The 136259-nt window shown below is 45.7% G+C and overlaps 2 protein-coding genes across 20 annotated transcripts in view; both read left to right on the forward strand.

Moving 5' to 3' along the window:
• LOC139413462 (forkhead box P4) overlaps nt 1–31297 on the forward strand; it is a 190873-nt gene extending 159576 nt beyond the window's left edge. For 8 of the 18 annotated variants that reach the window (XM_071160883.1, XM_071160889.1, XM_071160884.1 and 5 more), the window contains 9 exons: nt 5685–5772; nt 7845–7928; nt 13581–13812; nt 13997–14073; nt 14214–14315; nt 21803–21924; nt 26265–26331; nt 27227–27402; nt 27477–29963. In XM_071160883.1, coding sequence (XP_071016984.1) covers nt 5685–5772; nt 7845–7928; nt 13581–13812; nt 13997–14073; nt 14214–14315; nt 21803–21924; nt 26265–26331; nt 27227–27402; nt 27477–27630 — 1102 coding nt within the window. In that variant the 3' untranslated portion in view covers nt 27631–29963. Of the gene's footprint in view, nt 1–5684; nt 5773–7844; nt 7929–13580; nt 13813–13996; nt 14074–14213; nt 14316–21802; nt 21925–26264; nt 26332–27226; nt 27403–27476 lie in introns of all 18 variants that reach the window. The other 10 variants (XM_071160888.1, XM_071160892.1, XM_071160893.1 and 7 more) reach the window with 3 other exon arrangements.
• A 27421-nt stretch (nt 31298–58718) lies between these two features.
• LOC139414320 (myoD family inhibitor-like) lies at nt 58719–111115 on the forward strand. Of its 2 annotated transcripts, XM_071162239.1 has the most exons (5): nt 58719–59269; nt 59968–60015; nt 60680–60810; nt 110286–110651; nt 110845–111115. In XM_071162239.1, the coding sequence occupies exons 3-5, from the start codon at nt 60693–60695 to the stop codon at nt 111099–111101; spliced, it is 741 nt and encodes a 246-aa protein (XP_071018340.1). In that variant the 5' UTR covers nt 58719–59269; nt 59968–60015; nt 60680–60692; the 3' UTR covers nt 111102–111115. The 2 variants fall into 2 exon arrangements, with proteins under 2 accessions (XP_071018340.1, XP_071018339.1); XM_071162238.1 differs by lacking the exon at nt 59968–60015.
• The last annotated feature ends 25144 nt before the right edge of the window (nt 111116–136259 follow it).

A 136259-nucleotide genomic window follows, 5' to 3' on the forward strand; every position in this document is an offset into this window, starting at 1 on the left:
AGAGAGAGAAGAGAGTGAGTTACAAAGAGAGAGGAGGGAGAGAGAGAAGGGAGAGGGTAGAGAGAGAAGAGAATGAGTTACAGAGAGAGAGGAGGGAGAGAGAAGAGAGTGAGTTACAGAGAGAGAGGAGGAAGAGAGAAAAGGGAGAAGGTAGAGAGAGACGAGAGTGAGTTACAGAGAGAGAGGAGGGAGAGAGAAAAGGGAGAAGGTAGAGAGAGACGAGAGTGAGTTACAGAGAGAGAGGAGGGAGAGAGAGAAGGGAGAGGGTAGAGAGAGAAGAGAGTGAGTTACAGAGAGAGAGGAAGGAGAGAAAAGAGAGTGAGTTACAGAGAGAGAGGAGGGAGAGAGAAGGGAGAGGGTCGAGAGAGAAGAGAGTGAGTTACAGAGAGAGAGGAGGGAGAGAGAGAAGGGAGAGGGTAGAGAGAGAAGAGAGTGAGTTACAGAGAGAGAGGAGGGAGAGAGAAGAGAGTGAGTTACAGAAAGAGTGGAGGGAGAGAGAGAAGGGAGGGGGTAGAGAGAGAAGAGAATGAGTTACAGAGAGAGAGATTAGGGAGAGAGAAGGGAGAGGGTCGAGAGAGAAGAGAGTGAGTTACAGAGCGAGAGAGGGGGAAAAATAGTTTTAGGTTAGAGAGAGTGTGCGAGTGAAGAGAGAAAGAGTTAGGGAGTGGAGGAGTAGAGTTAGGAAGTGGAGGAATAGAGAGACAGGGAGTGGAGGGCTAGGGAGTTAGGGAGTAGAGGAGAAGAGAATTAGGGAGTGGAGGGCTAGAGAGTTAGGGAGTAGAGGACTAGAGAGTTAGGGAGTGGAGGAGTAGAGAGTTAGGGAGTGGAGGACTAGAGAGTTAGGGAGTGGAGGAGATGAGAGTTAGGGAGTGGAGGAGTAGAGTGAGAGGGAGTGGAGGAGTAGAGAGAGGGGGAGTGGAGGAGATGAGAGTTAGGGAGTGGAGGAGTAGAGAGATAGGGAGTGGAGGAGTAGAGAGAGGGGGAGTGGAGGAGTAGAGAGAAGGAGAGTGGAGGAGTAGAGAGAGGGGGAGTGGAGGAATAGAGAGAGAGGGAGTGGAGGACTAGAGAGTTAGGGAGTGGAGGAGAAGAGAGAGGGGGAGTGGAGGAATAGAGAGTTAGGGAGTGGAGGAGAAGAGAGTTAGGGAGTGGAGGAGAAGAGAGGGGGAGTGGAGGAATAGAGAGTTAGGGAGTGGAGGAGAAGAGAGAGGGGGAGTGGAGGAATAGAGAGTTAGGGAGTGGAGGAGAAGAGAGTTAGGGAGTGGAGGAGAAGAGAGAGGGGGAGTGGAGGACTAGAGAGCTATGGAATGGAGGAGAAGAGAGTTAGGGAGTGGAGGAGTAGAGAGAGGGGGAGTGGAGGAGTAGAGAGAGGGGGAGTGGAGGAGTAGAGAGAAGGAGAGTGGAGGAGTAGAGAGAGGGGGAGTGGAGGAGTAAAGAGAGGGGGAGTGGAGGAGAAGAGAGTTAGGGAGTAGAGGAGTAGAGAGAGGGGGAGTGGAGGAGTAGAGTTAGGGAGTGGAGGAGAAGAGAGTTAGGGAGTGGAGGAGAAGAGAGTTAGGGAGTGGAGGACTAGAGAGTTAGGGAGTGGAGGAGAAGAGTTAGGGAGTGGAGGAGAAGAGAGTTAGGGAGTGGAGGACTAGAGAGTTAGGGAGTGGAGGAGAAGAGTTAGGGAGTGGAGGAGAAGAGAGTTAGGGAGTGGAGGAGAAGAGAGTTAGGGAGTGGAGGACTAGAGAGTTAGGGAGTGGAGGAGAAGAGAGTTAGGGAGTGGAGGAGAAGAGAGTTAGGGAGTGGAGGACTAGAGAGTTAGGGAGTGGAGGAGAAGAGAGTTAGGGAGTTGAGTGGAGGGACTAGGGAGTTAGGGAGTGGAGGAGAAGAGAGTTAGGGAGTGGAGGAGAAGAGAGTTAGGGAGTGGAGGACTAGAGAGTTAGGGAGTGGAGGAGAAGAGAGTTAGGGAGTGGAGGAGTAGAAAGAGGGGGAGTGGAGGGACTAGGGAGTTAGGGAGTGGAGGAGAATATAGTTAGGGAGTGGAGGAGTAGAAAGAGGGGGAGTGGAGGGACTAGAGAGTTAGGGAGTGGAGGAGAAGATAGTTAGGGAGTGGAGGAATAAAAAGTTAAGGAGTGGAGGAGAAGATAGTTAGGGAGTGGAGGAATAAAGAGTTAAGGAGTGGAGGAGAAGATAGTTAGGGAGTGGAGGAATAAAGAGTTAAGGAGTGGAGGAATAAAGAGTTAAGGAGTGGAGGAGAAGATAGTTAAGGAGTGGAGGAATAAAGAGTTAAGGAGTGGAGGAGAAGATAGTTAGGGAGTGGAGGAATAAAGAGTTAAGGAGTGGAGGGACTAGAGAGTTATGGAGTGGAGGAGAAGATAGTTAAGGAGTGGAGGAATAAAGAGTTAAGGAGTGGAGGAGAAGATAGTTAGGGAGTGGAGGAATAAAGAGTTAAGGAGTGGAGGAGAAGAGAGAGGGGGAGTGGAGGAATAGAGAGAGGGGGAGTGGAGGAATAGAGAGAGGGGGAGTGGATGAATAGAGAGAGGGGGAGTAGAGGAATAGAGAGGGGGAGTGGAGGAATAGAGAGGGGGAGTGGAGGAATAGAGAGAGGGGGAGTGGAGGAATAGAGAGAGGGGGAGTGGAGGGACTAGAGAGTTAGGGAGTGGAGGAGAAGATAGTTAGGGAGTGGAGGAATAAAGAGTTAAGGAGTGGAGGAGAAGATAGTTAGGGAGTGGAGGAATAAAGAGTTAAGGAGTGGAGGAATAAAGAGTTAAGGAGTGGAGGAGAAGATAGTTAAGGAGTGGAAGAATAAAGAGTTAATGAGTGGAGGAGAAGATAGTTAGGGAGTGGAGGAATAAAGAGTTAAGGAGTGGAGGGACTAGAGAGTTAGGGAGTGGAGGAGAAGATAGTTAAGGAGTGGAGGAATAAAGAGTTAAGGAGTGGAGGAGAAGATAGTTAGGGAGTGGAGGAATAAAGAGTTAAGGAGTGGAGGAATAAAGAGTTAAGGAGTGGAGGAGAAGATAGTTAAGGAGTGGAAGAATAAAGAGTTAATGAGTGGAGGAGAAGATAGTTAGGGAGTGGAGGAATAAAGAGTTAAGGAGTGGAGGAGAAGATAGTTAGGGAGTGGAGGAATAAAGAGGGGGAGTGGAGGAATAGAGAGAGGGGGAGTGGAGGAATAGAGAGAGGGGGAGTGGAGGAATAGAGAGAGGGGTAGTGGAGGAATAGAGAGAGGGGGAGTGGAGGAATAGAGAGGGGGAGTGGAGGAATAGAGAGAGGGGGAGTGGAGGAATAGAGAGAGGGGGAGTGGAGGAATAGAGAGAGGGGGAGTGGAGGAATAGAGAGAGGGGGAGTGGAGGAATAGAGAGGGGGAGTGGAGGAATAGAGAGAGGGGGAGTGGAGGAATAAAGAGAGGGGGAGTGGATGAATAGAGAGAGGGGGAGTGGAGGAATAGAGAGAGGGGGAGTGGAGGAATAGAGAGGGGGAGTGGAGGAATAGAGAGAGGGGGAGTGGAGGAAGAGAGAGGGGGAGTGGAGGAATAGAGAGAGGGGGAGTGGAGGAATAGAGAGGGGGAGTGGAGGAATAGAGAGAGGGGGAGTGGAGGAATAGAGAGAGGGGGAGTGGAGGAATAGAGAGAGGGGGAGTAGAGGGAAAAGGGTGAGATCATGTTTTTGTTATTATTATCATGCACTTGAGCCGTCTATCTATGCTGGGATTAGCTATGCCATGACATCATTGTTATTGTTTCATTTCTTCTTTCCTTCTAATATTGCCCAACTCCCCTTTCTTTTAAACATGCACACACTGGGTCATGATTCTCTAAACGGCACACACACACACACACATCTCAGAGTTGTCATGAGCAGATTAAGTGAGGGAGGGAGGGAGGGAGGGAGGGAGGGAGGGAGGGAGGGAGGGAGGGAGGGAGGGAGGGAGGGAGGGAGGGAGGGAGGGAGGGAAAAGATCAGAAGGTCCTGGATCCTCCCACACCAGAGGAAACAAACAGTGCCACCATTCAGACACACACATTTCAGGGGGGCAGAAGTGTATTAGGAGTTAATCAGAGAGTAGACCCTCTCTCTGTTCTTCTGATAACACGTGAGCTATTCTCCAGGTGTTCTTCTGATACACTCTGAGGGCATGGCCCAAAGAGCAGGACTCACACAGTTAGCTTTTACACTAAAAGGAAAAAGCTTCTAAGGAAATGATATATTATAATATTATTCTTTACATAACCTCCTCTTACTCCCTCTCTCCTCCGCTGTGTAAACTGGTTGTTTTGTTTAACACTGAGTTCAACAGTTGACTCTCATGTGTTGTTTTTCTGTGACGAGGAAATCTAGTTTATACTGTGAAGTGTTTGGTCCAAGCCCACTGTTGTGTGTTTCCATGTGTTTCCATGTGTTTCCGTGTGTGTCTGTCTGGATAAGAGTGTAAAGCCCTCTGGTCTCTTGAAAAGCTCTAAACAGGAAAATAAACAAATATCTGCAGTCACATAAATGTGACTATTTATTTAAATGAAGTCACCGTTGGCCGGAATCACACAAACTGGAGCTGTCTGCTGCAAGCACTCACACTCACTCACAACAAGATGAATATGTGTGACTTACAGATTAATATGCGTTCTTTTGCTTGTCATGTAGGTTATAACCCAGTTGTATTCCTCTCCCTCTATCTCTTCTCCTTCCTCTATCTCTTCTCCTTCCTCTATCTCTTCTCCTTCCTCTATCTCTACCCCTTCCTCTATCTCTACCCCTTCCTCTATCTCTACCCCTTCCTATATCTCTACCCCTTCCTCTATCTCTACCCCTTACTCTATCTCTACCCCTTCCTCTATCTCTACCCCTTCCTCCATCTCTACCCCTTCTTCTATCTCTACCCCTTCCTCTATCTCTCCCTCTATCTCTACCCCTTCCTCTATCTCTACCTCTCCTTCTATCTCAACCCCTTCCTCTATATCTCTACCTCTCCCTCTATCTCTACCCCTTCCTCTATCTCTACCGCTCCCTCTATCTCTACCCATTCCTCTATCTCAATCCCTTCCTCTATATCTCTCCCTCTATCTCTACCCCTTCCTCTATCTCTCTCTCTATCTCAACCTCTATCTCTTATCTCTACCCCTTCCTCTATCTCTCCCTCTATCTCTACCCATTCCTCTATCTCTGCCTTTCCTTCTATCTCTATCCCTTCCTCTATCTCTCCCTCTATCTCAACCCCTTCCTCTATCTCTACCCCTTCCTCTATCTCTACCCCTTCCTCTATCTCTACCCCTTCCTCTATCTCTACCCCTTCCTCTATCTCTACCCCTTCCTCTATCTCTACCCCGTCCTCTATCTCTACCCCTTCCTCTATCTCAACCCCTTCCTCTATCTCTACCCCTTCCTCTATCTCTACCCCTTCCTCTATCTCTACCCCTTCCTCTATCTCTACCCCTTCCTCTATCTCTACCCCTTCCTCTATCTCTACCCCTTCCTCTATCTCTACGCATTCTTCTATCTCTACCTCTTCCTCTATCTCTACCCCTTCCTCTACCTCTACCCCTTCCTCTATCTCTACGCATTCTTCTATCTCTACCTCTTCCTCTATCTCTACCCCTTCCTCTACCTCTACCCCTTCCTCTATCTCTACCCCTTCCTCTATCTCTACCCCTTCCTCTATCTCTACCCCTTCCTCTATCTCTACCCCTTCCTCTATCTTTCCTCCTTTCTCAGGCATCTGAACAATGAACATGCTCTGGATGACCGCAGTACAGCCCAGTGCAGGGTACAGATGCAGGTGGTCCAACAGCTGGAGATACAGGTGGGACACACACACACACACACACACACACACACACACACACACACACACACACAGTCATTCTCTGTGTCTGTACTTGTGTGAGCCAGGCTGGGGGTTTAGTGAAAGCACTGGAGCTTGTAATTTAAAGAGGAAAGCAGGCATCATAGGCCCCAATTATAACCATCCAGTCCATTCCAGTCCCTTTCTACTGGGTGGAAGGAGGGAAGGAGGAGGAAGAGGGGTGGACATCAAGATGATGCAGCCAAACACAAACACCCCACAAGAACCCCTAAACAGCATAGTGGCGAACCCAGGGTGTTGGAGCTGGAGTTTGGGTTAGCTGTGGCCCTGGTCCCCCTGGTAAACGGCATTGAGCCCCAAGCCTGAAGCCACCGATGGGCAACACAAAGTGACAGAGAGACAGGCAGTGTCACATCTCATCCCGCCTCCTGTCCTCTCCCCTTTCCCTGCCGTGTCACCTACCCCACTACTGCCCTGTTATAGTACCTACATACACACATAAACTCACACACGCACATCTTACACACATTCACTCAATGCTGCCATACTACTAGACACACAGCCAGTTCTTGTGCTAGCTTCTCCAGGCCTATGTCTCTCACACACCCTCCTGTTCACTAGTTAGCCCCTGGCTGTGGTGTGTTGGCTCGCTGACTGAGATGTCTCTCACACACCCTCCTGTTCACTAGCTAGCCCCTGGCTGTGGTGTGTTGGCTCGCTGACTGAGATGTCTCTCACACACCCTCCTGTTCACTAGCTAGCCCCTGGCTGTGGTGTGTTGGCACTCTGACTGAGATGTCTCTCACACACCCTCCTGTTCACTAGCTAGCCCCTGGCTGTGGTGTGTTGGCTCGCTGACTGAGATGTCTCTCACACACCCTCCTGTTCACTAGCTAGCCCCTGGCTGTGGTGTGTTGGCTCGCTGACTGAGATGTCTCTCACACACCATCCTGTTCACTAGCTAGCCCCTGGCTGTGGTGTGTTGGCACTCTGACTGAGATGTCTCTCACACACCCTCCTGTTCAATAGCTAGCCCCTGGCTGTGGTGTGTTGGCTCGCTGACTGAGATGTCTCTCACACACCCTCCTGTTCACTAGCTAGCCCCTGGCTGTGGTGTGTTGATACGCTGACTGAGATGTCTCTCACACACCCTCCTGTTCACTAGCTAGCCCCTGGCTGTGGTGTGTTGGCACGCTGACTGAGATGTCTCTCACACACCCTCCTGTTCACTAGCTAGCCCCTGGCTGTGGTGTGTTGGCACGCTGACTGAGATGTCTCTCATACACCCTCCTGTTCACTAGCTAGCCCCTGGCTGTGGTGTGTTGGCACGCTGACTGAGATGTCTCTCAGTAGAGATTTAGGAGGCGTTTCCACAGGCTATAGCACAGTAGCACCCACTAAACTGCAGTTAGCAATGGCAAACAGGGACGAGTGTCTGCAGGCTAGTGTGTCTGTGTCTGTGAGGGTGTGTGTAATGTGTGAGAAAAGGTTAGGTGTGTGTGTGTAGAGAGGGTTCCCATCTCTCTCTGTGCCTGGGGAGACTGGTGCTGTGAGACAGTGACAACAGCCCTGAGACACACACACACAAACACACACCACCACATGCTAAATCATAGACTAAGGGGATGCCTCTTTCTCTAACACAAACACCCATTACTTCACACCCTCCCCTAAATATCCGTGTTTTACTGCTTTAATGGGAGGCTGATGTTGCATTGACGCTGATGTGGCTTGACTGGATATTGTCAAGTCCACAGTGTGAGAATAAACCTGCAGTCTATAAACAACAAGACAAACCCAGGTTGGTGTGACTGGAGCTTGAGTCTTTTCCTTACTACCCTGCTTCTCGTCTATGACAATAGTAATTATTGACTCAAAAAGGACAGTTTTGCTGACGTGTGTGTGTGTGTGTGTGTGTGTGTGTGTGTGTGTGTGTGTGTGTGTGTGTGTGTGTGTGTGTGTGTGTGCGTGTGTGTGTGTGTGTGTGTGTGTGTGTGTGTGTGTGTGTGTGTGTGTGTGTGTGTGTGTGTGTGTGTGTGTGTGTGTGTGTGTGTGTGTGTGTTTCTCAGCTGGCCAAGGAGAGTGAGCGGCTGCAGGCCATGATGACCCACCTGCACATGCGCCCATCGGAGCCAAAGCCTTTCAACCAACCTGTGAGTACCTGACCTCTCACCCCTGACCCCTTACCTCTCACCATGCTGTAGCAGGTATTTGGTGTTTGCATCCTCTGTTGATCAGTGGGGCTTACACTTGGCCTTTATTCACTTTAGTGTTATCTATAGCGTTCATTATTAGTATGTAAATATGCACAAGGGGTGTTCTACATGAGCACAGGTCCCTGTAATAAACTATTTGATAATGGAGTAATAATCTGATTATAAGAATTCCGTAACCTTTGATCACAATACCAACATAGATCACAAAACCACACAAGCTTTTGAAATGTGGGTGAATCTTTTAATGTGTGTGAGCCATCCATCATTCTGCCCTGTTGAGACAATGTTAATTTCATCAACTATCATAATGACTCAAATATTTGTCAAAGACTATAACTGACTAAATAGACCCAGAAAAAACTATTAACTAAACAAAACATATTTTCATTTCAGTTGACTAAATCGACGAGAGGAGACTAAATTATCCCTGTGTCTAAAATCTGTGTCATAAGTGGACTGGAAGAGAGTTTTTGGAGAAATTGAGAGCTTTTCAGTGATAAGCACAATTAATATTAGCAGCACAGATGTGCAGTGCAGTTCTGTTCAGCAGTGGGAAGGACCTATATTCTCTCTGGTGAGCTGTGGGGGAGCAAGTGATGAGTGTGGGCAGTTCGGCTCCACTCCGCCTCTGATGATACACATCCTCTGATGGTACACATCCTCTGATGATACACATCCTCTGATGATACACATCCTCTGATTATACACATCCTCTGATTATACACATCCTCTGATGATACACATCCTCTCATGATACACATCCTCTGATTATACACATCCTCTGATGATATACATCCTCTGATGATATACATTCTCTGATGATATACATTCTCTGATGATATACATCCTCTGATGATACACATCCTCTGATTATACAATCCTCTGATTATACACATCCTCTGATTATACACAACCTCTGATGATACACATCTCTGATGATACACATCCTCTGATGATATACATTCTCTGATGATACACATCCTCTGATGATACACATCCTCTGATGATACACATCCTCTGATGATACACATCCTCTCATGATACACATCCTCTGATTATACACATCCTCTGATGATATACATCCTCTGATGATATACATTCTCTGATGATATACATCCTCTGATGATACACATCCTCTGATTATACAATCCTCTGATTATACACATCCTCTGATTATACACAACCTCTGATGATACACATCTCTGATGATACACATCCTCTGATGATATACATTCTCTGATGATACACATCCTCTGATGATACACATCCTCTGATGATATACATCCTCTGATGATACACATCCTCTGATGATACACAACCTCTGATGATACACATCTCTGATGATACACATCCTCTGATGATATACATTCTCTGATGATACACATCCTCTGATGATACACATCCTCTGATGATATACATCCTCTGATGATACACATCCTCTGATGATACACATCCTCTGATGATACACATCCTCTGATTATACACATCCTCTGATTATACACAACCTCTGATGATACACATCTCTGATGATACACATCCTCTGATGATATACATCCTCTGATGATACACATCTCTGATGATACACATCCTCTGATGATATACATTCTCTGATGATACACATCCTCTGATGATACACATCCTCTGATGATATACATCCTCTGTGAATACACATCCTCTGATGATACACATCCTCTGATTGTACACATCCTCTGATGATATACATCCTCTGATGATACACATCCTCTGATGATATACATCCTCTGATGATATACATTCTCTGATGATATACATTCTCTGATGATACACATCCTCTGATGATACACATCCTCTGATGATACACATCCTCTGATGATACACATCCTCTGATTATACACATCCTCTGATTATACACATCCTCTGATTATACACAACCTCTGATGATACACATCTCTGATGATACACATCCTCTGATGATACACATCTCTGATGATACACATCCTCTGATGATATACATTCTCTGATGATACACATCCTCTGATGATACACATCCTCTGATGATATACATCCTCTGTGAATACACATCCTCTGATGATACACATCCTCTGATGGTACACATCCTCTGATGATATACATCCTCTGATGATACACATCCTCTGATGATACACATCCTCGGATGATACACATCCTCTGATGATATACATCCTCTGATGATACACATCCTCTGATGATACACATCTCTGATGATACACATCCTCTGATGATATACATTCTCTGATGATACACATCCTCTGATGATACACATCCTCTGATGATACACATCCTCTGATGATATACATCCTCTGATGATATACATCCTCTGATGATACACATCCTCTGATGATACACATCGCGTAGGCAACTCTCTAGCTTCCATGTAGCTAACCTGTCACCACCAGCCTCCTAGTTAGCTACCATTTGCCTGGTTAAGAAACAGGCTACTTTATGAAATGTAAAACAATAGCACCATTGAGTTTAATAGTAAAACAACAGTCTAGCTATGTTTTTCTCTCCCTTGAGTAGGCTATAGAAAAGTAGGCTTGTAGTCTCACTTAACCCTCCCACTTTTCCAACTGCATTTCATATCCAGGTTCTGTGTAGCCAATGTAGCCAAGTCTCTTTTCCTCAGAGAAAACATGTTGATTCTAGCCCTTAGGCCACCGTTCAAAAGACATGACCCATAATGCCGGCGCTATGTTTTTTTCTTTCTATCATGCATTAGCTGGACACATTTTACATGTATAAAACACATTCATAAAACACATTCATAAAACACATTTAGAAAACACATTTAGAAAACACATTTATAAAACACATTTAGAAAACACATTCATAAAACACATTTATAAAACACATTTATAAAACACATTTATAAAACACATTCATAAAACACATTTATAAAACACATTTATAAAACACATTTATAAAACACATTCATAAAACACATTTATAAAACACATTTATAAAACACATTCATAAAACACATTTATAAAACACATTCATAAAACACATTTATAAAACACATTTATAAAACACATTTATAAAACACATTTATAAAACACATTCATAAAACACATTTATAAAATACATTTATAAAACACATTCATAAAACACATTTATAAAACACATTCATAAAACACATTTATAAAACACATTTATAAAACACATTTATAAAACACATTTATAAAACACATTCATAAAACACGTTTATAAAACACATTTATAAAACACATTTATAAAACACATTTATAAAACACATTTATAAAACACATTCATAAAACACATTTATAAAACACATTCATAAAACACATTTAGAAAACACATTTAGAAAACACATTTATAAAACACATTTATAAAACACGTTTATAAAACACGTTTATAAAACACATTTATAAAACACATTTATAAAACACGTTTATAAAACACGTTTGTAAAACACATTTATAAAACACATTTAGAAAACACGTTTATAAAACACATGTATAAAACACATTTATAAAACACATTCATAAAACACATTCATAAAACACATTTATAAAACACATTTAGAAAACACATTTATAAAACACATTTATAGAACACGTTTATAAAACACGTTTATAAAACACATTTAGAAAACACGTTTATAAAACACATTTAGAAAACATATCGCAGGCCATTCTAAAACTAGGCTACATAATAACCAGACTGTTAACCATTTGTTTAGGCTACACCTTGTTCAGTCATGTTAAGTCATTAGCTAGCTGTAGCTAACAACCTGGGGCATGTTCAGCAGAATGCAACGTTTTGGAACGGTCAGATAGAAATATGCTATGTAGAACAAACATGCCTCTCTGACATGTTGAATAAGGATTCCCAAACTTTTCACTCAGGCCTTAGCTCCCGTACTTTGCGAAAACCGGTGATACTGGTGATATTGTCGCTCTCTCATGTGCAATATCTATGTAGGCTGAATGGTCAGATAAATATTCTATAATATAATATTCATCTTATATATGTTTGTCATATTTCTGTGATGTGACTAAAATGTGACTAAAATGAAAGGAAATTTAGTTGTCTAAAATGGCCCAGTGTTTTCATCATTTTGACAATAACTAGACTAAATCATTAGTCAAATGACAGAAGACTAGACTAAATGTAAAAAAGAGTGCCAAAATGGAAACTGTGTTGAGGGATGGAGCTCTGTGTCTCCGGGCAGGCTGGCTGGCACAGGCAGGGTTGTTATTAGGTATCTAATGAATATTTCATTATTCAGATTGACGAGGAGTCTTATTAAAATATGAAGATGTTGAAATTAATTGTCAATTACAAGTGGAGTGTCTTAATTTGAGGGGATATAAATGGTTGCAGTGGAGCAGCGGGGTGTGTGTGTGTGTGTGTGTGTGTGTGTGTGTGTGTGTGTGTGTGTGTGTGTGTGTGTGTGTGTGTGTGTGTGTGTGTGTGTGTGTGTGTGTGTGTGTGTGTGTGTGTGTGTGTGTGTGTGTGTGTGTGTGCGTGTGTGTGTGTGTGTGTGTGGAGCCAACGCAGGGCATCAGCTGTCGTTAGCACCTAATGGGAAATCAGGAAGAGGCGTGTTTTGTGTCGTCGTGGGAGACAAGCCTCGGGGTCAGCGATTTGAGGAAGGGGGTGGAGGGGAGGAGTCTTCAGAATTGCAACAAAGCTTGCCCTCAATTGAGAGGGTTGTGGTGTTGCCTTGGTGATGTGGCCGGGTTCCAAAGCTAATGAAGTACCTGTTTTACAGAGGGATGGAAGGAGAGGAGGGAAGGAGAGAGAGAGAAGTGCTAGAGAGAGAGAAAGAAATAGAGGCAGATTTCCAGAGCTAATGAAGTAGCAGTTAAACAGGCCTGACCCCTAACCAGTCCAAATGGTACAGACCACTCGTCTGGAGCAGACAGGGAGAGGACAAGTTGGGGGGGAGGAGGATTGGTTAGGACTGGAAAGACAGTGAAGGACAAATAGAAGGGAAGGTGAACGAGAGAAAAGGGGGAAAGAGAAAGAGGAAGGAAGACAGAGCTCTTTATAAGAAAATGCAGATAATGCTGGCACTCTCTTAATCTCTCTCTCTCTATCTCTCTCACTCACACACATGTCCATGATGGTTTTAATTAGTTCTAATCTAGCAGCCCTTGGAAAAGCGTCCCTGAGTGACTCAGAGGACTGGTTTCCAGTTCCCATTGCTCCTGTGGGCTCTGCCTAATTGGGCCGAGCTGGGCCGTGAAGAGAGCGTGCCACCGCTGTGTGTGTGACCACAGAGGCCTTCACACACACAAACTCCCATTTCTTGCTTTGTTTTTCTTTTGTTCACTGAGGGCTAATTGCAGTGTGTGTAGGTGTGTGTGTGTCTGTGTAACTGAGTCTGAGGTCTTTGTTTTGCTGTTAATGATCATATGATAGATATAGTCTTTGTGCCAGCTGGGCATCACTCTTCATGTCTTTGTGTATAATGTGTCTAAGAGGGTTAGATAAGTCAAAGCAACATAGCTAACTGTCCATCCATCCTACCAGAGAGCAAGCTACAACCAGGAATGATGATGGTCCCTTTCGGATGATGTCACATCCTGTTTCCTTCCCCAGCTGAACCTGGCGTCCAGTGGCTCCCTGTTGAAGAGGGAGAGCGAGGTGTACCCCGAGGGTCTACCTCACCCCCCCACCTCCGCCACCACCCCCATCACCCCGCTCCGCCAGGGCCCCTCTGTCATCAGCTCCTCCAGTCTGCACTCACACTCACACCCGCACGGCGTGGGACCCATACGCAGGCGCATCGCAGACAAGTTCTGCACCCCCATCGCCTCAGGTATACGAGAGGGTATGCATACAACCCTCAAAAACACACTTGTGTACACACAAACATTTTAATAGATACAAGCATACTGGTAAACACATGCTCACAGTCTTTCTCCCTGACTGACTTACACACACACACACACACACACACACACACACACATATATATATATCCATGACTAATATGGTGTGTGTTTTCTCTGTAGAGCTGGCACAGAACTGTGAGTTCTATAAGAACGCTGATGTCAGACCTCCCTTCACCTACGCCTCTCTCATACGCCACGTAAGTCTCCTCTCCTCCATTTATCTCCCTCTCTTCCTTTTCTCTTCCTGTCATCTCCTCTCATCTCTTCTCTCATTTTAGTATTGTGATAGCTCCGTTGAGACGTTGGCTAATGTTGTCCCCTCTCTGTCTCTCTCTAGGCCATTCTGGAGGCTCCAGACAGGCAGCTGACTCTTAATGAGATCTATAACTGGTTTACACGAATGTTTGCCTACTTCAGGAGAAACACAGCCACATGGAAGGTGAGTCCACACACATTCCTACACACACACTCCTCCGCATACACACATGGTCACTCACCTACTATACATACACTGCATATCCACACACACACAGATTAGACAATATTCCTTCCCACACACACCCACACACTCACACACACACTCGGCAGCCTCAAAAACTGACATGGCCATTGAAACACCAAGCTGTTTTGATGATTATAAGCCATTTTACCCACAATGCCCTGAGTGGAGTGTGTGTGTGCGTAAGTGTGTGGACTCACTCCATGTGGCTGTGTTTCTTTACAGAGGTGTTAAATTGACTCACCCCACCCCCTCCCTCCGTTCCTTCCTCCCTCTTTTACCCTACCTCCCTCCCTCCCTCCCTCGATCCCTCCCCCTTCCTCCCTTCCTTTCTTCCCTCCCCCTTCCTTCCTCCCTCTTTTACCCTACCTCCCTCCCTCCCTCCATCCCTCCCCCTTCCTCCCTCCCTTTCTTCCCTACCTCTTCCTTCCTCCCTCTTTTACCCTACCTCCCTCCCTCCATCCCTCCCCCTTCCTCCCTCCCTTTCTTCCCTCCCCCTTCCTTCCTCCTTCTTTTACCCTACCTCCCTCCCTCCATCCCTCCCCCTTCCTTCCTCCCTCTTTTACCCTCCCTCCATTCCTCCCCCTTCCTTCCTCCCTCTTTTACCCTCCCTCCATCCCTCCCCCTTCCTCCCTCCCTCCCTCTTCTTCCCTCCCTCCTGGTCTTCTGAAGAGTTCTGTGAACTCTGACATGGCCTACGAAGACGGTTCCACTTAGCTCAGTGGAAACACATCTCACTATCACAGAGCCTCATTACAGTCACACACACACGCAATGGCTTCTCTCACACACACATTCTCACAAACACACTCTCGCAGTCCATGACTCACACACAGACTCACACACACACACCTGGCTGGACCTTGACAGTGTAGGTGCTGACCCATTTCTACTGAAGCCTCATTCTAATTTGAGTGTCAGTTCCTCCGGAGAGAGGGAGATTGAGCGAGAGAATGAGAGAGACAGATGAGAGGAGGGGTAAAGAGGGGGTGTCATGGCCCGAGCCTCGCGCTAATAGCCTTGAATTGGGAAGGGAGGGAGAGAGGGACTAAGGGAGGAAGGGAGGGAGATGCCAGCCTGGAATATCTAGCCGCCTCATTTCACCTTTATGAAATTTTACAATTAATGTATTCTCCCGCTTCCTCTCCACCTAGGTCCGGACCCTTTAAATATCTACCGTTATATATTAATATATGTATGGAGTGTCCAGAGGTTTGGCCTGTATTAAATATAGAGGAAGATGTATGTTCTTTAATGGGCCTGGTTATTTCATGAGGAAAGCTAGTGTCAGCCATGGGAAGTCATTGATCAGAGAGAGAGAGGGATGAGGGAGAGGGATGAGGGAGAGGGATGGGAGAGAGGGATGAAGGAAAGGGGTGGGAGAGAGGGATGGGAGAGAGGGATGGGAGAGAGGGATGAGGGAGAGGGATGGGAGAGAGGGATGGGAGAGAGGGATGAGGGAGAGGGATGGGAGAGAGATGGATGGGAGAGAGAGGATGGGAGAGAGGGATGGGATGGGATGGGAGAGAGGGATGAGAGAGAGAGGATGGGAGAGAGAGGATGGGAGAGAGGGATGGGAGAGATGGATGGGAGAGAGGGATGGGAGAGAGGGATGGGAGAGAGGGATGGGAGAGAGATGGATGGGAGAGAGAGGATGGGAGAGAGAGGATGGGAGAGAGGGATGGGATGGGAGAGAGAGGATGGGAGAGAGGGATGGGATGGGAGAGAGAGGATGGGAGAGAGGGATGAGGGAGAGGGATGGGAGAGAGGGATGAGAGAGAGGGATGGGAGAGAGAGGATGGGAGAGAGAGATGGGACAGAGGGATGGGATGGGAGAGATGGATGGGAGAGAGAGGGATGGGAGAGAGAGGATGGGAGAGAGGGATGGGACAGAGGGATGGGATGGGAGAGAGGGATGGGAGAGAGAGGATGGGAGAGAGGATGGGAGAGAGGGATGGGAGAGAGAGGATGGGACAGAGGGATGGGAGAGAGAGGATGGGAGAGATGGATGGGACAGAGGGATGGAGGGAGAGAGAGGATGGGAGAGAGAGGATGGGAGAGATGGATGGGAGAGAGTGGATGGGAGAGATGGATGGGACAGAGGGATGGGAGAGAGGATGGGAGAGAGGGATGGGAGAGAGGGATGGGAGAGAGGGATGGGAGAGAGGGATGGGAGAGAGAGGATGGGAGAGAGGGATGGGAGAGAGGATGGGAGAGAGGGATGGGAGAGAGGGATGGGAGAGAGGATGGGAGAGAGAGATGGGAGAGAGGGATGGGAGAGAGGGAGAGTTGAACTGCAGACTGTTCAGTCAGAGAGCGTTAAACAGTGATTTAATTTCTCCAAGGTTCTGAATATGGTTGAGAACTGCTTTTTATGGGTAGAGAGCAGGGTCACATTCAGTAGAATATATTACAGCAAAATATCATTTAAGAGTCTGTCTTGAACGTTTGGTACCAACGTGGTACCTTTAAGAATTCTAATATCACATTGAGGACAATATTTGAAGGGCTGTTCGCTGAAAGGTAAGAACTACACATCTGTTGTGTGGGCACTGTGACACACACACGCGACCTCTGTAACACCCCTACCCTCCTCTCCTTACCCCCAGCCTCATCCCTACCCACTATACCTCCCCTAGCTGTACCCCTACACCTCTCCAACACCACCACAGGCCTTACCCATACCTCTCTTTTCCACCTGTCAACCTTCTCCCCTTTCCCACATTTACCCTTACCCTGCTCTACACCTCTCCTCGCCCCAACCTCTGCAGGATGTGTTGTGTTTATGTGCGTGTCTGCTGGGTGTGTGTGTGCCGTGTGCTGTGACCTGCGGTAAATGACTGCTAATGTTTTAACTGGGAGAATTAGGCTTTCATCACGGAGACAAATGCAAATAGCAGAGAATAGCAGAGAAGCAGCAATGGCGGGGTGGCGGGCTGAGATTGGGGTCATACTCATTTACAAAACGGAGCATCACGGCTTGAAAGAGAGGGGGTGTGAGGAGGAGAGGGGCGGGGGTGGTCTGGGGCTGATTATGGTTTGTGTAATTATGTGTGTGTGTGTGCGTGTGTGTGTGTGTGTGTGTGTGTGCGTGTGTGTGTGTAATTACGGTGAGGAGTGATGCGCGCTCTGCCTGTCCCTCCCTCACGGATTTAAAAAGCGTGTCAGAGAAAATATGCAGGATTTAATTATAGACAAATTAAAATTGGTAATGAAATTGGGCATGAACAAACTACAAACAGCAGATGAAAAGGGAGGACGGTCCCTAGGGGAGTGAGCTGCAGATAGCGGTGTGTGTGTATGTATGTGTGTATGTAGATTGTGGCTGATTAAAGACGTTTTAAAATAAAACTAGGGAAGGAGATGCACATCCTTGTCTTATTTCCAGCTACAGACAGAATAGTGTGTTTAGTGTGTGTGTCTCTGCCGGGCTCCTGTGTTTAGTGTTTGTGTCTCTGCCGGGCTCCTGTGTTTAGTGTTTGTGTCTCTGCCGGGCTCCTGTGTTTAGTGTTTGTGTCTCTGCCGGGCTCCTGTGTTTAGTGTGTGTGTGTCTCTGCCATGCTCCTGTGTTTAGTGTGTGTGTCTCTGCCATGCTCCTGTGTTTAGTGTGTGTGTCTCTGCCGTGCTCCTGTGTTTAGTGTGTGTGTCTCTGCCGGGCTCCTGTGTTTAGTGTTTGTGTCTCTGCCGGGCTCCTGTGTTTAGTGTTTGTGTCTCTGCCATGCTCCTGTGTTTAGTGTGTGTGTCTCTGCCATGCTCCTGTGTTTAGTGTGTGTGTCTCTGCCATGCTCCTGTGTTTAGTGTGTGTGTCTCTGCCGTGCTCCTGTGTTTAGTGTGTGTGTCTCTGCCATGCTCCTGTGTTTAGTGTGTGTGTCTCTGCCGGGCTCCTGTGTTTAGTGTGTGTGTCTCTGTCATGCTCCTGTGTTTAGTGTGTGTGTCTCTGCCGTGCTACTGTGTTTAGTGTGTGTGTCTCTGTCATGCTCCTGTGTTTAGTGTGTGTGTCTCTGCCGGGCTCCTGTGTTTAGTGTGTGTGTCTCTGCCGTGCTCCTGTGTTTAGTGTGTGTGTCTCTGCCGGGCTCCTGTGTTTAGTGTGTGTGTCTCTGCCATGCTCCTGTGTTTAGTGTGTGTGTCTCTGCCGGGCTCCTGTGTTTAGTGTGTGTGTCTCTGCCGGGCTCCTGTGTTTAGTGAGTGTGTCTCTGCTGGGCTCCTGTGTTTAGTGTGTGTGTCTCTGTCATGCTCCTGTGTTTAGTGTGTGTGTCTCTGCCGGGCTCCTGTGTTTAGTGTGTGTGTCTCTGCCGTGCTCCTGTGTTTAGTGTTTGTGTCTCTGCCGGGCTCCTGTGTTTAGTGTGTGTGTCTCTGCCGGGCTCCTGTGTTTAGTGTGTGTGTCTCTGCCATGCTCCTGTGTTTAGTGTGTGTGTCTCTGCCGGGCTCCTGTGTTTAGTGTGTGTGTCTCTGCCGGGCTCCTGTGTTTAGTGTGTGTGTCTCTGCCATGCTCCTGTGTTTAGTGTGTGTGTCTCTGCCAGGCTCCTGTGTTTAGTGTGTGTGTCTCTGCCGTGCTCCTGTGTTTAGTGTGTGTGTCTCTGCCGTGCTCCTGTGTTTAGTGTGTGTGTCTCTGCCATGCTCCTGTGTTTAGTGTGTGTGTCTCTGCCGGGCTCCTGTGTTTAGTGTGTGTGTCTCTGCCGGGCTCCTGTGTTTAGTGTGTGTGTCTCTGTCATGCTCCTGTGTTTAGTGTGTGTGTCTCTGCCGGGCTCCTGTGTTTAGTGTGTGTGTCTCTGCCGGGCTCCTGTGTTTAGTGAGTGTGTCTCTGCTGGGCTCCTGTGTTTAGTGTGTGTGTCTCTGTGCTCCTGTGTTTAGTGTGTGTGTCTCTGCCGTGCTCCTGTGTTTAGTGTGTGTGTCTCTGCCGTGCTCCTGTGTTTAGTGTGTGTGTCTCTGCCGGGCTCCTGTGTTTAGTGTGTGTGTCTCTGCCGTGCTCCTGTGTTTAGTGTTTGTGTCTCTGCCGGGCTCCTGTGTTTAGTGTGTGTGTCTCTGCCATGCTCCTGTGTTTAGTGTGTGTGTCTCTGCCATGCTCCTGTGTTTAGTGTGTGTGTCTCTGCCGTGCTCCTGTGTTTAGTGTGTGTGTCTCTGTGTTTAGTGTTTGTGTCTCTGCCGGGCTCCTGTGTTTAGTGTGTGTGTCTCTGCCATGCTCCTGTGTTTAGTGTGTGTGTCTCTGCCATGCTCCTGTGTTTAGTGTGTGTGTCTCTGCCGGGCTCCTGTGTTTAGTGTTTGTGTCTCTGCCGGGCTCCTGTGTTTAGTGTGTGTGTCTCTGCCGGGCTCCTGTGTTTAGTGTGTGTGTCTCTGCCGGGCTCCTGTGTTTAGTGTGTGTGTCTCTGCCGGGCTCCTGTGTTTAGTGTGTGTGTCTCTGCCATGCTGTGTTTAGTGTGTGTGTCTCTGCCATGCTCCTGTGTTTAGTGTGTGTGTCTCTGCCGAGCTCCTGTGTTTAGTGTGTGTGTCTCTGCCGGGCTCCTGTGTTTAGTGTGTGTGTCTCTGCCGGGCTCCTGTGTTTAGTGTGTGTGTCTCTGCCGGGCTCCTGTGTTTAGTGTGTGTGTCTCTGCCATGCTCCTGTGTTTAGTGTGTGTGTCTCTGCCATGCTCCTGTGTTTAGTGTGTGTGTCTCTGTCATGCTCCTGTGTTTAGTGTGTGTGTCTCTGCCGGGCTCCTGTGTTTAGTGTGTGTGTCTCTGCCGTGCTCCTGTGTTTAGTGTGTGTGTCTCTGCCAGGCTCCTGTGTTTAGTTTGTGTGTCTCTGCCATGCTCCTGTGTTTAGTGTGTGTGTCTCTGCCGGGAACCTGTGTTTAGTGTGTGTGTCTCTGCCGGGCTCCTGTGTTTAGTGTGTGTGTCTCTGCCGGGCTCCTGTGTTTAGTGTGTGTGTCTCTGCCGTGCTCCTGTGTTTAGTGTGTGTGTCTCTGCCATGCTCCTGTGTTTAGTGTGTGTGTCTCTGCCATGCTCCTGTGTTTAGTGTGTGTGTCTCTGCCGTGCTCCTGTGTTTAGTGTGTGTGTCTCTGCCGTGCTCCTGTGTTTAGTGTGTGTGTCTCTGCCGTGCTCCTGTGTTTAGTGTGTGTGTCTCTGCCGTGCTCCTGTGTTTAGTGTGTGTGTCTCTGCCGTGCTCCTGTGTTTAGTGTGTGTGTCTCTGCCATGCTCCTGTGTTTAGTGTGTATGTCTCTGCCGTGCTCCTGTGTTTAGTGTGTGTGTCTCTGCCATGCTCCTGTGTTTAGTGTGTGTGTCTCTGCCGTGCTCCTGTGTTTAGTGTGTGTGTCTCTGCCGTGCTCCTGTGTTTAGTGTGTGTGTCTCTGCCATGCTCCTGTGTTTAGTGTGTGTGTCTCTGCCATGCTCCTGTGTTTAGTTACAGGAGCCATTAGTTGACTTCTTTGTCTGAACAAGTTTTTGTCATATTTGATTCTGTTCAGAACAACTACAAATAACCATTACAAGGTTCTCTTTTCAGGCAGGCTCTCTACATGCTTATGAAAGCAAATGATCTCCTTCTTTCTCCCTCTCTTGTCTCTCTCTACCTCTGTGTCTCTATCTGCCTCTCTCGTCTCTCTCTCCCTCTGTGTTTCTATCTCCCTCTCTCGTCTCTCTCTCCCTCTGTGTCTCTATCTCCCTCTCTCGTCTCTCTCCCCTCTGTGTCTCTATCTCCCTCTCTCGTCTCTCTCTCCCCCTGTGTCTCTATCTCTCTCTCTCTCTCTCTCTCCCTCCTGTATCTCTATCTCTCTCTCTCGTCTCTCTCTCCCTCCTGTATCTCTATCTCCCTCTCTCATCTCTCTCTCCCTCTGTGTCGCTATCTCCCTCTCTCATCTCTCTCTCCCTCTGTGTCTCTATCTCCCTCTCTCATCTCTCTCTCCCTCTGTGTCTCTATCTCCCTCTCTCGTCTCTCTCTCTCTCTGTGTCTATCTCCCTCTCTCATCTCTCTCTCCCTCTGTATCTCTATCTCCCTCTCTCGTCTCTCTCTCCCTCTCTATCTATCTCCCTCTCTCGTCTCTCTCTCCCTCTGTATCTATCTCCCTCTCTCATCTCTCTCTCCCTCCTGTATCTCTATCTCCCTCTCTCGTCTCTCTCCCCGTGTCGCTATCTCCCTCTCTCATCTCTCTCTCCCTCTGTATCTATCTCCCTCTCTCGTCTCTCTCTCCCTCTGTATCTATCTCCCTCTCTCATCTCTCTCTCCCTCTGTATCTATCTATCTCCCTCTCTCATCTCTCTCTCCCTCTGTATCTATCTCCCTCTCTCATCTCTCTCTCCCTTTGTGTCTCTATCTCCCTCTCTCATCTCTCTCTCCCTCTGTATCTATCTCCCTCTCTCATCTCTCTATCCCTCTGTATCTATCTATCTCCCTCTCTCATCTCTCTCTCCCTCTGTATCTATCTCCCTCTCTCGTCTCTCTCTTTCCCTCCATTTAGAATGCTGTGCGCCACAACCTGAGTCTGCATAAGTGTTTTGTGAGGGTGGAGAACGTGAAGGGGGCCGTGTGGACGGTGGACGAAGTGGAATACCAAAAGAGAAGACCACCAAAGATGACCGGGTACAAACTCATCACACACATTTATCTGCCTGCCTGCCCACCCTAGCTCTCATCACACACATGTATCCGTCTGCCTGCCCACCCTGGCTCTCATCACACACATTTATCTGCCTGCCTGCCCACCCTGGCTCTCATCACACACGTTTATCTGTCTGCCTGCCCACCCTGGCTCTCATCACACACATTTATCTGCCTGCCTGCCCACCCTGGCTCTCATCACACATTTATCTGCCTGCCTGCCCACCCTGGCTCTCATCACACATGTATCTGTCTGCCTGCCCACCCTGGCTCTCATCACACATGTATCTGTCTGCCTGCCCACCCTGGCTCTCATCACACATTTATCTGCCTGCCTGCCCACCCTGGCTCTCATCACACACATTTATCTGTCTGCCTGCCCACCCTGGCTCTCATCACACATTTATCTGCCTGCCTGCCCACCCTGGCTCTCATCACACATTTATCTGCCTGCCTGCCCACCCTAGCTCTCATCACACACATGTATCCGTCTGCCTGCCCACCCTGGCTCTCATCACACACATTTATCTGCCTGCCTGCCCACCCTGGCTCTCATCACACACGTTTATCTGTCTGCCTGCCCACCCTGGCTCTCATCACACACATTTATCTGCCTGCCTGCCCACCCTGGCTCTCATCACACATTTATCTGCCTGCCTGCCCACCCTGGCTCTCATCACACATTTATCTGTCTGCCTGCCCACCCTGGCTCTCATCACACATTTATCTGTCTGCCTGCCCACCCTGGCTCTCATCACACATTTATCTGTCTGCCTGCCCACCCTGGCTCTCATCACACATTTATCTGTCTGCCTGCCCACCCTGGCTCTCATCACACACATTTATCTGTCTGCCTGCCCACCCTGGCTCTCATCACACATTTATCTGCCTGCCTGCCCACCCTGGCTCTCATCACACACATTTATCTGTCTGCCTGCCCACCCTGGCTCTCATCACACATGTATCTGTATGCCTGCCCACCCTGGCTCTCATCACACACATGTATCTGCCTGCCTGCCCACCCTGGCTCTCATCACACATGTATCTGCCTGCCTGCCCACCCTGGCTCTCATCACACATGTATCTGTCTGCCTGCCCATCCTGGCTCTCATCACACACATTTATCTGCCTGCCTGCCCACCCTGGCTCTCATCACACACATTTATCTGCCTGCCTGCCCACCCTGGCTCTCATCACACATTTATCTGTCTGCCTGCCCACCCTGGCTCTCATCACACATTTATCTGCCTGCCTGCCCACCCTGGCTCTCATCACACATTTATCTGTATGCCTGTCCACCCTGGCTCTCATCACACATATGTATCTGTCTGCCTGCCCACCCTAGCTCTCATCACACATTTATCTGCCTGCCTGCCCACCCTGGCTCTCATCACACATTTATCTGCCTGCCTGCCCTCCCTGGCTCTCATCACACATTTATCTGCCTGCCTGCCCACCCTGGCTCTCATCACACATTTATCTGCCTGCCTGCCCACCCTGGCTCTCATCACACATTTATCTGCCTGCCTGCCCACCCTGGCTCTCATCACACATTTATCTGCCTGCCTGCCCACCCTGGCTCTCATCACACACATGTATCTGTCTGCCTGCCCACCCTGGCTCTCATCACACACATGTATCTGTCTGCCTGCCCACCCTGGCTCTCATCACACACATTTATCTGCCTGCCTGCCCACCCTGGCTCATCACACACATGTATCTGCCTGCCTGCCCACCCTGGCTCTCATCACACATTTATCTGCCTGCCTGCCCACCCTGGCTCTCATCACACATTTATCTGCCTGCCTGCCCACCCTGGCTCTCATCACACATTTATCTGCCTGCCTGCCCACCCTGGCTCTCATCACACACATTTATCTGTCTGCCTGCCCACCCTGGCTCTCATCACACATTTATCTGCCTGCCTGCCCACCCTGGCTCTCATCACACATTTATCTGCCTGCCTGCCCACCCTGGCTCTCATCACACATTTATCTGCCTGCCTGCCCACCCTGGCTCTCATCACACATTTATCTGCCTGCCTGCCCACCCTGGCTCTCATCACACACATTTATCTGTCTGCCTGCCCACCTTGGCTCTCATCACACACATTTATCTGTCTGCCTGCCCACCCTGGCTCTCATCACACATTTATCTGCCTGCCTGCCCACCCTGGCTCTCAACACACACATTTATCTGTCTGCCTGCCCACCCTGGCTCTCATCACACACATTTATCTGTCTGCCTGCCCACCCTGGCTCTCATCACACACATTTATCTGCCTGCCTGCCCACCCTGGCTCTCATCACACACATTTATCTGTCTGCCTGCCCACCCTGGCTCTTATCACACACATTTATCTGTCTGCCTGCCCACCCTGGCTCTCATCACACACATTTATCTGTCTGCCTGCCCACCCTGGCTCTCATCACACACATGTATCTGCCTGCCTGCCCACCCTGGCTCTCATCACACATTTATCTGTCTGCCTGCCCAACCTGGCTCTCATCACACACATTTATCTCCCACATGAATCTGCCTGCCTGTCCACCCAGGCTCTGATGATAAGTGTGTGTGGGTGATGTGTGTGTGAGGTTATAGGTGTAGGCATGTATAATTGTGTCATTATTACTAGTGATGCACTGATATTACATTTTTGGCCCTTACCGATATCCAATATTTTCCTTGCCAAAAAAAAACTGATACCGATAACCGATATTTAAAATATAATTTTAGCAGACTTTTAAGGATTCTAGTACAGTTAAATAGTGGACACACACACATGGACACAGCAGTCTAAGGCACTGCATCTCAGTGCAAGAGGTGTAATAGGTCGGCACACAATTGGCCCAGCCTCGTCCGGGTTTGGCCGGGGTAGGCCATCATTGTAAATAAGAATTTGTTCTTAACTGACTTGCCTAGTTAAATAAAGGCCTACAAACCCTCAGTCCAGCCACTCTCAGCCTATTGCGGACAGTCTGAGCACTGATGGAGCGATTGTGTGTTCCTGGTGTAACTCGGGCAGTTGTTGTTGCCATCCTGCACCTGTCTCGCAGGTGTGATGTTCAGATGTACCGATCCTGTGCAGGTATTGTTACACGTGGTCTGTCACTGCGAGGACGATCAGCTGTCTGTCCTGTCTCCCTGTAGCGCTGTCTTAGGCGTCTCACAGTATGGACATTTCAATTTATTGCCCTGGCCACATCTGCAGTCCTCATGCCTCCTTGCAGCATGCCTAAGACACATTCACAGAGATGAGAAGGGACCCCGGGCATCTTTCTTTTGGTGTTTTTCAGAGTCAGTAGAAAGGCCTCTTTAGTGTCCTAAGTTTTCATAACAGTGACCTTAATTGCCTACCATCTGTAAGCTGTTAGTGTCTTAACGACCGTTCCATAGGGGCATGTTCATGAATTGTTTATGGTTCATTGAACAAGCATGGGAAACAGTGTTTAAACCCTTTACAATGAAGATCTGTGAAGTTATTTGGATTTTTACAAATGATCTTTGAAAGACAGGGTCCTGAAAAAGGGACGTTTTTTGTTGTTGCTGAGTCTAGGTATGCACGTCAGCTTTGACAGCGGTTTTGCACATCGGGGCGTTAAACTAGACATTCCGATATGTTCACCCCTAATTATTACCAAGGGGTTAACACAGGAGTCAAATTTAAAGGCCTGCTCTGTCAGTGTGTGTGTTTCATATCTAAATGTGTGAATGTGTGTGTTTCCCATTCTACGTATTTGTGGACACCATTACTGTGCTGCTGTGGAGAGAGGTTTGTTAGCGTGAAGCGTGTGTCAACAAATCTTCACACACGGAAGACAGAGGCTTGTTAACATGTGTAACAAGATTTTCAATTCCAACTGCCAGAGAAATCAGGCCATATTATACACTTAAATACACACATGCCTGCACAACAGATATCAGAGACTGGGAACCGCTGTTGTGGGTGTGTTAACAGCATCTGTTTACAGTATGTGTGTATGCTTGTGTGTGTATCTGGTGCATTTGTTACATTTGTAAGTTGTTTTTGGCTGCAGCTGCTCCTTTACACACATGCACTCAACATGTGGGCAGCAGGTAGACTAGCGGTTCGAGTGTTGGGCCAGTAACTGAAAGGTCGCTGGTTCGAATACCTGAGCCAACAAGGTGAAAAACCTTTCGGTTACTGGCCCGACCCTCTTAACCGCTAGGCTACGTGCTGCTCCGTGGCTGACCCTGTAAAAACAACACATTTCACTGCATCTACCCAGTATACGTGATATGTGTTTAATTCTAATCTCCACCTATTTCTTTCTCCCCCCTCTCTTTCGCTCTCTCTCTAGGAGTCCTACTCTGGTGAAGAATATGATTTCAGGCCTGGGCTTCGGTTCCCTAAACGCCAGCTACCAGGTTAGTGTACACACCTACACACACACTAGTTAGCAAGTTAGGCTAGTTAGTGACACGTGCACACATCCAGAACACTCCTCCCCACATGCACACACACACACACCTCCCAACACACAGACAGTGGTTCTTCCTTTAACATACTAACATACTAATTCTGTGACACATAAGTGTCAGCCATTGTTGCCAGAATGACGCAATTTGCCACAAATTTACCAGAAACGGTCGCGGCTCCAAACTTTTAAAGGAAGAACAATTGTACACATACACCTTACTCCATCCGACTATGACTCAGATGACTTATAGCATCAACTATTTGTCAATTAAGGTCACTGCATGAAATTTGTGCCTGTCCTAGAAAATCAATTTCAGTCACTCCTATATCACCTGCACACACTCCCTGGGCAAACCAACCAGCAATGAATGCTCTCTCACTTTCACTCTCTTTCTCTCTCTCTACCCTCTAACCCACCCGCTCCCCACCACACACACACACACACACACACACACACACACACACACACACGCCACTAAACCCTTGAGCAGTGAAGTGTAGTGTGCAGGAGCCCCCTAGTGATTGTATGTGGTAATCCTGAAGAGTTAGTCATCCAGGCAACACTGCTTTAGTCTTCAGCATGACTGATTATCAAATCAACGTTTATTCGTCACATTTACAGCAGGTTAAAACGGTGCAGCGAAATGCTCAGCAAGTACTCAACAGGACTAAACAGTCAAAGCATCTGTGTTACTGAATAAATACATGGGTTCTTCTTGCTCACAAAGTTTATTTGTGGATCCATAAGTACTTGAAGTCAATTGTGATGTATGTGAGTGTCTTTTAATGTAAATCTGTGTGTTCCTGTGTGTGTGTGTGTGTGTGTGTGTGTGTGTGTGTCAGGCGGCCCTTGCAGAGAGCAGTTTAACTCTACTGAACAGCCAGGGCCTGGTTAACCCCTCATCTGCCGCCAGCCTCAACATGCTGCATGGGATGGGTCATGATGACGTCAGCTCCACTGTGGAACAGGTCAACAGCAACGGCAGCTGCAGCCCTACACTCAGCCCACAGCAGTATGGGTAAGACACACACACACAAACACACTCCCTCTCTCTTTCTCTGTCTTTCTCTAACGCGTCCCTCTGCCTTTCAGACACCAGGTCCATGTGAAGGAGGAGCCCACTGAGATCGAGGAGGACAGCCGCTCCATGTCGCTCATGGCAACTGTCACTCAGAACATGGCATTGCCTAGCGATCGCGATGACCGCGATTTGGATGATGAGCTTCCCACCGAGGAGCTGGAGTAGGATTGGATGAGCTGAACCAGTGGACGGGACTTTGAGGTTTAATCCCGCCCGCTCCATTGGAGTGAAGCGAAATGATGACCACGTAAAAAAACAAGATAGAGATAAAAAAAAAAAAAGATAAAGATCATGATTTTTATAAAGCAAGAAACCAACAACATTGACAAACAGGGTTAGACCTCCATTACATACCGACGCAAAAATAACACTCTGGAGCATTGCTTTATTCCCACACATTTTCACCCACCTCACCCCCTCCTCCTCACCCCCTCCACCCTCACCCGATGAGCAGCGTATTGTCAGAGAGACAGCTCTCAGTGGTGATATGGAGGGAGGGTCCCCTCTCCTCTCTCCTCTCCCTGTTGATTCACACAGATGGTCTGCCCGCCCTACAGTCCTTTAGTGCTGGTAGTTTGATGTTCACACCACTACAATATACATACAGGTGTGTGAGAGAGAGTGTGGAGAGACACACACATCAGATCATGTGTATATATTGTTTGGAACAGTCACCAGGAGGTGTATAACTCTCCTCCTCTTCTCCGGTCATGTTAGTTTCTTTTTCTTTTCTTCTTTTGCCTGAAAGAACTGCTGGGCTTTGAGATGGAAGGAAGAACAGCGGTTTTCTCAAGGATTACCCCACCTGCTCACACATCAGAAACCAAGCTTACAAACCAGTCAGTGATCCATAGGTGGGACTGAGACTGGATTGCAGGATTCTGCCCTATGCCCACTCTCTAGCCATTATCTGCCCTATGCCCACTCTCTAGCCATTCTCTGCCCTATGCCCACTCTCTAGCCATTCTCTGCCCTATGCCCACTCTCTAGCCATTCTCTGGCCTATGCCCACTCTCTAGCCATTCTCTGCCCGATGTTCACTCTCTAGCCATTCTCTGCCCTATGCCCACTCTCTAGCCATTCTCTGCCCTATGCCCACTCTCTAGCCATTCTCTGACCTATGCCCACTCTCTAGCCATTCTCTGCGCGATGTTCACTCTCTAGCCATTCTCTGCCCTATGCCCACTCTCTAGCCATTCTCTGACCTATGCCCACTCTCTAGCCATTCTCTGCCCGATGCCCACTCTCTAGCCATTCTCTGCCCGATGCCCACTCTCTAGCCATTCTCTGCCCGATGCCCACTCTGTAGCCATTCTCTGCCCGATGCCCACTCTCTAGCCATTCTCTGCCCGATGTCCACTCTCTAGCCATTCTCTGCCCAAGCCAGACAAGACTCTCTTTACTCATTATGACAAACAAAAAAAGAAGACATTGTTTCCCCCCAAAAAGACCCTTTGGTGCTTTACTCCTCCTTCATGTGTGATAGAGTGATGGGCACAGGGCAACCTGAGAGAGAGAGAAAGGAGAGATCATCCACACAGAGATATCTGACTAAAATAGTTTATGATTATGGAATACAAAACATTTTATATCCAAAAAGTGGTGGCTTTTTCACTTCCTTCTTTCTTTGATGTTATCTTCATTTATTTTTTAGGATTCATATTTCCATGGTGATATAATTCTGTTTTAAAGTGTATTTTGTAAAAATGCATTGTTTGTTTTGTTTTTAGTTTTTATTAACTCTGCTTGTTCACACCATTCCAAACTAGTATTGGTGGCAAAGAAAGTGCAGTATTGTCCCAAAATTCCCCATACCCCAGCCCACCATGAATACCTTTCTGTGTGTCTGGGTTTGCCAGTTTAGATGGCAGGAGATTGAGAATAGCACTTAGAATCGAGGGCCTCAGCTCCTGAGAACACTCACCAATAATCCCAACATTATCATCCATTTGTATTATTCCTTTTTAACTAACTTTCATTCCTTTTTATTTTATCTTCTCGTAGTTAGTTGAGAAACATCAGCTGTGATACAAAGCAATGCTTGAAAAAATATATTATGGCAGTCAGAGAATACCTCATCCCACAAATTTCTGCCCGGAAGTGTGTGCAAAATGTTAAAGTAAGGGGGAATTCTTTGTGTGGGACACCAAAACGTGGCAACTCTGCTCAGTTTCATTTCAAAGTTCTATTGTTACTATAGTTACTGTATAGAAGCTGTCTGCAATTCACTGTGTGAGTTGAACTCAAAGGAATAGCACGTGAGATTTAAAATCTTTTGTTTTCAGTGAGCATAAAAGCATTACCTTCTCTGCAGTGCCATACCAAATTTAAACACATTATTTTTTATGTATTTTCTGCTTTTTCTCCCATTTTATTTTTGTTACAGGTAACCAAAGAAATGTGTAGAAAACCAAAAACCCTGTAGTTTATTTTTCCCCTTTTGAGTTTTTCCTCTAAAGAACTGGCCAAAAGACAATAAACATCTGACATTTAAATTATTATTGTATTATCGTAACTCTTACGTTGAATTTGTTCATGACAGTACTGACCATTCCAAAAACCAAAGTATAAAATGCTAAATAGAATTTGGTGATGTTAAAATATTTTTTACATATGTTTAACTGGTGCAAATGACGACTAACATTAGGCATGCTATGGTTGAAGGCCGAAAACAGTATTAACAAACACTTTTGCAGTTCCTTAGATAAAGAAAGAAAGCACTTAGGATTTAAATCTCTATCTCTCCATGCTCAGGCTACCTGTGTTTCAAACACAACCCTATGACAGGCTCTGCTGTAGGCAAGCCTAAGATGGGATTCAGGGTTAAAGATGACTAATAATTATCTTACCCTCATTAGGCACTTGAACACAACATTTATATACCTGTATGTGACACTAGAAGCCAGCAAAAAAAAGAAGTGGGCTGTTGTCAGTTGTCCATTAACTGGGATACCGTGTAAAACAAAAATACATTTTTATTGCACTGTAATAATGCATGTTTTGATTAATTTCCTCAACCAAAACAATATTTTCATTGTGAAACTCTATACATTCAAACATCCCTTTGTGCTATGCAGGAGAATGTCATTTTTCTGACCCGGCTCCCGGTTTGATTGAATAGGACCAAAAGTCCCATTGTCTAGCAGTGAACAGTTTACTTAACGTACTTTCTTTACTCCTCACCTACAGTATACTCTAGCAGACACAACAGTTTAAAAAATACCAAAAAGGACAGCTGTTATAATAAATAGGAACAAAATGATAATGTTTCGCTCTTATAATGTCTTCATGCTCTCACATTGCTATAGAAACACGTTCATAATCCCCTAGTCTGTGAGTAGTTGTGATAGAGACTGTTTGAAGCTGGCTGTCATTCCAAACATCACATCAGTAGACAAACGGAGGGTTTTTCAGAACAGACATACCATTATGACCATTTGTGATATTTACAGTAAAGAGAGAACAACTGACAAATGACACAATCATACCAATGTGAAAGGAGCACACCAAGGGACATGTCAACTTATGTCTTTTTTCTAAAACAAAATTTGGGAACAGTTTTGTCAAATCAACTCTTGCACCATTTTCGTTGTTTTTTAATAAAGGAGTCTTTGTATTGACTTCCTGTGTAAAACAGCACTGTTTCCTGTATAAGTAGCGTTATGATGCTTCACGTCATCAGACTGATTTATAACAAACAAAGTGGGAGAGGGACACCGAGAGTAAAAACCAAAAATAACACTACCTCCTTTTCAAAATGGTTCACAATAAAAGCAAATGGGAGACTGGAGACCAGAAATATGTCTGGTTTAAAAAAAAAAATCTTCCTCAATAATAATAGTGAAATATACCAAAACACAGCTTACTGTTAATACACATTAAGTGGGGCTGAAAAAGCTTGTCTGGCTATCTGAACTCCAAATTCATGAGCGTGAGCGCAAAAACAAAGAGACGTTACAACAACATTACACCCCGTTAAAGATAGACTACCTCTCCTAAAACACCAGATAACTGGTGCGTTCTCCTAAGAGTGAAGAGTGAAGTGGTCACCATGTTTAAAAGGTCTACTCTCAGCTGTGTATTATTGGCTCTCTCCGTACTGTCCATTATCATAAAACTCTGTGAAAAGCCTCTTAACTGGGTGCTCTAATTGTATGCACGCATATTTATGAGCCGGCTTTGCCGGCAGCCAATGATAGTCCAGTCGTTAGCTGCGACTCAATGGGGCAGGAAGCTGGTTGTCAGGAGTGATGATGGGCAGAATGTATGAGTGCCCTGCACCCGCCATTGGGCCACACACACACTAGTGCCCGCCACACGCCAGCGGCCCACACTACACATGAATGGAGAGAACAGCTTTAAGATGGCAGCGATAAAGGAAACACACTCACCGGCTGTAGTCAGTGTTCAGTCGAAAGGGCCCTTAGTATCAGTCAATAAGCCTCAGAGCTGGGAATTAAAGCCCTGTGACATGGAGCTGGCCCTTCACGGTGAATAGTGGCCCCTGTCACTAGGAGCCGGGCCCCTGTTGGCCCCTTGGTTCAGACAGCTGAGGAGAGGCTCTGAGTAACTAAAGATACTATCCAAAGACAAACACAGAGCTTGCTGGGAGACGGACAATAATACCAGCTTACAAAGGAATGAATGATTACTACTACTATTATTGTTATGATCCAAACTCTCACGAAAGAGGCGCTGCTGCATTCAGTAAATATATGATGTTTGAATTCTCATCCTTTAAGGTAAGCCAAGCTGTTTTATCAAGATGTAGATTGACATTTGTTGATGGTGTTGACAGATTGCCATAGACACTTCTGTTCCTTCTCCGGCTTGGCTGTTATGATGTACCATTGTATATTAACACTTGGCTCTCGAGGGCATTCTTTACCATTATGTCTTTTTGATTTTCTCTTTTCTTCATTTACTTTTTGTAAAGCTTCCAGCTTGGATTCCTATACTGTATTGCTATTGCTGAAGTGTATGCATTTATCATATTAAGTGCTGCAGGTATCTTTGTTGAATAGTTATTCCTTCCTTTTTTTTCTCGTTTTCTTCATAAAACGTCTGGGACGATGATTTTTTAAGTGTATTATCTCAAAAAAAATTAAAAGAATTAAAGTTAGATAAGTGGTTTAGGTAACAGCTGTTTGTATATTTATCTTAGCTAGGTCTATTTTGATACCTTTTGTCTCTGTACTGCATTTTTAAGGAAAGAAAAAGAAAAACAACAGTAAAACAACAAGTTGACTTCATTATGTATTGTTGATACCTCAGAAGGACTTTTCTCTAAGACAGGACCAAAACCTCAGACAAAATGAGAGAAAGAGGAAAATAATTGAAGAAAATATGTAGCCCCTCTCTTGCTTTTAAAGATGGACCAATGTAAAGGTGATGTTGTGGGTCCTTTATGTGCCAATATGTGTCCTCTGACCCCTGACCACAGTCATTCCTTTGATGACCTTTAACTTACAGCGGTCAATCACTCAATAGGACAACTGGGCGTGGCCCTCAATCAAACACCTGATGGCATTTGTCCAATTAGAATCCTAACCAAAGGTGTTGTGAGTGGTCATGGCTTACAAGCTAACAGACCACCACAACCATAACCACAACCGTAACCAAACCAACCCTAGGCACTGATCTACCACAAGCTACTTCCCATACCTCAAACCATTCTTCGCTATCACCATCGCTATCATCTCTTGGACAAGCACTCTTCCTATTGGATCATTAGTGTCTCCAGGGACCTAATTGGCCCCGCCCCTGCTCTATGATTGGACAGCTCTTAGGTGTCATGTTGAGGAAAAGGGAACTTAAAGGACAGTTGCCCATGTTATTATGAACTTCACAGCCCACCCCAAAAAAATGGAACTACCACTTCAGCTGTCCTCTGGCTGTCCTCTGGTTGTATCTTAGGAATGTGTGTACATTCAGCTGTCCTCTGGTTGTATCTTAGGAATGTGTGTACATTCAGTGACTTTCTGTAACATTACTTAGTTTCTGTTTACCTCTCTTTTATCTTTTTATTTTGTTCTGTTTCTTCATTTTTGAAAGTGTGACCCAGGGGAATGGGTAAAGTAGGAGCAGGTGGTGGTTTTTAAGATGGTCTAAAAGAGGTTTTAAAAAAGGCGACTTTGCCACCGAGACCTTTACCCTTTCCCCCTTCCCTGGGTGGCCATGTAATGCCAGTCACTGCCCTTTCCCCCTTCCCTGGGTGGCCATGTAATGCCAGTCACTGCCCTTTCCCCCTTCCCTGGGTGGCCATGTAATGCCAGTCACTGCCCTTTCTCCCTTCCCTGGGTGGCCATGTAATGCCAGTCACTGTCCTTTCCTCATGCTGTATAAAACACACACATATATCTGTGTATTTGTAACCTGAATCTTCTTGTGTCTGTCCATGCAGACAATAAAACAACTGTACAGTAGGTCTAGTTGCATGTAATCTGTACTAATTATTGACAATGGCATTATAAAATGCAATAAAATACTTATTACACTGTCTGACTGTGTCAGCGTGATGTTCTTTATCTGTCCAGATGTGCCACTGGTTTTACGCACGCTATTCCTAGAGGTAAAGGGATGGTTCCTTAGTGCAGTCAAATGCCTCATACACCTGCCCCAAACCATAGCTGTATCCACCATCCCCTTGGCCCTACTCTCCCCCTTCCCCACCTTTCTCCCCAGCTCACCAATGTTTCACCAATTCCTCCTGAGATTTAGAAAGAGCTATATTGTGTGTGTCAGAGAGAGAGAGAGAGAGAGAGAGAGAGAGAGAGAGAGAGGAGGGAAATGTGCTTTGAATAAGAGTGGCAGACAGGGCGAGGCCTCAGAACAAACAGACTCCTGGCAAGGAGCACACTCACACAATACACACTCACACAATACACACACACACAATACACACTCACACAATACACTCACACAATACACACACACACAATACACACTCACACAATACACACTCACACAATACACACTCACACAATACACACTCACACAATACACACACTCACACAATACACACTCACACAATACACACACACACAATACACACTCACACAATACACACACACACACAATACACACTCACACAATACACACACAATACACACTCACACAATACACACACACACACACACAATACACACTCACACATTACACACACACACACAATACACACTCACACAATACACACTCACACAATACACTCACACAATACACACACACAATACACACACACACACAATACACACTCACACAATACACACTCACCCAATACATACTCACACACCACACGCTCACACAATACACACTCCCACAATACACACTCACCCAATACATACTCACACAATACACACACACACAATACACACTCACCCAATACACACTCCCACAATATACCTTCCCACAATACACACTCCCACAATGCACACTCACGCAATACACACTACCACAATACACCTTCCCACAATACACACTCCCACAATACACACTCACCCAATACACACATACTGTAGGTGGACTCACTCATCACTCCAGCCTGATTGAGGAAAGGGAGAGAGTGTGGGAGCAGCGGTCCCAATGTGTGTGTGGTGTGTGAGTCAAGGGAAACATCTGGAAAAGTAGAGGTATGGAGTGTGTCTGGTGAGAGACTTCGATCCTCTACCAGTCTCGCCATCTCATTTAGCTGATGACATTTGTCAAATCATATTCACCACTTTGACTGTGTGACGTAGTGCTCACCCTGTTTTTTCCTCGGTTGTAGTGCTCACCCTGTTGCTTCCTCTGTTGTAGTGCTCACCCTGTTTTTCCTCTGTTGTAGTGCTCACCCTGTTGTTTCCTCTGTTGTAGTGCTCACCCTGTTTTTTCCTCTGTTGTAGTGCTCACCCTGTTGCTTCCTCTGTTGTAGTGCTCACCCTGTTGTTTCCTCTGTTGTAGTGCTCACCCTGTTTTTTCCTCTGTTGTAGTGCTCACCCTGTTTTTTCCTCGGTTGTAGTGCTCACCCTGTTGTTTCCTCTGTTGTAGTGCTCACCCTGTTTTTTCCTCTGTTGTAGTGCTCACCCTGTTGCTTCCTCTGTTGTAGTGCTCCCCCTGTTTTTTCCTCTGTTGTAGTGCTCACCCTGTTTTTTCCTCTGTTGTAGTGCTCACCCTGTTGCTTCCTCTGTTGTAGTGCTCACCCTGTTTTTTCCTCTGTTGTAGTGCTCACCCTGTTTTTTCCTCGGTTGTAGTGCTAACCCTGTTGTTTCCTCAGTTGTAGTGCTCACCCTGTTGTTTCCTCTGTTGTAATAATCACTCTGTTGTTTCCTCTGTTGTAGTGCTCACCCTGTTGTTTCCTCTGTTGTAGTGCTCACCCTGTTTTTCCTCTGTTGTAGTGCTCACCCTGTTGTTTCCTCTGTTGTAGTGCTCACCCTGTTTTTTCCTCTGTTGTAGTGCTCACCCTGTTGCTTCCTCTGTTGTAGTGCTCCCCCTGTTTTTTCCTCTGTTGTAGAGCTCACCCTGTTTTTTCCTCTGTTGTAGTGCTCACCCTGTTTTTCCTCTGTTGTAGTGCTCACCCTGTTGCTTCCTCTGTTGTAGTGCTCACCCTGTTTTTTCCTCGGTTGTAGTGCTCACCCTGTTGTTTCCTCTGTTGTAATAATCACTCTGTTTTTTCCTCTGTTGTAGTGCTCACCCTGTTGTTTCCTCTGTTGTAGTGCTCACCCTGTTTTTTCCTCTGTTGTAGTGCTCACCCTGTTGTTTCCTCTGTTGTAGTGCTCGCCCTGTTGTTTCCTCTGTTGTAGTGCTCACCCTGTTGTTTCCTCTGTCGTAGTGCTCACCCTGTTGTTTCCTCTGTTGTAGTGCTCACCCTGTTTTTTCCTCAGTTGTAGTGCTCACCCTGTTGCTTCCTCTGTTGTAGTGCTCACCCTGTTTTTTCCTCGGTTGTAGTGCTCACCCTGTTGTTTCCTCTGTTGTAATAATCACTCTGTTGTTTCCTCTGTTGTAATAATCACCCTGTTATTCCCTCTGTTGTAGTGCTCACCCTGTTTTTTCCTCTGTTGTAGTGCTCACCCCGTTGTTTCCTCTGTTGTAGTGCTCACCCTGTTTTTTCCTCTGTTGTAGTGCTCACCCTGTTGTTTCCTCTGTTGTAGTGCTCACCCTGTTGTTTCCTCTGTTGTAGTGCTCACCCTGTTGTTTCCTCTGTTGTAGTGCTCACCCTGTTGTTTCCTCTGTTGTAGTGCTCACCCTGTTTTTTCCTCAGTTGTAGTGCTCACACTGTTGTTTCCTCTGTTGTAGTGCTCACCCTGTTGTTTCTTCTGTTGTAGTGCTCACCCTATTGTTTCCTCTGTTGTAGTGCTCACCCTGTTGTTTCCTCTGTTGTAGTGCTCACCCTGTTTTTCCTCTGTTGTAGTGCTCACCCTGTTGTTTCCTCTGTTGTAGTGCTCACCCTTTTTTTCTCTGTTGTAGTGCTCACCCTGTTGTTTCCTCTGTTGTAATGCTCACCCTGTTGTTTCCTCTGTTGTAGTGCTCACCCTGTTTTTTCCTCTGTTGTAGTGCTCATTAATTCATGTTATGTCTGCATTCTCTAACATCACAGTGATAACAGTGAGTAAATCCTCAGCCTTCTCTCTGCCTTTACCCTGTTTTGTGTTTCACCTCCGTTAAAGGTCAGGGATTCGGGAGGGACAGCTGATCCTAGATCTGTGCCTATGGGTGATTTCTACCTGGAGTGAGCGGGTCAGCTGCGGTTGCTGTGATACAGTGTGTGGCCACCAGGAGGGGTAAACAAACCAGACAACAGACGAAACAGCTTCAATACATCGCCTGGAGGACACAGAGCCTGTTTACATACTGTAGACATGATTCCTTCCTTTCAACTAGACACAGCCTGAAGGGCGGCAGGTAGCCTAGTGGTTAGAGCGTCAGACTAGTAACTGAAAGGTTGCAAGATCATATCCCTGAGCTGACAAGATAAAAATCTGTCGTTCTGCTCCTGAACAAGGCAGTTTAACCCACTGTTCCTAGGCTGTCATTGAAAATAAGAATTTGTTCTTAACTGACTTGCCTAGGTAAATAAAAGTATTTATCATATTAAGTGCTGCAGGTATCTTTGTTGAATAGTTATTTTTATTTATTTTTTCCTTTCTTTATACATGTCTTGCACTGTGATTTTTTAAGTGCATTATCCAAAAAATGTATATAATTAAAGTTAGATAAGTGGTTTAGGTAACACCTGTTTGTATATGAGCCAGCTCTTGTAGGTGAACGTTGGGAGCCGGCTCTTGTAGGTGAACGTTGGGAGCCGGCTCGCTAATCAGAAGAGCCAAATCTATTTATAAAAATATTTAAAAATTAAGATATGAATAATCAAAAGATTTAAATGAATAGTATGAACTAATTCAAATAACGAAAACATAAATAAAATAATATAGGCCTAAATGCTCAAGCGCACACACATTCGCTCTGACTGTATGCTCAGACTAACAGCCTCATCTGTTGTTCCTGTCAATCAGACACGCAGTGTCAACCAATGAACCAAAGATGCATGAGGGAGGGCCGAGCCAACTCACTCACAGTCACACACTTAGCAGCCAAGGAGAGAGAGGAAGGACAGCTGTGAAAACAACAGCTGGAAAATGAGTCGGAAGCACAGCAGCATTTGGATGCATTTTAATAATGTAGACAATGTTAGAGCAGCGTAGAATTTGCCAAATCAAAATCTCATATAAAGCCAGTTCTACTCACAACCTACAGGCATATGCGAACTGTGACCCCTACTGTGAAGCTAGCTGTAGAGGAGCTTCGAGAAGCTAGCGGGCCTGCTAGTGATGGTGGTGGAGCCAGCACCTGCACACGTGGAGATGCATCCACTCAGTCAAGTAGGCCTGCTAGTGATAGTGGTGGAGCCAGCACCTGCACACGTGGAGATGTATCCACTCAGTCAAGTAGGCCTGCTAGTGATAGTGGTGGAGCCAGCACCTGCACATGTGGAGATGTATCCACTCAGTCAAGTAGGCCTACTCCGCGACCCACATCAACGCAGTCTTCTATGGACCAGTTTATGTCAAAGTCTATGTCTGTAGCAAAAGAAGGCCAAATTGATATTGCATTGACTAAAATGATTGCCAACGATTTCCAGCCATTTTCGATCGTGGAGGACCGAGGTTTAAGAAATTATAGCAATAGTCTAAATCCAATGTACACAATTCCAAGCCGGAAAAGCCTTTCAAAATCACTTATTCCACAACTGTACAAGAGCACACAGGCTTCAGTGTGGGAAAGAGTCCAGAAAGCTACAGTTTGCCTTACCACTGACTGCTGGACATCAAGGGTAACCACGTCTTACATGTTGGTTACATGTCACTTCATTGAAGACTTTCGATGTCTAGCTGTCTTCTGGACTGCTTTGAGTTCAGCGACAGACACACCTCAGAGAACTTGGCAGAGGAACTGTTGAGAGTGGACAGAGAATGGTAAAAGTGTGTTAGCGACAATGCAGCCAACATAAACAAAGCCATGAACATTTTTAAATGGTCCCATCATCCATGTCTTGCCCACACAATCAACCTGATTGTAGGAGATGCTCTGAAGGTGATGAAGCCCACTGTAGACAAAGTGAAATCAGCTGTGGAATACTTCCACAGGAGCACAGTAGGTGCTGAACAACTAGTCTACACAACGCCAGATGGGGATGCCTGAGCTGAGGCCTAAACAAGACTGCACTATATGTTGAAGTGGTTTCTTGAGTCAAAGGATCATCTCTACCCTGGCCATTGTCAATGCACCTGTTGATGCTCTGTCTCATGAGGAATGGGAGGTGGTGGAAGAGGTGTTCAGAGTCCTGGAACCCTTTGAGCAGGTCACTGTGGAGATCAGTGGCGAGAGGTACAGTAAGCAGTTATTACTACATCATTATTTAATCCAGTGTTATATATGTGTATGTGCAGTAGATTAGAATGTAGTATCAGTAGACAAAACATGAACCTGAACTAATAAGTTACTGTTCTCTCTTTTCAGCTACGTGACAGCTGGGACAGCGAATCACAGCCAGCCGCCAGAGAGAAGCAAATGTAACCACAGGGCATGTGACAGAGTTGATGGACACCTGTAACGATCGTCGTAAGAAACGGACCAAAGCGCAGCGTGGTGTGAATGCATCATTTTAATGGATGACGAAAAACACGAAGTAAACTGAACAAACTAACAAAACAACAAAAGACCGTGACTGCTAATGAAACATAGTGCTAACATGCAACTAGACATAGACAATAACCCACAAACCACAATACAAAACAGGCTACCTAAATATGGTTCCCAATCAGAGACAACGACAAACACCTGCCTCTGATTGAGAAACATAGCAGGGCAGAACACATAGAAACAGACTAACTAGACATGCAACATAGAATGCCCACTCATATCACACCCTGACCAAACAAAATGTAGAAACAAACAACTCAAATAATGGTCAGAGTGTGACAACACCCTATGTTCATCAATGGACAGAAAGTTTCACAGAATGGAATTAATCACGTGCTATCAGAAACCCCAGGTTTAAAAAGTTAGCCTTCAATGATGCCAGAGCGATTGATGAGGCTCTTAAAGAATAACCTCAGCAGCAGGGAGGGACAGCCCCAGCAGTCAGCTGGCTCAGGCACCAGGGCAACAGGAAGAAGAGGGATCAGATGGAGCAGAAGCACCAGCAGTATTGCCACAAACGTCTGCTGTTTGACGAGAGAGCAACCCGGGATGCAGCACGAAGGAATCCCTTAGCAGATGCCATAATGGAGGTCCGATCCTATTTGGAGGAGCCCCTCTGAGCTGGTGGATAAACAAGGCCTCTGTCTACCCACGGCTTACTAAAGGCATGACAGGGAGACTCTGCATAGTGGCCACATCCGTTCCCTCTGAGAGGGTCTTCTAGAAAATGGGACAAATAATTACTGAGAGAAGAAACCGCATCAGCCCCTCAAAAGTAAGGAAGCTTGCATTTCTGAATGCAAATCTCTCGTATAATCAAAATATGGTCAGCATTGCTGTGTGCTGCTGGTTATAACATGGCAATAAAGAAGAGAGAAAAGAGGGACCAGTTTAATGTTTTAAGTGGGATGCTGCAGTTTTGCACATTGTTATTTATTTCTCTTTGATATGGTGCAATATTCTATTATGCTGTCCAGATTGTATTAGTTTTGAATGGTTAGATTCATATGCACTTTGTTTATATACAGTTGAAGTCAGACGTTTACATACACCTTAGCCAAATACATTTAAACTCCGTTTTTCACAATTCCTTACATTTAATCCTTGTAAAAATTCCCTGTCTTAGGTCAGTTAGGATCAGCACTCTATTTTAAGAATGTGAAATGTAAGAATAATAGTTGAGAGAATGATTTTTTTCATCTTTTATTTCTTTCATCACATTCCCAGTGGGTCAGAAGTTTACATACACTCAATTAGTATTTGGTAGCATTGCCTTTAAATTGTTTTGGGTAGCCTTCCAGAAGCTTCCCACAACAAGTTGGGTGAATTTTGTCCCATTCCTCCGAACAGAGCTAGTGTATCTGAGTCAGGTTTGTAGGCCTCCTTGCTCGCACACGCTTTTTCAGTTCTGCCCACAAATATTCTATAGGATTGAGGTCAGTGCTTTGTGATGGCCACTCCAATACCTTGACTTTGTTGTCCTTAAGCCATTATGCCACAACGTTGGAAGTATGCTTGGGGTTATTGTCTATTTGGATGACCCATTTGCGACCAAGTTTAACTTTCTGACTGATGTCTTGAGATGTCGCTTCAATATATCCACATAATTTTCCATCCTCATGATGCCATCTATTTTGAGAAGTGCACCAGTCCCTCCTGCAGCAAAGCACCGCCACAACATGATGCTGCCACCCCCGTGCTTCAAGGTTGGGATGGTGTTCTTCGGCTTCTAAGCCTCCCCCTTTTTCCTCCAAATATAACGATGGTCATTATGGCCAAACAGTTATATTTTTGTTTCATCAGACCAGAAGACATTTCTCCAAAAAGTACGATCTTTGTCCCCATGTGCAGTTGCAAACCGTAGTCTGGTTTTTTTTATGGCGGTTTTGGAGCAGTGGCTTCTTCCTTGCTGAGCGGCCTTTCAGGTTATGTCGGTATAGGACTAGTTTTACTGTGGATATAGATACTTTTGTACCTGTTTCCTCCAGCATCTTCACAAGGTCCTTTGCTGTTGTTCTGGGATTGATTTGCACTTTTCACACCAACGTATGTTCATCTCTAGGAGACCGAACGCGTCTGCTTCATGAGCGGTATGACAGCTGCGTGGTCCCATGGTGTTTATACTTGCGTACTATTGTTTGTACAGATGAATGTGGTACCTTCAGGCGTTTGGAAATTGCTCCCAATGATGAACCAGACTTGTGGAGGTCAACAATTTTTTTTTTTTAGGTATTGGCTGATTTCTTTTGATTTTCCCATGATGACAAGCAAAGAGGCACTGAGTTTGATGGTAGGCCTTGAAATACATCCACAGGTACACCTCCAATTGACTCAAATGATGTCAATTAGCCTATCAGAAGCTTCTAAAGCCATCTTTTTCTGAAATTTTCCAAGCTGTTTAAAGGCACAGTCAACTTAGTGTATGTAAACTTCTGACCCACTAGAATTGTGATACAGTGAATTATAAGTGAAATAATCTGTGCGTAAATAAATTGTTGGAAAAATAATTTGTGTCACGCACAAAGTAGATGTCCTAACCGACTTGCCAAAACTATGGTTTGTTAACAAGAAATGTGTGGAGTGGTTGAAAAACGAGTTTTAATGACTCCAACCTAAGTGTATGTAAACTTCCCACTTCAACTGTAATTTAAAAAGTTTTATTTTTAATGCAAATGTTTAATAGCATTCTTTTTCATTAAAAAACTATGCATTTTTACATACATTGTGGTTAATGTAGAGTATGATTTTATTTAATAATTTAATTAGATTTGTTTTAACACCAATCATAGTCAAACTATCGCAAACTGTTTGACTTAAAAAAATGCAAAACATATTTTTTTAAATAGCCGTTTGGGAGCCAAAAGAGACGTCTCTTTTTGTTGAGCTGAGCCGAACAAGCCTGCTCACTGAAAAGAGCCGGAATGACCATCACTAATTTTGATACCGTGATGATGCACTTTTTTGCATCATCACCCAGCCTGCGTCAACAAAGCTAGCTTTTCTCCTAGCTAGATACTTCTGTTTACAGCCAATGCTTAGAACACAGTCTATTGTACAAAATAAGTCAAGTTTTATTAGTCGTATGTACAGGATACACATGGTCCTTCTTGACAATGCAGCAATAATAAGAAATAATAAAAGATAAGACTACGAACAAGTAAATGGCACAGTAGAATATAATAAACATTTTAGCATCCCCAAGTGAGGGCCATCAAGGAAACGAACATTCAAAAGCTTGTTCAGTACATGAGGGAAATTGTCATGACAGCCACAGGCTTTTTATACACAGGACAGGAGTTTACAGGTTTTTATACACAGGACAGGAGTTTACAGGTTTTTATACACAGGACAGGAGTTTACAGGTTTTTATACACAGGACAGGAGTTTACAGGTTTTTATACACAGGACAGGAGTTTACAGGTTTTTATACACAGGACAGGAATTTAAAGGTTTTTATACACAGGACAGGAGTTTACAGGTTTTTTTTTTTATACACAGGACAGGGAGTTTACAGGTTTTTATACACAGGACAGGAGTTTACAGGTTTTTATACACAGGACAGGAGTTTACAGGTTTTTATACACAGGACAGGAGTTTACAGGTTTTTATACACAGGACAGGAGTTTACAGGTTTTTATACACAGGACAGGAGTTTACAGGTTTTTATACACAGGACAGGAGTTTACAGGTTTTTATACACAGGACAGGAGTTTACAGGTTTTTATACACAGGACAGGAGTTTACAGGTTTTTATACACAGGACAGGAGTTTACAGGTTTTTATACACAGGACAGGAGTTTACAGGTTTTTATACACAGGACAGGAGTTTAGGTTTTTTTTATACACAGGACAGGAGTTTACAGGTTTTTATACACAGGACAGGAGTTTAAGGTTTTTATACACAGGACAGGAGTTTAAAGGTTTTTATACACAGGACAGGAGTTTACAGGTTTTTATACACAGGACAGGAGTTTACAGGTTTTTATACACAGGACAGGAATTTAAAGGTTTTTATACACAGGACAGGAGTTTAAAGGTTTTTATACACAGGACAGGAGTTTACAGGTTTTTATACACAGGACAGGAGTTTACAGGTTTTTGTTCCAGCCCTTCACTAACACCTCATTCAACTAACTGTGGTCTAAATTGTAGACCATGAGTAGTTGAACACAGTGTCTGTGCTGGGCAGGTATAAAAATGTGCACACAGTGCAGTACCCTAGGGCAGAAATCCCTCATGTCTGTATTTTAGAATGAGTTTCATATGTTACAATGAGCAGTCAATTCTGCATGATAGAGAATAACATACAGTGCATTTGGAAAGTATTCTGACCCATTGACTTTTTCCACATTTTGTTACGTTGCAACCTTATTCTAAAATGGAGTATTCATAAATCTACACACAATACCCCATAATGACAAAGCGAAACAGGTTTTGAGAAATGTTTGCAAATGTATTAAAAATAAAAAACAGAAATACCTTATTTACATAAGTATTCAGAACCTTTGCTATGGGACTCAACTGAGCACAGGTGCATCGTTTTTCAAATGATTTTCCTTGAGATGTTTCTACATCTTGATTGGAGTACACCTGTGATAAATTAAATTGATTGGACATGATTTGGAAAGGCACACAGCTCTCTATATAAGGTCCCACAGGCCCGAAGGAATTGTTTGTAGAGCTTTGAGACAGGATTGTGTCGAGGCACAGATCTGCGGAAGGGTACCAAAATATTTCTGCAGAGTTGAAGGTCCCCAAGAACAAAGTGGCCTCCATTCTCAAATTGAAGAAGTTTGGAACAATCAAGACTCTTCCTAGAGCTGGCCACCTGGCCACACTGAGCAATCGGGGGAGAAGGGCCTTGGTCAGGGATGTGACCAAGAACCTGATGGTCACTCTGACAGAGCTCCAGAGTTCCTCTGTGGAGATGGGAGAAACTTCCAGAAGGACAACCATCTCTGCAGCACTCCACCAATCAGCCCTTTATGGTAGAGTGGCCAGATGGAAGCCACTCCTCAGTGGAAGCCACTCCTCAGTAAAAGCCACATGACAGCCCACTTGGAATTTGTCAGAAGGCACCTAAAGGACTCAAAATTCTCTGCTCTGATGAAACCAAGATTGAAGTCTTTGGCCTGAATGCCAAGCATCATATTTGGCGGACACCTGACACCATCCCTAAGGTGAAGCATGGTGGCAGCATTATGCTGTGGGGATGTTTTTCAGCGGCAGGGACTAGGAGACTAGTCAGGATCGAGGAAATGATGAAAGGAGCAAAGTACAGAGAGATTCTTGATGAAAATCTGCTCCTGAGAGCTCAGGACCTCAGACTGGGACAAAAGTTCTCCTTCCAACAGGACAATGACCCTAAGCACACAGCCAAGACAACGCAGGAGTGGCTACGGGACAAGTCTCTGAATGTCCTTGAGGCAGAGCCTGGACTTGAACCCAATCAAACATCTCTGGAGAGACCTGTAAATAGCTGTACAGCGACGCCTCCGTCAGAGCAGAATAGAGGTGTGTCATACCCAACAAGACGCCAGGCTGTAATCGCTGCCAAAGGTGCTTCACAATGTACTGAGTAAAGGGTCTGAATACTTATGTAAATGTTGTATTTCTGGGGGGTTTTCCAAAAGTTGTTTTGCTTTGTCATTATGGGGTATTGTGTGTAGATTGATGAGGGGGAAAACAATGTAATCCATTTTAGCATAAGGCTGTAACGTAACAAAATGTCAAAAGTCAATGGACTGAATACTTTCTGAATGCACTGCATGTTTTTTACATCTGTTTGGGTGATGGGATGTACTTCCACCTGAGGAGAATAGAGCAGAAACATAAAGGGGGGAGAAATGAACCACCGTTTAAATTTCAGTGCTGGTTCAAGTTACTGAGAACCACAACTACCTTTGTTAATGTGCAAATTTGCTACATTTGTCATTAGCTGGCTAACAAGTTCACCAATTCAGGATTAAGGAACTGTCTGGGTATTCACAATTCACACTGTCACGCCCTGACCATAGAGAGCCATGGTTTCTCTATGGTGTAGTAGGTCAGGGCGTGACTAAGGGGTGATCTAGTATAGATATTTCTATGTGGGTTCTGATATGGTACCCAATTAGAGGCAGCTGTTTATCGTTGCCTCTGATTGGGGATCACATTTAGGTAAGTTGTTTCCCCACCTGCATTTGTGGGATTTTATTTTGTGTTTTGTGCAAGTGCACCACGTAGTCACATTTCGTTGTTAGTTTATTTGATTTATTGTTTTGTTTTGCTAAGTTTCACTTTCTAATAAATATGTGGAACTCATCATTTGCTGCGCCTTGGTCCGTCTCTCCTCACGAACGTGACAGACCCTGCTGATTTTATGATTAGTTTGTTTGGTTGTTCATCCCTGAACAGCTGAAAACGAAGACGAGATTGCCTACTAGCTAGCCATCACATCCGATAAGCTAACATACACTGTAGCTTGGCCAGCAGCAACTCAACATTTTAATTAAATATTTATATGAAAGTAATATGTTGACATTTTTTACATAATTTGGTGAATAAATAATCTTTATATTTACATTTTACAAAGTTATTCCTGTGGAACACTTCCCCCCCAAACGAGGATTAGAGTCTGCCATTCGTTTTTGTAATTTTCACTGCGAATATAATGTTGAGAGATAAGCTCAAATGAACTTTATTGTCAGTGATGGAAAATTGTCATGGACACATAATACTACTGGATTTGAAATATCACATATCAAATAAACATTTCCATTTGACTATCCACTGGACATTTTAACAATGAATGGGGTCTCATAAGTCCAAGGATGACCTTTAAAACATAGCAGCTGGTTCCTTTTAGTCACAATGTTTCATTGTGGATCCAAAGATGCTGTGTTAGTCAAAAGCTGCTCGCACCCCAGATACACTGACAAAATACTGTGTGCATCTGTGTGTGTCTGCGTGGGTGTGCGTGAGTGTCAGGACTCCCTCACCCCTGACAGACTCAGATTGGCACTGGGTGGAGGTGTGTTATTCCAGCCCAGCTGAGAGAGATCAGGTTCCATTCCCTTTTCTCTCTCTCTCTGTCTCTCTCTCTCTCTCTCTCTGCGTCTCTCTCTCTCTCTCTCTCTCTCTGCGTCTCTATCTCTCTCTCTTTCTTTCTTTCTTTCTCTCTATCTCTCTCTCTCTGCGTCTCTCTCTCTGCGTCTCTCTCTCTCTCTCTCTCTCTCTCTCTGCGTCTCTCTCTCTCTTATTCTCTCTCGCTCTCTCTCTTTTTCTCTTTCTCTCTCTCTACTCTTTTCTTCCTTTCTTCTTCCCTACCTCTCTACATCCTTCTTCCACTACCTTCCCCCTCTTTCTGTTTCTCCATCTCTCACCCCCTCTCCCTCTCCACAGGGTTTGAAACATGCCCTAAAGCGTATCTTTAAACCTCAGCATTCCACTGTGGATCTGTTGCCACAGGGAAAAGATTTAAAACTGTTGAGTGTTTTTGGAAAGTTTAAACTATTTAATCTGGTGCTTTTTGTCAGTCACGAGGGAGGAAATTTGTTCTTGACGCTTAAATCCCTGTGACAATTGGTTAGGAAGAGACCCCGGCATACGCATACTAAAAACACGCACACACACACATATACAAACACACACAACTTTACCACCATATGCATACTAAACAGAACCTCTTTACAGTACACAACGTGAGCCAAGGTGACGGTGGGTCGTTCCACCTTAAAAAGCACAACAATCTCTGATTGTTCTGAAATGTCTACTCAGTTCTTCAACAAAGTACTAAGTAAAGGGTCTGAATACTTAAGTAAATGTCATATTTCTGTTTGTTTTTTAATAAATTAGCAAACATTCATGAAAACCTGTTTTTGCTTTGTTATTATGGGCTATTCTGTGTGGATTGATGAGGAACAAAACTATTTAATCAATTTAAGAATAAGGCTGTAATGTAACAAAATGAGTAAGACACCAAATAGCAGGAACAGCACCATCTAGTGGTCAGAACTTGGTAATATCAGGATGTATAATGGGACATAAACCTAACAACTTAAATTACTAATTTCTCTGAAGAGGGGAAAATAACCTTCACCAAATTCACTGGAAATACATTACATACTGTACATACATCACATGCTTCCGAGGTATGCAGCGGTCAAAGGCACTGCATCTCCGTGCAAGAGGCGTCACTACAGTCCCTGGTTCGAATCCAGGCTGAATCAAGGAGCACAATTGTCCGGGTTTGGCAGTAGGCCGTCAATGTAAACAATCATTTTTTCTTAACTGACTTGCCTAGTTAAATAAAGGTTAAATAAAATATATTTATTAAAAAAAATGTCTTGTCTTTCCCATTGGTACAAACAAGTTTAGTCCAAATCAGATGTTGGGTACTATATTTATTGAATATTATATGAATCTTTTAAAGTAAAATGCCCAATTTGGGTGCAATCAATTAGCTTAATATCTCAGAGATCAAATCATATTTCAACAAAATAATGTTGCAGGAATTCTAATCTTATATGTTTCTAACTGCAGAAACCATTTCAGAACAACCTGAGATGGTGGGTGTCATGGCTTGCTGAAAGGACATGGAACGACCCAGGTGCAACACACGGAGACGTTATTCTTGGCTTGCTACACTAGAGTTTAGCGTATACGTGTTACTCATTTATATTAAACTACTGTCTGTCTTACTCATCTGGAGAGAAATACTGTACAAGCTCAACCCGGGTTATTTCGTGTGAGAGAGTTTGTGTGTCTGTGTGCATACTCTACGTTTGTGAATTTGTGCGTATGTGTGTCACTGGTGTGCATGTGTATATGATCATCGACATACACATTTGTGCATGTACTTATGCAATCGTATTGGCTTGTGTGTGGTGTGTGGTAGGCGTATATGTGAGTGTGCTTGAGGAAGAGACTAAAGCCTCCCAGGCAGCTCTGAGCCGTGGCTAGCTGTTAGCTGTAGCTCTGATGGGAACGCTGAAACACTGAGGTCCAGACAGACCCTCTGTGTCATGCTCATCCTGTACAGAGACCTCTCTCTGCCTCTCTGTGTATGTGTGGTATGTGTGTATGTGTATACGTGTATATGTGTGTGTGTGCATGCTTGTGTGTTTGCATGTGTGTGTGTGAGTGTGTGTGCGTACTAGAGAATGTTTTTGCTGTCCTGTATGTTGACTCACTCGACAACAACACAGGCTCACAATACATTTATGTGCATACTGATACACACACAGGTCTGTGTTCCATCCACGTACAATTGGTATTAAGATCATTTAAGGAGCATTTTTGTGCAATCAAAATGTCACTCTGTCACCCAAATGTCACACAGTTTGCCAATAGTTGTAACTGTCCCCGTCCAGAGCCATTCTGTAGCACCCACCTATAATGTAACTGTCCCCGTCCAGAGCCATTCTGTAACTGTCCCCGTCCAGAGCCATACTGTAACTGTCCCCGTCCAGAGCCATACTGTAACTGTCCCCGTCCAGAGCCATACTGTAACTGTCCCCGTCCAGAGCCATACTGTAACTGTCCCCGTCCAGAGCCATACTGTAACTGTCCCCGTCCAGAGCCATACTGTAACTGTCCCCGTCCAGAACCATACTGTAACTGTCCCCGTCCAGAGCCATACTGTAACAGTCCCCGTCCAGAGCCATACTGTAACTGTCCCCGTCCAGAGCCATACTGTAACAGTCCCCGTCCAGAGCCATACTGTAACTGTCCCCGTCCAGAGCCATACTGTAACTGTCCCCGTCCAGAGCCATACTGTAACTGTCCCCGTCCAGAGCCATACTGTAACTGTCCCCGTCCAGAGCCATACTGTAACTGTCCCCGTCCAGAGTCATACTGTAACTGTCCCCGTCCAGAGCCATACTGTAACAGTCCCCGTCCCCGTCCAGAGCCATACTGTAACTGTCCCCGTCCAGAGCCATACTGTAACTGTCCCCGTCCAGAGCCATACTGTAACTGTCCCCGTCCAGAGCCATACTGTAACTGTCCCCGTCCAGAGCCATACTGTAACAGTCCCCGTCCCCGTCCAGAGCCATAACGTAACTGTCCCCGTCCAGAACCATACTGTAACAGTCCCTGTCCCCGTCCAGAGCCATAACGTAACTGTCCCCGTCCAGAGCCATACTGTAACAGTCCCTGTCCCCGTTCAGAGCCATAACGTAATTGTCCCCGTCCAGAGCCATAACGTAACTGTCCCAGTCCAGAGCCATACTGTAACAGTCCCCGTCCCCGTCCAGAGCCATACTGTAACTGTCCCCGTCCAGAGCCATACTGTAACAGTCCCCGTCCCCGTCCAGAGCCATACTGTAACTGTCCCCGTCCAGAGCCATACTGTAACTGTCCCCGTCCAGAGCCATACTGTAACAGTCCCCGTCCAGAACCATACTGTAACTGTCCCCGTCCAGAGCCATACTGTAACTGTCCCCGTCCAGAGCCATACTGTAACTGTCACCGTCCAGAGCCATTCTGTAACTGTCCCCGTCCAGAGCCATACTGTAACAGTCCCCGTCCAGAGCCATACTGTAACTGTCCCCGTCCAGAGCCATACTGTAACAGTCCCCGTCCAGAACCATACAGTAACTGTCCCCGTCCAGAGCCATACTGTAACTGTCCCCGTCCAGAGCCATACTGTAACTGTCCCCGTCCAGAGCCATACTGTAACTGTCCCCGTCCAGAGTCCTACTGTAACTGTTCCCGTCCAGAGCCATACTGTAACAGTCCCCGTCCCCGTCCAGAGCCATAACGTAACTGTCCCCGTCCAGAGCCATACTGTAACAGTCCCTGTCCCCGTCCAGAGCCATAACGTAACTGTCCCCGTCCAGAGCCATACTGTAACAGTCCCTGTCCCCGTCCAGAGCCATAACGTAATTGTCCCCGTCCAGAGCCATAACGTAACTGTCCCCGTCCAGAGCCATACTGTAACAGTCCCCGTCCCCGTCCAGAGCCATACTGTAACTGTCCCCGTCCAGAGCCATACTGTAACAGTCCCCGTCCCCGTCCAGAGCCATACTGTAACTGTCCCCGTCCAGAGCCATACTGTAACAGTCCCCGTCCCCGTCCAGAGCCATACTGTAACAGTCCCCGTCCACGTCCTGAGCCATAACGTAACTGTCCCCATCCAGAGCCATAACGTAACTGTCCCCGTCCAGAGCCATACTGTAACTGTCCCCATCCCCGTCCTGAGCCATAACGTAACTGTCCCCGTCCAGAGCCATAACATAACTGTCCCCGTCCAGAGCCATACTGTAACTGTCCCCGTCCAGAGCCATACTGTCCCCGTCCAGAGCCATACTGTAACTGTCCCCGTCCAGAGCCATACTGTAACTGTCCCCGTCCCCGTCCTGAGCCATAACGTAACTGTCCCCGTCCAGAGCCATACTGTAACTGTCCCCGTCCAGAGCCATACTGTCCCCGTCCAGAGCCATACTGTAACTGTCCCTGTCCAGAGCCATACTGTAACTGTCCCCGTCCAGAGCCATACCGTAGCTGTCCCCGTCCCCATCCAGAGCCATAACGTAACTGTCCCCGTCCAGAGCCATACTGTAACTGTCCCCGTCCAGAGCCATACTGTAACTGTCCCCATCCAGAGCCATACCGTAACTGTCCCCGTCCCCGTCCAGAGCCATAACGTAACTGTCCCCGTCCCCGTCCAGAGCCATAACGTAACTGTCCCCGTCCAGAGCCATAACGTAACTGTCCCCGTCCAGAGCCATACTGGAACTGTCCCCGTCCAGAGCCATACTGGAACTGTCCCCGTCCCCGTCCAGAGCCATACTGTAACTGTCCCCGTCCAGAACCATACTGTAACTGTCCCCGTCCAGAGCCATACTGTAACTGTCCCCGTCCAGAGCCATACTGTAACTGTCCCCGTCCAGAGCCATACTGTAACTGTCCCCGTCCAGAGCCATACTGTAACAGTCCCCGTCCAGAGCCATAACGTAACTGTCCCCATCCAGAGCCATACTGTAACTGTCCCCGTCCAGAACCATACTGTAACTGTCCCCGTCCAGAGCCATACTGTAACAGTCCCCGCCCAGAGCCATAACGTAACTTTCCCCGTCCAGAGCCATACTGTAACTGTCCCGGTCCAGAGCCATACTGTAACTGTCCCCGTCTGCAGTCTGCAGGCTCCTGAGGGCTCACTGAGAGAGAGGGCCCCAGCTGCAGAACAAAAGCATCTTTGTGAGTGATTGAAACCACATTTTCTCCTCCCTCTCCTCTCCTCCCTCTTCCCAGCTACGCCAGACCGTTCGAACCCACTGAAAACAATCAACGTCAAAAGTTTAAAATAATACCCAGAAAAACCTCCCTGCAGATATCATGAGCACATAGCGGTGGTCTACGTCTCACATACACACACACAGTCATTGCCAACACTTCGTCTAGCTCTCCCAAATTCTCACTTTCAACCTGACCTCTCTCTCTCTCTCTTTCTCTCTCCCTCCCTTGTCCCTTTCCCTTCCTTCCCTCCCTCTTCTCCCATAATTCCCCCTTCTCCATTCCCCTCTTTCCTTCTCTCTTTTTTATTTTTCTTCTTGCTAGAGTCAGTGTGTTGTACTGTGTTGTGTTGTTCTGTGTATGTTGTGTTGTATTTTCCTACATTGTCTGTGGTACTGAAAAAATAAGCCCTAATCCAGGCATCAGCCACTAGATGAGACAAACTGGCTTTCACGGTAGAAATCCTCAGTCTTTAGAGCAATACCTCACCCTAAAACATATGTTTGCCAGACCTTTACATACCTTATGTTGTCTAAAGTAGAGCTGAGTAAACAGTACCCACCATATGTTGTCTAAAGTAGAGCTGAGTAAACAGTACCCACCATATGTTGTCTAAAGTAGAGCTGAGTAAACAGTACCCACCATATGTTGTCTAAAGTAGAGCTGAGTAAACAGTACCCACCATATGTTGTCTAAAGTAGAGCTGAGTAAACAGTACCCACCATAAGTTGTCTAAAGTAGAGCTGAGTAAACAGTACCCACCATATGTTGTCTAAAGTACAGCTGAGTAAACAGTACCCACCATATGTTGTCTAAAGTACAGCTGAGTAAACAGTACCCACCATATGTTGTCTAAAGTACAGCTGAGTAAACAGTACCCACCATATGTTGTCTAAAGTAGAGCTGAGTAAACAGTACCCACCATATGTTGTCTAAAGTAGAGCTGAGTAAACAGTACCCACCATATGTTGTGTAGACCCAACTACAGGTAACTGCCAAAATAAAGGAAACACCAACATAAAGTGTCTTAATAAGGATTTGGACCACCACGAGCTGCCAGAACAGTTTCAGTGTGCCTTGGCATTGATTCTACAAGTGTCTAGATCTCTATTGGAGGGATGGGACACCATTCTTCCACAAGAAATTCCATAATTTGGTGTTTTGTTGATGGTGGTGGAAAACACTGCCTCAGACGTCGCTCCAGAATCTCCCATAAGTGTTCAACTGGCCCAGAATCTGGTGACTGAGACCCACACACTTTAAACCCCCTATGCTCCTTTATGACACCTCTTTCAAAGACATTGAGATCTCTTCTTCTGACATGGTAGCAATAATAACAGGCAACTGGGCGTATTTATACATGATCATAAGCATGGTGAGATGTCAATTGCTTAATTAACTCAGGAACCACACCTGTGTGGAAGCACCTGCATTCAATATACCTTGTATCCCTTATTTACTCAAGCGTTTCCTTTATTTTGTCAGTCACCTGTATACGCATTAGGATCACTCTGCAGTCTTCATTGTATGGGAAAGAGTTCCCAAGGGAAGTACAGTACCATAGACAGTTTATTGGCTGCCTGGACATGCGGCCAACCCAAAATTTGAACATACTGGGTTAAAATATTTGTACAAGTAGTCCTATCCTGTTTTGCGTGCTGTGCCTGTTTGACCCAGTATTATAGCAGCTTTCTGGGCTGTGTTTCATGTTTCATCCATTGGAAGGTGATTTGAGAGGAGCGGGCAGACAGAGGTGTGGAATGTTTAGGGCCAGTGCCATTTGCTGGCTGTCAGATGATGAGCTGGCATATTGAGCTGCCGATGGCAACACATCATATCTCAGGAGTAGGGCAAGAGAATTTCCTGACCATGTGACTTGACCAGGGAAAAGTCTGGGAGGGAGTTATATGTAGGGGCAGGAATTTAACCTGGTCAGGTCATGCTTTAGGGAAAAACTCCTGTTCCCACTCATGAGGTGCAGAGCAGAGAGATGTGTAATAATATAGAGGAATCAAATCAAATCAAATGTTATTTGTCATATGCTTCATGAATGACAGGTATAGACTAACAGTGAAGTGCTTAATTACGGGTCCTTTCCAACAATGCACGAGGAATAAATACACAGTGAATAACGAACAAGAATAATGAGTACAAATAACATAGGTAGGGGTAAAGTGAATAGACAACAGGATAGATAAGACAGTAGCAGCAGCGTATGTGGTGAGTGTGAAAGTGAGTGTGTGTGAGTATGAATGTGTCTGTTGCATCAGTATGCATGTGTGCGCGTGTTATGTTTGGATGGGTGAATGTAGTGTGTGTGTGTGTGGCTCTGGCAGCTCAGGACAGACGGGCGGCTCTGGCAGCTCAGGACAGACGGGAGGCTCTGGCAGCTCGGACAGACGGGAGGCTCTGGCAGCTCAGGACAGACGGGAGGCTCTGGGAGCTCAGGACAGACGGGAGGCTCTGGCAGCTCAGGACAGACGGGAGGCTCTGGCAGCTCAGGACAGACGGGAGGCTCTGGCAGCTCAGGACAGACGGGCGGCTCTGGCAGCTCAGGACAGACGGGCGGCTCTGGCAGCTCAGGACAGACGGGCGGCTCTGGCAGCTCAGGACAGACTGGCGGCTCTGGCAGCTCAGGACAGACGGGCGGCTCTGGCAGCTCAGGACAGACGGGCGGCTCTGGCAGCTCAGGACAGACGGGCGGCTCTGGCAGCTCAGGACAGACGGGCGGCTCTGGCAGCTCAGGACAGACGGGCGGCTCTGGCAGCTCAGGACAGACGGGAGAACGGGAGACTCTGGCAGCTCGGGATAGACGGGAGACTCTGGCAGCACTGGACAGACGGGAGACTCTGGCAGCACTGGACAGACGGGAGACTCTGGCAGCACTGGACAGACGGGCGACTCTGGCAGCACTGGACAGACGGGAGACTCTGGCAGCACTGGGACAGGAGGGAGCACCTGGAGGAAGGAGACAGAGAGACAGCCTGGTGCGTGTGGCTGCCACCGGAGGCTTGGTGCATGGAGGAGGCACCGGGTAGACTGGACCGTGGAGGCGCACTGGAGGTCTTGAGCACCGATCCTGCACAACCCTACCTGGCTGGATACTCCCCGTCGCCAAGCCAGTGCGGCTAGGTGGAACAGACCGCACTGGGCTGTGTTGGCGAACCGGGGACACCATGCGTAGGGCTGGTGCCATGTACCCCGACCCGAGGAGACGCACTGGAGACCAGATGCGCTGAGCCGGCTTTATGGCACCTGGCTCGATGCCCACTCTAGCCCGGCCGATACGAGGCGCTGCGATGTAACGCACCGGGCTATGCCTGCGCACCGGGGACACCGTGCGCCTCACGGCATAACACGGTGCCTGCCCGGTCCACCTCTCTCCACGGTAAGCACGGGGAGTTGGCTCAGGTCTCCTACCTGACTTAGCCACACTCCCCGTGTGCCCCCCACCCAAGAAATGTTTGGGGCTGCCTCTCGTCCCAGCTGCGCTGCCGTGCTGCCTCTTCATACCACCGCCGCTCAGCTTTCGCTGCCTCCAGCTCTGCCTTGGGGCGGCGATATTCCCCAGCCTGTGCCCATGGTCCTTCTCCGTCCAGAATCTCCTCCCATGTCCACGAGTCCAGAGATTTCTGCTGCTGCCCGATACCACGCTGCTTGGTCCTTGGTTAGTGGGTAATTCTGTAACGTTCGTTGTGGGTGGAAGAAGAGGAGGACCAATGTGCAGCGTGGTAAGTGTCCATATTGTTTTATTGAGAATACTGAACACTGAACAAAAAAAATAAAACGACAAAACGAACAGTCCTGAACGGTGAAGCAAAACACAGAACAGAAAATAATCACCCACACCACACAGGTGGGAAAAGGCTACCTAAGTATGATTCTCAATCAGAGACAATGAACGACACCTGCCTCTGATTGAGAACCATACCAGGCCAAACACAAAACGACACATAGAAAAACTAACAGACTACCCACCCAACTCACGTCCTGACCATACTAAAACAAAGACATAACAAAATAACTAAGGTCAGAACGTGACAGACACTAACAGCTTACAGACGGTAGGCAATTAAGGTCACAGTTATGAAAACTTAGGACACTAAAGAGGCCTTTCTACTGACTCAGAAAAACACCAAAATAAAGATGCCCAGGGTCACTGCTCATCTGTGTGAACGCGCCTTAGGCATGCTGCAAAGAGGCATGAGGACTGCAGATGTGGCCAGGGCAATAAATTGCCATGTCCATACTGTGAGACATCTAAGACAGCACTACAGGGAGACAGAACGGACAGCTGATCATCCTCGCAGTGGCAGACCACGTGTAACAACACCTGCACAGGATCGGTACATCTGAACATCACACCTGCGGGACAAGTACAGGATGGCAACAACAACTTCCCGAGTTACACCAGGAACGCACAATCCCTCCATCAGTGCTCAGACTGTCCGCAAAAGGCTGAGAGAGGCTGGACTAAGGGCTTGTAGGCCTGTTGTAAGGTAGGTCCTCACCGAGGAGTCGCAGTTTTGTCTCAACAGGGGTGATGGTCGGATTCGCGTTTATCGTCGAAGGACTGAGCGTTACACCGAGGCTTGTACTCTGGAGCAGGATCGATTTGGAGGTGGAGGGTCCGTCATGGTCTGGGGCGGTGTGTCACAACGTCATCGGACTGAGCTTGTTGTCATTGCAGGCAATCTCAACACTGTCCGTTACAGGGAAGACATCCTCCTCCCTCACAAATGTCCAGGAACTTGCAGGTGCCTTGGTGGAAGAATGGGGTAACATCTCACAGCAAGAACTGGCAAATCTGGTGCAGTCCATGCCGAGGAGATGCACTGCAGTACTTAATGCAGATGGTGGCCACACCAGATACTGACGGTTACTTTTGATTTTGACCACCCCTTTGCTCAGGGACACATTATTCAATGTCTGTTAGTGACATGTATGTGGAACTTGTTCAGTTTATGTCTCAGTTGTTGAATCTTGTTATGTTCATACAAATATTTACAAATGTTAAGTTTGCTGAAAGTAAACGCAGTTGACAGTGAGAGGGTGTTTCTTATTTTGCTGAGTACATATATACACTGAGTGTACAAACCATATGTTAAGGTTTTCTTCCGGTGAAGGAAAGGCGGACCAAAATGCAGCGTGGTTATTACGATACATGTTTAATAAAAGATAAACACGAACAATACAAAACGTAATGTGAAAACCTAAACAGCCTATTCTGGTGCAAACTAACACAGAGACAGGAACAATCACCCACAAAACACTCAAAGAATATGGCTGCCTAAATATGGTTCCCAATCAGAGACAACGATAAACACCTGCCTCTGATTGAGAACCACTCTAGGCAACCATAGACTTACCTAGACAACTCTACTAACCACAATCCCATGACCTACAAAAACCCCAAGACAAAACACACCACATAAATAACCCATGTCACACCCTGGCCTGACCAAAATAATAAAGAAAACACAAAATACTAAAACCAGGGCGTGACACCATAAGAAACATCAGTTGTTTCTATGACATAGACTGACCAGGATAATCCAGATGAAAGCTATGATCTGTTATTGATGTCACCTCTTAAATCCACTCCAATCAGTGTAGATGAAGGGGAGGAGACGGGTTAAAAAATGATTTTTAAGCCTTGAGACATGGATTGTGTATCTTGTTTAGCAGTCTTGTTCGTGACTTGGTGAACCTGCTGCTCTCTACTACACACCTTATTGTAGGCTAGTAAAGCAGTGTGGACCTGAACATACATTTGTCAGGTCTCAAACATTGTTACTGTAATAATAGTTTGTGCCAGAGCAGTTAAGTGTGCAGACCCTATCATTATGTTAGTCATGGTCTTTCAGAGTATGGCCTACAAAACGTTAGTAGGATCATGGGAGTTTGTTTTTAAAAGAGCCACCTCAAAGCATTTATATTTAGTGTTCTCAGTGTTTTTACCCTACAAAGCTTGCTTTGTTTTCAGCTGCTTCAAATGGGTAACATGTGTTAAGAATATATTCTGACTGATTTATTGATTAAATGACACCTGTGCACCCTAAACATCTTTATAAGAGAAAGGATGGGCTACAGTTGACCTAGTGTCAAAGATCCAGTAACAGGGTGATTTATTTGTGAGACAAATTGAATATGATTTGGCATGCGTGTGTTGTTGAACTTCAAGCCTCTCTCTCTCTCTGAAAAATGCAGACTATTTTGTTTGAAAGCGCTTAAAGATGATTTACCGCGGCAATTTACTTCGCGCTCCCGCCAGTCCTTCACACGTCAATCACACCAACGACTCTCATCAGTTTCGCTACCAGGCCAGGTGCGCCTTGCGCTAGGATGAGGCTGTGTGAATGGGGCTTTTCAACTGTTTGATAAACGATAACGACACGAGTTGCGGAGGCTATACACAATTAATTGTTTGTGTAGCCTACCTAAACGCACTTTTAACATTAACCATTTGTTAAAATGAAAGGATCAGACATGCATAAAGTAGGCCTAGGCTAGCCTATTCGGATAAATTATTTTAAATGATTAAGATTATTTATGATTATTGTTAAAAATGTGGTGATACATCAATTTCACAGTTACAATGTCTGATTATTGTTTATTGGGCTGGTAGGCCTATATTATTCTACTTCGGTAATAAACATTGATATCATAATCCTAATTATCATATTGAGGCATGCATAATAATATGTAGCGCATCTGAAATAATCTGAGATCCCGTCTCTGGTTCTAGGTTAGGGATTTGTGCCTGGAGGAAGCGCAGTATTCAGTGCTGACTGAAGTTTCCTGTCTAACAGACTGGAGCTGTCTCCAGACAAACGTTTGAGAGGAGAAAGAGAAAGAAAGAGAGGGTTGAGTGAAGTATGGGCATGGCTGATGATGTCCAACATTTCTAAACTGAATTTTCTGCAACAGCTGACAAATCGGGAGTTTGGAAAGTTTAAAAACGTCTTTGGTCACTTTGTAAAGAGCCGAGCTGTAACTGTCAAACCTCTGTAAACGCTCGGAAAGTTGCACCCGAGACAAAGACTGTTCTGGGGACTGCCCTTAGAGCTCGAATTTACATCTGCGCTGCACTGACAGGCGGAGGAACGGCACAGACTGAACTAGTATCGCCGAAGGGGTTCGCTTTGAAAGGAGAGAAAAACTTATCGGATAAAGTCCTAAATCCACTTTTGCATCGAGAAATGCGCTAAAACTATTCCATGAAGGACTTTATGGAGACGAGAAAAAGAGTTGTGGTGTCTTCGAGACGCGAAAGTTAGATAAGAGGAGAGCAGAAGTGGAGTGGAGATCACCGGAGAGTGAGAGGAGAGTCTACCTGGAAAAAGGGGTCAGATAATGAATTAGCGAACACGGAGTGAGTGACCTGTGTCCCACTCCCAGCCAAAACTAAGTAAGTGGATTTGGGAGTTCTTGTCCATCTCCTTGCCTTTTGCTTTCTTATAAATCGAGTTTGAACAGGACCCACAGGGTTGAGTCGGGCTGGCTTAGGGTGAGCATGCATGGACTCGTTAGGTAAACATAATGTGAAGATGCCTCAGTTTAACACAGCTGTGTACACTGGAGGACTTTGTCAACTTCATAAAGTTTTCTAACATATTTAAATGTTTTATAATAGCTTAAGTCATTAAAAGTTTGATAACATTTCGATTTTATTATCATATCACCTTTGTAGGATGCACATATTTCAGATGCAATTGAGATAATATGCTACTGTAACTGTAAAGCCATCTCAGATGACTAAAAGTGCAGAAGCCCATTGAATAGATAGAATTTTGTTGACCATGGTAAAATCAATTATGGCCAAGAAAGTTCTAGAATGATTCCAGATATTCATGACTCATGAGAAAGGAGAAGTGGAGATTTGTGTCACATGAGAGTACAATACAGGAAATATGAATAGCCTATGTGAATGGCTGATAGGCTGTGCTATATATTGAGCTGTGACAGAGGCCTTGCATGTGTGTTGCATGAGGAGTGTGAGGGTGCGGAGGCACAGCTGTCCTACAGAGGTGGTCACGAACATGCAGCTGAGCTGGCACTCTCAAATCCCTCGAAGTTGGCTAACTTCTGAACTTTATACATTGTTAGGATTCTGAAACATTTTCAACATTCTGAAGAAAGGGTAATTTATGAGATGTAAATACTCAGTACAAACACTGCATGGTAGTTCGATTTTTTTTTTTGTTTGTTTGGTAGATTTTCTCTCCTTTTTCTGTTTCCATGCTGAGGGTGCTCTGCTTTTTGGGGTACTGAGCATGATCTATGATTGGTGTGCTGAGCATGATCTGTGATTGGTGTGCTGAGCATGATCTATGATTGGTGTGCTGAGCATGATCTATGATTGGTGTGCTGAGCATGATCTATGATTGGTGTGCTGAGCATGATCTATGATTGGTGTGCTGAGCATGATCTGTGATTGGTGTGCTGAGCATGATCTATGATTGGTGTGCTGAGCATGATCTATGATTGGTGTGCTGAGCATGATCTATGATTGGTGTGCTGAGCATGATCTATGATTGGTGTGCTGAGCATGATCTATGATTGGTGTGCTGAGCATGATCTATGATTGGTGTGCTGAGCATGATCTTATGATTGGTGTGCTGAGCATGATCTTATGATTGGTGTGCTTAGCATGATCTATGACTGGTGTTCTGAGCATGATCTATGATTGGTGTGCTGAGCATGATCTACTGTTTTTGTCTTGTAACACTAGAGACAAAACGTGCCATCTGAGAGTGGATGTAGGTTTTCTGACTATATCTCCATTTAAATGTCTCAGGCTTGACTCCTGTTCCCCCAGCCCCAGTGAGCCAATGGATGTGGAGAGGGGCCCTCCTGTCAGCTCACCTGAGCCCCCTGACGATGGGGACCCATGTCCCTCCACGGACAACCCAGTCCCCACCCCCAGTCCAACCCCCACACCCACCACAGGTAAGTGATCTGTAGTGTCATTTACAGTACTCCAGGTCTAAGGGAAGGTAGCACGATGCTAAGCTTCTTTGAAAAGTGCCATCCTATACATAAGGACAGAGCAGGAAATAAGGAGGCCCCATTCAAATACTATAAACATGTATCCTTCCTTGGAGTCTGAAAGAGAAGAGGACGCCACATCAGATAACTGAGATGCATTGTCAATTGTGCAGTACTACATGCACATGCAATGTTTGCCTGTGTGTTTGAGATTGTGTGTGTGTGATGAGTTGGAACATGCCTGTCTAAGTGGAGGGGGACGTGATTACCATCAACAGTGATTGTCTGGATGTTGAAAGGCCTCTGCTATGGTTTGGAGTGTGGTTGTGTGTGAGCTTAACTAAGACAGGTAGATGAGCAGCATGTGAGAGTGTGGTTGTGTGTGAGCTTAACTAAGACAGGTAGATGAGCAGCATGTGAGAGTGTGGTTGTGTGTGAGCTTAACTAAGACAGGTAGATGAGCAGCATGTGAGAGTGTGGTTGTGTGTGAGCTTAACTAAGACAGGTAGATGAGCAGCATGTGAGAGTGTGGTTGTGTGTGAGCTTAACTAAGACAGGTAGATGAGCAGCATGTGAGAGTGTGGTTGTGTGTGAGCTTAACTAAGACAGGTAGATGTGGTTGTGTGAGCAGCATGTGAGAGTGTGGTTGTGTGTGAGCTTAACTAAGACAGGTAGATGAGCAGCATGTGAGAGTGTGGTTGTGTGTGAGCTTAACTAAAACAGGTAGATGAGCAGCATGTGAGAGTGTGGTTGTGTGTGAGCTTAACTAAGACAGGTAGATGAGCAGCATGTGAGAGTGTGGTTGTGTGTGAGCTTAACTAAGACAGGTAGATGAGCAGCATGTGAGAGTGTGGTTGTGTGTGAGCTTAACTAAGACAGGTAGATGAGCAGCATGTGAGAGTGTGGTTGTGTGTGAGCTTAACTAAAACAGGTAGATGAGCAGCATGTGAGAGTGTGGTTGTGTGTGAGCTTAACTAAGACAGGTAGATGAGCAGCATGTGAGAGTGTGGTTGTGTGTGAGCTTAACTAAGACAGGTAGATGAGCAGCATGTGAGAGTGTGGTTGTGTGTGAGCTTAACTAAGACAGGTAGATGAGCAGCATGTGAGAGTGTGGTTGTGTGTGAGCTTAACTAAGACAGGTAGATGAGCAGCATGTGAGAGTGTGGTTGTGTGTGAGCTTAACTAAGACAGGTAGATGAGCAGCATGTGAGAGTGTGGTTGTGTGTGAGCTTAACTAAGACAGGTAGATGAGCAGCATGTGAGAGTGTGGTTGTGTGTGAGCTTAACTAAGACAGGTAGATGAGCAGCATGTGAGAGTGTGGTTGTGTGTGAGCTTAACTAAGACAGGTAGATGAGCAGCATGTGAGAGTGTGGTTGTGTGTGAGCTTAACTAAGACAGGTAGATGAGCAGCATGTGAGAGTGTGGTTGTGTGCGTATATGCATGTGCATGTGTGTGTATATGGCATGTATTCATTGATGTGAGAGAGAGAAAAAGAGAGAGGGAGAGCGAGAGAGAAAAAGAGAGTGAGAAAGAGACACATATAATCACAAGAAGACTGAGAGAGAATAATCCCTGTCAGAGTGAGGGGCTGGTGTGTGTATACTGTATGTGTGTGTGTCTGTATTACACAGTCCTGTGTGGCTCACTCGGTAGAGCATAGCACTTGCAATGCCAGGGTTGTGGGTTCAATTCCCATGGGGGACAAGTATGAAAATGCATGTACTGTCGCTCTGGATAAGAGAATTTGGCGACTGCTAAATTACAAGTATTATGTGTGTTTAGTAATGAGAGAGAAGGCTTCTTCACTCATGTGATCCCTGAAAGGGGGATGGTTGTGTGTGTTGCTCTAAGTAATGTCTTAGTGGAGTAGACATAGAGACAGTTTGTATAGTAGGTGAAGATTCTCCCTTCCTTCCAGGACACCTAACTAAGCTCACTGTCAAACCAACAGTAAGAATACTGTGCACACGTGTTGTGAGCTACAGCACATGCAGTATTATGGGTGATATAAGGGACAGGCCTGAGAGCCTGGAATTCCAAACCCAGGAATAGGTCACCTGGGAATTTTGGGAATGGCAGTTCTCGTTGTCTTCTGAAGCGTGACAAAGAGTCTGGTCATGGTGAGATTCATTGACGGGTGTGTGTCTATGTTTTTATTGGCTAGAATTGTCTTCATTTGTTTCATCTCTATTTGCATCCAAAGTCTCCAGGAAGTCCTGGTAAGAGTACAGAGCTGTTTAAGATCGAGGGAGGTGTGGTTAGGAGTTAGGGAAGTGAAATGGGATGTCAAGTGGTTTGTTGCCATGGGAACCCGCCACAAAAATCCTCTGTGGTGGGAGGAGACTTCTACAGGGCAAGTCTCGACCCAGAACATTAGGATCTAGATTTTTAGAAGAACACAATAACATATAAACATGTGGATGCATGTGTGTCTGTCTACCACACACATGCACAAGCGCACACACCACACCACACACCTCCGAAGCTTTGTGACTAATCATCAGAAATGTAAGTAGGCCAGCATTTCCCAAACTATGGGTCACGACCCTATGTGGGGTCGCCTGATTTGAAAATGGGGTCACGATTGAGAATCAAATATCGAATACAAGTTGTGCTTGGTTCATAGACCCTTGTTACGTCAGAAACCTCAGGTAGCCGCTAGAAGCAGTTGTAATAAACAGAGTGGTTTCTGTTTTCTTCCTACAAATGTCGGTCTATCTTTTGAACGGTTAAGCTACACAATATTATGACCCCATCACTGAAAGATAAGACTCGCAGGAACTGAGAAAAAAATTACGAAATAAAAATTTGGCCACAAAGAAAAAGTCTGTCTTCTGTTTCCCTCAAGCTGCGTAGTTCATTAGAACAGAGAGGACCAGACACTAAATCAGACGAGGGCTAAAAGAGCATCATCAATGATGATGTTCTGTTCTACACAGAAAAAGTCTGTCTTCTGTTTCCCTCAAGCTGCGTAGTTCATTAGAACAGAGAGGACCAGGCACTAAATCAGACGAGGGCTAAAAGAGCATCATCAATGATGATGTTCTGTTCTACACAGAAAAAGTCTGTCTTCTGTTTCCCTCAAGCTGCGTAGTTCATTAGAACAGAGAGGACCAGGCACTAAATCAGACGAGGGCTAAAAGAGCATCATCAATGATGATGTTCTGTTCTACATAGAAAAATGGGGTGGGTTGATTTGGGATGATGGGTATGAGTGTAGGTGGTTGAGGAAGAGTAGGGGATGAGAGTGGGGAATGAGGACTGGCTTCACTGCCACAGAGGGTAACAAGGACCTGCTTTCATCACTTACCTGCCCCCCACACCCTCCCAGAATACCAGACCAGCACTGGGCCCGTATCAGAAGAGGAGATCACACACACACATGGCCCATTGAGTTCTGCTACCTGAGTTGGTACCACAGGGATGTGTGTTTGTGTGTCGAGAGTGGTTCTGACTTCTTATTTGGACTAGCTTCATCAGCAACAGTGCTGTGCTCTGCCCAAAATGTATTTTCTCTCTCTGTGCATCTACCCAGAGGTCTGATGGCACAGGAGGTAATGTGCTTGCCCTGTACAGGTAACTACATGATTTCTGGTTCAAGGCCTGCTATCCTGCTATTCCCCAGCTACTCCCCCTCTATCACTACATACCCGGGAATGTTGATAGAACTCTCTCTCTCTATCCCATTCTAAATACAACCAACTGTATGTCCGCTCTCTCTCTCTCTATCCCATTCTAAATACAACCAACTGTATCTCCTCTCTCTCTCTCTCTCTGTATCCCATTCTAAATACAACCAACTGTATCTCCTCTCTCTCTCTCTCTCTCTATCCCATTCTAAATACAACCAACTGTATCTCCTCTCTCTCTCTCTCTCTGTCTGTATCCCATTCTAAATACAACCAACGGTATCTCCTCTCTCTATCTCTATCCCATTCTAAATACAACCAACTGTATCTCCTCTCTCTCTCTCTATCCCATTCTAAATACAACCAACTGTATCTCCTCTCTCTCTCTCGCTCTATCCCATTCTAAATACAACCAACTGTGTATTTACTCTCTCTCTCTATCTATCCCATTCTAAATACAACCAACTGTATCTCTTCTCTCTCTCTCTCTCTCTCTCTTCCCCCATTCCACCTCTATCTGTATTTTTCTCCTCTCTATAGCTCTTAAAACCGTGTGTGTGATGTGTAATTTGCTTTCTTTCACTGATGGAAAAAATGTTGGTGCAGTTTGAGGCATTTTTACGACGAAGTTGAACTATGAAAAAGCATGGGAATTTGTTTTCCCATCCTCTCCAACTCTGATACACATTTGGCTCTCACTGAACTGGCCTACTGTAGCTGCTGGCCTAGAGAATGCAGGAAAGCACGGATACAGAGGCTGTACTGCTCCTTAACCATGGCTGGTCCTTGGAGTGAAGATAATCTAGACATTGTTCTCCCCTCCTGGAACTCTAGGGTTGTCTCTTTACTTTCATTTCTATGATTTGATGCTTTGCAGATGATCTGGTCTTAATGTTCAGTGCTTTGAGGAGGGTGTCTGCAGTGTGTTTAGAGGAGGAATGTCAAACGTTCAGGATGCTGCACAGACTGGTCTAGAACGAGCAGTTAAATGCAGTTTGAGAGCATTTTTAAACTCTCTAAATGGTTAAATGAGAGAGAAATAGATGTCGTTTGTGAGTGGGCAACATACTATCATCTTAAACTGTTTAATGATTTTGGCATATTAAATCATGTTATGTTGGGATAATATCCCTAATGTGGTCAGTTTGTGTTACAACCTTACACAAGCTTGCACATCCTTTTGACTTCAGATCTGTGATGTTAATATATATGTGTATCGTCATCACGATGGCATAAGATCGATTGGTTGAAACAGATCAATATCTTTGGTTTTGTACTGTTGATTTTGTAACAAGCTCTGGGGTGCACAGGACTTTTCTAACTTAAATGGCACAAACATTTTTGGGCGGTCTCTCTATAAAACATTTGTTGGCCACATACCAATACACAGATTTGACAGTCAAACGGTCACTTAAAGTAAATAGCAGCCAACTGTTGTCACTGTCGATATCCTATGCTGCATCGTGATTCTGTCCAGATGGGATAGGGAAGTGTGCAGTGTGATGACAATTGCATCGTCTTTGGATCTATTGGGGCGGTAAGCAAATTGATGTGGGTCTATGGTGTCAGGTAAGGTAGAGGTGATATGATCCTTAACTAGCCTCTCAAAACACTTCGTGATGACAGAAGTGAGTGCTATGGGGCAATAGTCATTTAGTTTACCATTGCTTTCTTTGGTGCAGGAACAATGGTGGACATTTTGAAGCAAGTGGGGACAGCAGCCTGGGATAGGGAGAGAATAAATTTGAGGATGTGATTAGGGATGTCGTCTGGGCCGGCAGCCTTGCGAGGGTTAAAATGCTTAAATGTCTCACTCACGTCGGCCACGGAAAAGGAGAGTCCTTGGTAGCGGGCGCGTCAGTGGCACTGTTTTATCCTCAAAGCCAGCGAAGAAGGTGTTTACCTTGTCTGGAAGTAAGACGTCAGTGTCCGCGATGTGGCTGGTCTTCCCTTTGTAGTCTGTGATTGACTGTAGACCTTGCCACATACGTCTCGTGTCTGAGCCGTTGAATTGTGACTCCTCTTTGTCTCTATCTTGACATTTTGCCTGTTTGATTGCCTTACTGAGGGAATAACTGCACTGTTTGTATTCGGCCATATTCCCAGTCATCTTGCCATGGTTAAATGCTGTGGTTCCTGCTTTCAGTTTTGCGCAAATGCTGCCACCTATCCACAGTTTCTGATTTGAGTAGGTTTTAATAGTCACAGTAGGTACAACATCTCCTAAACACTTCCTGATGAACTCAGTCACCATATCCGTGTATTCGTCAATGTTATTCTCAGAGGCTACCGGGAACATATCCCACACACACACATGTAATAAGTAATGTAATAAGACAAAACATTCTGGCCTAATAATGTAAGAAATGACACACAAAAAAACTAAATACTGCAAAGTTGCTCAGGAGCTAGAAGCAGAGCTGCCATATCTGTCAGCACCATGGTAACCATTTAGAGCTGTGTTGATGTAGAATGTGGCAGTGGAGGTAGTGTCTATGTTAGATTCCTTTCTAATGGTCTTGATGCTTCTCTGATGTTGTCTTTGTTTCTTTTTAACGCAGACAAACACTTGGCTGTTGACGACGTCTCCTGGCAATAGTCCAATATCTGGACAGCAAATTCAAATTGCATGAAAGCCAGGAGGAGCCTAACACACAGACAGACACTCAATGTCTTCTCAATGATGACCTTTGAAACCTTGTTAGCATAAAATTCCTGTTGATTCTGTGTGGCAAACAGAGATGCATGATCTCACAAACGTGTGTGTTTCTAACGTTATTTCCCAGAAGAAGTCTGACACCAAGTAGCACAATTCAATTCCTCTTAGGCCTGTTTAACAGCAGACAGTTTCAGTCTTTAATTAGCTTACACTTCTGCTTCATTCTCTCTAAGCAACAATAATGTGGCTTTCTGGACTCATTCCAGCATTCCTCTTAGAATGCGCTTTTCTCTCAAGTGTGTGTTGGACTCCTGGCTGGGTTTCAGGGCAGATTAGGCTGCGCTGTTTCTCTCTGTGTGTGTTTGGCGGGCGGGGGGGGGGGGGGGGGGGGGGGGGGGGGGGTCATTGAGGATATGCCACAGAGGACAGGAGCATATCTCCATGACTAATTGTTTTCCTTTTGTCTTATTAATGTCTTAATTACCCCTGAACCAACCATCACACACACACTCACATTTTTCAGAGGGGGGAAATTAATGTAACGCTATATAGCAAAGCTTAATTGGATGGAGGTATTTGGGGTGATCATTGGACATATGGATGGGATGAGAGGCCATACAGTTCAAGTTGGAAGTTTACATAAACTTAGGTTGGAGTCATTAAAACTTGTTTTTCTACCACTCCACAAATTTCTTGTTAACAAACCATTGTTTTGGCAAGTCGGTTAGGACATCTACTTTGTGCATGACACAAGTCATTTTTCCGACAATTATTTACTCACAGATTATTTCACTTATAATTCACTGTATCACAATTCCAGTGGGTCAGAAGTTTACATACACTAAGTTGACTGTGCCTTTAAACAGCTTAGAAAATTCCAGAAAATTATGTCATTGCTTTAGAAGCTTCTGATTGGCTAATTGACATCATTTGAGTCAATTGGAGGTGTACCTTTGGATGTATTTCATCTGTACAAACAATAGTATGCAAGTATAAACACCATGGGACCACGCAGCCGTCCATACCGCTCAGGAAGGAGACGCGTTCTTTCTCCTGAAGATGAACGTACTTTGGTGCAAAAAGTGTAAATCAATCCCAGAACAACAGCAAAGGACCTTGTGAGGATGCTGGAGGAAACCGGTACAAAAGTATTTATATCCACAGTAAAACGAGTCCTATATCGACATAACCTGAAAGGCCGCTCAGCAAGAAAGAAGCCACTGCTCCAAAACCGCCATTAAAAAAGCCAGACTACGGTTTGCAACTGCACATGGGGACAACGATCTTACTTTTGGAGAAATGTCCTCTGGTCTGATGAAACAAAAATAGAACTGTTTGGCCATAATAAACATAATGGCCATAATGACATCTCAAGACATCAGTCAGGAATTTAAAGCTTGGTTGCAAATGGGTCTTCCAATTGGACAATGACCCCAAGCATACTTACAAAGTTGTGGCAATATGGCTTAAGGGCAACAAAATCAAGGTATTGGAGTGGCCATCACAAACTACTGACCTCAATCCTATAGAAAATGTGTGGGCAGAACTGAAAAAGCTTTTTCGAGCAAAGAGGCCTACAAACCTGACTGTTACACCAGCTCTGTCAGGAGGAATGGGCCAAAATTCACCCAACTTATTGTGGGAAGCTTGTGGAAGGCAAGCTTCCCACAATTGAAAGGCAATCCTACCAAATACTAATTGAGTATATGTAAACTTCTGACCCACTGGGAATGTGATGAAAGAAATAAAAACTGAAGTAAATCATTCTCTCTGCTATTATTCTGACATTTCACATTATTTTTTTTCAATTTAAAGTTTTATGAAGTTTTCTTGTTTTTCAATCAACCAACAAAACACATTCCAATGAATTTATTTGCAAATTATGGTGGAAAATAAGTATTTGGTCAATAACAAAAGTTTATCTCAATACTCAGTTTATCTCAATACTTATGTTATACCTTTTGTTGGCAATGACAGATGTTTTCTGTAAGTCTTCACAAGGTTTTCACACACTGCAAAGATCTCCTCTAGAGCAGTGATGTTTTGGGGCTGTTGCTGGGCAACACGGACTTTCAACTCTCTCCAAAGATTTTCTATGGGGTTGAGATCTGACTAGGCCACTCCAGGACCTTGAAATGCTTCTTACGAAGCCACTCCTTCGTTGCCCGGGCGGTGTGTTTGTGATTATTGTCATGCTGAAAGAACCAGCCACGTTTCATCTTCAATGCCCTTGCTGATGGAAGGAGGTTTTCACTCAAAATCCCACGATACATGGCCCCATTCATTCTTTCCTTTACACGGATCAGTCGTCCTTGTCCCTTTGCAGAAAAACAGCCCCAAAGCATGATGTTTCCACCCCCATACTTCACAGTAGGTATGGTGTTCTTTGGATGCAACTCAGCATTCTTTGTCCTCCAAACACGACGATTTGAGTTTTTACCAAAAAGTTATATTTTGGTTTCATCTGACCATATGACATTCTCCCAATCTTCTTCTGGATCATCCAAATGCTCTCTAGCAAACTTCAGACGGGCCTGGACATGCACTGGCTTAAGCAGGGAGACACGTCTGGCACTGCAGGATTTGATTCCCTGGCGGCGTAGTGTGTTACCGATGGTAGGCTTTGTTACTTTGGTCCCAGCTCTCTGCAGGTCATTCACTAGGTCCCCCCGTGTGGTTTTGGGATTTTTGCTCACTGTTCTTGTGATCATTTTGACCCCACAGGGTGAGATCTTGCGTGGAGTCCCAGATCGAGGGAGATTATCAGTGGTCTTGTATGTCTTCCATTTCCTAATAATTGCTCCCACAGTTGATTTCTTCAAACCAAGCTGCTTACCTATTGCAGATTCAGTTTTCCCAGCCTGGTGCAGGTCTACAATTTTGTTTCTGATGTCCTTTGACAGCTCTTTGGTATTGGCCATAGTGGAGTTTGGAGTGAGACTGTTTGAGGTCGTGGACAGGTGTATTTTATACTGATAACAAGTTCAAACAGGTGCCATTAATACAGGTAACGAGTGGAGGACAGAGGAGCCTCTTAAAGAAGAAGTTACAGGTCTGTGAGAGCCAGAAATCTTGCTTGTTTGTAGGTGACCAAATACTTATTTTCCACCATAATCTGCAAATAAATTCATAAAAAATCCTACAATGTGATTTTCTGGATTTGTTTTCTCATTTTGTCTGTCATAGTTGAAGTGTACCTGTGATGAAAATTACAGGCCTCTCATCTTTTTAAGTGGGAGAACTTGCACAATTGGTGGCTGACTAAATATTTTTTTGCCCCCCAGTATACACACACATACACATACGTATACATACATACATACATACATTCACACCCATACACACACACACATCCTACATACCTACACGTACCCACAAAGATTATTTTTTTTAAACACACAAAAAACATATATGAAACTTGCAGCAGCACTGTCAAGGTTCTTATCAGCTATTTCTAGCCTTCGCTGAGACGACGAGCCAATAGTTTTTAGATTTTACAGCACCTTACACAACATGTATCTGCACATTTCCCTAGTCACCCCGTTCACTCTGTCCAGTTTGAAATATAGTTGAATAGTGGAGACCAGAGTCTATCAAAATTGGGCAGTCTCTTATGGAGGTCATAAGTGAGCTTTTCAAGAGGGAGAAAGTCAACAATCTGGTCAATCCACATTTTAAATGTAGGAGGGGTATTAAAGGCCCACAATAGAATAATACATTTCTTAGCAAAGTATGTAATAGTCATAAGCAAATTTTCTCTGTCAGGATCAAGAACAAAGTCCTGCTGGGCATTAAGAAGATGGATACACGGGGTCATATCAAACTGTACATCTAGTATTTTCTGTGCAGCAGTATGTATAGATTGCCAGAATCTGGCAATCTCTCTACAGCTCCAAAATACATGCATATAGGTTCCACTTTCAGAGGTACATCTTTTACAGTTAGGAGACATATCTGTTTTCATTCTATGGAGTCTCAAAGGAGTGTAATACAATTTGTTCTTTAATTTTTACATTAGTAGAGGAGCAGTATACCTGTTGCAAACCTCTGCCCATAACTCATCACTGATAGTCAGACCAAGGTCCTTTTCCAAGATTATTTTCAAAGGAAAGGAAAGGAAAGGAGGAGCCTCCTTTCTCAGAAAGGAGTCTATAGATGTAAGCTATTTTGCCATTAATGAATTGTGCTGTGACAAGAAGGGTTTCAACTTCATTCAACTGAGTTCTAAACCTCCTCTTGGAGGTAAAATGAGGAAATTACATGTCTAATTTGAAGATATAAAAAAAAAATGGGATCTTGGCACATTGAATTCACTGCAGAGCTCTTGAAAGGATTTCAGTGTAGTGGTTTTCTGATGAAATAGGTCTGAAAAGAGTATGCCAAAGTAGAGTATGCCAAAGATTAAAGTTGGCATCCCTCAGGGCTTTTGGCAAGTCTGGGTTGCCTACTATAGGCGAGTGAGAACATATTTGTGAGGAAATGCCCAGGTATGTCCCTCCACGCTAGTAGGGTGCTGTAAATCACAAAGGTTTTGGCTATGTTGCCCACTTCACTAAAGTTATTAATGAATATAATTGAGCTTAAGGGCAATGAACCACAGGATTGGGCTTCTATCTGAATCCACGTTGACTCTTGTCTGTTTGTGATCCATGTTAGCATGTTGTGGATTTGGGCAGACCAGTAGTACAATTGAAAGTAGGGAAGGGCAAGACCACCCTTAGATTCAGGTTTCAATAGAGTAGAAAACTTGATCCTAGGTTTTTTATTGCCCCATATAAATTTGGTGATGCTTTGGTTAGTTGTTTTGAAAAAGGAAACTGGGAGATAGCATGGAAGCATCTGAAATAAGTAGTTCAGTCTAGGGAGGACGTTCATACGGATTACATTAATTCTTCCTACTAAGCTAATTGGGAGGGAGATCCAGGTTTGGAGATCGTTCTTGATTTGATCCAGGAGTGGAAGATAATTTTCCTTAAAAAGGCTATTCAGATCTGGTGTTATGAAGATCCCAAGGTATTGAAACCCCTGTGTCTTCCATTGGAAAGGACATAGTGTCTTCATAGAGCTGGTGAGTGTAATATTGAGAGGGCAGACAGTGGATTTGTTAAAATTGATCTTATAACCTGAAAACTTGCCATACTGAGCATTGTGTCTAAAATGAGAGGGAGGGATTTCTCAGGGTTGGATATGTAGAGCAAGACATCATCCGCGTAAAGTGAAATCTTGTGCTGCAGGCCGCCTGCAGAGACACCCATAATACTTGGAATGCTCCTTATCAGCTCTGCCAGAGGCTCCGCCCCCAACAAGTAGAGCAGGGGGGACAGTGAGCACCCTTGTCTTGTGCCCCATTCCAGAGGGAATCTGTCAGAGTTCAGTCCATTAGTAGTCACCATGGCATTTGGATGAGAGTATAGTGATTTGATCCATTTAATAAAATTTTGGCCCATATTGAACTTTTCTAAGACTGAAAACAGAAAGCTCCACTCCATCCTGTCAAACGAAGCCAGCAGGACAGGGGTGTGGAACACCTTCTCAGCATCCAGTGAAGCCAGCAGGACAGGGGTGTGGAACACCTTCTCAGCATCCAGTGAAGCCAGCAGGACAGGGGTGTGGAACACCTTCTCAGCATCCAGTGAAGCCAGCAGGACAGGGGTGTGGAACACCTTCTCAGCATCCAGTGAAGCCAGCAGGACAGGGGTATGGAACACCTTCTCAGCATCCAGTGAAGCCAACAGGACAGGGGTATGGAACACCTTCTCAGCATCCAGTGAAGCCAGCAGGACAGGGGTATGGAACACATTCTCAGCATCCAGTGAAGCCAGCAGGACAGGGGTATGGAACACCTTCTCAGCATCCAGTGAAGCCAGCAGGACAGGGGTGTGGAACACCTTCTCAGCATCCAGTGAAGCCAGCAGGACAGGGGTATGGAACACCTTCTCAGCATCCAGTGAAGCCAACAGGACAGGGGTGTGGAACACCTTCTCAGCATCCAGTGAAGCCAGCAGGACAGGGGTCTTCTGTGTATAAAAGACGGTGAATGTTATCAGAAGAGTATCTGTCTCTAATAAATCCAGTTTGGTCCTCTTTTATTATTTTGGGAAGAACAGTGTTCAGTCTTTTGGCGAGCAATTTGGTAATTATTTTATAGTCGAAATCCAACAAGCTTATGGGCCGGAAGGACGAGCAGGATAGGGGGTCCTTGTCCTTTTTTTAGCAACACTGTAATGTGAGCTGTGTGCATTGAGTCTGGGAGAACTCCATTTTTGCAAAAATCCTCCAGCTTTGGCATGAAGATAGGGTGGAGCTGGGGCCAAAAAGCTTTGTAGAACTCTCTGGGGAATCCATCTGGGCCTGGGGACTTATTAGGTGGCATGGAGGTAATTGCCTCCAGGATCTCCTCGGGAGTGAAGGGGGAGTTGAGATCTTCTTGGTCGGTCTCTGATAGTTTAGGTAGCGAGATTCCCTCTAGGAAAGAGTGGAATTCTGCCTCCGTGTGTTTTCTCTCAGAGGTATATAGTTTGCAGTAAAAATCATGAAAAGTTAAATTGATATTTTTTGGGTCATATGTGACCTCGTCCTCTGCTGTTCGGATAGCCATGATTGTACGCTCTGACTGCTCCTTTTTTAATTGGTAAGCAAGCAATCTACTGGGCCTATTGCTATACTCATGGTATTTCTGTTTAGTAGAGAAACCTTTTTTTTATCTCCCGAGTGTAGTCCAAATTCAGTTTGGCTTTGGCTGCTTTAAGATGACTCCAGGAGGTGCTGTCTGGGGATTGTTTATGTATTTTTTCACAGCATTCCAGCTCCTTCTCAAGATATGCAATTAGATGACCTCTTAGTGTGGATTTAGCAGCGTCCCACATTGAGGCCGGAGAAACAGGAGAATCTTTGTTGTCTTGTGTGTAGTTGTCTATCCATGTAGTTACCAATGTATGGAACGCTTCATTTGATAACATGGAGGTGTTGAATTTCCAGCTCTTTGACCTCAGGATGTTTTTGCAGAGGTCAAAGCGGAGGTGGACAAAGGCGTGATCTGAAAGTGCTATGGGTCCGATTGTACACGTGGCTGAATTTATGAAACTCTTTGGGATAAAAATGTAATCTATACAGGAGTTGGTGTTATGGACATTAGAGTAGTATGTATAGTCCATAGATGAGCTATTAGTCTCTCTCCAGATATCTATCAGTCCCATCTCTTTAGTAAAGAGGAAACACAATGCTCATTGAACAGAGTTATCATTTTTGACATGAAGGCAGGAATATCTGTGTTAGGGGCGTATATGTTTAAAACTGTAATTGGTTGACCATATAGTGACCCAGTTATCAAAGTAAATTTCCCCTCCGGATCAGATATGTTTTTGTTAATTATGAATGGAACATTTTTATGGATAAGTATGGCTGTGCCTCTACTGTTTGATTTGAAAGATGAGAAATACACCTGTCCCACCCAAGCTCTGCGGAGTTTGGTATGTTCAGCATCACAGAAGTGTGTCTCTTGTAATAGCGATGTCTGCTTTTTCCTTTTTTAGAGCACATAGTATCTTTTTCTGTTTTATTGCATGACCTAGACCATGGCAGTTCCATGTCAATAGATTTAAGGTACTAGTCATCGTCATCGAACAGTAATCCAACTTTAGTGCAAGTCATCGCTGGGTAAAGGTGGATAATAGTTACTGCTGCGTTCACATAAAAGGAAAATAAATGGTGTACATAAAATAATAATCTCTGAACACCCCAGCCGAGTTCCCAAACAACTCGACACATCCCGTTGGATCTATTACCCCCCCGCTCAGTCTCAATTCTGTGTTCCGAATAAAACAAAAAACGGGAACAGTTAGCAACGCACAACGTCTCCCCCTCCCCACCAAAGAAATGCCTCATCCTCTCCACCCCGCATTGAGTATATGACAACGTCTCCCCCTCCCTACCAAAGAAATGCCTCATCCTCTCCGCCCCGCATTGAGTAAATGACAACGTCTCCCCCTCCCCACGAAAGAAATGCCTCATCCTCTCCGCCCCGCATTGAGTAAATGACAACGTCTCCCCCTCCCCACCAAAGAAATGCCTCATCCTCTCCACCCCGCATTGAGTATATGACAACGTCTCCCCCTCCCCACCAAAGAAATGCCTCATCCTCTCCGCCCCGCATTGAGTAAATGACAACGTCTCCCCCTCCCCACCAAAGAAATGCCTCATCCTCTCCGCCCCGCATTGAGTAAATGACAACGTCTCCCCCTCCCCACCAAAGAAATGCCTCATCCTCTCCAACCCGCATTGAGTAAATGACACAGTTGCCCAAAATAAAATCAATAGCCCAGCCTACATACAATATACCTCCCCCAAGGGACATAGGGAACCCCAAGTAATAATAGCAACAAACAAACAGGGAAATAAAAGTAGGCTGAAACATTAGTAGGCCTAGGTTAGGCTATAGAGCCTATCCCTCTCAGCTAAAGGAAAATAAATATAAATTGGACGGCTATAATGACATTTAGCGGGGCGAGTGGGTCTTTGGATATCGGCTATATTTTGTCTTACCTCCTTTAGTAATAGCATTAATCACATTTAGTCATTGGTCCGTTTCTCATTGACCAGGATTGTCTTTCAAAAAACATTTTGCCTCTCCGGGAGTTTTGAAGTGTCGCAGGGCTCCTTGGTGAAGAATCCTGAGCTCGTTTGGGTATTTGAATCCTGAGCTCGTTTGGGTATTTGAATCCCCTGAAGATGCCTCGGTCAATGGAGTATTTCTTCACTTCGTCAAACTCTTGGCGCTTTCGGCGTATTCCAGCTGACAGGTCCTGGTGTAAAGTGAGTTTGGCGTTTCCCACTGTGATGGTGTTGTTTTTCACCGCCTGTAGGACTCGTTCCTTGTCGGTGAATCTCAGGAAACGTATGGTGATTGGGCACGATGGTTGTCTGGCTGCTGGTGGGGGCCTCAGTGCTCGGTGAGCTCTCTTGAGTTCTATGGGCCTGTCGGTGGACAGGTGGAGCCACTCGGGAAGTTTGTCTTGCAGGTAGCGGATCAGTGGCATGTTTCCCTCTTCTTTTTCGCCCAGATTTAATAGAACATAATTATTCCTTCGCCCCCTGTTTTCCAGGTCCTCTGTTTTCTCTTCCAGATGCTCGATTTTTTTTTTAGCATATGCTATTGTTTCCATGGCATCTGTCAATAAGTTTTCCATGGATAGGATTCGCCCCTCTGCCTCGTCCAGGCGCCCCGCGTTTATGGTTATCTTGTTGTTGATGTCAGGCAAAGCATTTTCCAGGATTGTCACCTTGCCCCCTGAGCTGAGAATTAATGGCATCTAATTTAGTGTTTAGTTCTGTACGTTGGGATCTCAACTCAGAAAGGATGTCTTCGACAGAGTGCGAGGTTGGCATTCGTTGGGCCTCAGGGGGGAGCGGGTCCTCTTGCTCCTGGCTAATGGCGCTAACTTTTTCTGAAGCTAGCTTCTTCTTGGAGGCTTTTTCCGTCACTAATGCTCGAGTCCGGGTAAAAATGTCACCTGTAGTGTCGCCTTTTGTAGCCGCCATGACTTTTTCTTACTAAAGCTAAATGAGTTTGAACTTGGAGTGGAGGTAAGATTAGGAGTTGGAAACTACTTGTGCTCTTAGCTCATGCGGCCATCTCGTTCAAGGGTCACGTGATCCCCCCACATTTCACATTCTTAAAATAAAGTGGTGATCCTAACTGACCTATGACAGGGAATTTTAACAAGGATTAAATGCCAGGAATTGTGAAACTGAGTTGAAATGTATTTGGGTGACGGATCTCTGCTCTGCGTGTCTATGGTATGGATGGCAGCTGGCTCGGGAACAGACATAGAGATCAGTTGAGGCTGCTGAGGGGAGGACGGCTCATAATAATGGTTGGAATGGAGTTAATGGAATGGAAACCACGTCTTTGATGTGTTTGATACCATCCCATTCACTCCATCCCAGCCATTATTATGAACCGTCCTGCCTTCAGCAGCCTCCACTGATACATATGCTTGAGGACTGAGCTTGAATGATGCCAGGACTTGTCACAGACACTGGAACTAGGACATTTGTGAATGGCCTATAAACGTCTCTTCCCTCAAAAGAAGAATACTCCATTGAGAGAGTGAATGTGGAGAGTGAATGGATGGACATATGTCAAATGACAGCCAGCGAGTGCACTACTTTTGACCAGATAGGGCTCCACTCTGGATCTGGTCAAAACTAGTGCACTACTGTGTATACAGAACAAGGTGTGTTTTGAGATCTAGCCAGTGTGATGTTACATTTCTGTCAAATCAAATCAAAGTTTATTGGTCATGTACACAGATTTGAAGATGTTGTCACAGGTGCAGTGAAATGCTTGCGTTTCTAGCCCAGTAATACCGAGACATGCATAACAGTACACATCATCAAAAACATCATCAAAAACATTCAAATAAAAAAATGAAGAAATATCAGAACAGTCCAGAATATAAATATATACAGTAGGGTTGGGTGGTATTCAGATTTTCATACCGTCATACCGTTTCTGTACCATACCAGGGTATACGGTATTATCGGAAATGCACACAAGGGGTGCAATTATTATGATTATTTTTTAAACAGGGATCTTGATCCAAGAGGAGATTGAATATCTCTGCTGTAACCAAGAAGCTTGATCTTCACATCTAGCCACTTAGCTAGCAAGTTAGCAAACCTGTCTTGTCTTGAATCCATCAATAGCCTAGGCGTAGGTGTGTGGAGACACACATAATGTACAATATGAGGAGGAAATTATAGTGTCCTAAAAAAAGATTTCCAGTTTTACTGACTCACCAAATGATGCTCAGCTCACTCACCGCCGATGCACTCGTGCCAAAAGCTTTTCAAACAATGCTGTTCGCCGAATAGGCCTATTTGGAAGTTGATAATTTAGTAGCCTACAGACAGCCTTTCAACAGGATCCATTTGCTTTACATTTTTTTTTTCTCCCAAGATTGTATTTGAAATACACTACATGACCAAACGTATGTGGACATCTGCTCGTCAAACATCTCATTCCAAAATCATGGGCATTAATATGGAGGTGGTCCCCCCTTTGCTGCTATAACAGCCTCCACTCTTCTGGGAATGCTTTCCACTATATGTTGGTACATTGTTGCGGGAACTTGCTTCCATTCAGCCACAAGAGCTTTAGTGAGGTCGGGCACTGATGTTGGACGATTAGGCCTGGCTAGTAGTCAATATTCCAATTCACCCCAAAGGTGTTCGATGGGGTTGAGGTCAGGACTCTGTGCAGGCCAGTCAAGTTCTCTCACACCGATCTCAACAAACAATGTCTGTATGGACATCGCTTTGTGCACGGGGGCATTGTCATGCTGAAACAGGAAAGGGCCTTCCCCAAACTGAGTTGGAAGCACAGAATCGTCTAGAATGTCATTGTGTACTGTGGTGTTGAGATTTCCCTTTACTGGAACTAAAGGGGCCTAGCCTGAACCATGAAAAACAGCCCCAGACCATTATCCCTCATCCACCAAACTTTACAGTTGGCACTATGCATTCGGGCAAGTAGCGTTCTTCTGGTGTCCGCCAAACCCGGATTCGACCGTCTGACTGCCAAATGGTGAAGCGTGGTTAATCACTCCAGAGAACGCATTTCCACAGCTTCAGAGTCCAATCTCGGAGAGCTTTACACCACTCCAGCCGACGCTTGGCATTGTGCATGGTGATCTTAACTTGTGTGCAGCTGCTCGGCCATGGAAACTCATTTCATGAAGCTCCCGGCGAACAGTTCTTGTGCTGACTTTGCTTCCAGAGGCCGTTTGAAACTAGGTAGTGAGTAATGCAACAGAGGACAGATGATTTTTACGCGCTACACGCTTCAGCACTCAGTGGGCCAGTTCTTTGAGTTTGTGTGGCCTACCTTCACAGTAACAGCACTTACAGTTGCCCGGGGCAGCTGTAGCAGGGAAGAAATTTGACGAACTGACTTGTTGGAAAGGTGGCATCCTATGATGGTGCCATGTTGAAAGTCACTGAGCTCCTCAGTAAGGCCATTCTACTGCCAATGTTTGTTTATGGAGATTGCATGGCTGTGTGTTCACTTTTATACACCTGTATTTATTTATATATATTTTTAAACAGCATTGATGGTGAAAGGGCTTGTAAGTAAGCATTTCACTGTAAGGTGAATGTTGTATTCGGCACATGTGACAAATACAATTTGATTTGAAATAGCCAAATCCACTATTGCGAAAGTCCTGTTTTGGCTGCATGCTGTTTACTGATAGATTTGCTGTGTGTTCCCGACTGTAGGCATGCCTTGTGATTGGGCAACACAATCTACAGCTAGTCTATTTAAAAAATATATAACCTATAGATCCTCTGTGGCAAAATGATAGGCCTACTCCTGGTGCAGTATTCAGCATTATTTCATTTCTTTCTGAACAGACAGCAGTAATTCTATTACTTATTTATCAGGTGTCCTGCGGCACCCCCCAGCACCCTTCCGGGGCTGTGATTCTATAAGGAAATAAATGATGAAGTGCAACGCTGCAGAGATGAGAGTTGCAGGCTCATGTCTATCAGAGCAGAGAGAGGGAAAGTGAATCTCATTCTTGTTCTGTGAGAGATACAGATGTACTTCTCTCTCACGCCACAGCAATGGCCACGCTTTGGTCTACAGTATATAGGCTACAATGTTGGGCAAACTATAAATCCGGGCTGGCCCAAAACAAATACATTCTTAGAATATCAGGCACGTTTTCACATTACGGTTTTTAGGCTGCAGTCAGAAGAATTAACAATGAGTCAACTTCAATTAACTCTGATTGCTTTTATTTCAACTTTTACATTGTGAACAGTGAAAAAGATTTTTCATGCCACTAGAGGTACCAGATAAGGTCAAATGGGTTCCGGAACGAAACAGTCCAAAACTGAGAGGTGCCAGATCCTGTTCCGGCAGGATCCAGCTCAAATTAAGGAATGTATATAGGATTAGCCATGACTAGAATGCAGTATATACATATACAGTGGGTAAAACAGTGTGTAAACATGATTAAAGTGGCCAGTGTTCAATAACTCTATGTACATAGGGCAGCAATCTCTAAGGTGCAGGGTAGAGTAGCCGGCTAGTAACAGTGACTAAGGTTCAGGGCAGGGTACGGGTGAAGGCCGGCTAGTGATGACTGTTTAACAATCTGATGGCCTGGAGATAGAAGCTGTTAATCAGTCTCTCTTTCCCAACTTTGATGCACCTGTACTGTCTCCGCCTTCTAGATGTTAGCGGGGTGAACAGGCCGTGGCCTGGGTGGTTGTCCTTGAGGCTCATCTTGGCCTTTCTGTGACAGTGGGTGCTGTAGATGGCAGTATTCAGCCGGTGATGCGTTGGACTGACCGTACCACCATCTGGAGAGCCCCGATGAACACATGTAGGCATGTCTCTTGTCCAGGTGGGATAACCCAGACGACACTGGGCCAATTGTGCGCCGCCCCATGGGTCTCCCGGTCACGGTCGACTGCGACAGAGCCTGGACTCGAACCCAGAATCTTTAGTGGCACAGCTAGCACTGCGAGTCAACCTGTTATTAAATCCAAGGGTTCACATACTTTTTCCAACCTGCACTGTGAATGTTTACATGGTGTGATCAATAAAGACATACAAAATTATAATTGTTTGTGTGATATTAGTTTAAGCAGACTGTGTATGTCTATTTTTGTGACTTAGATGAAGATCAGGTAACATTTTATGACACATTTATGCAGAAATCCAGGTAATTCTGAAGGGTTCACACTTTTTCTTCCCACTGTGTCTGAGCCGTTGAATTCTCTGCAAGGTGATTGTGCCTCTTTGATTGCCTTAGAGGTCATTGCTGGTCTGTTTGTACATGTTCCCAGTCAACTTAATATGGTTAAATGCGGTGGTTCGCGCTTTCAGTTTTGAGCGAATGCTGCCATCTATCCACAGTTTGTGGTTTGGATAAGTTCTAATCGTCACAGTGTGAACAACATCCTCTATGCACTTCCTGATGAACCCTGTCACAACAACATCCTCTATGCACTTCCTGATGAACCCCGTCACAACAACATCCTCTGCACTTCCTGATGAACCCCGTCACAACAACATCCTCTATGCACTTCCTGATGAACCCCGTCACAACAACATCCACTATGCACTTCCTGATGAACCCAGTCACAACAACATCCTCTATGCACTTCCTGATGAACCCCGTCACCAAGTCAGTGTAGACGTCGATACTATTCTCAGAGGTGACCCGGAACATTTCCCACTCCGTGTGATCAAAACAATCTTGGAGCATTGATTCAGATTGGTCCAACCATTGTTGAACAGTCCTTACCACGGCTGCTTCCTGTTTAAGTTTCTGTCTATAGGTGAGTCCTGATCAAAGACATTGGGGTAGAGCCCTACACAGTTAGTGGGCTGGAAAGTTCTGCCCCTCTGATGAAAGTTTGTCTTTACACAAACTACTTTGTGTCTTTACACATCTCAACTTCTCCAGACACTGTTGGGGTGGAACACATCCCCCTGTCTACTGTCAGTCAGACACATGCACATGCAGACAGCAGTGATATCCTCTGTGTAGAGTGACTTCAGAGGGGGCATTAGTGAAGGCTGTATAGACAGAGACCGAGACGGAGCGAGTTTAGGGAGTTTCAAAGACTCCAGGTAAAGCCTCTGTGACTCTTCTCTTTCTCCTACCATACCCCCCTCTCCAGTACTAATACCAGGCTCCAGGCCCAGTCTCTTTCATGCTGTGCTCTCTCATAGTCTTCCAGTAAATAAAGAACACTCAGCAGATCACGGGAGAGAGTTGTGAGGAGAGGAAGGCTAAGATGGCAGCCAAGGTGAAAGAGTTTGCCCAACTGTAGACTTTAGAACTGGGTGCCATATTGCTGCTGCTGAAGATTCCTTTTTACCCTCCTGTCTCTCCCTGCTAATGCAAACTACAACTAAACAGTAGTCTCTCTCTATCCAGCCCTAATCAGTCTAGGTCTCTCATAGTGTCAGAGCAATCGCGGTTCTCTCCCAGTCAGCCAAACATGACATATCACAGGCTCATTATAACAGCTTGTATGCTGTTATGTGAGTTTCTATACTACTATCATCCATATGTTAATGCTTTTATTAGCCAACACTAGCGCTGTGTTGACAAGGTGACATTCCCTTGTTTACCCAAGCTAGGGGAGAGTAAACATAGATATAGTATAGCCACACACACACACACACACACACACACACCATACATGTGTACACACAGCCTGCTCAAGCATAGCTTTATTACTATGTTAAGATTTGAATTAGAGGCTCATCATTCTCAGATCTCAAAAATCGCTCCACAGTTTGGTGGTTGAGGGGTGTGGCATGAGTGCCAGCATAGGATTGGCTTTATCCACGTTTGATATTCGGTTCAGATTTGTTTGGTCCAATGGTGGTGGTTTACTAAGGGCAGACAAGGGCTTGTAGGCACAATCCTATTGGTTTGACTTTTAACCTTCTGATGTCTGAGATTCATGAGAAACCATACGACGTTTGCAGGTTACAGGACAGATAGAAAGAACAATAGAAAGAATGATAGATAAAACAATTGATAGAAAGATAGACAGATGGAGAGAATGATACAATGATAGACTGATCCAGGGGTTAAACTTCTCTGTCACTGCGACGGATTTCCATCATATGGATACTGAAGAGGTCGTTTTTGAGACCAGCCTGAATCTAGCTACTATTGTTAATTAGTATTTTCCTGTAACTATTTATAGACATTGTTGTATGTTTTTCCAATGCATTATTATAAAAAGTGACTTGTTATATTTTAGAGGATGTATTGTACATGTGGAGGATGCATTATTGACATGTGTGTCTGTTCCAGGAGCGCACACATGAACACACCTGTATGTCGTTACCCTTAACGAGTTCACAATAAAGAAGCTTACCTTCAGAGGAGACGCTAACAATACTGATGAAGGGCGAAACGTTTGTCTATCTACCTGCCCCTGAATGAAATGAATACTATAACGAAACCTTGAATCTCCTTTTTGGGTGCAGACCAGCTACACAATTTTGGAATTCCATGACATTTTGGTCGACACACCTGTTCTGAGCATAGTGGTCACACAAACGTTCATAACCGAATACAGAAGCGTGTCTGTTTTACGAAATATATTCCCAAATAAATGATTATTTTCATTGTTACGCTGTGTGAACTGAACTGACATGGATGATTGTTGCTGACAGCGCTGATGTTCAGATTAAAGAAATGAAACAGTCTATAATGGGCACCACTGTGGCGCTCAACTCAAACAATGGTGTGTAGCCTACTGGCGAGGAGCCTGGTGATCTAACAGTATAATTCCACTTTAACATTATGGTGTATTGTATAGAGGCCAGTGACACAAAATCTCAATGTAATACATTTTAAATTCAGGCTGTAACAAAAAACGTGGAAAAAGTCAAGGGGTATAGATACTTTCTGAAGACACTTTATCCGCCTCACTCTCAGAGAAATAAGTAGTACTGCCAGGTTTTACACAGTCAAATGGAACAAATAACTAAACATTTTATCAAGAATTGTACAAATCATACACGTGTAAAACATTGACTTTTTACATTTGAGTCATTTAGCAGATGCTCTTTTCCAGAACGACTAGGTGAGACAACCACATATCACTGTCAATATACTATCGTCCAGTAGCACCCACATCTATAACCATGAAATCCTTTGAAAGGCTGGTCATGGCACACCTCAACACCATCCAATTCGAATACTGCCCCAACAGATTGACAGATGAAGCCATCTCTATTGCAATCCACACTGCTCTCTTCCACCTGGGCAAGAGGAATGTCTATGTGACTACAGCTTAGCATACAATACCGTAGTCCCCTCCAAGCTCATCACCAAGCTCGGGACCCTGGGACTGAATACCTTTCTCTGCAACTGGATCCTGGACTTTCCGACGGGCCGCCACCAGGTGGTGAGGGTAGGCAACAACATCTCTGCCATGCTGACCGTCAACACGGGGGGCCCTTACGAGTGTGCTTAGTCTCCTCCTGTACTCCCTCTTCACCCACGACTGTTTGGCCACGCACGACGAGTTTTCTGACGACACGACAGTGGTAGGCCTGATCACCGATGATGATGAGACAGACCTGGCAGTGTGGTGCCATGACAACAACCTCTCCCTCAACAAGACAAAGGAGCTGATTGTGGACTACAGGAAATGAAAGGGCGAGCACGCCGCTATCCACATTGACAGGGCTGTAGCGGAGGGGGTCGAGAGTATCAAGTTCCTCAGTGTCCACATCACCAAGGACTTAACATGATCCTCTCACACCAGTGGTGAATAAGGGATGACAGAGCCTATTCCCCCGCAGGAGATTGAAAAGATTTGGCATGGCTTGGTATGAACTGAACCACCCTAGATCGCATGGCGCTACAAGAGGTGGTGCGGACGGCCCACTACATCACTGGGTCCGAGCTCCAAGCCATCCAGGACCTCTATACCAGGCGGTGTCAGAGGAAAGCTTGGAAAATTGTCAAAGACCCTAGCCACCCAAGCCAGAGACTGTACACTCTGTTACCACATGGCAAGCGGTACCGGAGTGCCAAGTCTGGGACCAAAGGGCACTTGAATAGCTTCTACCCCCAGGCCATAAGACACCTGAACAGCTTCTACCCCCAGGCCATAAGACACCTGAACAGCTTCTACCCCCAGGCCATAAGACACCTGAACAGCTTCTACCCTCAGGCCATAAGACACCTAAACAGCTTCTACCCCCAGGCCATAAGACACCTGAACAGCTTCTACCCTCAGGCCATAAGACACCTGAACAGTTCATCAAATGGCCACCTGGACTATTGCATTACATTTTTACTCACACTGACTCTATGCACACTGACTGGACTCTACCCACACACTCTCACACAGTGCACTGACACTCCAACACATACACACACACTACATTCACTCACATACACACATGCATATTGACGCTACACACACACTCACGCACATACACACTTTCATACTCTGCACACACGCTGCTGCTACTCTGTTTATTATCTATCCTGATTACCTAGTCACTTTTAGCCCTACCTACATATACATATTACCTCAATTATGTAAACTACAGTACCTCGTACCCCTGCACATTGACTTAGTACCGGTACTCCTTGTATATCGCCTCATTATTGTTATTTTATTGTGTTACTATTTTTTACAATTTTTAACTTTGCATTGTAGGGAAAGGGTTTGAAAAGTAAGTATTTCATGGTAAAGTCTACACCAGCGCAAGTGACGAATACAATTGTATTATTTTTGACAGACACACACACACACAGACACACACACAGGCACACACACAGACACACACAGAGCCTCTTCATCAGAGCAAGACCACTTTTCCTATTTACCCTAGCATGATGTTTGGATGGCTTTGATATTTTCTTTGATATATATACTGCAACCTGTGGTTACGGACAAAGGCACCCATCTTTTCTGTAAAAGCGGAACTTTACAGTAGTCTTAAAGATGGCTTATCGAGCACTCTCAACGGCAGTTTGAGGGATTTTATATACACTGTTCAAAAAGTTTAAAATAACAGCTAGCAAGACACCTTGGTTTTTTACAAACCACAGAGAAACAACTGTAGTCTGTACTAGAGACAACTTTCACCTTTCCTGTGTGTTTCTGATCAGAATAGGAGTGTTAGGGTCCAGATGAGAGAGAGGGCAACAAGACCTGGTCCATGGAAGTTTGGGTGTGTGGATTGTGTGTCTCGTGAGAACTAGAGCAGTGAAAGGGATAATGAATGGTGAATAGAGCTGCAGTAGGTCAGAACTGCTGCTGTGCTGTGGTCCCACTTAGCAGGCAGAGTCTGACTGGTCAGGGAATTAAAAAGTATAAATCTGACCCCCCCACCCACGATATGGCACTGAGGGAGAGAGAGGAGGAGGAAGAGGGAGTTGGGAGAGAAGAGTGAGAAAGTGAGAAACCGAACTGAGTGGTGAGGGGGGGGACCAGACAGGACAGGAAGGAGAGGACGGGTAGAGAATAGAAGGACAGCGGTTAGAATAAATAAGCAGGGAAGGGGTGGTTGAGGCCTTTCACTGTGTGTGTGTCTGTGTCTGTGTCTGTCTCTCGGATGGCAGATCAAACCCAGCTGTCTCCCATTTGCCCAGGAATGAGTCTGCACCTCTCAGAAGCGTGTGTGTGTGTAGTCCTGCATAATTACAGCTTCATCATAGACCGCCTGGCTCCAGTAAGGACATATAAAACACGTAATCTCACATAGATTTAATGCAGTGTGTGTGTCCTCACATACACAAACACTGTAGGTTTCACAGGCATACACATAGACCCTTAAACATTCCCACCGGGTTGGATTTTACTGTCTCCAGATACACACACACACACACACACACACACACACACACACACACACACACAATGATGCTCTCACTCAGTCTGTTTGAGCCAGATGAGTAATTGTACAGTCTGTGTTCCATCCAGTGTTCTATCCAGTGAATAGCTTGGAGACATCAGTAGGCCAGGCGTAGGCAACCCTGGTCCTGGAGGGCCGCAGGCACTTTATGTTCTTCATTTAACCGACCTGGGAAACCAGGTGTGTTGAATTTAGGCATTCACTGAACCGATCAATTAGCTGTGGAGCCTAGTTGTCCATGTGTGTTTGTTATATGTGGTAGTCTTAAGCCGTGTTCACATGGGCAATTTGAAGCGACTCAAATCCCCCCAAAAATGCATATCTGATTCGAATCTGTTCTTTTTCCTGGAGTCTGAACAGCCAAAAAGCACATGGGATTGTATACCAATCTTATTCCTGGCTATGTGACTTGTGTCTGAACGGTCAAATCTGATTTATTTGCTTTCAAGTGGTTTTTAGACTGTTAGGGCTTAACAGTTAAAAGTTTTGGGCCAGTAACCGAAAGGTCACTAGTTCGAATCCCCGAGCCAACTAGGGGAAAAATCTGTCAATGTATCCTTGAGCAAGGCACTTAACTCTAATCGCTCCTATGAGTCGATCTGGGTAAGAGCCTCTGCTAATGACTTAAATGTACATTTGGCATATCTAGGTGCTAAGTTTGACAATAACATGTGGTAACTTGTCGATTGTTTAAAGACAAATGAGTGAATGTGCTAGAAAGCAAAATGGCGACCTAACTATCTAGTTGTCTGCTGTGGCTAGCCAAAAAGGACTTGTTTTTAAAGTTGGATCATCTTATCCTTTGAGGCTTTAAAAGTGTTCTCATACTATGATTTTGTAAATTCATCCATGGCAGGTATTGTTGTCACCTTAGCCTGCTACACCACTAATCAGACTACACCACTGCGCACATACCCGTTGTTACTATGACAACTAGAGTAGCCATGTCAGCAAATGACTGATGTCTAAACATGCACAAATCCGATTTGGTCATTTGTAACTTGCTGTTAGGACAGTCAATATTCCAAAACGGATTTGAAAAACAAAACTGATTTGAGCATTAAGGTCTCCAGTGTGAACCAGGCTTAAGAGCACTGTACATTGGCAACTCTACCAAAGGCCAAACAACACAGCTTCAGTCACTAACAAAATATTGCTGTTTCAGTTGTTCTCAGCAACTTGAGGAGACATTCATTAACTTTAGAAGAATTCAAGTATAACAGTTCATAGCTTTTTTGTTTGTCGTCTTCATAAGAGTTTTGTGAATGTGTATGTCCCTCCTCTCTCTCTCTCTCTCTCTCTCTCTCTCTCTCTCTCTCTCTCTCTGACCACACCTAGCAAGACCATTATCTGGGAGAGACACATGTCCGCACATATTGTATGCACATGTGTACACACTCTCTCACACACACACACACACACACACACAATCACGCACACTAAATGTTTGGGTTCCACTGGTGTTGTGAGTCACACTGTCTCGACCCTGAATGAACACACACAGCCCCAAGAAATAGGTCAGATACACACTCACATACACACGCCTCTGAATGGAAATGTCAACAGAGGGAGTTAAGTGGGCTAGGTTCCGAATTGCTGCAGAACAAGTGTCTACACGCAACACGCCACATCCAAATGAAACACCTCTCTCTACTCTCCTACATTTGAGTATTTTTGGTCTGTTTGGTGGTAACTGTGATTGTTCGGGAGTCGCTATGACTACTGTAGGGAGGTGAGTCTGGCAGTATAGTTTTTGGCAGTCTCTCTTGGGCATCTAACCATGTATTAGTGATGTTTGAGTTATCATCATAGTTGATGTACTAATAGTGTTAAACCTTTACCTGGGCTAACAGTTTATAGTCAGAAGTGTTGGATTCTGGGGGTCACTACACACCAGGGGGCCTCTCCTCTCTTCCACCTCGGTGCATGCGGGAAAGCAATCTGACAGTAACTCTTGGTTTCTGAGTTACCGCAAAATAACCACAGCATCTGTAATGATGGTGTGTTTGAGAGGCTGTGTCAGAGATAGATTGGGTAATGCTAAGAGAGGGACTGGATTTAGGGTTATGGTGAGTTGGGGCGGGGCGGGTAGTATTGAAATCCTTATGAAACAGGTTTCTGTGTGTGTGTCTGGGTTGTCTGGGTTTGGGGTGTGTGTGGGTCTGGGGTGTCTGGGGTGTCTGGGGTGTCTGGGGTGTGTGTGTGTGTGTGTGTGTGTGTGTGTGTGTGTGTGGGTCTGGGGTGTGTCTGGGTCTGGGGTGTGTCTGGGTCGGGGGTGTGTGTGGGTCTGGGGGGTCTGGGGTGTGTGTGTGTCTGGGGTGTGTGTGTGTGTCTGGGGTGTCTGGGTCTGGGGTGTGTGTGGGGTCTGGGGTGTGTGTGTGTGTGTCTGGGTCTGGGGTGTGTGTGGGTCTGGGGTGGGTCTGGGGTGTCTGGGTCTGGGGTGTGTGTGGGTCTGAGGTGTCTGTGTGTGTGTGGGTCTGGGGTGTCTGTGTGTGTGTGGGTCTGGGGTGTCTGGGTCGGGTGTGTGTCTGGGTCTGGGGGGTCTGGATCTGGGGTGTGTGTGGGGTCTGGGGTGTGTGTGTGTGTGTCTGGGTCTGGGGTGTGTGTGGGTCTGGGGTGGGTGTGTCTGGGTCTGGGGTGTGTGTGGGTCTGGGGTGTCTGGGTCTGGGGTGTGTGTGGGTCTGGGGTGTCTGGGTCTGGGGTGTGTGTGGGTCTGGGGTGTGTGTGGGTCTGGGGTGTGTGTGGGTCTGGGGTGTCTGGGTTGGGTATGTGTGTCTGGGTCTGGGGGGTCTGGGTCTGGGGTGTCTGAGGTGTGTGTGTCTGGGATGTCTGGGTCTGGGGTGTCTGGGACTGGGGTGTCTGGGTCTGGGGTGTCTGGGTCTGGGGTGTGTGTGTGTAAGTGTAGGTCTGGATCCAACATTATTATTTTATTTTATGTCCTCCATAAAACCAGCTCCATACCCTGTGCTGCTGCCCAGCTCCTTACCCTGTGCTGCTGCCCAGCTCCTTACCCTGTGCTGCTGCCCAGCTCCTTGCCCTGTGCTGCTACCACAAGAGTTAACCAACTACAGACAAAATGTACAAGCCCCATCTCATCCAGACCCCCTCTTTCACCTGCCATTTCCCTATCCCTCCCTCCATCAGCCCTATATCTCCATCCCCTTTATACCTCCCTTCATTCCATATAACTACATCCATCTCCCTATACCTCCCACCATTGCCCTATACCTCGCTCCATCTCCCTATACCTCCCACCATTCCCCAATACATCCCTCCTTCCCTCTATACCTCCCTCCTTCCATCTCGCTATACTTCCCTCCATTAATCACCTATACCTCCCACCATTCCCCTATACCTCCCACCATTCCCCTATACCTCCCTCCATCCCTCTATACCTCCCTCCTTCCATCTCCCTATACCTCCCTCCATTAATCCCCTATACCTCCCTCCATCTCCCTATACCTCACTCCATTTCCCTATACCTCCCTCCATCCCTCTATACCTCCCACCATCCCCCTATACCTCCCTCCCTCCCTCCATCTCCATATACCTCCCTGATTCCCCCTATACCTCCCTCCTTCCATCTCCCTATACCTCCCTCCATTAATCCACAATACCTCCCTCCCTCTATCCCCTATACCTCCCTCCATCCCCCTATACCTCCCTCCATCCCCCTATACCTCCCTCCATCCCCCTATACCTCCCTCCATCCTATCCCCCTATACCCCTTCCTCCTTCCTTCCATTCCCCTATCTCCCTATACCTCCCTCCATCTCCCTATAACTCCCTCCCCCCTCCATTCCCCTATACCTCCTCCATCCCCCTGCACCTCCCTCCATCCCCCTATACCTCCCTCCATCACCCTATACCTCCCTCCATTCCCCTATACCTCCCTCCTTCCATTCCCCTGTACCTCCCTCCATCCCCCTATACCTCCCCTCCCTCCATCCCCCTATACCTCCCTCCATCCCCCTGCACCTCCCTCCATCTCCCTATACCTCCATCCATCTCCCTATACCTCCCTCCATCCCTCCATTCCCCTATACCCTCCATCCCCCTGCACCTCGCTCCATCCCCTTATACCTCCCTCCATCACCCTATACCTCCCTACGCCTATATACCTCCCTCCTTCCATCCCCCTATACCTCCCTCCATCCCCTGCACCTCCCTGCATCCCATTACCTCCCTCCTTCCATTCCCCTGTACCTCCTTCCATCCCCCTATACCTCCCTTCCTCCATCCCCTTATACCTCCCTCCATCCCCCTGCACCTCCCTCAATCCCCCTATACCTCCCTCCATCCCCCTATACCTCCCTCAATCCCCATGTACCACCCTCCATCCCCCCGTACCTCCCTCCATCCCCCTATACCTCCCTCCTCCCTTTTACTTCCCTCCTTCAATCCCCTATACGCCATACGCCTATATACCTCCCTCCTTCCATCCCCCTATATCTCCCTCCATCCCCTATACTCCCCTTCTTCCATTACCTTATACCTCCCTCCATCCCCCTATATCTCCCTCCATCCCCTATACTCCCCTTCTTCCATTACCTTATACCTCCCTCCATCCCCCTATACCTCCCTCAATCCCCCTATACCTCCCTCCATCCCCCTATACCTCCCTCAATCCCCATGTACCACCCTCCATCCCCCCGTACCTCCCTCCATCCCCCTATACCTCCATCCATCCCTTTTCCTTCCCTCCTTCAATCCCCTATACGCCATACGCCTATATACCTCCATCCTTCCATCCCCCTATATCTCCCTCCATCCCCTATACTCCCCTTCTTCCATTACCTTATACCTCCCTCCATCCACCTATATCTCCCTCCATCCCCTATACTCCCCTTCTTCCATTACCTTATACCTCCCTTCATCCCCCTATACCTCCCTCAATCCCCCTATACCTCCCTCCATCCCCCTATACCTCCCTCAATCCCCATGTACCACCCTCTATCCCCCCGTACCTCCCTCCATCCCCCTATACCTCCCTCCATCCCTTTTACTTCCCTCCTTCAATCCCCTATACGCCATACGCCTATATACCTCCCTCCCTCCATCCCCCTATACCTCTCTCCATCCACCCTATACCTCCTTCATCCCCCATACCTCCCTCATCCCCCTATACCTCCCTCCTTCCATCCCCCTATACCTCCCTCCATCCCCTATACTGCCCTTCTTCCATTACCTTATACCTCCCTCCCTCCGTCCATCCCCCTATACCTCTCTCCATCCACCCTATACCTCCTTCATCACCCATATCTCCCTCCTTCCATCCCCCTATACCTCCCTCCATCCCCTATACTGCCCTTCTTCCATTACCTTATACCTCCCTCCCTCCCTCCATCCCCCTATACCTCTCTCCATCCACCCTATACCTCCTTCATCACCCATATCTCCCTCATCCTCCTATACCTCCCTCCCTCCATTACCCTATACCTTCCTCCCTCCATCCCCCTATACCTTCCTCATCCCCCTATACCTCCCTTATCCCCCTGTACCTTCCTCATCCCCCTGTACCTCCCTCCACCCCCTATACATCCCGTATCCCCCTATACCTCCCTTATCCCCCTGTACCTTCCTCATCCCCCTGTACCTCCCTCCACCCCCTATACATCCCTTATCCCCCTATACCTTCCTCATCCCCCTATACCTTCCTCATCCCTCTATACCTCCCTTATCTCCCTATACCTTCCTCATCCCCCTATACCTCCCTCCATCCCTCTATACCTCCCTTATCTCCCTATACCTTCCTCATCCCCCTATACCTCCCTCCATCCCCCTATACCTCCCTCCATCCCCCTATACCTCCCTCCATCCCCCTATACCTCCCTCCATCCCCCTATACCTCCCTCCATCCCCCTATATATCCCTTCATCCCCCTATACCTCCCTCCATCCCCCTATACCTCCCTCCATCCCCCTATACCTCCCTCAATCCCCATGTACCACCCTCCATCCCCCCGTACCTCCCTCCATCCCCCTATACCTCCCTCCATCCCTTTTACTTCCCTCCTTCAATCCCCTATACCCCATACGCCTATATACCTCCCTCCCTCCATCCCCCTATACCTCTCTCCATCCACCCTATATCTCCTTCATCCCCCATACCTCCCTCATCCCCCTATACCTCCCTCCTTCCATCCCCCTATACCTCCCTCCATCCCCTATACTGCCCTTCTTCCATTACCTTATACCTCCCTCCATCCCCCTATATCTCCCTCCATCCCCTATACTCCCCTTCTTCCATTACCTTATACCTCCCTCCATCCCCCTATACCTCCCTCAATCCCCCTTTACCTCCCTCCATCCCCCTATACCTCCCTCAATCCCCATGTACCACCCTCCATCCCCCCGTACCTCCCTCCATCCCCCTAATACCTCCCTCCATCCCTTTTACTTCCCTCCTTCAATCCCCTATACGCCATACGCCTATATACCTCCCTCCTTCCATCCCCCTATATCTCCCTCCATCCCCTATACTCCCCTTCTTCCATTACCTTATACCTCCCTCCATTCCCCTATACCTCCCTCAATCCCCTATACTCCCCTTCTTCCATTACCTTATACCTCCCTCCATCCCCCTATATCTCCCTCCATCCCCTATACTCCCCTTCTTCCATTACCTTATACCTCCCTCCATCCCCCTATATCTCCCTCCATCCCCTATACTCCCCTTCTTCCATTACCTTATACCTTCCTCCATCCCTTTTACCTCCCTCCTTCAATCCCCTATACGCCATACGCCTATATACCTCCCTCCCTCCATCCCCCTATACCTCTCTCCATCCACCCTATATCTCCTTCATCCCCCATACCTCCCTCATCCCCCTATACCTCCTCCTTCCATCCCCCTATACCTCCCTCCATCCCCTATACTGCCCTTCTTCCATTACCTTATACCTCCCTCCCTCCCTCCATCCCCCTATACCTCTCTCCATCCACCCTATACCTCCTTCATCACCCATATCTCCCTCATCCTCCTATACCTCCCTCCCTCCATCCCCCTATACCTCCCTCCCTCCATCCCCCTATACCTCCCTCCATCCCTCTGCACCTCCCTCCATCCTCTATACCTCCCTCCATCCCCCTATACCTTCCTCCCTCCATCCCCCTATACCTCCCTCCATCCCTCTGCACCTCCCTCCATCCTCTATACCTCCCTCCATCCCCCTATACCTCCCTCCTTCCATTCCTCTATACCTCCCTCCCTCCATACCCCTATACGTCCCACCATTCCTCTATACCTCCCTCCCTCCATCCCCTATACCTCCTTCATCCCCCATACCTCCCTCATCCCCCTATATCTCCCTCTTTCCATCCCCCTATACCTCCCTCCATCCCCTGTACCTCCTTTCTTCCATTCCTCTATACCTCCCTCCTTCCATCCCCCTATACCTCCCTCCATCCCCTGTACCTCCCTCCCTCCTTCCATTCCCCTATACCTCCCTCCATCCTCTATTCCTCCTTCCTTCCATTCCCCTATACCTCCTTCCTTCCATTCCCCTATATCTCTTTCTCCCTCCACCCCCTATACCTCCCTTATCCCCCTGTACCTTCCTCATCCCCCTGTACCTCCCTCCACCCCCTATACCTCCCTTATCCCCCTATACCTTCCTCATCCCCCTATACCTTCCTCATCCCCATATACCTCCCTTATCTCCCTATACCTTCCTCATCCCCCTATACCTTCCTCATCCCCCTATACCTTCCTCATCCCCCTATACCTTCCTCATCCCCCTATACCTTCCTCATCCCCCTATACCTCCCTTATCGCCCTATACCTTCCTCATCCCCCTATACCTCCCTCCACACCCTATACCTCCCTTATCTCCCTATACCTTCCTCATCCCCCTATACCTCCCTCCACCCCCTTTACCTCCCTTATCCCCATATACCTTCCTCATCCCCCTATACCTTCCTCATCCCCCTATACCTTCCTCATCCCCCTATACCTTCCTCATCCCCCTATACCTCCCTTATCTCCCTATACCTCCCTTATCTCCCTATACCTTCCTCATCCCCCTATACCTTCCTCATCCCCCTATACCTTCCTCATCCCCCTATACCTCCCTTATCCCCCTATACCTTCCTCATCCCCCTATACCTCCCTCCACCCCCTATACCTCCCTCATCCCCCTATACCTCCCTCCATCCCCCTATACCTCCCTCATCCCCCTATACCTTCCTCATCCCCCTATACCTCCCTTATCTCCCTATACCTTCCTCATCCCCCTATACCTCCCTCCACCCCCTATACCTCCCTCCACCCCCTATACCTCCCTCATCCCCCTATACCTCCCTCCATCCCCCTATACCTCCCTCATCCCCCTATACCTTCCTCATCCCCCTATACCTCCCTTATCTCCCTATACCTTCCTCATCCCCCTATACCTCCCTCCACCCCCTATACCTCCCTCCACCCCCTATACCTCCCTTATCCCCCTATACCTTCTTCATCCCCCTGTACCTCCCTTCTTCCATTCCCCTATACCTCCCTCATCCCCCTATACCTCCCTTATCCCCCTATACCTTCCTCATCCCCTGTACCTCCCTTCTTCCATCCCCCTATACCTTCCTCATCCCCCTATACCTTCCTCATCCCCCTATACCTTCCTCATCCCCCTATACCTCCCTCATCCCCCTATACCTTCCTCATCCCCCTATACCTTCCTCATCCCCCTATACCTTCCTCATCCCCCTATACCTCCCTCCACCCCCTATACCTCCCTCCACCCCCTATACCTCCCTTATCCCCCTATACCTTTCTCATCCCCCTGTACCTCCCTTCTTCCATTCCCCTATACCTCCCTCCTTCCAACCCTCCTCCGCTCCAGTTAAATGTTGCCCGTAGGTACAGCGTTCCCTCCCCCAATCCCAACCTTAATCATTGGAGAGACAATGTAAAACTGACCTAAGATCAGCATCTGCAAGCAACTGAATCCAACTCTACCTTCCTCCCTCCCTCTCATCCTCCCTTCATCCTTCCCTCCCCCCGCTCATCCTCCCGCTGTTACGTCTTGTGTGTGTGTCTGGGGCTCGTGCTGCGTGTGCATGTTTGTGTGTGAGTGTGTGCATACAGTTGTACAGTTGTATCATCAGCACCCTACAGGAACACTGACTAACTTTAAAGGCCCCCTCACTCTGCCTCAACCACATCAATAAAGAGAGAGAGAGAGTTTGTCTATGGCCGGTACACTGATTATGAAATAGTGGCTCTTGCTGCTACTAGATGACTATGGTTTGTGTGTGTGCGCGATGATGTCATGATGTAAAGGACATGTGTAGATGAAAACAGAAACGAGATTGCATTCTGCAGCCCAGATGCTCTGTCTCGCAGTGATGACATCATGCTTGTAGCATGTGTCTGGCGCTGGGCCTCTGACAAGCTGTCTGAGAACAATGTGCAGAGTGAGCTGTTAGAGTGTCTGTGCGTACTGTTGTGTGTGTGTGGTGCCACATGTGTGTATGCTATTCTCTTTGGTAGTTGGATAGTGTGTTTCTGTCTCTCTAGCACATTGATTCAATAAAGCAGCCCCATAGTTGATACACGTCATTGACACGGTCAGTGGCTTAAGCCTACGTCACAGTCCTATACAGACTGCCAGTAAAAAGCTCTGAATAAGTGAGTGTTGGTTACACTATTCTAACTCATGATAAATCCTCCTTTGGGCTCTCTTGTTTTTATGGGTGTTAAAATAAGCTCTGTTAGTCATTTTTTGTCAGTTCTGAGTAAGAGAAGGATGCTAGAGAGAGATGAGGTAGGATCGGTGTGTGTTTGGGGGTTGGTAACTGGGTGAAAGGCTGTCTGACTCTTGACTGATCTTTACTTTGGGGACCTTCTGTTTCCATCCAAACCTCAGTTCTTCTTCTGCTCCTACAGGTGGTCGTCACTAGTTACCACAGCCACAAAGTATTTAACCCTGCCTATTTATACAGTTTCTCTTCTTAAAATCGGATTTTAAATTTAACCCTAACCTTAACCACACTGCTAACCATATGACTAACTCGAATAAAAAAATAATTAAAAGTAACTATTTTTTTCACGAATATTTACAATATAGACAATTCTGACTTTGTGGCTGTGGTAACTAGTGACAACCCTGTTACACTGTCCCCCATCACCACCACTCTCACTGTTAGTCAGTCCAGTGCTCTGTCAGACCCCTCAGTCACACTCCCTCACTCACTTTCTCTGGCACCACAATGAAACACAGAGATGGGATTCATGACTCATTTGTACAACTTCAGTCAGAAAACACTCCATACAGACAATAGCAATATTTTGTGAACTATTTTGTTTTTAGCTTTGTAAAGCTTTGGTGAGGTACGTATGATGCTGGGATCATTAAAGGGGATGTGAACTGGGTTGGCGTGTTGCCGGTGTGAAATGTAACAAGATCGTGACACAGTGCCTTTAATTACACACCAGTCTGTGATGAATCTCTCCTCTTCCTCATCCTCCTCTTTCTCCTGGAGGCCTCGGTGACACACACGCGCACACACACAAATGGCCTGGAAAGAGTACATCATCTCTGTTGAAGGAGACCATTTGTCACCGACAGTGAACCCCAGCTTAACCTCTGACCCATTCTTTCCCCTTTCTACTCTCCTCTGTGTTAACTTTCATGTTTCCCTTCCCACTCTCCTCTGTGTTAACTTTCATGTTTCCCTTTCCCTCTCTCCTCTGTGTTTCATGTTTCCCCTTCCCACTCTCCTCTGTGTTAACTTTCATATTTCCCTTTCCTTCTCTCCTCTGTGTTAACTTTCATGGTTCCCTTTCCTTCTCTCCTCTGTGTTAACTTTCATGTTTCCCTTCCCACTCTCCTCTGTGTTAACTTTCATATTTCCCTTTCCTTCTCTCCTCTGTGTTAACTTTCATGGTTCCCTTTCCTTCTCTCCTCTGTGTTAACTTTCATGTTTCCCTTCCCACTCTCCTCTGTGTTAACTTTCATGTTTTCCCTTCCCACTCTCCTCTGTGTTAACTTTCATGTTTCCCTTTCCCTCTCTCCTCTGTGTTTCATGTTTCCCCTTCCCACTCTCCTCTGTGTTAACTTTCATGTTTCCCTTTCCCTCTCTCCTCTGTGTTTCATGTTTCCCCTTCCCACTCTCCTCTGTGTTAACTTTCATGTTTCCCTTCCCACTCTCCTCTGTGTTAACTTTCATATTTCCCTTTCCTTCTCTCCTCTCTCCCACTTCCATAATTCCCTGTTTTTACCACAATCTCCCAGTTAAGTAGAGCTTTTATCCTAAATCACTGTTCATCCTGCCTCCCTCAGCCTTCGTTTCCCACTCACAACACTCTACTTAGGGAAATAGGCTGCACTTCTTTCAGAATACCACACTTTGCTATTCCGAGATTAGATTGCCCATCCCTATGGATTGTGATTGAAATGAGCTGAATCAGACATTGGATTATGGGGTCACATTGTTTTTGGTGACAGAGATGAATAAGGTGACAGTGGAAGGACAAGGTGACTACCTACCATTGTAAAGCCCTAAATTGTGATTAGCTGTGATCCCTGGTCAAGGTGCTAGGTGTCACTCAGGTGTTCCTGTTTTAAATGTAGGATGCTGACCATGACTCCATTTTGTTGCTCCCAGCCTATAGACAGAAACTAAAACAGGAAGCTCCTGCGCTCAGGTCTGTCCAACGCTGGTCCGACCAATCGGATTCCACGCTTCAAGATTGCTTTGATCACGTGTACTGGGATATGTTCCGCATTGCGTCGAACAACAACATTGATGAATATGCTGATTCGGTGAGCTGGTTTATTAGCAAGTCCATCAGCGATGTCATACCCACAGTGTCTATTAAAACATTCCCCAACCAGAAACCGTGGATTGATGGCAGCATTCGTGCAAAACTGAAAATGCGAACCACTGCTTTTAATCAGGGAAAGGTGACCGGAAACATGACCGAGTACAAACAGTGTAGCTATTCCCTCCGCAAGGCAATCAAACAAGCTAAGCGTCAGTATAGAGACAAAGTAGAGACGCAATTCAACGGCTCAGACACGAGAGGTATGTGGCAGGGTCTACAGTCAATCACGGACTATAAAAGGAAAACCAGCCCCGTCACGGACCAGGATGTCTTGCTCCCAGACAGACTAAGCAACTTCTTTGCTCGCTTTGAGAACAATACAGTGCCACTGACACGGGCCACTACCAAAACCTGAGGGCTCTCCTTCACTGCAGCCGACGTGAGTAAAACATTTAAATGTGTCAACCCTCGCAAGGCTGCAGGCCCAGATGGCATCCCAGCCACGCCCTCAGAGCATGCTCAGACCAGCTGGCTGGTGTGTTTACAGACATATTCAGATAATCGTGGACTTCAGGAAACAGCAGAGGGAGCACCCCCCTATCCACTTCGACGGGACAGCAGTGGAGAGGGTAGAAAGTTTTAAGTTCCTTGGCGTACACATCACTGACAAACTGAAATGGTCCACCCACACAGACAGTGTGGTGAAGAAGGCGCAGCAGCACCTCTTCAACCTCAGGAGGCTGAAGAAATTCGGCTTGTCACCAAAAGCACTCACAAACTTTTACAGATGCACAATCAAGAGCATCCTGTTGGGCTGTATCACCGCCTGGTACGGCAACTGCTCCGCCCACAACCATAATGCTCTCCAGAGGGTAGTGAGGTCTGCACAACGCATCACCGGGGGCAAATTACCTGCCCTCCAGGACACCTACACCACCCGATGTCACAGGAAGGCCAAAAAGATCATCAAGGACAACAACCACCCGTGCCACTGCTTGTTCTCCCCGCTATCATCCAGAAGGCGAGGTCAGTACAGGTGCATCAAAGCAGGGACAGAGAGACTGAAAAACAGCTTCTATCTCAAGGCCATCAGACTGTTAAACAGCCACCACTAACATTGAGTGGCTGCTGCCAACATACTGACTCAACTCCAGCCACTTTAATAATGGAAAAATTGATGTAATAAATGTATCACTAGCCACTTTAAATAATGCCACTTCATATAATGTTTACATACCCTACATTACTCATCTCATATGTATATACTGTACTCTATACCATCTACTGCATCTTGCCATCTTGATGTAATAAATGTATCACTAGCCACTTTAAACAATGCCACTTTCATATGTATATACTGTACTATATACCATCCACTGCATCTTGCCTATGCCGTTCTATACCATCACTCATTCATATATTTTTATGTACATATTCTTATTCATCCCTTTATACTTGTGTGTATAAGGTAGTTGTTGTGAAATTGTTAGGTTAGAATACTCGTTGGATATTACTGCATTGTCGGAACTAGAAGCACAAGCATTTCGCTACACTCGCATTAACATCTGCTAACCATGTGTATGTGACAAATAAAAATGTGATTTGATTTGAACCTCACAGCTCTGATCTAGTTCAGATGGCCTGGTCTGAGCAGCTTAGCTGGCACAAACAGCACTCTGTTTACTGTCTACTGCTCAGACTGCTGAGTCACTGACGGAGGGAGGGAGCGAGGGCAAGGGGAAGGAGAGGAAAAGGGAGGAAGAGAGAGGTAGGAGAGGAAGAGGGGAGGAGGGAGGTTGGAAAGATAGAGTGGGGCAGTGATCAGCAGTAATCATAGCCTTTCGCTAGAGGCCAGTGTCTTGGGAGGAGGCTGACGGAAGGAGAGATGATGGGGAGGTAGTGGGAGGAGAGCGATTTAGAGAGAGGGGGAGGAGGTGAGAAGAGAGGTTGGCTGTCTGTAGGGTAATGGGAGGTGAGCGGATGGAGGAATTTAGAGAGAGAGAAGGTGGGGGGGGGGGGGGGGGGGGCGGGGGGGGTTCGAGCTGTAAACAGACTGTGAGTCACACTCTCTCAAGCCAGACATACCACACTCCCATCGCTACAGGCAACAGGCTGGGCCTACACTTGGCCTTTCACTCTCTCAGCTCTCTCTCTCAGCTGTCTCTCTCTCTCAGCTGTCTCTCAGCTCTCTCTCTCAGCTATCTCTCTCTCTCAGCTGTCTCTCAGCTGTCTCCCTCAGCTCTCTCAGCTCTCAATTCAATTCAATTTGCTTTATTGGCATGACATAACAATGTACAGTGGGGCAAATCTTTGTGAGTACGTGTAGGTATGTAGGATGTGTGTGTATGTATGGGTGTGAATGTATGTGTGTGTAACGATTCTCTTCTTGTGAAGTAGAGGCGGACCAAAGCGCAGCGTGGTGGTTGTTCATTGTATTTTAATGAAGTAAATGACGATACATAAAATAACTAAATGAATACGAAAACAACAAACGGAACGTGAAACCTAATACAGCCTATCTGGTGAACACTACACAAAGACAGGAACAATTACCCACCAACAAACAGTGAAACCCAGGCTACCTAAGTATGATTCTCAATCAGAGACAACTAATGACACCTGCCTCTGATTGAGAACCATACTAGGCCGAAAACATAGAACTGCCCCAAAACATAGAAAAACAAACAGACTGCCCACCCAACTCACGCCCTGACCATACTAAATAAATGCAAAACAAAGGAAATAGAGGTCAGAACGTGACAGTACCCCCCCCCCAAAGGTGCGGACTCCGGCCGCAAAACCTTGACCTATAGGGGAGGGTCTGGGTGGGCGTCTGTCCGCGGTGGCGGCTCTGGCGCGGGACGCGGACCCCACTTCGCCATTGTCTTAGTCCGCCTTATTGTCTGCCTCCGTGGCTTACTCACCATGCCCACCCCTCTCAATGACCCCACTGGACAGAGGGGCTGCTTGGGACAGAGGGGCAGCTCGGGACAGAGGTGAAGCAGCTGCTCGGGACAGAGGGGCGGCAGCAGCTCGGGACAGAGGGGCGGCAGCAGCTCGGGACCGAGGGGCGGCAGCAGCTCGGGACAGAGGGGCGGCAGCAGCTCGGGACAGAGGGGCGGCAGCAGCTCGGGACAGAGGGACAGCTGCTCGGGACAGAGGGACAGCTGCTCGGGACAGAGGGACAGCTGCTCGGGACAGAGGGACAGCTGCTCGGGACAGAGGGACAGCTGCTCGGGACAGAGGGGCAGCTGCTCCGGGCGGAGGGGCTCTAGCGGCCCCTGGCTGACTGGCGGCACTGGCGGCCCCTGGCTGACTGGCGGCCCCTGGCTGACTGGCGGCCCCTGGCTGACTGGCGGCACTGGCGGCCCCTGGCTGACTGGCGGCACTGGCGGCCCCTGGCTGACGGGCGGCACTGGCGGCCCCTGGCTGACGGGCGGCACTGGCGGCACTGGCGGCTCCTGGCTGACGGGCGGCACTGGCGGCTCCTGGCAGACGGGCGGCACTGGCGGCTCCTGGCAGACGGGCGGCACTGGCGGCTCCGGGCAGACGGGCGGCACTGGCGGCGCTGGGCAGACGGGCGGCACTGGCGGCGCTGGGCAGACGGGCGGCACTGGCGGCGCTGGGCAGACGGGCGGCGCTGGCGGCGCTGGGCAGACGGGCGGCGCTGGCGGCGCTGGGCAGACGGGCGGCGCTGGCGGCGCTGGGCAGACGGGCGGCGCTGGCGGCGTTGGGCAGACGGGCGGCGCTGGGCAGACGGGCGGCACTGGCGGCGCTGGGCAGACGGGCGGCTCAGATGGCGCTGGGCAGACGGGCGGCGCTGGCGGCGCTGGGCTGAGTAGCTCTCCTAGCGCCGAACAGGCGGGAGACTCCGGCAGCGCTGGAGAGGAGGAAGGCTCTGGTAGCGTCGGAGAGGCGGGAGACTCCGGCAGCGCTGGAGAGGAGGGAGGCTCTGGTAGTGCTGGACAGGCGAGGCGCACTGTAGGCCTGATGCGTGATGCTGGCACTGGTGGTACTGGGCCGAGGACACGCACAGGAAGCCTTGTGCGGGGAGCTGCTACCGGAGGGCTGGGGTGTGGAGGTGGTACTGGAAAGACCGGACCGTGCAGGCGCACTGGAGCTCTTGAGCACCGAGCCTGCCCAACCTTACCTGGTTGAATGCTCACGGTCGCCCTGCCAGTGCGGCGTGGTGGAATAGCCCGCACTGGGCTATGCAGGCGAACCGGAGACACCGAGCGCAAGGCTGGTGCCATGTAAGCCGGCCCAAGGAGACGCACTGGGGACCAGCTGCGTAGAGCCGGCTTCATGGCATTAGGTTCGACGCTCAATCTAGCCCGGCCGACACGCGGAGCTGGAATATACCGCACCGGGCTATGCACCCGCACTGGAGACACCGTGCGCACCACTGCATAACACGGTGCCTGTCCGGTCTCTCTAGCCCCCCGGTAAGCACAGGGAGTCTGCCCAGGTCTCCTACCTGGCGTAGCCATACTCCCTGTTAGCCCCCCCCCCAATACATTTTTGGGGCTGCCTCTCGGGCTTCCTTCCGCGCCGCCGTGCCTGCTTCGCCAACTCCATTCTCTGATAGCCTTCCGCGCACTGCTCCATCGAATCCCAGGCGGGCTCCGGCACTCTCCCTGGGTCGGCCGCCCACCTGTCGATCTCCTCCCAAGTAGTATACTCCATGCCATTGCTGTCCATAACGTCCTCCCATGTCCATACCTCCTCGCGCTGCTCCTGCTGCTGCTTTTTCCGTTGCCCATTACCACACCGCTTGGTCCTGTTGTGGTGGGTGATTCTGTAACGATTCTCTTCTTGTGAAGTAGAGGCGGACCAAAGCGCAGCGTGGTGGTTGTTCATTGTATTTTAATGAAGTAAATGACGATACATAAAATAACTAAATGAATACGAAAACAACAAACGGAACGTGAAACCTAATACAGCCTATCTGGTGAACACTACACAAAGACAGGAACAATCACCCGCCAACAAACAGTGAAACCCAGGCTACCTAAGTATGATTCTCAATCAGAGACAACTAATGACACCTGCCTCTGATTGAGAACCATACTAGGCCGAAAACATAGAACTGCCCCAAAACATAGAAAAACAAACATAGACTGCCCACCCAACTCACGCCCTGACCATACTAAATAAATGCAAAACAAAGGAAATAGAGGTCAGAACGTGACAGTGTGTGTATACTGGGGGGCAAAAAAGTATTTAGTCAGCCACCAATTGTGCAAGTTCTCCTACTTAAAAAGATGAGAGAGGCCTGTAATTGTCATCACAAGTACACTTCAACTATGACAGACAAAATGAGAAGAAAAAATCAAGAAAATCACATTGTAGGATTTTTAATGAATTTACTTGCAAATTATGGTGAATAGGTATTTGGTCACCTACAAACAAGCAAGATTTCTGGCTCTCACAGACCTGTAACTTCTTCTTTAAGAGGCTCCTCTGTCCTCCACTCGTTACCTGTATTAATGGCACCTGTTTGAACTTGTTATCAGTATAAAAGACACCTGTCCACAACCTCAAACAGTCACACTCCAAACTCCACTATGGCCAAGACCAAAGAGCTGTCAAAGGACATCAGAAACAAAATTGTAGACCTGCACCAGGCTGGGAAGACTGAATCTGCAATAGGTAAGCAGCTTGGTTTGAAGAAATCAACTGTGGGAGCAATTATTAGGAAATGGAAGACATACAAGACCACTGATAATCTCCCTCGATCTGGGGCTCCACGCAAGATCTCACCCCGTGGGGTCAAAATGATCACAAGAACAGTGAGCAAAAATCCCAGAACCACACTAGCAACCTAGTGAATGACCTGCAGAGAGCTGGGACCAAAGTAACAAAGCCTACCATCAGTAACATACTACGCAGCCAGGGACTCAAATCCTGCTGTGCCAGACGTGTCCCCCTGCTTAAGCCAGTACATGTCCAAGCCCGTTTGAAGTTTGCTAGAGAGCATTTGGATGATCCAGAAGAAGATTGGGAGAATGTCATATGGTCAGATGAAACCAAAATATAACTTTTTGGTAAAAAAAATAAAAAAAAAAACTTGTTGTGTTTGGAGGACAAAGAATTCTGAGTTGCATCCAAAGAACACCATACCTACTGCAAAGGGACAAGGACGACTGATCCGTGTAAAGGAAAGAATGAATGGGGCCATGTATCGTGAGATTTTGAGTGAACACCTCCTTCTATCAGCAAGGGCATTGAAGATGAAACATGCCTGGGTCTTTCAGCATGACAATGATCCCAAACACACCGCCCGGGCAACGAAGGAGTGGCTTCGTAAGAATCATTTCAAGGTCCTGGAGTGGCCTAGCCAGTCTCCAGATCTCAACCCCAAAGAAAATCTTTGGAGGGAGTTGAAAGTCCGTGTTGCCCAGCAACAGCCCCAAAACATCACTGCTCTAGAGGAGATCTGCATGGAGGAATGGGCCAAAATACCAGCAACAGTGTGTGAAAACCTTGTGAAGACTTACAGAAAACTTTTGACCTCTGTCATTGCCAGCAAAGGGTATATAACAAAGTATTGAGATAAACTTTTGTTATTGACCAAATACTTATTTTGCACCATAATTTGCAAATAAATTCATAAAAAAATCCTACAATGTGATTTTCTGGATTTTTTTTCTTCTCATTTTGTCTGTCATAGTTGAAGTGTACATGTGATGAAAATTACAGTCCTCTCTCATCTTTTTAAGTGGGAGAACTTGCACAATTGGTGGCTGACTAAATACTTTTTTGCCCCACTGTACATATTGCCAAAGCTTATAAATATTATAATCAAAATTGTCAACGGGACAACAGTAACAACAATAACCAAGTGTCAAAATAACCATACATTCAACAATAAATAATAATAATAACTCTCTCAATTGTCTCTCTCTCTCAGCTGTCTCTCAGCTCTCTCTCAGCTCTCGCTGTCAGCTGTCTCTCTCTCTCCTACTTTTTCAGGTCTAGGCTGGTCCTACACTTTCAGTCTTATGCTGCTCCTACACTTTCAGTCCTATGCTGGTCCTACACTTTCAGGCCTATGCTGGTCCTACACTTTCAGGCCCATGCTGGTCCTACACTTTCAGGCCTATGCTGGTCCTACACTTTTAGGTCTATGCTGGTCCTACACTTTCAGGTCTAGGCTGGTCCTACACTTTTAGTCCTAGGCTGGTTCTACACTTTCAGTCCTAGGCTGGTCCTACACTTTCAGTCCTATACTGGTCCTACACTTTCAGGCCTATGCTGGTCCTACACTTTCAGTCCTGGGCTGGTCCTACACTTTCAGGCCTAGGCTGGTCCTACACTTTCAGGTCTAGGCTGGTCCTACACTTTCAGGCCTAGGCTGGTCCAACACTTTCAGGTCTAGGCTGGTCCTACACTTTCAGGCCTAGGCTGGTCCAACACTTTCAGGTCTAGGCTGGTCCTACACTTTCAGGCCTATGCTGGTCCTACACTTTCAGTCCTGGGCTGGTCCTACACTTTCAGGCCTAGGCTGGTCCTACACTTTCAGGTCTAGGCTGGTCCTACACTTTCAGGCCTAGGCTGGTCCAACACTTTTGCACAGTAAAATATCTCCTCTCCTCACTCTCACCCCCCTTCTCCCTCTCTCTGCTCTTCCTCCCCCTCTCTTCTCCTTCAGTCTGTGGTGTGCCAGTCTCATCATATTAAGCCCACAGTCATTTAGCTGTTTATTTGTTCTTATTTTTAACTATGAACTGCTGAATCATTGTGTTTCTGTGGCACGCCCTTACATCAATCCTGAACCAAAATAGACAAGAGCCAAAGCTAAGGGGTGTATATCCGTAGAGCAGATCTCTCTCACCCTCCCTCACACACACTCTCCACTGCATCTCTATCTCACAAACATCTCTCTCTCTCTCTCTCTCTCTCTCTCTCTCTCTCTCTCTCTCTCTTTCGCTCTCTCTCTCTCTCTGTCTCTGTGTGTGTACGCAGTCATGACTTCTCTGAAACTCAGTTCGTCTGTCTGCCAGATGCCCATGCAACCAGCCTTTTTGCGCACACACACACTCTAAACCGACTGACACACACATGCAAAGGGAGAAGGGTGAATGAACTCTCATACCACTCTAAATAATATCCAGATATTTGACTCTGTTCAGTGTGATGTTACTCCTCTCTCCATTTCCAACAATATATATTTTTTAAATCCAATGGAATTCAGAAAAACAAACAATATTGTGTTCCTGCTGATGTTGTCTTTACCAACCAAAGGAATGCACTGTTAACCAGACATGTACCACATAGAGAGTGACTACAGTAGCAGAGAGATGTGGAGTAAAAGCCTGGCATCGCTCTGTGTGGTTTCACTAAAACTGACTATGATTAGGGTTGGTGGCTGCAATTGTGGCTCTGTAATTGTGCGTGTGCGTTCTCTCTCTTCTCTCGACAAAACCAAACCCTTATACTGTATTGTACTGTAATTTTGGAAATATGAGTGGTTAAATTGAGAGACCGGGGGAAAGAGAGAGGGTGAGACAAAAAAGAGAGGGAAAAGGGTAAGAAAGGAAACAATGCAGCCGAGCAGGTATTGACTTTTGACATTCTTTAGAAGAGAAAGATATGTTTCCCTGTGACTGCTGCCCCCCTCCTCACTGCCAGACATCTGGAGTGAGGTTAAAAAATGCTGAATCACACTCGATTGATGGTGTGAACCCGGCCAGGCCAATCACATCAGTCCTAGCATGGTTATCTGTCTCTGAACGATTATCTAATGTTGTTTCACTGCATCTCAGCCCCCGGTATGTGTGTGTCTGTGAGTGTTTCTCTCAGGACATCCTGTAGTGGTATTCTACCCTGGGATGTTACACCTCTCTCCATCTGTGTGTTCAGGTCTAGAAAATATTTAGGGCCTCGATAGGATGGTATTAAATATTATCATAATATATCAAAACCATGGTTCCATTTTAGCCCTCTCTCTTTTTCAGGGCCTCTGTTTGGTTTGGCAGAGGAGGTCTGCTTTTCACCACGTTGTTCTTTCTCTCAGTGTAATTAGTATTTTGTGGTGCTCAGAGTAAAATATGTTGGCCAGCCAAGATCAACCCTGGTCTGACTTAGAGGAGGAACAGTACAGGGTTTGTAGGCTGTAAACACCCTGGGCCTGGGCTGAGGCTGTCTGAGTGTGTGTGCGTGTGCGTGCGTATATATATGCGTAAATGTGTGTAGCCTACATTTCATACTGTGAAGAGAGAGAACCAGGCCATTTCAGCCTCTCTGTCCACATAAATCAAAGACTTAAAACTAGCAACCAGATACTCATCATAGTCACGAGTTACATATCAATGTATGGTGCACCTAGCAATGTCCAGCTGGCGTTAGTAGACCATGAAGCACCAATTGTCCTTGGTAAATTATTTTAATAGATTCTTGAGTTTGTCAAACTGGATTGAGTTGGCCCAAGTTTAGGCCTATTTCTTAAGGGGATTATCTGAAATGATGTGCTGTCCAAGACAAGTTTCTCCCACCAACTTGTGTTTCAGCCCTGGCAGTGAGAGGGGAGGACAGGGCAGGAGGAGAGGGGAGGACAGGGCAGGAGGAGAGAGGAGGACAGGGCAGGAGGAGAGAGGAGGACAGGGCAGGAGGAGAGGGGAGGACAGGGCAGGAGGAGAGGGGAGGACAGGGCAGGAGGGGAGGACAGGGCAGGAGGAGAGGGGAGACAGGGCAGGAGGGGAGGACAGGGCAGGAGGAGAGGGGAGGACAGGGCAGGAGGAGAGGGGAGGACAGGGCAGGATGAGAGGGGAGGGGAGGGCAGGAGGAGAGAGGAGGACAGGGCAGGAGGAGAGAGGAGGACAGGGCAGGAGGAGAGAGGAGGACAGGGCAGGAGGAGAGGGGAGGACAGGGCAGGAGGAGAGAGGAGGACAGGGCAGGAGGAGAGGGGAGGACAGGGCAGGAGGAGAGAGGAGGGGAGGAGAAGAGAGGAGAGGGGAGGACAGGGCAGGAGGAGAGGGGAGGGGAGGGCAGGAGGAGAGAGGATGACAGGGCAGGAGGAGAGAGGAGGACAGGGCAGGAGGAGAGGGGAGGACAGGGCAGGAGGAGAGGGGAGGACAGGGCAGGAGGAGAGGGGAGGACAGGGCAGGAGGAGAGGGGAGGACAGGGCAGGAGGCTTTTCACCACGTTGTTCTTTCTCTCAGTGTAATTAGTATTTTGTGGTGCTCAGAGTAAAATATGTTGGCCAGCCAAGATCAACCCTGGTCTGACTTAGAGGAGGAACAGTACAGGGTTTGTAGGCTGTAAACACCCTGGGCCTGGGCTGAGGCTGTCTGAGTGTGTGTGCGTGTGCGTGCGTATATATATGCGTAAATTTGTGTAGCCTACATTTCATACTGTGAAGAGAGAGAACCAGGCCATTTCAGCCTCTCTGTCCACATAAATCAAAGACTTAAAACTAGCAACCAAATACTCATCATAGTCACGAGTTACATATCAATGTATGGTGCACCTAGCAATGTCCAGCTGGCGTTAGTAGACCATGAAGCACCAATTGTCCTTGGTAAATTATTTTAATAGATTCTTGAGTTTGTCAAACTGGATTGAGTTGGCCCAAGTTTAGGCCTATTTCTTAAGGGGATTATCTGAAATGATGTGCTGTCCAAGACAAGTTTCTCCCACCAACTTGTGTTTCAGCCCTGGCAGTGAGAGGGGAGGACAGGGCAGGAGGAGAGGGGAGGACAGGGCAGGAGGAGAGAGGAGGACAGGGCAGGAGGAGAGAGGAGGACAGGGCAGGAGGAGAGGGGAGGACAGGGCAGGAGGAGAGGGGAGGACAGGGCAGGAGGAGAGGGGAGGGCAGGAGGGGAGGACAGGGCAGGAGGAGAGGGGAGGACAGGGCAGGAGGAGAGGGGAGGACAGGGCAGGAGGAGAGGGGAGGACAGGGCAGGATGAGAGGGGAGGGGAGGGCAGGATGAGAGGGGAGGGGAGGGCAGGAGGAGAGAGGAGGACAGGGCAGGAGGAGAGAGGAGGACAGGGCAGGAGGAGAGGGGAGGACAGGGCAGGAGGAGAGGGGAGGACAGGGCAGGAGGAGAGGGGAGGACAGGGCAGGAGGAGAGAGGAGGGGGAGGAGGGGAGGACAGGGCAGGAGGAGAGGGGAGGACAGGGCAGGAGGAGAGGGGAGGACAGGGCAGGAGGAGAGGGGAGGACAGGGCAGGAGGAGAGGGGAGGACAGGGCAGGAGGAGAGGGGAGGACAGGGCAGGAGGAGAGGGGAGGACAGGGCAGGAGGAGAGAGGAGGACAGGGCAGGAGGAGAGAGGAGGACAGGGCAGGAGGAGAGGGGAGGACAGGGCAGGAGGAGAGGGGAGGACAGGGCAGGAGGAGAGGGGAGGACAGGGCAGGAGGAGAGAGGAGGACAGGGCAGGAGGAGAGGGGAGGACAGGGCAGGAGGAGAGGGCAGGAGGAGAGGGGAGGACAGGGCAGGAGGAGAGGGGAGGACAGGGCAGGAGGAGAGGGGAGGACAGGGCAGGAGGAGAGGGGAGGACAGGGCAGGAGGAGAGGGGAGGACAGGGCAGGAGGAGAGGGGAGGACAGGGCAGGATGAGAGGGGAGGACAGGGCAGGAGGAGAGGGGAGGACAGGGCAGGAGGAGAGGGGAGGACAGGGCAGGAGGAGAGGGGAGGACAGGGCAGGATGAGAGGGGTGGACAGGGCAGGAGGAGAGGGGAGGGCAGGGCAGGAGGAGAGGGGAGGACAGGGCAGGAGGAGAGAGGAGGGGAGGAGAAGAGAGGAGAAAATGAGGCGAGGAGGAGCGTAGAGTGTCTGGGGTTTGTTGTGTAAGCGTCTAGATGAGCAGGGTCAGAAGTCAGCACAGTACACATGGCCCTTCCCAGGAACCGTTGGGGCATGCTGTATCAATGACTACGTTTCCCATGTGTCCCACAGTTACAATGAAAGCAACTATTGTAATTGTTTTTCTTCTTTTTCTTTGTTCCTGTCCTCAGGTCAACCCCAGACACGATCTACTCCCATACATCCCACCCAGCCTTGCCTAACCCAGCCCACCAGCCAGCTACGCAACGGAGCCAAGCCCCACACACACACCCCACACACACACACCCCGCACTGCACACACACCACCAACACACATGCCTCTCACCCCAATGGAGTGAGGAACGGAGGGCTCCATGATCGACCGGCCCCCAACTCCCTACCCAGGGCGGCCTCTTCCTCCTCCTCGTGTTCCTCATCGGAGATGAAGAACCCTAAGAAGCTCCAGTCCAACCCCTCCATCACCTCTCAGAGCAGCAAGAGGAGCAAGAGCTCCTCCAAGAGCAACAGCTCCCAGATACCTATAGAGGCACAGGATGGTGAGAAGCTACCTACTTCTGTCCATCTCACTGTAGTACCCCACCTCTCCTCTCTCTCTTCCATCTCTCCCTCTTCTCAAAACACTATGCATTGTAATCAAGTACCAGGTCAAATAAATATGAATAACTCTCCTTCTCTCCCTCAGACTGTTGTGTTCACTGTATCCTGAATAACTGTCCTTCTCTCCCTCAGACTGTTGTGTTCACTGTATCCTGGCCTGTCTGTTCTGTGAGTTCCTGACTCTGTGTAACATCGTGTTGGACTGTGCCACCTGTGGTTCGTGTGCGGGGGACGACTCGGCGTGTTTCTGCTGCTGCTGTGCCTCCGAGGAGTGTGGCGACTGTGAGCTGCCGTGTGACATGGACTGTGGGATCATCGACGCGTGCTGCGAGTCTGCAGACTGCCTGGAGATCTGTATGGAGTGCTGTGGTCTCTGTTTCTCCTCCTGAGCCTTTCAAACTACACAGGGCGATAAATATATATATATATATATATATATATATATATATATATATATATATATATATATATATATATATATATATATATATATATATCTCACACACTGACACAGCTCAGGCTCAGTCAGAGATACTGTATATAATGACAAGATGGTCTTGTCTCCAACCTAACAATGGGAGTCATTGTCCCAAAGGCAGGCGGTCTGCTTATTGGTCTGCTTATCGCTTCACCTCTTCCTCTGTGGCTCAGTAGAGAGGGCAGTGGAGGGGCGGATCATTGGTCAATGTAAGGACATATCATTGGCTTTGACCAAGGTAGTGCGCTGACATTGTTCAATGTTGTGGACAATCCGTTGGAATTGACCAATCAAAGGACAGGGACTACTCTTTGGCTTCTCCTGCTCACCTCCTCTGTGTTGCTTGTCGGTTTACTATATCTCTCATTGTTATGCAGATGTTTTGCTTAGACCGATATGGGATTTTTGGGTCTGATAACGATAGGAGGGAGGCAAAGTCACTGATTTATTGATATATCACCCAATATATTGTTTTTAGAGGTGAATAACATACTTTTTTTTACACAAAGTGTGCTCCAAAGGATTAACGGATACTCTAAATTATAATTTCTTAACAATATATTAAAATAAACATTATTTAAGATATCCACGAAAAAGCAACTATATCCTCTATAAATACAACAGTAAAACTTGTTTAGTGTCCCTTCTTAAACAAATCTTTTAAGTTGTCCTTATCTATGGCAGTGGATAAGAAGTATGCAAAAGTGCTTGTGTTAAACCACCACAAGGTTGAATGAATTAAACTTAGTCTCAAAGTAAATCTGAAACTGCACTGTTCACAAATAAGCATTGAAATGCAGTAACATGCTGTTCCTAATCTCACCGCTAGGTGTCAGCGTCAGCAGTTGTCTTGAGTAGATTTACCAGCGTCTACAACAGTCAGAGGTCATGTAAACAAACACTTTATGGCAACCTTGCAATGAGAGTAGGATATGACAAGCACAAGCTAGCTGTTCATTACGACAATGTTTTCTTACAGAAACCATATCTACATCACTGTTATTCAATACGAATATATTGGCTGTAATTTTCAACTGCAAATGGCTTGCACAGATGACTAAAAACATTTATGCAGGCAAATGATTGCCGCACTTGTTTTAGTCACACGTTCTCATTTAGCTAGCTAGCTAGAGTTATCTCATCATGAACGCAAGCACATGGCCTGCTTTTAGCAGATTGCATATTTCGGAAAACAAACTAAATAAGCCCACTGGCCAATATAATAGGCCCAGACAGTAACAGTGTTCTTTTTGTATCAAGAACGATTGTTTTCACTTTGGCGCCCGTCCAGTGTTGCACACAAGTAGCATAGATTGCTAGCTAGCAAAGTGAGCTACATTGCTGGCTAGATAGCTGAGCTTACGGTAACTAAGAATGTGATGAGGACAGGGCTGCTTGCTTGGTGAAGTGTACTTTTGATTATATACTTATTCAAATACGTTGGCTGTGGCAAGCTACTCACAGTCTAACCACCATGCCTACTCTCTCTCACGTTGTGACCTAGGCCTGAATGATGTTCAATGAGCAGCTCATAGAGCGCCCTCTTCAGGCAACCATTGACCATTAAAAAAAGTGACCATAAATGAGCAGACGTATTTGTTTATTCTATGTATATAATGTAACGAAACAGCAGGGAGCAGGTCTTGAACCCACGACCTTCCAGCGCGCTATCGACTGTGACGCAAAAGCATGCTCAAGCGGCAGAGTCGATTTCCGCGCTTATAAACCCAGGGTCGTTACAATAATATCTATGCTTTATCTGTGGAATAAATACCGATACAAATCTTTCTGCTAAAGGCTAATATCGGTCAACTGATTTATCAGTCGGGCTCTAGTTTTTCTACTGTACGGTCGCTGTGCTCCAGCGATGGTTCTGGACAGCTTCTCTCTCTGGACTGTTCTTTTGGACTCTGTGAGCCATCTCTTATTACAACAGAACACCCTGTGTCTCCAAAGGCTCAGCAGCACAATGACTGGCTCTCCATGCATGAGAATGACCTTGAAGGCAAATGAGAAAATGGCCCCATTTAACAGGATTTTTGTGTTTCTGTAGATAAGACTGCAGAGTAATGGGAAAATGGTCGCTCAGATCTGAGCAGCACTCTAGTTTGTCCTTGGCAAGGTTAAAGTCTTCCAGTTTTAGTGCTAACCGTTTCTTTCTCGACGTGCACAGTCCATGTGGAGGGTCTGTCTACCGCGGTTGTCCTGTCAGAGTTGCTGGGACTGGGAGTAGGGAGCTCAGCTACAAACCAATGGAAATGGGCTAACAATGCTACAGACATTTTGTTCCATAGCCCATTATTAGCACATCTAATTCAGCTAATCAAGATATTGATTTTTAGTTGATGATTTGAATCAGGTGGGTTAGTGCTGGGCTGAACGAAAGTCTGCCCACCCTTTGACTCTCGAAGATCAGGAGTGAAGAAAACTGGTCACTACAGTTGAGTCCCATGTTGAGTCCATGACCCGTATCCGCGTTGTAGACAGACCTAGCAAAGGACACATCCTCCATCTTACTCAAACATGTGAAAGGAGAGCTCTTTCTCTTAGGGCTTTCCTCTTTCTGCGATTTTATTTTGAATCTTAACCATACTGTCTGGATATTTTGAATGATTTCCATGTTGTAAACAGATTTCAGACCTAACAGGTAGACTGGAAGAGATCATTCAAACTCTCAATGCCTTTACCTGATATCTGTTATTCTCTTGTACTGTACTGTATTTGAACGGAAGGCCTCCACTTTACTCCAGGCCTGGATTGTCTCTCCTCACTACAAAAATGATATTAATCCATCTTATTTTATGTAAAAAAAATAAATCTTTCCGTATGAAAATTACATTTCTATGTTATCAGTTCCAACCTCTCTCCCTGTAAAGCAGTAGTTCTTCAAAATGTTATTTTATTCCCAGACTTAAGATATCTGGGGATATTTTGCTAACTAATTTGAATGGTACGTAGATTAGTTGTATGATTATAGAATAGGTTCTGCAAACTCAAACACTACAACACATACCCCTTTCTGCCCAGCAACTCATATGCAATTTGGACTAAATCATGTGTTTATATTGAATATCGTGTGGCTCCTGATTGCTCTGATCTGGCACTGTGTGGATCCTCGCATGACTGTGAGTTTTCTCATACCAAAGAAAATAGTTTTTGAAGCTTAGCCTCTGCCGAGTCTCCAACATCCGGATGTTCTGGTTTTCAGGGAAAATGGAAATAGAGCCTCTGATGCTATTCCACTTTTGGACGTTAACAAGACGACTTTCCATCTTAACTCCTCCTCCACATTTACTGGATTGGTTGAACATTGCAGAAGATAAACTTTTTTTCTTCTCATCAAGACCAGTATGTAGGGGATCTAGTTTCAGGTGTATACAGTGCCTTGCGAAAGTATTCGGACCCCTTGAACTTTGCGACCTTTTGCCACATTTCAGGCTTCAAACATAAAGATATAAAACTGTATTTTTTTGTGAAGAATCAACATCAAGTGGGACACAATCATGAAGTGGAACGACATTTATTGGATATTTCAAACTTTTTTAACAAATCAAAAACTGAAAAATTGGGCGTGCAAAATTATTCAGACCCCTTAAGTTAATACTTTGTAGCGCCACCTTTTGCTGCGATTACAGCTGTAAGTCGCTTGGGGTATGTCTCTATCAGTTTTGCACATCGAGAGACTGACGTTTTTTCCCATTCCTCCTTGCAAAACAGCTCGAGCTCAGTGAGGTTGGATGGAGAGCATTTGTGAACAGCAGTTTTCAGTTCTTTCCACAGATTCTTGATTGGATTCAGGTCTGGACTTTGACTTGGCCATTCTAACACCTGGATATGTTTATTTTTGAACCATTCCATTGTAGATTTTGCTTTATGTTTTGGATCATTGTCTTGTTGGAAGACAAATCTCCGTCCCAGTCTCAGGTCTTTTGCAGACTCCATCAGGTTTTCTTCCAGAATGGTCCTGTATTTGGCTCCATCCATCTTCCCATCAATTTTAACCATCTTCCCTGTCCCTGCTGAAGAAAAGCAGGCCCAAACCATGATGCTGCCACCACCATGTTTGACAGTGGGGATGGTGTGTTCAGCTGTATTGCTTTTACGCCAAACATAACGTTTTGCATTGTTGCCAAAAAAGTCAATTTTAGTTTCATCTGACCAGATCACCTTCTTCCACATGTTTGGTGTGTCTCCCAGGTGGCTTGTGGCAATCTTTAAACAACACTTTTTATGGATATCTTTAACAAATGGCTTTCTTCTTGCCACTCTTCCATAAAGGCCAGATTTGTGCAATATACGACTGATTGTTGTCCTATGGACAGAGACTCCCACCTCAGCTGTAGATCTCTGCAGTTCATCCAGAGTGATCATGGGCCTCTTGGCTGCATCTCTGATCAGTCTTCTCCTTGTATGAGCTGAAAGTTTAGAGGGACGGCCAGGTCTTGGTAGATTTGCAGTGGTCTGATACTCCTTCAATTTCAATATTATCACTTGCACAGTGCTCCTTGGGATGTTTAAAGCTTGGGAAATCTTTTTGTATCCAAATCCGGCTTTAAACTTCTTCACAACAGTATCTCGGACCTGCCTGGTGTGTTCCTTGTTCTTCATGATGCTCTCTGCGCTTTTAACGGACCTCTGAGACTATCACAGTGCAGGTGCATTTATACGGAGACTTGATTACACACAGGTGGATTGTATTTATCATCATTAGTCATTTAGGTCAACATTGGATCATTCAGAGATCCTCACTGAACTTCTGGAGAGAGTTTGCTGCACTGAAAGTAAAGGGGCTGAATAATTTTGCACGGCCAATTTTTCAGTTTTTGATTTGTTAAAAAAGTTTGAAATATCCAATAAATGTCGTTCCACTTCATGATTGTGTCCCACTTGTTGTTGATTCTTCACAAAAAAATACAGTTTTATATCTTTATGTTTGAAGCCTGAAATGTGGCAAAAGGTCGCAAAGTTTAAGGGGGCCGAATACTTTCGCAAGGCACTGTATTTTACTCCTGCTACGTCAGGTTTGTTTTGTGATACATCTTTATCTATGGATCCTATATTCTGTACAAGGTTTTCAGCTTGGTTTTAGGGTATAATTTGGCTTATCAAACCAGCCTCTTGCCTTTATTGATTCTAAGGGCTTGCAGACGTGTTTTACTGGGTGCACCTGCTAATGAAAGATATTCCTTACTTGGAATACTAGCAATCTCTCATAAGAGGGATATCTATCTGTACTGTACCTCTACACGGGGCCTGAGGTCAAATTTGAATAGTTGCATTAAGATTTTATCCCTGATTATGACTTATGTAGAGAGAGAGGTGTTGTGATATTGTACATCAAATCAATGTTTGGTAAAGCCCTGGAAATATGCCTAGCCCTAACTATGTAGGGAGTTTTCATGGAATTTAAAAAAAATCAGAAGTGTGAATTTGAGAGATAGATGAAGCCATAATGATATTCGTTGTCTTGGATGCACTCTGAATCAAACAGGAACACTAGCTAATCTAGTCAAGTTGTAGTGTTTATACTCAAATAGTTAGGAGACAACTGGAAAATAAATCAACTTGATAATGCCCAGATGAACAATGACTTTCTGCATTCCCTAACAGTGCAAGGTACCTTTCCAGTGCAATCTCTCATTTGAGTTTTTAATTATTATTATATATATTTTTTTTTACATTTTATCAAATGTGCCTTCAAACATCTCATGGATATAAACTGTAATGTTAGCCTGCTCTGGTGAAAGCAGTCAATTCAAGCATTATGTCCAATACATGTGTGTAGTGTTTACCCAGTGCTGTGTGTAATAAAATGACTGTGTAAGAAGTGATCCGTGGTGCCTATTCCTTTTACCAGGTATGGCTGCCCTCTATGTAGCTACTATTATGTCCAACAAGCTCATCCAAAGTAACAAAGACTACTTGTATCTGTTTATCTCTGATTGACATTGTGAGGTGTACACAGAGCATACGGCCAAGATGGACTCTTTGACGTTGTTGATGTGCAGTGAAGGCTCTCAGTGCTTAAATAGCTCTGCTCTGAACAGACTGACGTCTCCTTAAAACACACACTGGAATAATGAAACCAATCAGGAATATAATGTGTATGACAAAAGGTATTGAGTCATTTTAATAGGCAAGTAAATCTTCAGATGTGTACCAGTTTGTTGAGTATCTATAGCTGTACATGCTCTACAATATTGGGTAGCACTTTGATGGTCCAGATACAGTACGTCCTCATATCGTATCCATTCTCCCTGTTTTCCCCATAACCATGTCTTTGCACAGTTCTGTACACCTCCTCCATTCCTTGTCTTAGTAGAGAAAACAGAGCAACAACTGGCCTCATGCAGAACAGAGCACTTTAATATGCTTTTTAAAGGTCTGCCAAAGTCGTTGAGCAGGAATGCCTGTTTGTGCCAATGCATCAATGTGTGTAGAAACACTGGGACATTTTACTGTTTGAGATCTCCCCCCTCGCTTTCTCTCTGTTTCTCCACTCGTTCTGTCCCCCTCTCATGCTTCTCTCCCACCTACTCTCTCCCCCTCTGTATACTATACCCACATAGATAATCACAGATGTGAATAGATGTTAAGAGTGGTGTGTACAGTTCCCGAGTCTGTCCATCCCATAGTGTGTAGAGGTCAGTTCCCCAGCCTGTCCATCCCACAGTGTGTAGAGGTCAGTTCCCCAGTCTGTCCATCCCACAGTGTGTAGAGGTCAGTTCCCCAGCCTGTCCATCCCACAGTGTGTAGAGGTGGCCTCGGGCCACAGGCAGCACTGGAGGCCACCCCTACAGGTCACACAGAGAGACCCTTCAGTACTCGGCCTCAGACACTCAGTGAAGAGAGAGAGAGAGAGAGAGAGAGAGAGAGAGAGAGAGAGAGAGAGAGAGAGAGAGAGAGAGAGAGAGAGAGAGAGAGAGAGAGAGAGAGAGAGAGAGAGAGAGAGAGAGAGAGAGAGAGAGAGAGAGAGAGAGAGAGAGAGAGAGAGAGAGAGAGAGAGAGAGAGAGAGAGAGAGAGAGAGAGAGAGAGAGAGAGATGCAACTGTTTTGGAGGAAGCCTTTCTGGTGACGAACCCCATTTCCCTTTCCTAGTACATACACACACATTACATACACCCCCTCTAGAGATTTCCCATGCACACAGAAAGCGCAGGGGACAAGTGGCTATTGAATATTAACCATGAAATTACAAAGGCTGCATTCTAACAGAGGTGACAGGGTCACAGGCTGTGATGAAAATCATAAATGAATACCCCTGACATGAAGAGTGACTCGTTTTTAGCTTCTGTAAATTCAGCTTTCCCTTTTTCTCCAGGAGTCAGGGAGATGCAGAGCAATGGATCTACTCTGTGTTTTATTAATGTGCGGGTCAATGGAATGCAACAATGGCCAGAGAGCACTTCAAGCTAAGCCCTCTACATGCAATACGGTTAAACACTGTAGTGACACTGTGCTTTGAAAAACAACACATCATATAATCTTCAGCGTGGTGTGCATGTAGAGGGCTTAGCGTGGTGTGCATGTAGAGGGCTTAGCGTGGTGTGCATGTAGAGGGCTTAGCGTGGTGTGCATGTAGAGGGCTTAGCGTGGTGTGCATGTAGAGGGCTTAGCGGGGTGTGCATGTAGAGGGCTTAGCGTGAAGTGCATGTAGAGGGCTTAGCGTGGTGTGCATGTAGAGGGCTTAGCGTGGTGTGCATGTAGAAGTGCATGTAGAGGGCTTAGCGTGCATGTAGAGGGCTTAGCGTGGTGTGCATGTAGAGGGCTTAGCGTGGTGTGCATGTAGAGGGCTTAGCGTGGTGTGCATGTAGAGGGCTTAGCGTGGTGTGCATGTAGAGGGCTTAGCGTGGTGTGCATGTAGAGGGCTTAGCGTGGTGTGCATGTAGAGGGCTTAGCGTGGTGTGCATGTAGAGGGCTTAGCGTGGTGTGCATGTAGAGGGCTTAGCGTGGTGTGCATGTAGAGGGCTTAGCGTGGTGTGCATGTAGAGGGCTTAGCGTGGTGTGCATGTAGAGGGCTTAGCGTGGTGTGCATGTAGAGGGCTTAGCGTGGTGTGCATGTAGAGGGCTTAGCGTGAAGTGCATGTAGAGGGCTTAGCGTGGTGTGCATGTAGAGGGCTTAGCGTGAAGTGCATGTAGAGGGCTTAGCGTGAAGTGCATGTAGAGGGCTTAGCGTGGTGTGCTTGTAGAGGGCTTAGCGTGGTGTGCATGTGTGCAGAGGGCTTAGCGTGGTGTGCATGTAGAGGGCTTAGCGTGGTGTGCATGTAGAGGGCTTAGCGTGGTGTGCATGTGGAGGGCTTAGCGTGGTGTGCATGTAGAGGGCTTAGCGTGGTGTGCATGTAGAGGGCTTAGCGTGAAGTGCATGTAGAGGGCTTAGCGTGGTGTGCATGTAGAGGGCTTAGCGTGGTGTGCATGTAGAGGGCTTAGCGTGGTGTGCATGTAGAGGGCTTAGCGTGGTGTGCATGTAGAGGGCTTAGCGTGGTGTGCATGTAGAGGGCTTAGCGTGGTGTGCATGTAGAGGGCTTAGCGTGGTGTGCATGTAGAGGGCTTAGCGTGAAGTGCATGTAGAGGGCTTAGCGTGGTGTGCATGTAGAGGGCTTAGCGTGGTGTGCATGTGGAGGGCTTAGCGTGGTGTGCATGTGGAGGGCTTAGCGTGGTGTGCATGTAGAGGGCTTAGCGTGAAGTGCATGTAGAGGGCTTAGCGTGGTGTGCATGTAGAGGGCTTAGCATGAAGTGCATGTAGAGGGCTTAGCGTGGTGTGCATGTAGAGGGCTTAGCGTGAAGTGCATGTAGAGGGCTTAGCGTGAAGTGCATGTAGAGGGCTTAGCGTGGTGTGCATGTAGAGGGCTTAGCGTGGTGTGCATGTAGAGGGCTTAGCGTGGTGTGCATGTAGAGGGCTTAGCGTGGTGTGCATGTAGAGGGCTTAGCGTGAAGTGCATGTAGAGGGCTTAGCGTGAAGTGCATGTAGAGGGCTTAGCGTGAAGTGCATGTAGAGGGCTTAGCGTGGTGTGCATGTAGAGGGCTTAGCGTGGTGTGCATGTAGAGGGCTTAGCGTGGTGTGCATGTAGAGGGCTTAGCGTGGTGTGCATGTAGAGGGCTTAGCGTGAAGTGCATGTAGAGGGCTTAGCGTGAAGTGCATGTAGAGGGCTTAGCGTGAAGTGCATGTAGAGGGCTTAGCGTGAAGTGCATGTAGAGGGCTTAGCGTGAAGTGCATGTAGAGGGCTTAGCGTGATGTGCATGTAGAGGGCTTAGCGTGGTGTGCATGTAGAGGGCTTAGCGTGGTGTGCATGTAGAGGGCTTAGCGTGGTGTGCATGTAGAGGGCTTAGCGTGAAGTACATGTAGAGGGCTTAGCGTGAAGTGCTCTCAGTACAGAGGCATTGTAATCCGGTTCGCATCAGATGTGGAATGGATTGATGTATTGAAATCTATGCTTTCATCTGACAAAGCTCTTTTTAAGAGCCTTTCTCTGTCTGCTGTATATACTTATAAAGTGGGGAGCATCAGAGCCAGCAGATTATATTTATCAGTGTGTGTGCGAATCATACTGTATTCTTCACAGTGAAGAGTTGTCGAAAAGTTAGAGGGAAGAGACCGCTTGAGTCAGCACCTTTTCTAGAGTAGACCCTGTACCTTTTTCATTCCACTTCAAACACTGGCTAAAGCTGATGGTAGAATATTATATTAATAACTATTTATTTCACTTTCTAGAAACTATTAGTGCTTTTCTGTTTTTAAATGTGTGGGCAGATGTTGCTGTTCTTTTCATATGGAACTAAATATTCTCTCTAACTTTTGGCTCTCTATCTGAGGCACAGAGACTTTAAAATCCCCACTATGTGGAACTAATTGATTGTGGGCAGAAGACACACACACACACACACACACACACACACACACACACACACACACACACACACACACACACACACACACACACACACACACACACACACACAAGCATGCACATATGCACACACAGACTGATTGTTGTGATGCAGGCAGATCTGTTTCTTAGTGGCTGGATGAGTCAGTGAGTTGTGGGACTTGTGCCAGACTGTCCCCACAAATAATTTTTTTGTAGCCACATGAGAGAAAGCGAGAGAGAGAGCGAGCAAGATGTTGCCTTGCTGCTCTCCCACTAAACCTTGTCTCCAAAATACACCAGTATTACAGAACACACACATGCTCACACACACAAACACTCACACATGCACACAAACACTCACACATGCACATGCACACAAACACTCACACATGCACACGCACACAAACACTCACACATGCACACAAACACTCACACATGCACACAAACACTCACACATGCACATGCACACAAACACTCACACATGCACATGCACACAAACACTCACACATGCACATGCACACAAACACTCACACATGCACACAAACACTCACACATGCACACAAACACTCACACATGCACATGCACACAAACACTCACACATGCACATGCACACAAACACTCACACATGCACATGCACACAAACACTCACACATGCACATGCACACAAACACTCACACATGCACATGCACACAAACACTCACACATGCACACAAACACTCACACATGCACACAAACACTCACACATGCACACAAAGCAAGAAAGAGAGTTATGTGCTTCAATGCATTCCAGATGGTACAGTATATGTTGGCGTATATATGTGGACTGAGCACAGATGGTTGTTGAAAGTTTGATGCAAAAAATAGGAACAATGTCTGCTGTGGAACCATGTCTGCTGTGGAACCATGTCTGCTGTGGAACCATGTCTGCTGTGGAACCATGTCTGCTGTGAAACCATGTCTGCTGTGGAACCATGTTTTCTCCAAATCAAATACATTTTATTGGTCACATACGTGTTTAGCAGATGTTATTGTGGGTGTAGTGAAATGCTTGTGTTTCTAGCTCTGACAGTGCAGTAATATCTAACAAGTAATATCTAACCATTTCACAACATATTCCCAATACACACAAATCTAAGTAAAGGAATGTACTTAAGAATCTATAAATATATGGAAGAGCAATGTCAGAGCAGCGTAGACTAAGATACAGTAGATAGTAAAGAATACAGTATATACTGTACATATGAGATAAGTAATTGTTGGTAAAATTATGATTAAATGACCGAACAAATCATTTTAAATGGAACTGTAACTAAGTAAAACTTATACTCTGTTTTACTTTATCTGATTAACAATATGAGTTCATAAGAAGGGATGATGAACACCATTCCAACTAGGAAGAAAGAAGTGGACTGTGTAAACAGATAAGGTCGTTAACCTATGGTTGAACCGACAAAACTTTTTAGATAAGACAGTGAGTGCATTCCTAGGTTTTCTGTTAATTAGAACTGTCAGCTAAGTGGTGATTGATAATGTTGAGGGGTCAAAAGTTACCTGGGAGTGTGTTAGTAAGTTAGAATGAACTTTTCACCTCACTTTGTCCCTGTCGAGAGGAGGGGTTTCTGTTAAGCAATAAAATGACGTCATGTTTTGTATATAAACTGTTGCTCGTGGTGAAGTGGCAGCGCGCTCCGAAAATAAATTCTGTTACCTATTATTGAAAAGACTGGTCTCCGTCTATTTTATGCAAACAAGAATCTTACGAATTCTCATAAAATAGATTAAGGGTTTTCAATTAATGAAAACACATTGGCATCATTAAATTACACTAACAATTGGTCCTTCGAACCGGATTCCACAAACTTGCCTCTGTCGTCCGAAGGGAAAGCCGAAAGCCGTGCATGGACGAGTCTGGACTCGTTATTTAAAGACCTGGCCTCAGGCTGAGGTTTAATAATAACAGGCCGGTATACATATCTACGGGCGACAGAGAAGGTGACGGAATCGAACCGGCATGGCTTTTTCCAGTCTACAGGACGAAGGTAAATAGTCTTTATTCTCGAATTTGGGAGGAATTATTTAAGATATTTTTGATTGAATGTGCTAAAGGAGTTTGGATTTAATCAATGATAGTTGCTTGAATATTTTGAACAAATACAATGGGTTTCTACTTTGTGTTTTAACCAAAATCGATAGGAAGAAAACGGGTCTGAAATTACTCGTGGTAAGGTGCACTACCAAAACTAAACTAGGACTTAATAAATCCTGGTTTTGCAAGCCGAAGGATTTTTTAAGGGTGGGATATAGTAAGTTTGTTAGATAGGACGGTCGTTCTGTACAAATAGGATAGTCATTCATTCAAAAGACATACCTAAATAAAGTTTTAACCTAAGTAGTCTATCTGTATATGGGAAGTAGTCTGACTATGAAAAGTAGCAGATAGATATATTAAAACAGGTGAGGATAAATTAGTCTTGGTGAGAAGACAGGGTAATTCAAGGCGAACATAATGATTGAACCTATTCATACGGAAAAAATTAATATCCAAGGCGGTGGTGAGGGACAGCTAGTCTAGAGAAGTGAGATATGAGATATTAATGTTGAAAGTCCCAAGGAACTTTAGTTTATAATGAGCTTATAATTGTATACGGGTGAAATTTAATGTCCGATCAAAAGTAATCTATAGACAAAGTTTACAGAAGGAGAAATACATACATACATACCCACCTTGATTATCTTTAAAGAGACACACACATAGAAAAGCAACTAAAGTAACTGAGTAACGGTAAATAGCAGATTCATAGAAATACACGCACATAGAAGGTAATAAGTAGAAAGGCATAGATAAGTGATTAAATACCATAGCTACTAGTAACGGTAAGAATTTAACAATGGGTAGAAATTCCTCAAAGGAGGTCCCGGAATTAACGGGAGATGAGAAATAATGCAGGGAAGAGATAAGAGAAACACCTATTTTGGCCCGACATGGAGGAGTAGGTTTAAAGAAGAAACGATAATTCGCTCACGTGTGAGACCTAATAACTTATCAAGAGTCACGATAGTAACTATTCCTAATTTCTGATAGAGGAGAGCGAGATTAATGAGAATCCTCACTGAGGGAAAACTTTGGGCTTTTAAATTAGGGCTATTTTCTGTTGTCCTGATGCAGGAGTTACAAATACAGACAATTGTAAAATGGGTATATTTGCGGAGAATCTCAGTCAGCTCCATAGTGTTGGTGGTATAGTGGTGAGTGTAGCAGTCTTACAAACTGCAGTCCAGGGTTCGGTTCCCAGCTGAGGCGTTAACTAAAAGAATCTGAGTTTTTGGTTGTAATTAAACTAATAGTATTGCAGTTATAGTCTAGTAGTATTGGTATAAGATATAAACTTAACGTTTAAATAGTTTGTTTGGTTCAAATTGAAAGACTAATTCATTCAACTTAAAATAAGGACGGAGTGAATTTTGATGCAAGACGATGTCAGTTCACTAAATGATCTGTTTGAATAATGTATTGGGAATAGAGTCGTAATTAAAATGCTAAATCAAAGACGAGACAGTTACTTAAATCAAAATGAATTCTAAATAATAACGAAGAGACAATTACGATAGATTTGTGCCCATCGAAGTGTTCTTATAAATTTAGCGAATTGAGAGATGAGAGATGTTGATTGATGTTGTAAATTCTAATTCAGGATTCAACAGATGTGATAAATTAGGTTTGGTTTATCGAACCCGTACTACTGTTGCTGCAGACAGCCAACAATTATTTGCAATTCATTGAAAGTCGTTGCGGCTCGGCTCTAGGTTGAGCGCTTGTTGATGACATCACTCGCAAGGCACTTTTGTCGCCACGGAAATGATGTCGTGACTGGGGGTATCGGAGAAAATTGTTTGTGTCATTTAGAAGGAAAATGTGTGCATTATTGTTTTGAGTCACTTTTCAGAAGTTGATGAAAATTTCCAAATACATTTCTAAAAGTAGTTGTAAGTCGTCAGGGTAGTCAGGAAAGATGCTAAAAACTAGCAGCAGATTCGCTAGGTTGAATTTGGTTATTTGAGCTTTTCCCCTGATACGTAGACATCTGTAACAGGGGCAAGTAGTTGTTTTTTGAGGAACATGCAGACTGTGTTTTATTTGATTGAGATGTAAACATGAGTCTCTGAGCAATTTTGTCATCTGAACCATTATAGTAGTGAGTTCTTGTGTAGTTTGTTATTTGCATGAATTTATCACTGTATCATCTGCATACATTGGAACTTCAGACCCTGTACAGATTAAAGGAAGATCATTGATGGATTTGCTGAACAGTATTGACCTTTGGGGAATGAAAACTTTGTGGATATGAGTGGAAAAAAGGTTGTTTTGATTTTTACGCTGATGAGACAGCGCCAACTTTTGAAAGATTTTAGATTTGTTAAAAAAATCAGGATCGTTTTTACTACATTTATATCAACAGGTTGAAATTATTAGATTGCTGATTAAAGGGGTTTGTTTATTTGTTTATGGTTTGTTTTAGGAGTTGATTTAACTTAATTAAACATTGTATTCTGATGTGTTTGAGTAGGATTCTATCTTCCGAGATGGATGGAAATTATCTACACATGTAAATGGAAGGAGCCAATGGAGAACACGTCTACATTTTTATTAAATGCCTGGGATTAAATTACTGATTTCTTACGCTGAGAAATGTACTACGTTTGCGACAGAGGAAAAAGTATTTAGATAGTAAGGATAATTGTATCTAAGGGTAACATGTTCAATTAAGCATACATATACATTGATCTTGATTAAAACTTATGATTAATGATTTGAGGTACAGTGGAATTATCATTAGGTTTGGTTTATAGTTCACGTTTGAGTTTCTGAATCGATGTAGTGTAATGAATACTAACTAAGTGTTTTGTGTTCTTCTGGGAAAATTGATGTTTAGGTGTCTCACTTTTAGATGTTTCCTGGGATTATAATCTTGGGGAGAGTGGGTGAGATTGAGGCCATAAACGACCAAATTGAAAAAGGCCTGGAAATTTTGTTTATTCATTAAGGTTTGCAAATATATACAGATAAAACATTTGTTAAAAGGATTTGTTTGTTTTAGTGCAAAGGTATTTTAAAGAGGCACGCTCACATATGGAACTTTATGAGTTTTTATTTTATGAGTTTTAATTACACAAGTGATTTTTTTTATTTTAAGGATAAAGGGTTCTTTAATATGTCTAGTGTGGTATGGAACATGACTATAAAAGGGTGGTATGACCTTTGATCTTATCATGGCTATCTTTTGGGGTCTGATCAGCCTCAGGGGAGAGCCATTTGTATAATGAATTTGTGGTCATTTGGGTTACTAGTTTTAAGGTAAATTAATTATAATGGAGTTTTAGTTTGGGGTTAGAATTATTGTTTGAACCACTGATGAGAAAGTGTTTCAGGATTCTGTTTTACAATATTAGCTGTGAAGTTTATGAATTGGCTATTATTGATTTGGTATTACAACAGAAAATAATCCTATTTATCATTGAGAATAAATAGGGGGTGATAAAATACATTGAGGTTTGGATAGGAGATATATTAAGCCAATAGGGCAGGATATTACATAGAAAAATAAGTTTCAGTTCTTAGGGGTGATAAATTACTGTAGATAAGGTATTCCACACTATGCAACATATATTAAAGTATTGATGAAACTTTAAGGTTACTTCATGTTATTGTCAGATAGAATACTAAGGATCCCTAAAGGAAAGAGCTTGTAAGTGTAGGAAGGATTTTGACATGGTTAGCATTTGTTTTGGCTTTGTTTGACTATTAGGAGGTTTTTTAAATAGTATTAAATTTAACAGGAATATAGGACATCTGTGATGATTTATGATTATTGTTAGGATTAATATAGATTGATTAAGGAAATGTAAGGATTTTAGAGATTTCCACTCATAGACATGTTTTTTCTAAAATCAATGATTTTAGATAAAGTCAAACAGTGAGACGCTTAGTGGTATTTGAGAGATAGGAGGGAAAAGGGTTAAGAAAATATATAAGTAGCACAGATACTTCTTAAAGTAGATAAGACACTTGACAGAGAATTGGTACAGGATTGACGTGAATGGACGCCCAAGGGAGAATTGGACATGTAGAAAATTAAAGGGGCGCTCCTACATGATGATGTCAGACATAAGGATAATTTACTAATCTTACCTAAGTCATTGTTTATAGTAGGCAATGTTGTTACCTGGGCAGAGCCAGGTAACAAAGGGGGGATGGGTAAATTGTGTTCTAGGATAGGATGTGACTACTGGATAATAAACTAATTAAAACATTTTTTTGCTAACAAGTAGGTATAGAAGTTAAAGATATAATCAGATAGAACAAATGAGAAACTGTTTGTTAACCAAACCTATATGTCAAAGATGTTATGCACTACTAGGAATTAGTATTAATTAGTATTAATTAGTATTAACCAAGCATAAGAGATCACTTGATCTGGATAAACAGGAAGTGAGAGTGGGATTGGGAAGGATGTCTCAGTGGAGTTCTATGTAGACCAAGTGGGGCCTCTGACTCCTTGGCAGTTCAGGACTAAGAGTAGCTATTATGGAAGACATCTATGCAAGTCCCTGTGTAGTTCATGGAAACAGGTTATAGCTCACATCATGTGAGAGGGCTCCATAAATCTACATACCCAGCATGGATGGAGTGTGGTGAAAGTAAGGCTTTCAGTTGATAACCTAGTGCATTCCTGGTAGAAAAAGTTAGAGCAGCTAATTGCTCTATAGTCAGCAGAATACAAGCGTCCCTCTGACAAAGCAAATACTGACTGTGGAGTTGTCCAGAGCCAAGAGCCGGTGTGGATAGTTCAGATGAAAGATCTATGAGAATTCTAACCTCTGGTTAGAGTGGATTCAATATACGGCCACAACCATCCCTTTTCCATTAAATGGAATTATTCACCTAAGGGAACGGCCTGTATGGTAAAGCTATTCATGGAAGCAGGAAAGCCAGATAATAACAGTTGTATGGATTTGCACTATTTATATCCACATGTTCCTCTGAAATCTAAGCTTCCTCCTTTCACAGAGGCAAGGGGAGACTGTTTACTGGTTGATTCAGTAGAGTACTTCTGGGAAATATGTGGGGGAAAATCAGTACTTGCAATATGACAGATAATGTTACTTCTGATGCGGCAAATGAGTGATTTGGCAGGCTGGTTGAGATCTGGGGATTTCAGTAAGATAAGGAGGCTCAGGGCTCACATCTGGTGGTTGTGTGGGGGAATGACGTGATGGCCGAGTATTACTGGCTAATTGGACAGGGGTATGTGTACTGGTACATTTGAGAATGCCTTTCAAACTCATTCAACACCATGACATGATGTTGACTAAACGAGAGAAAAGAAGTACTCCGTCTGGGTCTTTTGATGATAGGGTTTATATTAATAACATTGTGGTTCCACGGGGGGCAGATGAGATCAAAAGCTATAAATTAGATCCTGGCAGGATTAGAGTCAAGTATTTTTTGGTGGTCCACTCTCAATGAGAATGTGGATTGGATCAATTATATCTATTAAAAATCCACAGTGCATCACCAATTATATTAGAGATGTAATGAATGACTTGGCAGAATAGAATAGTCTTTGATGTTTGCTGGCTCAAAAGGGTGGGAGTGTATGGAGGTAATTTGGAACCCGATGACACAGTTTTGGATGGATCAGTGACCAAGGCCTTGGACTCTGGAGAAATCAATGACACTTCAGATGGTGATATATGGACCAATCCTAAGGTCTGACCAGTGGAATACAAAATACATGGCTTGGACGTAATAGAAGAATCCGGATCCTTTCACTCGCGTGGAGACCATATTTGATGTTTAGGAAATTTAGATGTTTTCTTGTTTCAATGTATAGACTGTTTTTTCATGAAGATTAACAGAAAATCCTGATAAGTAGAATTAAGATTCTGATGTAGGTTAGAACAGTCATTGAAGTTGATTGTGTGTACATGTACATGTATGGGGTTGTCTTCTTCTAGTTTATCATTGATATTTCCATGTAGTGTTTAATGATGGTATGAGTTGTTAAGTCATTTTTAGGGTGGATTGTTGGTAAAATTAGGATTAAATGACTGAACAAATCATTTTAGATGGAACTGTAACTAAGTAAACTTATACTCTGTTTTATTATATCTGATTAACAATATGAGTTCATACGATGGGATTGTGTGACACAGACAAGGAGTAATTAAAGTTAATGAACACCATTCCAACTAGGAAGAAAGAAGTGGACTGTGTAAACAGATAAGGTCGTTAACCTATGGTTGAACCGACAAAACGTAGCTCTGGGGTTTTTAGATAAGACAGTGAGTGCATTCCTAGGTTTTCTGTTAATTAGAACTGTCAGCTAAGTGGTGATTGATAATGTTGAGGGGTCAAAAGTTAACTGGGAGTGTGTTAGTAAGTTAGAATGAACTTTTCACCTCACTTTGTCCCTGTCGAGAGGAGGGGTTTCTGTTAAGCAATGAAATGGCGTCATGTTTTGTATATAAACTGTTGCTCGTGGTGAAGTGGCAGCGCGCTCCGAGAATAAATTCTGTTACCTATTATTGAAAAGACTGGTCTCCGTCTATTTTATGCAAACAAGAATCTTACAAATTCTCATAAAATAGATTAAGGGTTTTAAATTAATGAAAACACATTGGCATCATTAAATTACAGTAACAGTAATGCAAGATATGTAAACATTATTAAATGTTCTGTTAATTTTGGCGGCAGGGTAGCCTAGCGGTTAGAGCGTTGGACTAGTAACCGGAAGGTTGCAAGTTCAAACCCCCGAGCTGACAAGGCACAAATCTGTCGTTCTGCCCCTGAACAGGCAGTTAACCCACTGTTCCTAGGTGGTCATTGAAAATAAGAATTTGTTCATAACTGACTTGCCTAGTTAAATAAAGGTAAAAACAATTAAATTAAAGTGGCCAGTTGTTTCAAGTCTATGTATACAGGGCAGCAGCCTCTATGTGCTAGTGATGGCTGTTTAACAGTCTGATGGCCTTGAGATAGAAGCTGTTTTTCACCCTCCTGGTTTGATGCACCTGTACACCTTCTGGATGATAATGGGGTAAACAAGCAGTGGTTGGTTGTCCTTGATGATCTTTTTGGCCTTCCTGTGACATCGGGTGCAGGTAGTGTAGGTAGTTTTCCCCCAGTGATTTGTTGGGCTGACCGCCCCACCCTCTGGAGAGCCCTGCAGTTGCGGGTGGTGCAGTTGCCGTACCAGGCGGTGATACAGCCCAACAGTATGCTCTCGAATGTACATCTCTAAAAGTTTGTGAGGGTTTTCGGTGCCAAGACAAATTTCTTCAGCATCGTGTGGTTGAAGAGGCGCTGTTGTGCCTTCATCATCACACTGTCTGTGTGGGTGGACCATTTCAGTTTGTCAGTGATGTGTACGCCGAGGAACTTGAAGCTTTCCACCTTCTCCACTGCGGTCCTGTCGATGTGGATAGGGAGGTGCTCCCTCTGCTGTTTCCTGAAGTCCACAATCAGCTCCTTCGTTTTGTTGTCTTTGAGGGAGATTACTATTTTCCTGGCACCACTCCACCAGGGCCCTCACCTCCTCCCTGTAGGCTGTCTCGTCATTGTTGGCCTACTACTGCAAACTTGATGATTGAGTTGGAGGTGTGCGTGGCCACACAGTCCTGGGTGAACAGGGAGTACAGGAGGGGGCTGAGCACGCACCCTTATGGGGCCCCTGTGTTGAGGATTAGCGTAGTGGAGGTGTTGTTTCCTACCTTCACCACCTGGGGGGCAGCCCGTCAGGATGTTCAAGACCCAGTTGCACAGGGCGGGGTTCAGACCCAGGGCCTCAAGCTTGATGATGAGCTTGGAGGGTACTATGGTGTTGAATGCTGAGCTAGCATCAATGAACAGCATTCTTACATAGGTATTCCTCATGTCCAGATGGGATAGGGCAGTGTGCAGTGCGATGGCGATTGTATCGTCTGTGGATGTATTGAGGCGGTAAGCAAACTGAAGTGGGTCTAGGGTGACAGGTAAAGTTGAGGTGATATGATCCTTGACTAGTGTCTCAAAGCACTTCATAATAACAGAAGTGAGTGCTACGGGGCTATAGTAATTTAGTTCAGTTACCATAGCTTTCTTGGGTACAGGAACAATGGCGGCCATTGTGTGGGCCGGCAGCCTTGTGTGGGTTAACACGCTTAAATGTCTTACTCATGTTGGCCACGGAGAAGGAGAGCCCACAGTCCTTGGCAGCAAGCCGAGTCCGTGGAACTGTGTTATCCTCAAAGCGAGCAAAGATGGTGTTTAGCTTATCCGGAAGCAAGACGTCGGTGCCAATGACGTGGCAGATTTTCCTTTTGTAGTCTGTGATTGTCTGTAGACCCTACCAAATACGTCTCGTGTCTGAGTCGTTGAATTGTGACTGTACTTTTCTCTGTACTGACGTTTTTCCTGTTTGATTGCCTTGCGGAGGGAATAACTACACTGTTTGTATTCTGCCATATTCCCAGTCATCTTGCCATGGTTAAATGCGGTGGTTCGCACTTTCAGTTTTGCACGAATACTGCCATCTATCCACCGTTTCTGGTTAGGGTAGGTTTTAATAGTCACAGTGGGCACAACATCTCCTATAAACTTCTTGATGAACTCAGTCACAGTGTCAGTAAATACGTCAATCTCTGAAGCCACCCGGAACATATCCCAGTCCGCAACAATCTTGAAGCTCGGATTCCGATTGGTCAGACCAGCGTTCGATAGTCCTTAGCACGGGTACTTCCTGTTCAAGTTTATGCTTATAGGAAGGGAGGAGCAGCCATGTCTGATGTGGAACCATGTCTGATGTGGAACCATGTTTGATGTGGAACCATGTCTGATGTGGAACCATGTTTGCTGTAGAACCATGTCTGATGTGGAACCATGTTTGCTGTGGAACCATGTCTGATGTGGAACCATGCTTGCTGTAGAACCATGTCTGATGTGGAACCATGTTTGCTGTAGAACCATGTCAAATCAAATCAAATGTATTTGTCACATACACATGGTTAGCAGATGTTAATGCGAGTGTTGCGAAATGCTTGTGCTTCTAGTTCCGACAATGCAGTAATATCCAACAAGTAATCTAACCTAACAATTACAAAACGACTACCTTATACACACAAGTGTAAAGGGATAAAGAATATGTACATAAAGATATATGAATGAGTGATGGTACAGAACGGCATAGGCAAGAGGCAGTAGATGGTGTCGAGTACAGTATATACATATGAGATGAGTAATGTAGGATATGTAAACAAAGTGGCATAGTTTAAAGTGGCTAGTGATACATGTATTACATAAAGATGCAGTAGATGATATAAAGTACAGTATATACATATACATATGAGATGAGTAATGTAGGGTATGTAAACATTATATTAAGTAGCATTGTTTAAAGTGGCTAGTGATATATTTTACATCAATTTCCATCAATTCCCATTATTGAAGTGGCTGGAGTTGAGTCAGTGTGTTGGCAGCAGCCACTCAATGTTAGTGGTGGCTGTTTAACAGTCTGATGGCCTTGAGATAGAAGCTGTTTTTCAGTCTCTCTGTCCCTGCTTTGATGCACCTGTACTGACCTCGCCTTCTGGATGATAGCGGGGAGAACAAGCAGTGGCTCGGGTGGTTGTTGTCCTTGATTATCTTTATGCCCTTCCTGTGACATCGGGTGGTGTAGGTGTCCTGGAGGGCAGGTAGTTTGCCCCCGGTGATGCGTTGTGCACCGTTGTGCACCGATGTGGAACCATGTTTGCTGTAGAAACATGTCTGATGTGGAACCATGTCTGATGTGGAACCATGTCTGATGTGGAACCATGTCTGATGTGGAACCATGTCTGATGTGGAACCATGTCTGATGTGGAACCATGTCTGATGTGGAACCATGTTTGCTGTAGAAACATGTCTGATGTGGAACCATGTCTGATGTGGAACCATGTCTGATGTGGAACCATGTCTGATGTGGAACCATGTCTGATGTGGAACCATGTCTGATGTGGAACCATGTTTGCTGTAGAAACATGTCTGATGTGGAACCATGTCTGATGTGGAACCATGTCTGATGTGGAACCATGTCTGATGTGGAACCATGTCTGATGTGGAACCATGTTTGATGTGGAACCATGTCTGATGTGGAACCATGTCTGATGTGGAACCATGTCTGATGTGGAACCATGTCTGATGTGGAACCATGTCTGATGTGGAACCATGTCTGATGTGGAACCATGTCTTTATTTCTGTATTTATTTTTACCACGTTTGTATTTGTTTTGTCATTTTTGGGTTGGGAGGTTTACAGATATAATATCAGAGAAATTATCATATTGATCATCCCCCCCAGACCCCAGACCTTCCACCCAGAAACCATGTTTTCCACCCTTTTCCACTCCGCCTAGCAACACAGGTTGGTTGTCATCCCAACACCTACCACTTAACCAATAAGCACTAAGCATTAAGCACTACTACTACTACAACAGATCCCATGTCTAATGCCAATCCAATGCCCAGCCATGCAACTAGACATTATCTTCGACATTTGCAACATTGTCGCAACATTGAAATTCGATCTCCATTGTGTCCCACAATAATGAATGTGTCGGGCCGAGACAGACAGGCAGTTTTTCTCAGTCAGTCGAAATCATGAATCAGCAACATTTTTATGATGAAATGCAGCTAGTCTTTCCAGCTTCAGTTTGAAGTGATTGTGTTAGATGTGTAGTTGGCTAGCTAGCAAGGGGGAAGAGCCTCCATAGCAACCATTTCTGTTTTCCATTGCGACTTGCAAAGTTCTGGATCTATCAACCAAAGCGTGGGTAGTTTTGCTTTAAATGGCAGTCAATAAGAATAGAACTAACGACCACAGAATGCCTAAAGTTGCACTTGACAACCAGTGTTAGTGAATGCAGCATCACGATTTGTTGAACAATTGATGATTTGGGAAAGAATCTTTCTTTTTAATGCTGGTAACCCATTGTATAAAAGCAATAATACACCCGAGTCCATGTGTTATGACAGTTTTAACAACACATGGCCTCTCGTATTGTTGCTTAAAAAGTAAATGTATCCACTGGAAAATTGCCATCTCAGAGCCAACATATTATTTTGTGGCAGTGCTGCTTGCCAGCAGTAATTGTCTCTGATTGATTGAGAGATTCAGGGAGCTATCATCGTTAAGTAACATAGTAGATGCAACGCATTGAATATTTATATTAATGCACTTCAAAATGAATTTTGTAACTTTATCCCAAAAGCATTAGACTGAAGGGCACTCCCACATCATATAAAAGGAATGTTCCTACCTGATTTAGGGGATCAGGGCCTAAAATGTACTTTTTGGTCCCCCAGAACACTGTGGCAGGTACATTTAAAAATCTACCACACACTCAGATTTTTTACCATGTAATTATACATTTTTTTTGCTAAAATTACACCAACAAAACGCAAGAAAAAGAGATGAGCATGCTTTGTAATGTTTATAAAACGATACATTTATTACTAGTAAGAAGAATTGTGGTATATTGTTTAATTCATTTTGAACCAAAATATCTCAGATGAGACAAAAAATGTCACCTGCCCCTTTAAGTGCGGGACGTTGCGGTCGTAACGCGACTCAAGTCATGTTTGGTGCCTGTGATATTGAGTCTGACTAATAGAAGCGTTGTCTTCTCTTCCCTAGCAGTTGAAACTCAAATATTGAAAAACAAACTAGCTTTTGGACAAAATAATGTAAATAGCCAAGAAACATAAGGACAAAGTCTCACTTCAGCAGACTTTCGTTTCAAGTAAATTAGTTTACATTGTTTAAGGGATATATCATTGAAGACCACCTCTTCCAGGTCAATAGGAGACAAATAATGTATCTATATACTCAGCCAGGGGACGGAAGAATCATGTGTAAACCAATTTAGGATGGGATGCAGCGCTAGTGCCTGGAAATACAATTTAAAGTTTAGTACGGATAGTCCTCCTACGTCTTTCCCTCTTTGTAATTGTGTCATTTTTTATCTGGGAGTGCTTACCTTGCCACATACAGTTGAAGTGGGTAGTTTACATACACTTAGGTTGGAGTCATTAAAACTCGTTTTTAAACCACTCCACAAATTTCCTGTTAACAAACTATAGGTTTGGCAAGTCGGTTAGGACATCTACTTTGTGCATGACACAAGTAATTTTTCCAACATTTGTTTACAGACAGATTATTTCACTTATAATTCACTGAATCACAATTCCAGTGGGTCAGAAGTTTACATACACTAAGTTGACTGTGCCTTTAAACAGCTTTGACAATTCCAGAACATTATGTCATGGCTTTAGAACCTTCTGATAGGCTAATTGACATCATTTGAGTCAATTGGAGGTGTACCTGTGGATGCATTTCAAGGCCTACCTTCAAACTCAGTGCCTCTTTGCTTGACATAATGGGAAAATCAAAAGAAATAAGCCAAAACCTCAGAAAAAAATTGTAGACCTCCACAAGTCTGGTTCATCAATGGAAGCAATTTACAAACGCCTGAAGGTACCATGTTCATCTGTACAAACAATAGTACGCAAGTATAAACACCAAGGAAGAAGCCACTGCTCCAAAACCGCCATTAAAATGCCAGACTACGGTTTTCAACTGCACATGGGGACAAAGATCGTACTTTTGGGAGAAATGTCCTCTGGTCTGATGAAACAAAAATAGAACTGTTTGGCCATAATGACCATTGTTATGTTTGGAGGAAAAAGGGGGAGCTTACAAGCCGAAGAACACCATCCCAACCGTGAAGCACGGGGGTGGCAGCATCATGTTGTGGGGGTGCTTTGCTGCAGGAGGGACTGGTGCACTTCACAAAATAGATGGCATCATGAGGATGGATTATTATGTGGATATATTGAAGCAACATCTCAAGACATCAGTCAGGAAGTTAAAGCTTGGTCGCAAATGGGTCTTCCAAATGGACAATGACCCCAAGCATACTTCCAAAATGTGGCAAAATGGCTTAAGGACAACAAAGTCAAGGTATTGGAGTGGCCATCACAAAGCCCTGACCTCAATCCTATAGAAAATTTGTGGGCATTACAAAAAAATTAAATTAGATCAAATAAGCCCCACGTATCAAAATAAAAGTACATTTTTATCTTGACTAAATTTGATACTTTCTCATTGTCCCCCATACAAAAACTTCACA

This window comes from Oncorhynchus clarkii, chromosome 7 (genome assembly GCF_045791955.1).
Source record: "Oncorhynchus clarkii lewisi isolate Uvic-CL-2024 chromosome 7, UVic_Ocla_1.0, whole genome shotgun sequence".
Classification (NCBI taxonomy): Eukaryota; Metazoa; Chordata; class Actinopteri; order Salmoniformes; family Salmonidae; genus Oncorhynchus; species Oncorhynchus clarkii.

What these genes read in the sequence shown, in the direction of transcription:
- LOC139414320 (XM_071162239.1), top strand. Translation starts at nt 60,693, where the DNA reads ATGGATGTGGAGAGGGGCCCTCCTGTCAGCTCACCTGAGCCCCCTGAC. An exon ending in AACCCCCACACCCACCACAG is followed by an intron (nt 60,811 to 110,285) that starts GTAAGTGATCTG and finishes TCCTGTCCTCAG; the next exon opens with GTCAACCCCAGACACGATCT. An exon ending in ACCTATAGAGGCACAGGATG is followed by an intron (nt 110,652 to 110,844) that starts GTGAGAAGCTAC and finishes TCTCTCCCTCAG; the next exon opens with ACTGTTGTGTTCACTGTATC.